This window comes from Dermochelys coriacea, chromosome 3, assembly GCF_009764565.3.
Source record: "Dermochelys coriacea isolate rDerCor1 chromosome 3, rDerCor1.pri.v4, whole genome shotgun sequence".
In the NCBI taxonomy this organism is placed as follows: Eukaryota; Metazoa; Chordata; order Testudines; family Dermochelyidae; genus Dermochelys; species Dermochelys coriacea.
In genome coordinates this window covers 161,248,323-161,353,936 of record NC_050070.1, presented here as the reverse complement: position 1 = coordinate 161,353,936, position 105,614 = coordinate 161,248,323, and the positions used below count along the sequence as shown (strand labels likewise).

General features: G+C 42.2%; 2 protein-coding genes and 1 long non-coding RNA gene across 6 annotated transcripts; 2 read left to right on the top strand and 1 right to left on the bottom strand.

Annotated features, from left to right (window-relative positions):
• Positions 1–8,894: 8,894 nt before the first annotated feature.
• On the bottom strand, positions 8,895–85,100 carry NVL (nuclear VCP like). 2 transcript variants are annotated; one of them, XM_038394168.2, is made up of 23 exons: positions 84,714–85,100; positions 82,988–83,061; positions 81,041–81,093; positions 80,824–80,923; positions 78,863–78,920; positions 77,966–78,235; positions 74,777–74,903; positions 74,394–74,470; positions 73,964–74,098; positions 69,500–69,601; positions 67,369–67,486; positions 66,493–66,637; positions 59,883–60,153; positions 55,369–55,587; positions 53,699–53,803; positions 51,642–51,704; positions 49,259–49,378; positions 46,518–46,617; positions 36,265–36,371; positions 24,506–24,582; positions 19,549–19,637; positions 14,931–15,001; positions 8,895–10,024 (listed from the first exon to the last, which is right to left on the bottom strand). In XM_038394168.2, exons 1-23 carry the CDS (start codon positions 84,768–84,770, stop codon positions 9,980–9,982), a joined length of 2,583 nt encoding a protein of 860 aa, XP_038250096.1. In that variant the 5' UTR covers positions 84,771–85,100; the 3' UTR covers positions 8,895–9,979. The 2 variants fall into 2 exon arrangements, with proteins under 2 accessions (XP_038250096.1, XP_043367645.1); XM_043511710.1 differs by having other exon boundaries at positions 82,988–83,121; positions 84,714–84,910.
• On the top strand, positions 56,040–65,496 carry LOC119852669. The gene is made up of 3 exons (XR_005291781.2): positions 56,040–57,448; positions 61,391–61,510; positions 65,152–65,496. It is a non-coding gene; the product is annotated as an uncharacterized LOC119852669 (long non-coding RNA).
• A 4,108-nt stretch (positions 85,101–89,208) lies between the features above and the next one.
• CNIH4 (cornichon family AMPA receptor auxiliary protein 4) lies at positions 89,209–102,999 on the top strand. Of its 3 annotated transcripts, none has more exons than XM_038396794.2 (5): positions 89,209–89,362; positions 92,303–92,371; positions 95,044–95,156; positions 101,317–101,457; positions 102,789–102,999. In XM_038396794.2, the coding sequence occupies exons 1-5, from the start codon at positions 89,294–89,296 to the stop codon at positions 102,814–102,816; spliced, it is 420 nt and encodes a 139-aa protein (XP_038252722.1). In that variant the 5' UTR covers positions 89,209–89,293; the 3' UTR covers positions 102,817–102,999. The 3 variants fall into 3 exon arrangements, with proteins under 3 accessions (XP_038252722.1, XP_038252723.1, XP_043367644.1); XM_038396795.2 differs by having other exon boundaries at positions 89,268–89,362; positions 92,218–92,371; XM_043511709.1 differs by lacking the exon at positions 89,209–89,362 and adding an exon at positions 90,248–90,516.
• The last annotated feature ends 2,615 nt before the right edge of the window (positions 103,000–105,614 follow it).

Sequence of the window (105,614 nt, the reverse complement as noted above, 5' to 3'; positions counted from 1 at the left end):
CTACATGTCTTCCACTCTGTGTGTGCATATACCTCATGCACTCAAGATCAGAATCTTTTGGCCAGCACTATTCAGTGGGACCAACCTTTGCCTTGAGTACTCTTGTTCACCTCCTACTGTGGGCATAAAGGCCAACCAACTCAGTTCTATTTTTCCCCGCCCATGGCTAAGAAATGGAACAAAGAGAAGTAATCCTGTGTTCAGAACCTGTGGTCCTTGATATACATATCTCCTCTTAGTTAGTTTCAGTTCAGATGAACTCTTTTCCAGTTATTTGTTTAGCAGGTGTTGAGCTTTCTGGTTGACCAAAAATCACCCAGATTTAACAATTGTTCATCATATTAAGGTAGTTTACCAACACACAACAAACATTTTGAATACTCATTACTGAGGGGGTTAAAGGGCATGTCACTGAGCAATATTGTTTGTTTTCTAAACAAAGTGAGGAAAGCTCTTAAAACTTTTTCTTTGCGATAAATCAGTGAGACCTTCCTTACTCAGACCTGGGCAAGCAAGACCTTTCTGGCTTCAAACAGTCCTCTTAAAATGGCCCAGCAAGTACTGGTTCTTTGATAAACTTCAGGGCACAAGAGCAAACTATCCCACTGCACAGGAAATATAGGAAGTATGGCAAGAGACCACCCTGGCTAAAACAAGAGATCTTCAATGATCTAAAACTCAAAAAAGAGTCCTATAAAAAGTGGAAACTCGGTCAGATTACGAAGGATGAATATAAACAAATAACACAAGTATGTCTGGAGAAAATTAGAAAAGCCAAGGCACAAAACAAGATCAAACTAGCTAGGAACATAAAAGGAAACAAGAAAACATTCTACAAATATATTAGAAGCAAGAGGAAGACCAAGGACAGAGTAGGCCCATTACTCAATGAGGGGGGGAAGACAATAACAGAAAATGTGGAAATGGCAGAGGTGTTTAATGACTTCTTTGTTTTGGTTTTCACCAAGAAGGTTGGTGGCGACAGGATGTCTAACATAGTGAATGCCAGTGAAAATGAGGTAGAATCAGAGGCTAAAATAGGAAAAGAACAACTCAAAAATTACTTAGACAAGTTAGATGTCTTCAACTTACCAGGGCCTGATGAAATGCATCCTAGAATACTCAAGGAGCTGACTGAGGAGATATCTGAGCCATTATCTTTGAAAAGTTTGGAAGATGGGAGACATTCCAGAAGACTGGAAAAGGGCAAATATAGTGCCCATCTATAAAAAGGGAAATAAGGACAACCCAGGAAATTACAGACCAGTCAGCTCAACTTCTGTACCCTGAAAGATAATGGAGCAAATAATTAAGCAATCAGTTTGCAAACACTTAGAAGATAATAAGGTGATAAATAACAGTCAGCATGGATTTGTCAAGAACAAGCTGTGTCAAACCAACCTGATAGCTTTCTTTGATAGGGTAACAAGCCTTGTGGATAAGGGGGAAGCAGTAGATGTGGTATATCTTGACTTTAGTAAGGCTTTTGATACTCTCTCGCATGACCTCATAAACTAGGGAAATACAATCTAGATGGAGCTACTATAAGGTGGGTGCATAACTGGTTGGAAAATCGTTCCCAGAGAGTAGTTATCAGTGGTTCACAGTCATGCTGGAAGGGCATAACGAGTGGGTTCCCGCAGGTATCGGTTCTGGGACTGGTTCTGTTCAATAACTTCATCAATGATTTAGATAATGGCATAGAGCAGGGGTCCCCAATGCGGTGCCCATGGGTGCCATGGCATCCGCCAGAGCATTTTTGTGCACCCACATGACACCCCTGCCGCCAAAATGCCGCCGAGAAGCGTTGCCGTTTCTCAGCGGCATTTTGGCAGCGACGCTTCTTGCTGCTGCCGCTTTTCAACAGCGGCATTTCGGCGGCGGGGTGTCTGGCGCCCGCCACAGTCTTCTGGGAATAGCAATATGGTATGACAATACCAAGCTGGGAGGGGTTGCCAGTGAATTTTGTAAAATTCAAAACGATCTGGAGAAACTGGAGAAATGGTCTGAAGTAAATAGGATGAAATTCAGAAAGGACAAATGCAAAGTACTCCACTTAGGAAGGAACAATCAGTTGCACGCATACAGAATGGGAAATGACTGCGTAGGAAGGAGTACCGTGGAAAAGGGATCTGGGGTCATAGTGGATCACAAGCTAAATATGAGTCAACAGTGTAATGCTGTTGAAAAAAAGCAAACATCATTATGGGATGTTTTAGCAGGAGTGTTGTAAGCAAGACATGAGAAGTAATTCTTCCGCTCTACTCTGTGCTGATTAGCCCTCAACTGGAGCATTGTGTCCAGTTCTGAGCACCACATTTCTGGAAAGATGTGGACAAATTGGAGAAAGTCCAGAGATGAGCAACAAAAATGATTAAAGGACTAGGAAACATGACCTATGAGGGAAGATTGAAAAAAATTGTGTTTGTTTAGTCTGTAGAAGAGAGAACTGAGGGGACATGATAATAGTTTTCATGTATTTAAAAGGTTGTTACAAGACTAAGGGGGGGAAATTATTCTTCTTAACCTCTGCGTATAGTAAAGAAGCAATTGGTTTAAATTGCAGCAAGGGAGGTTTAGGTTGGACATTTGGAAAAACTTCCTAACTGTCAGAGTGGTTAAGCACTGGAATAAATTGCCTAGGGAGTTTGTGGAATCTCCATCACTGGAGATTTTTAAGAGCAGGTTAGACAAACACCTGTCAGGGATGGTCTAGATAATACTTAGTCCTGCCTTGAGTGCAGGGGCCTGGACTAGATGACCTCTTGAGGTCCTTTCTAGTTCTATGAATCCTCATCAAAACATTTCTTGGCTGCTCCTGTTAAGCAGAGCCAGTTCTAGGGATGGGTGAGCAGGGTGGTCTGATGCATACTGGTTGTTTTTGCTCTGCACTTGCTGGGGTGGAAGCTCCAAAAAAGTTTTCCATGCTAGTCAGCAAAACAGCTAGAACTGCTCCTGCTGGAAAGTCTTCCTCTGCAGCTGAAAGGGCTAGGCTGCAGCACTGCTCCCCTAAGGAGCAAAAGACGTGGGTCACCGTTCTAGGGCCCCAGTAAAAGAAAGGAACAAATCTCCTCTTTCCACTTTAAATAAAAGTAGCTCAAGGCCTGTCGTAGGTCCTCTGATACTCCCAGAGGACAAAATACCCATACTGTACTTCAATACCACCCGAGAGGCAGTTTTAAGCTGCCTGCGGTATGGAGACTATGGTACTGCTGTGTGGCCTTTTGGTATCAACCTAATCAAATTATTGTTATTCTTGATACTGATAGCTTCAGCTTACATTTCTGGGGGCCCTGAGAAAGGCACTCACTTTCACTGGAGTAGGGGGTTGGAGTTCAGGAGGGGGTGCGGGCTCTGGGCTAGGGCCAAGGGATTCGCAGTGTGGGAGGGGGCTCCGGGCTGGGGCAGGGGTGCAGGAGGCAATTTAGGGTGCAGAAGAGGGTATGGGGTGCTGGCTCTGGGAGGGGGGTCCAGGCTGGGGCAGTGTTGGGGTGCAGGAGGGGGGTCAGGGTGCAGGCTTCAGGAGGGGGCTCCGGGCTGGGGCAGAGAGTGTTGGGTTGCAGGAGGGGGATCAGGGGTGCAGGAGGGGTACAGGATGCTGGCTCTAGGAAGGGGCTCAGGGCTGGGGCTTGGGGTTCAGGAGGGGGTTGGGATGCTGGCTCTGGGAGGGGGCTCAGGGTGGGGCTTGGGGTGCAGGAGGGCGTTCCAGGCTGGGGCAGAGTCTTGGGGTGCTGGAGGGGGGTCAGGGCTGGGGCAGGGGATTGGCATGCAGGAGGGGGTATAGGGTGCTGGCTCTGGGAGGGGGCTCAGGGCTGGGGTGCAGCCTACCACTGGACACCACTTACACCTCTGGCAGCTCCCGGTCAGCAGTGGGCACAGTGAAGCTAAGTCACGCTCCCTGCCTACCCTGGCCCCACACCGCCCATGGAAGGGGCCAACGCGCTTCAGTGGCCCCCCGGGGGGGGGCACGTGGCTCCATGCACTGCCCCCTCTGCGAGCACTGCCCCCACAGCTCTCCTGGCCAATGGGAGCTGCAGGGGCGGTGCTTGCAGGCAGGAGCAGCATACAGAGAGAGACCCCTGTCCCCTCAGGTTGGGACAGAGTGTTGGGGTGCGGACAGGACCGGATTAACCTTTTGTGGGCCCCATGAAAGCAATGGAGCACGGTGTGGGGAGGTCAGTCCCTGGAGCAAGGGGCCAGCCAGAGGCAATGGAGCATGGCATGGTAGGGGTGGCCCTGCTCCACCCGATGTGAGGGCACTATTTACACACCAGCAGTTGCCAGACGCACAGTGGCCTGCCCGGCCCTGTGCTGCCAGCATACCCTTCTCTTCGGGGGTGGGCTCATGCCACTCCACACAATCCCCCCCCCAACATCCCTCCCCCCAACTCCCTATGGCCAGAGGCCTCCCAGACCCACTATTCCCAGCACCACCTCAGACCCACCCACAAATGCACAGCACCCTGCACATCAACCCTGCCCACAGCCCCACCACAACTGCCCAGCACCTCCCACAGAACTTCCACTCCCTAGTGCCCCAACACACACAGATCCTCTCCACCCCTTCATAGCCCAGCACCGCCCCCCCCAGCTCCCCACAGACCGACTCCCCCAAGCCCTGCCTCCCGTCCGCACTCACCGGCCCTGCTGGGAGGTGACTGTGTCTGCTGGGCTGAGCCAGCAGTGCAGCCAGGGCTGGTCATTGCTCCAGCCCTTCGGGAGTGGTGCGATCAGCCAGGCCAGGACCTGCCCCAACCAGGGTCCCTCAAGACGCACTTGCCTGGAGGGGCGCAGCCAAGCCCTCCACACTGTCTTCCCCCCGCACCTGCTGAGACTGGCCAGGCTTCTGCACCAGTCCCAGGTGGCTCAGCTTTGGGGAGACAGGCAGGGCCCCACAGGTGGTGGGAAGCAGAGACTGCCAGTGGGGCCAGGGGGCGGAGAGGAGTCCTCGGAGCAAGTGGTGGGCGGGGAGGAGCCAGCGTGGTCTCGGGACACAGTGCAGATGGAGCAGGCTGGGGCCCCTTCTGAGCATGGGCCCAGCTCCGTGGAGCCATTGTAAACCTGGCACTGCGTGTAGGAGGGGGTATGGGGTGCTGGCTCTGAGAGGGGGGTCTGGGCTGGAGCTTGGGGTGCAGGATGGAGTTCAGGGTGCAGCTTCCTGCTGGGCAGCATTTACCTCTGTTGGCTCCCAGGCAGTGGCAGGTGCAGCAAGGCTAAGGCAGGCCTCTGCCTACCCAGGCCCCACACACCCGGAAGGGGCCAATGCACCCTTGTGGCTCCTGGGGGAGGGGCAGTGGGCACGTGGCTCCGCACGCTACCCCTCTCTTCAAGCACTGCCCCCAGAGCTCTCCTGGCCCCTGGGAGCTGCGGGGGCAGTGCTTGCAGGCAGGCAGGCAGGATCGCGCAGAGGGAGACCTGTGACGCCCCACCCCCAGGGCCATGCTGGCTGCTTCCAGGAGTGGAGTAGGGCCAGAGTAGGGAGTGTGCCTTAGCAGCAGCCACGCTGTGCCGCCAGAGATTGCGATCAACTGGGAGGTCTTCTAGGATCGACCAGTCGATCGTGATGGACCGGTTGGTGACCACTGCTCTAAAGTCTAATATGAATTAGATTCAAATTTGGCAGTAGGTTTTCCCTTCACCGTGCACCATGCCCAAGAAGAAAATATTCCAAAAAAGTTATTTCAAGTTGAAAAGACAGAGCTGTTCATCTGAGTATTTTAAATGGCAAAAAGAGGGAAGGACATATGAGGTAGATGGCTTAGCTAATTTTTGCTTTAGCTAGAAGATCTGGACTCCATGGTACCGAGTACCATGTAAACATTTCAAGCCCTACTAAAATTAAAAGTTACTCTAGATCTAAGCGGGAGTGTGCATGATTTATTTTACCCCTGCCAAGCACATGGGAGTTGAGTGACTGATCTATTATATAACTGGCTTTCCCAGTCTTGAGACCAATGCATGTTGTGATTTGCCACTTACGTTGGCCACAGACTAGGTAGAATGTGTGTGTCAGTGTAGATTTCACAAGAGAGGGATATAGCAACATTTAGCTCCAGAAACATAACTATCATAACTAAACTCAGCACAAGTAGAGTCACTACTTTTCAAGTCAGAATATCTAAAATTATAATTTCACACCTATAAACAAACCAAGTCTGGTGGGTTAGTTCACATTTAGGAAGTGACAATTTAGAGTAGGTATAAACATCTGGTGATTCACTTATGCCACAAAAATGGTATTACTAGTTGAATGTATGTTAGTTCTTAATTTTGGAGATTAGTTCCCAATATGTAGGATAAAATATCCCTATGCAGTAAGCCCTGGAAAGGAGGACTATAAACACTACGTTTAGAATAATAAATTCAACTCAATGATAGCGTGACAATTGCATTTTTATCTTTAAGCCTTAGCTCCTGCAATAAATAGGAATTTGGGAGTGACAGACGGACAATTTTAAAAAAACGGTTTGGTTACTTTTAATTGATTTATATAGTACGATTCATTCATTGCTTATTGCAGAAATTAATGAAAGTTAAGTCACTGCCATAGTTGTTTTACATTCTCTCAAAGTGAAGTGGGTAGCAGCATTAATACTTTCACAGCCAATACTGGCAGGCACTTTATTTGCAAGCAACTGCTGGTCTCAAGCAATCAACTCTTTCTCATAACACTGTAACCAGATGCTTCAGAGCTGCATGTTCTGCTGCAAGGTTACACTGACATAGAGCGAATACTGCTTCCTGGGCAGACAACTTGGAGCTAATGGGCATTCTGACTTTCAATCAGAAAGGAACACATATGCCAAATTCAGAGTCACCGTTTCCTCATAGCTAACCCCCTCTCCTTCTGCTCTTCCTGAGGTGGTTGGGGAAACAGAGCACCCATAACGTGCTATCAATTGTATAGGGGAAAAGGTTATGAGAGGTCTATTAAATAACAGTTTGACAGCTTCTTGTCTGGAAATATTTACTGTTTTAGGATCCAGAGTTTTGGCAAGTAATTAATGATCAGAAAAGCATTTATATTAACTATGTGTGAGCCATAGTCACATATTTCCCTTACCATGCATCTGATTTAGCAGCAATAACTGCTCAGGCAAAGGGAGGAGGAGAGCATTTTTAAAGAGTGACATTGCTCAAGGACAATAATTGGTAAAATGTTTGCTTTAAATATTTCTCCTTCTGAGCAAAATGCCTCCCTTTTAAAAAGGGGATTTTTCAGAAAATAGAAGAGAGCAGTTTTGTTACCGAAGGGTTAAAATCCATTGCTGATGTAATAACCTGGTATATGGATTTGTGTACAGGCCCAAAGTCCAGAGTTTGGTCAAAAGGTCAAAAGCCTAGCAATAGCTAAAAAATCAAAATAACCAAAAATAACCTTGCTTTTGCTAAAATATGGCCTCCTCCCACCTCCCTTTCCAGGGACCAATACCTGCCTTAAAACACAAATCAACAACTTAAAAAACAAACAAACAATCTTTATTGCCATATTCTTTCCCTGTTTCTTTGCTTTTACCCCTAGATATGTATCTGTTAAACAACCCAAGGAGCTACTTCATTCCTATAAACCCCAAATCAAAATTCAACATATGTATTTTATACTAATACATTTATTAAAGTACTAATTAAATGTTAATATATTAACTTAAGACCATGGGTGGAGACATTATGCAACTTTTGACCATTGGCTACTGTGCTATCATGACTTGCTGCTAGACCTATCCGGGGTTGTGGAACTGCCTATGCTGTCACTTTCCCCAGCCTATGGAAAATCCATATATTCCATTGTAATCAATTAACTAACTGTGTCTCTAAGCCTAATAAGCAAACAACACTCTGTCAGTGCTGTACGTAATAAACTCCTGTGCTTAACCTCTACACAGTGTAAATTTATATCTTTCAGTTATGTAAAAATCAATATCCTTTTAGTTTTCAGTAATCCCTTAGTATTTAGGGGCTTGTCTACAAGAGGACACCCAGGAAAGTTCCAATGAATCAACTAAAGCTGAGAAGTTAATGAGCAAGACAAGGATATTAGACACACAAGATGGGTGAGGTAATATATATATTTTTTAATCCAACCTGAAGAGGAGCACTGTGTAGCTCAAAAGTCCGTCTCTTTCACCAACAGAAGTTGGACCCATAAAAGATATTACCTCACCCACCTTGTCTAATATCCTGGGACCAACTTGGCTACAACACTGCAAACAATGTTAAGGTGCGGAAATTAAAGTGCATTAAACCTGAGTAGACAAACTCCTTCAGAAGTAAAGTGGGCATAGCTGGTTGTAGCTTAATCCTCCCTTAATTTAGCCCATGCATACATGGCAAGTTACTGTGCAGCAAACCGGAGTGTGACTCTACAGTGGCACCACTTGCTGCACCACTTGTAATATCCCCTGTGGACACTGCTACACCGCAGTGAAAGTCTTGGAGTATGGCCCTGGCATTCAACATCCTGGCTTGCTACACAGCAACATGCTGTGTAGACAAGCCCATATCTGTATTAGCTTCGCACTTTTAGTTAATTCATCTTAACTTTCCTTTGTGTCTCTGTGAAGACAAGCCCCATCATATTAGCTACTCAAATTAATGCTCCCTCTTATATCTGTTTCAACTTGATCCTATAGGAAGGGAATTTATGAGCCTGTGTTTCCACAGAAAGCAGTCAGCTTTCTGGATTACAGCTTCACTGCAGGAGCACAGCAAATAGTTTAGCTCAGCCTAGAAAAGAAAGGCTTATAAAACACAACTCTTATCTCCCTGGAGTGTTTAAAAACCAAACATTGCAGCACCAAGAACCCAACCTGATTATCAGGAAAAATGAAACTGACTATGCTGATGTAATGTGCAAGCGAAGGAATATGAAAAGATCAAAGAGCAGTTTGATAAGATGGCTTTTTTAAAAATTTGCTTTAATAAGCTAAGATCCTCTTAGAAACATACTGTAAACACATATGGGAAAGTTCTTTAAACGATACATATTTTTGAGAAAACTATTGAGATAATTTCAGCTGAGACATCTTGCTTGGCCCATATTATAGGAATGAGAAAATTCTACCTCAGAGGATTTGTCAGAATATGCTAAATTAAGAGTGATTCAAAATCATTAACAGAGATAGTAACAATAAGGCATAATATCTTCCATTTTACACTTCTATTTCTGATGTTACAAATTTCACCTCTCCTTGTTAAGAGGTACATGAACCCAGCTTGTTAGAGGATTTGAGACCGTAAAATTATTGCTCTTTTAAGGTGGAGCCTTCCTCCCACGCACTATAGCAGGGGGCTGCAGACTTCCATTTCTTAAATCCTTTGCATGAACCTGTAAAATTAACCATCTTTCAGTCCGAGGAGTTCCTTTTAATAAGATGAAAGGGAGGTTCTCAAGGGTTCTCAGTTATGATGGCACACACCCATCAAAACAGATTAGACCCAAATTTGGGAAGGGGGGGGTTAAAAATGATGCAATAGCATATGGCTCAACATCTTCTCAGCCCACTTACCTAGTTCTCTCCTCACAGAATGCAATTCTCTGAATAACAGAGCTCATCTTCTGAGAAGGTGCACTTTTCATGTACAACTGAAAATGAATTGTTTGAAAAGTCTAAGGTTTTGAAGGGATGTTCATTATAGCTTCTCTGCCTGTTAAATAGTTCATGGGTTAACAGAGCACTGAATTTTAGAAATTGTTCTTCTATGCCTAAAAGCGTAGGCATAGAAGGGTTGGTGATAAGCAGAACTAGAAAGTCTCGATCTTACATTTTACTCTGTTTAACAATCCCAACTTAACCATTGTCAGAGTGGTAATTAAAACATGGCAGATATCTACAGATGCAGCACTTAGTAAAAAGTCAAATGAATCCATGGTCAACTTCTGTTCCAGCTGTGTTTGAGGAGATAAAATTCTAAGAGATCAGATGCTACCATTATGAGCCTCTTCAGAATGACGGTCTCTTTTAGGAGTTGGCCAACTTTATCATTTGCTCAGCGACTGACGAAGCTCTTCATACATTGCTTGATCCTAACAATGCCAAGTTAGGTGGGGAAAAAGAAAAGATACTTCAGCACAGCAAGAATGCATGCAATGTTTAAAGGTGACTTTACACACATTTTCCACTAGGAAAACAAACAGAAATGATCTCTGTGCCTGGTGGCTAATATTTGGCTAAAATATTTACAAAAGAAAAACCAATTGGAGGCTAAAGAGGATCTCTTTTATGGGATTCGCTTAAGACAAGTCACCAACAATCTGTAATTATTAACAGAAGACTCTGTGTTAGCAGAGTTCTTGTATAAGAAGTATAAGACACTGCCATGCTTGTCTGAGACCTTGTCTATGCACAGAACTGCACTGGTTTAAATTTAAAGGTGTGATTTTGAAACCATTTAGTTAAACGTGCAAAGCCCTGTGCAGATAGTGTCTTATTCTGGTTTAAGAGCAATTTATTTTGGTTTAGTTTATGCCTATTCCCAATCCTAAACTGGAATGACAGAGACCATGCACACAGGATTTTGCCCTGGTTTAACGAAATCTGATTTAAATTACAGTTTAATTAGCTAATAATCTCTTTCATATAGACTGCTCCTATTCCTGATCTTCTTCCACAAGATGTTGCAGGATGGGGTGATGCAGCTAATGTCTATATTATTTGCCAGATCAAACTTATCTGGCTGAGTGGGAGCAGCAGCTGGAATGTGGTGAGGCATGAATGTTCAAAATGCATGTTTGTACTCCAAAACACCTTCACCACCAGAGAACAGGTGCCCTAAAATGTGAACAATTCAGCAGTTGTTTTATTGCATTATGTAACTCTGCTACAGCGTCACTTCACATTATCTTTGGTTGCACAGGAACTAGCTAAAACAATCCCATTCCAGTCTTTACCAGTGTAATAAATAGGCAATTGTCCTACATGCTGTTTGGTCAAATATGTACTTCTCCAACCACTTGAATTCTTGCCTTTGGAGAGCACTTCTCAGAGCTTCTGCAGCATAGAAAATGTTTAGATAAAGACAACAGAAAGCACAGCAGAAAATTTCTTCTTGCCTGAATCTCTTGTGCTGGCCCATTCCTCACACTAAAAGGAAAGGGAGCATTCACACAGATACTCTTTTCAGAGGATTTGTTGGCTAACAGCCCAAGTGAACTTCAGGAAGGAACAAAGCTATCAGATAAAAATTCTACACACCCAGGCTAGAAACAGAACTTTTTTTTTTTAATTAGCATTACCATTTCCAATAAATTTCCCAGTTTTCTGCTGCAAGAATGGGACTCCTACTGCCATCGTGCCATGTTAAAGAGGGTTTTCTGATTTACAAACTGACCTTCAGCCTAATTCAGCTATTTTAAGTTTATCCTCTTAGTGTATATAGAAAATATTTTATTTTCAACTAGTATGATTTAAAGGTTGAAGTCTAAACCATAATTAAGCAGTGGTTAGTGTCACTATTGTTCCATTAGGAGCAGGAGAAACAGCTCAGATCTGGCAAAGCTTTCCAAATAAAACGTAAAAAGTCAATGCATTTTTGGGGGGTAAAAGTTGGCTTTCTTTGGAACATTGTACTGGAAGGCAGGGTAGGGTGATTTTAATCAATCAAAGAGATTTAAATCAACAAGCAGGAAACCTGGATTTAAATAATAAATTTTAATCTTGTTTTACATTTGTACTTCTGAGTTATTTTCTAAAAAAGATTGATTCTCCCTGGTTGGTAACCATTAAAATATGTTAATTTGAAACTAAAAAATAGACTTTATACTAGAGTTGGTAATTTTTTTTTATAACCAGGAGGATACACTACATTTGCATACATTCATTCGAGCAATTATGTAGCTTAACACACATTTATTCAGATTCTTAATTTTCACATTTTTATTGTTAGAAAGTGGTGAATTATGCATTTCTGATTTACTTTATTAATTTTTTTTTACTCCAATTTGTGTCAAACCCTACTTGGAGAAAAATTGGAATTCAATTAAAAATTCAAATAGAACTGTAAAATTGTGGTTTTATTAGTTAGATGGAACTACTTTGTGCTGAATACAAACAAAAAGCAAGTCTATCAAAACATGTTTTAGATTTAATGTGAATTGATTATTATAAAAAGGAAGCAATGACTAGGCCTCCTAGGTGTTATGGTAATATAAATAAATAAATAATTATTTGTAGTTAGTGAATTGAAGTGATTGTTTCTGGTCACCATTGTCTTCACGATTTTAGAACTAGTAGTTTTTAGAACCCATCCTCTCCCACCTAATAGATTTAAAGTGGAAAACAAGCTTTCCCTGTTTTTTCTACTCTCAATCAGTTTCTTACTTTGAATTAGGTAGTCATTGAACTGAATTAGTGGGATAAACTGAAATGAAGAAAATACTCTTCTGCACGTGTAGAAATATTTACCACTATCAAAAGTTGGTTTAGCCTTTCAACAAACTCTGGTTCCAGGTACTTAGTCAGCGACTTCCACCAGTTCAGTGGTATGACTTTCTTTAAAATTCAGCAACAAATAGGTATTGCTTGAATATTATTTTTTATTTAATTTAAATGACTTTAATGCATTATAGTAAGTGTAGGTCTTAACATAGGTTATCATAATTTCAAATTTAATTTTAAATACGTTTTTGCAAAAGGTAAAATCTATTCAACTAAAAAAATAGATTTAAACAAAAAAATCATTTTTTATTTTTAAAAAAGGGATTTTTTTTTAATCCACCTTGCTGGAAGGAAGGGCAAGTATAATGAGTGAGACCAAACTGATCCCATCTCCTCCATTGCCTTCTGCTCACAGATCCAGACTGGTCCTGAATCCTCTTTGGCCAGAAACAGAGTAAAAGCAGGCTGGGCAGAAACTGGTAGAGAGAGCAGCTTTAAGCAGGACTGAGGAGAGCAGCCTCGTTTACTGAGCTGAGGAAGGAAAGAGTGCTGGAGCAGGAAGTGAGGCAAAAGTAGAGGGAATGGAGAAGAGTAAACTTTAGCTCCCACATTTAAAAACCCTGGGATAAAGAGTACTGTGTACAAGGGTTAATAATCTGTTAAATCTCCTGTTAAAGTACTATTTGCAGTCTAAAATAATGACTAACTCAGTTCTGATATGCCAGGTGCATCCAGTGGCCAAGTACAAAGTCAGTTCTGCCATTCTCTAAACGCTGTTTAGACAGATGTTCCCATTCTGCATTAGGATGAAACCTAGGACCCTTTCAAATTTTTTTTTCCCCACAAAAAATGAGCATGCGCAACAGAGCGACAGATTGATTCCAGTCCCTCTCCCCAGAATAGCCAACAGCCAGTTGTTTAGGGCACTTACCTGGGATGTGAGAGATCCAAGTCCCAGCTTAATGAATATTTAATTATTTATACAAAGTAAAACAGCACCAATAGGAGAGACTGAGGGAGAATCAGAGAAGGGACTTGGAACCTGGGTCTCCCACATTCCAAGTGATGCCCTAACCAATAGGGCTATTCTGAGGCAGGTGTGTCTCTGGAACCAGAAACTTTATGGGAAGGTTTCTTAGGTCCAGGATGAAAGTTTCATCAAAGCTGATACATTCTTGTGAAATGTCTTGGTTTTGATGCCTCAGTATTTTCTAGCACAAAAAATGTTTAGTCAAAAAATTCCTAACCAGCTGTAATGAAATAAGGCTGGTCTACATGAACACTTAGTTCATAGCAAGCAACCTGCACAAGCTTGCCATGCAACTCCCCTGTTTCAAAAGCATGAGGATTCAGAACACGTCATTTTAGCCTAGGCAGGGTAACTGCAGTTACTGGTCTTATTCTTACAAGTACCAATCTTTTAAAGTCTTACTCAAGCCATTTACTTTCATATTATCCTGCATCAAGGAGTTCCACAGTTTAATACATATATTGACTACTGAAATTCATAGCTGAAAATAATGACATTTTTTCTTTGAGATAATATCCACTAGTAAAGGGATATTAGTGACCATGAGGTTAAGAATATTTATCTAATCATTTTAAACCAAGCACATTTTGAGTTTGAAGAAAGTAGAAGAACGGGCTAATTTATTTTTAGCTCACATTCATACTGTAGTGAAAGTGATTTCAATGCTTCATGACTAAAGTCCATAAAGCCAGAAGACATGTGGAACCTTTCCAAGCCAGCAGATGTGGAACCTTTCCATGAGAGGGGCCCTAAAGCAATAAAGGCACTATCTAAATTCCAAATAATTATCCTCTGGTCACACTGCATGAAATGAATGTTGAGAAGTAACGATAGTAAATACTCAACAAATTTACCTGCCATGCATCAAAAAGAGAATGGTTCATGATTTGACCTTCCAAACATATGATCAAATTAGATGTTGACTTATAAAAGCATAAAAAGGCTGATAATCAGGAAGAAAAAAAGAAATTGTTTTTTCTTATTACAGCTTCTTATCTTAAGAAGATGTTATCTTTACATATTAAGCTGTATTGAGCTTTTTTTTTTTCTTCATTAAGTAGGTGCATGCATGGTGGAAGCAAAGCATAATGCAGCCACAATACTGTGGTCTGTGATCTCATCAGATCTCTCAAGCTTAACAGTATTTTTAGAGTCAGTTCTTGGATTGGAAACTTCCTTGAAAAATCCAGGATGGTGCAGAAAATGATGTTAAAGAGGTATACTTCCCTAAGCCAGTACTGAACTCCCTCATCACTGTGGTACTGAAAGGGCAGTAATCTTTCTGGATGAGACTTAAAACAGAAAACTTAAATGCTTGAGTTCATTTATGAAAACTGCCATGGGATCTTTTAGAGTGTTAACCCAGATGTCCTGAACAGATTCAAACAAACACAGTAAATATATTCTGACTTCAGTTCTTCTCACCAGTTTCCAGTGACTATAGAATTCTTCACTTCCTATCCTCAACTTGCTTTGTGTGATGTTAAACAATATTCACTGACCCCCAATTTTATAGCTTCTCTTACCTTTCTTGATATAGATGATTTCACTTTCTTAAATGCTTCTTCAAAGTATTTTCGGCTAATCTTGATTTCTCCTTAAAAAGAACACCATACAATGGACTTAATGTCTATGATTTACCCCCAATTCAGTATATAAAAAACACACCCACATACTGCTTTCCAAATAACTTCCAGACTGCCATTAGAGAAAATATCTCAAGTCTTTGCATTTCACTAACTGCTTTGTCTATTCTGCGCAACTGGCTGAGGTCTGAGCCACAGGCTTGATGAACTCCTGAATTTCAGTATCATGTCTAACACAGACTCTGTGATCTTGAGCAAGTCCCTTTCCCTCTGGACATCAGTTACACCATCTGCAAAATGGGGATAATACCCACTTACCTCACTGGGTTGTTTCTAGGTATCACTGTTCGCAACTACAGATTAAGGGCTTGATTTTCAAAGTAACTGTAGCTCCCATCAAATTTATCTAGAATTCAAGGTGCTCAACACTTCCAAAAACAAACAACAAGTGAGCCCTGGTCTACAGCTAAAATTTAAGTCATCCTAGCTACCTGACTCCTGGGTGTGAAAACAAGTACTCCTTTTCTTTTTGCTTCATACCCTAGAGACACATAGTTAAGCTGATCTAAATCCCAGTATACACACCATTAGGTTGCTGGAAGAATTTTTTCTTCAAACTGAGCTACAGCCTTTCGAGGAGATGGATTAACTGTACTGAGGGACAAAACCCTTCCGTTGCTCTAGCAAGCATCTATGCTATAGGAGCACAGCTGCAGTGCCTTAGCTGTGCCACTATAGCCTCCATAGTGTGGATATGCCCTGACTTGCTAAAGATCAAACAGAAAATCTATGACGGGACTAGCTTCAGAAGTAAGGGCTCCTTATTTTCAGTCCTACGCTTTCTTCAGATTACATATTATACACACATTGGGGTTTTTTTTTTTTTACATTTAGAAAAAAAACTTTCAACAACATCCCAAGTATTCTACACAACCCCCAGGCAGTTCAGCTCACCCCAGCACCATATTTACGTTGTTTGGCACTCTATAGAACCCAGGCAACTGCTTACCCATGTCATCACCCACCCAAACTTGCATAATCTGTATGCATATCAGACCGTTTCTTTTTCCAGCACTTCCATTCAGAAATTACATGAATAAATCATTAGACTTGATGAGTCTTGAACACAGCCTTTGAGATAACAGGTCTACTGGGAAACTGAATTTCATTCCAAACGAATGGAAAAGAAGTGTGCATTGTTCAGTTCTCACTAGGAAACAGCTTATAATGTATGTGGATTTAATAGACTACAGGATCAAATCGGTACATAGATTTAGTATCTATCTATCATGCACATAGGTAAGCTTCACATCAGATGTGCTGAATGTAGCAGAATGTGCGTTTTTAAAAAACTTTGGTGATTGCTTTATATGTATTTCATTAAGACACTTTCAGCTTCACTATCTTGCACTACCACTTTTCATGCTGTACTTTTTTTTTTTGGGTAAAACAGAGGACTTGAACATCTAGTCCTGTCAATCCAGGACTTCTCATGAACATAGTTAACCACTGTGGGTTTATTTAATGTAAGTCAGTAAAAATGTTGGGTAAAACTATAGCCACCACTAGAGCAAGATTCCACACAGATGGGGCTCAGGTAACAATGATTTCTCTTCCAGAAAGGTAAAGTAAAATCTAGCTCAGCATTCCTCCACCTCATCCTCTCTTTTATACCACACAGATAAACATCTGGAAACTCCCTGTGACTGACTCAGAGTGTGTCATGGGGAACACACTGAATTATTGAGAGATTTGTAAGCATTTCACGCTAAATTAATTCTAAGCCATGTCAGGTCCACAAGTCCAACAAGGAATAGTATAAACGTCTCCAATTTACTGTGTTATTGTGACCTAAATATTTACTTCAGTGTTTTCAACAGTTCAATAGGCCAGTATTCCCTTTTAATGGGTTTCAGTATCTATCAAGACTATCTTAAGGACAGCAGCAGGAGCATTTGATAGGCACCTATAATAGCTTTAAAAAAATAAGTAAAATGCTAGAAATAAATAGATCATCAGATTAATATCTTAAAAGGTTGTCAACTAAGGTTTTCAACACTAGAAACTGATATTTTTACTTTGAACTGGAGAAATCACCTTTAGGGCCTCACCTACATTAATTAAAAAAAAAAATTTCCACTTACTAACTGCACTGCATTATAGCAATAGTGGGATTTTTAAAATCCCCTAATGTAGACAAAGCATCTGAGGGAGAGGAGAGTATTCCTGTTCCCATGGCCCATTTAATTCATGGTCTTTATGCAGAGACTCCCAAAGGAGCCAATCATCATGGTGGTCCCTGGACAATGTGGACACTTGTCTGCTAAGAAGGGCAATAAAAATCAGATTCATTTAATAAAATCCACGAAAATAGCACTTGGACAGCAATGACTTTTGGTCCCTAATTGATCCAGAATGGAGTCATACCTGTTACCTGGATATGGTAGGCCACACATCAGATAGCAGCTCAGTTATCTGTATGTGCTCAATAGTCTGCCAGAGCTCCAAGTTTGATCTGACTGCTTTCTCTAACTAATAAAGCTTGGAAGAGGCACTGAACCTATAACAACAGCCTGGCCTCCTGTACAATTCCTGGATCAGAGAAACACTTGAGTAAACCTGAGGTCCAGCAAAAACTACCTACATCTAGCAGACATATAACAGATGGCAGATGCACTGTTTGATGCATGCCCTTGTCTACAATCAGACATAAAGAGAGGCCTAAATCCAAAACTGGGAAAACAAGAGAAAATACTTTAATGCAAATAATAAAAATGGTAATAGAGTACAATACTGGCTAGACACACCAGTTAGGACAGTGGCCCAACTGTGCTGTACAAAAACATAGTAAAAGACTTTCTTCACCCTGATGATTTTAGAATCTAAGGAAAGTTACAATGGTCTAAGCCAGGGGTCAGCAACCTTTGAGAAGTGGTGTGCCAAGTCTTCATTTATTTATTGTAATTTAAGGTTTTGCGTGCCAGTAATACATTTTACATTTACAGGGGCCGGCGGCCGGAACCCCAGACCAGTAGCGGGCTCAGCCCACTGCCAGTGTGGGGTTCCGGCCGCTGGCCCCTGCCAGCCGGGGTCCCAGTCACCAGCCCCGCTCAGCCCGCTGCCGACCCGGGGTTCCGTCCATCCAGGCCAGCAGTGGGCTGAGTGGGGCTGGCAGCTGGGACCCCAAACTGGCAGCAGGCTGAGCCACTAAAAATCAGATTGTGTGCCGCCTTTGGCACGCGTGCCACAGGTTGCCAACCCATGCTGTAAGCTAAGGCATGAATTTAAACTGATATAGTTATACTGGTACAAGCCCTCCCATGCAGACATTCTTATTTCAGTATAAGAGGCCTTTTTGGGGTTTATCTTAAAGTCACTTGGGGAGGGACTTAAGGAGTTTAGTAATGACTAATCCGAGATTGTCTTTAGAACTCAAGAACAAAAAAGGTAAACCAGGACAGTATAATTTTGTTTTTAACTTTTAAAAAATGTATGTTTTCCCACCGTCATCATTAAGCAGTTGAAGGTCCCAATAGAGCCTACTATATTTTTATACTACTCATCACTATGGTATCTGACCCACATTCAAACAATTATCTAATCTTGCATGTAAACTCCATGGGAAATATACCATCCTTGATCTGATAGGTACTGGAGAATTATAGGTACTGGAGAATTATTGCACAGCAAGAGGGGAGGAAAAAAAACTTTTTTAAAATAGGAAAATGTGATTTTAAAACCACAAAAAATGGTAGAGGGACTTATGGGCAGGTGCAGTATTTGGAACAACTTAACTCACTGTTGAAAAAGACCAGTATTCCAATTGACAGTGTCCCTTTAGTGACAGCTCTTCTATTTGTATTCTGAAAAATCTAAACTTTTATTTGGCCAGAACCAGTGAGAGATGAAAGGTGTTCTGCTCCTCATGTCAATTTTATTTGAGAGCACACAGCATGTCAGAATTGGGTTTTGCACAGAGGAAGGTTAAAACACATATCCATTCCCTGGGAAAAGCATAGTAATAAAAAATATTTTCCTGAGCCCAAAAAAGACACTCATCTTCTCCCAAGATCAAACGATTTCTGGCCCAAATATTCACAATTACATGTGTGCCATTTACATGTGAAAGCACCACATCTGCTCTCTCAAAATGGATAATCCTGCATGCAAGGGACCAGACAATTTCACAAAGTACCTTAGACAGATTGATTACAATAAATATTTGAAAATTAGGCCTGCAACTCCATGCCCAAATTTGAATTTCTAATACTAAAGTTTTTAAGCAAAAGCCCAGTTTCTAATAAATTTAACTTCAGCATCTTTACTGGAAATCCATACTCGTACACCTATTTTATTCACCACAATCTCTTAAAAGCAATGCCTCCTAAGGGTTATGTTTATATCGTTTCTCAACAGAAACCTTCCCCCCTAGGTTTGGTTGGCCAGTATCCTCCAAGAGTTCAAGCAGATTATGTTTATGACTTTTAACTAGTTTAACTACTTTCACCACTTAATCATCTTCCCACTGTTCCATTTAGACTTTATATGCTTGTCTTACCTTCCTTGCTCTTGCCATTCTTTAGGGCCATTTCCTGTCTCAAGGCACAAACTGAAGCTTCACGCATTAGAGCGGAAAGATCTGCCCCCCTAGAGACAGATACAAATAGAATGGATCATTTTAGGATACATTTCTATCCATCATCTCTATTTGTGATGACATACATACAGCCAGGAGAATGCAAAAGATGCAGAGATAGTAGAACCGTTGGTGAAAGGTAAGTATAAAAAGTTTATTTGTTTAAAAAAATGCTGGTTATAAAAAGCATCAGAAATCAAGTGGTGATCAAGGTGAGTTTAAAGATCTACTTCTTCTCAGTAATTTACACAACTTGGGGTTGAGAATGCAGAAAATAGAGAATTTGGTACAAAGGTTATATATGCTTCACAAAAAACAGTAGTTGAGTTAGATTCACTCAGAGGATCCTATATCACTTGGAAAATTATAAACTACAGTGCATTTGATCCTGAATAAACTTGACACAGAGACAAGAGGAGGGAACAGCTGGATTATTGATTCTTCACTGAAATGTGCACTCCTGAGACCCATCTAATGCATCCAGAGTAGGTATTTCAGACATTAACTTTGGCTCTGATTTTATTTTGTAGACAAGAACCAAGTACAGCAGCCATTCCTAGCTTTTTTTTAAGTCAGAGTTGCATCTCACAATGGATTGGCACCTGGACATTCCATATCTTCATGCAACTGTCCTATGTCACCTTTGCTTCCTCATCTGCCATATCTCCTTTTACTCTTTCCCTTCCTCCTATTACCTCGTTTATTCTTCTGAGGGCTGTGATAAATGAAGGAGGGAATAGCTCCCTTATATGGACACCCAGCCAGCCAGTTAGCTATAAAATCCCTGTTAGTAGCTGTTCTCTACTTGTTTTACCTGTAGAGGGTTAAAAAAGTCTACAGGTAAAGGAAGGGAGAGGGCACCTGACCAAAAGAGCCAATGGGAAGGCCAGAACTTTTTAAAATTGGGAAAAAAAACTTTCCCTTTGTGTCTGTTGTTCTCTGGGGAAGAGGGGAATAGGGCAGCAGTTATGCTGTGAGAAGCTGAAGGCCAGGTATGAAAATCATCAGAATTATACTAGAAATTGCTTTGGAAACCCAGATATGCAAGTAGATCAGAAATGTCTAGAAAGATGCGATTAGGTTTATTTCTTTTATTTTGTAAGGCTTGTTGACTCCTCTGTGCTAATCCCAGATGCTTTTGTTTTGCTTGTAACCTTTATGCTGAACCTCAAGAGAGCTATCTTGATACTTAATTTTTGTAATTTTTGTTTCTTTTTAAGATCTAGCAAAATGCCTAAGTTCCAAATGCATTTCCCTTCTTTTTGGGTTTAATACAATTTACCTATTTTAAGAACAGGAATGGATTTGTGTGTCCCTAAGAGGTTTGTGCATATGTTGTTTAATTAGCTGGTGACAACAGCTTTTTTTTCCTCAGTTTTTCCCGGGAAAAGGGGGTGAAAGGGCTTGACAGTACACCACAGGAAGAAATTCCCATGTTTTCCTTCCTGGGTTCTCAAAAGGGGGGGTTTCTTTTTGCACTTGGGTGGTGGCAGCGTCTACCCATCCAAGGTCAGAGAGAAGCTGTGACCTTGGGAGTTTAATACCAGCCTGGAGTGGCCAGTATTAATTTTTAAAATCCTTGCGGGCCCCCACCTTCTGCACTCGAAGTGCCAGAGTGGGGAATCAGCATTGACATGGGCTTGTACTCTTCACTTTGCTCTCTCCCCAGGCTTCACCTCCTCTTCTCTATTTTATTTTCCACCAGCTGAGCCTGGCAGGCCACCAGGTGCTTTGAGTTATATCTTTTAACCCCACTGGAATTACCAAGCACTTTTTTCTGCAGGGCTACTTGTTATCATGGATAAAAGAGGAGACAAAGCAAGCAGTCTGAGAATGGGCAAGTCTGGTCATAGTCCTATCCAAGGGAACATACTTCACCCACAGCTTCGGGAACACTGAACTATTGCCCTCTTAAGGCTCCATGTTCACAAGTAGTGATTAGATCAGTCTTTAACAGCTGGAAACAAAGTTCTATAAATTATTCACAAATCAGTAGACTAGTACATGGCATATAAGTCATACAAAACTAAGTCTTCAATACCTTTGGCTCAAGCAAACAAATATATTTAAGGAGTTATTTAATCACTAGATAAGCCATTTAAAGAAGAGTTAGCAAGAACCAGTAGGTCTGTACCAACTTTGTTTTACATTTATTTAAATCAAATGCAGGGGATATTGAAATTTTATTTGCTTAATATTTATAACTGTTTTGCAGATCTAGCAATGAGAACTTCAAATACCTGTATACATGGACTGAACTACTCTCCAGTTCATTGCACATTCTTTAATTACCTTCAGAGCCTCTGCCAAAATACTTTTTTGCAACTTCTGACGTAGTCACAGCATATATCCTTACACTTCATTCACTCAGAGAAACTATATTCCCCTTCCTCCTCAATGGAGGAGCACATCAACACTGCCATCTGCTGCGTGCATCTTAACATTTGCTACCCTCTCTCTACTTGGATGGTAAAGGGGTTCCTGCATTTGAAGCGTAGACTGAAAAAGACTCAAAGACGGTGAACTGAATTCACTATCATGAAGTGGAGAAAAGAGCAGTGGAAAGGAGCTACATCATTCAAATGTATAACAAAAGAAAGTCCAACCAGCAGTTCAAAAGTTCCTCTTTCTAGTCAACTCAGAGTTAAACTTGGTCCCCCTAAGTCAGTTTAAGTGGCTGAAAAAGGCAGTAACTTATCACCTACCCATTCCCTGTCTCTTTCAGAGAAGTTGGGGTTAGAGGATAGCAGAGAGGAGGGTAACGCTGCACAAACCTCTTTCCTCCTTCTCACCATGCTGCCAAAAGGTTGTGGAAAGGGGCAGTGCAGTGGAGACCTTCTCCTCTGCAGAAGGTTTTGGAGGGAACAGAAAAGACATCACTCCTTCTCTATTCAGGCAGTGAGACAGAGTGGAGCTTCAGATTAACTCAGACACCTACTAGCCAGAGGCTGTCCTGTCACCACAAGATAAGTCCAGGGACAGCAGCCTGCCTTTGTTAGAAATTCTAGGTGATCACGCCCCCAGCTCCTTACCAACAGCTGGGACCAGGAAAAGTGGGAGCCTGTGTTCATTTAAAGTATTGTCAAAGAACCTTGCTTGTGGGGGCTATTACAGACTGGGGGTATGTCTGGGCCTAAACTGGGAAACACATGTTGTTTTGTGACCTCCATTTTGTTTTTGTGAATGCCATTTTGTGATAATAATCATTGCGACTTTCACTTGGCAATGCAATTTCCAGATTGGATTAAGACACCCACATGGGGTTGAAAACCATTCTAATCCTGACAAGGTCAGTGTATCCTGGACACAGTGTCCTCATGCTATGGTGGGGGACACCACCACATGCAAGTGGACCAGACTAAGGAGATGGAAGCTAGGAAGGGCTGCCTGGCCTAGGGCCACTAACCAGCCCTCAGACTAACAGGGGGAGGAGGGAGATGAGATCAGAGCAGGAGGACCGTGTTATTTTCCAAAGATCCGTAACTCTCAAGTGCTTTCAAAAGTAAAAGTATCTGTTGTAAAGAAACTCTTTTGTTGGGTAGGAAATTGGTACATCAATTTTTCCATAACCACCTCCCTTTAAAAACAAAAACCATTCATCTACAGCTGGACTTAAATAATTAAACTCCTCCCTTGCTAAGCCTGTGTTCCTTACTTTAATGCCATAGTGTCCCAGAAGGGTTTCATTAGATTCCTGAGCTCCCACAGCCAGGTGGGCTCTCGTGGAGAACATGTCTAAGCAAAATGGGCTCAGAAGGCTGTGAAACCAGTTCTGCAGGCTCAAGCACCTGGATTGCTGGGTTCCACTGTGCAAGAAAGGTGTCAGACATGAAGTCTGCACTAGGGAGTGTGCCTGAGAGACCAGAGCTAAGAACAGTGATCAGTCAGGACCCAGAAGAAGGGGGCTTAGAAGTACATGGGCCAGGGATTGGAATTGATTTATAGCAGTCCATCCAGAGGGGGAGATTGGGCTAAGTTGTAACAGGAGCACCCAGCACCCTCATCTTTTACTTATAAATACACATCCATCTTATAGAGTTAGCTTTACTGCTAGAAAGGATCTGGTAAGTTTCTCAGCCCTGAACTTTCGTCCAGGATCTCATCATCTCACATCTTGAATACTGCAATATCTTGAATACTGCAAATACTGGCTTTGACAAATGCAGTCTTGCCACTCAGATATCCATTCACAATGCTGCTGCTGAGATGACTTTTCTATCTTGTCACTTTGACCACATCACCCCTCTCCACACATCCTTCCATTGATTCCCCCTTCTCTATTGCATCCAACATAAACTACGTCTTCACTTTCAAGGCCTTTAACGAACTATCCCCGCTCTACCCATCATCTCTCATTCACTTGAGACTGTGATGCCAGCTTTCTTTTCCCAACTGTTAAATTTTCAAACAAGCACTGTTGCGTGTTCTCCAATGTTGCCCCTCATGCTTCAATGGAGCCATTCTGTGAACTAACTCAGAGAACAAGCTATGTGTACCAGTTTTGCCTACCAACTTTTACCACCTTTAACTGTGGATCCAGTTTAGAGACAGGTTTCACATTTCGTATCTGTGGTTAAGTGTAAACATCACAGAAATAGAGACAAGACAAAGAAAAAAGAACACAGTGGCCGTTCCTAAGCTACGGTAGTGTCAGGCACCACCAGACTATTGTGCAGGAAGAGGAAACCTGTACCATCTACAACGTCTTAGTAAATCCCTAGAAAAACTTCAAGTGTAAGTGACGAGAACAGAGGGAAAGGTGTTTGAACCCTGAGAGTCAGCAAGTCCAACGTTCCTGTTAATAATAATGTAAAACACATTAACATGAGTAAAACATTTCTCACTGCAGGCATTAGAGTTAAAAATAGAAGACACTCACGTATAACAATCACAACGCTGATCATAAGCAATTTCTTCAAGGTTTACATCAACATCCAAAGGGGGTCGGGTACCATCCTAAGGAGTTGGGGGTGATGGGAGAAGGAAAGAAATGGTATTTTTTTAGAAATAAGAAACCTCCAAAGTGACTATCACACAAAGATCATGTGATCAGGCTGTACAATTTCCTGATTAGTGGGGGATTAGTACACCTCAGAAACAGACAAGAAAGACCAGGTCTGCAGAACCATTTGACACTGAATTGATTCAGAAAACGTTGCTGAATTCAGTGCTGATGCTAGGTGAGTCAAGTTCAGCATTACCCTTACAGAGAGGAGGACTGTCCAATTATGCTGTTCATAATTCAAAAAGAAATGTTGAAAAATTGGAGAGGATTCAGAGAAAAGCTACAGGAATACAGGATGGGAAAACATGATTTATAGGGAAAAACTCAAGGAGCTCAATCTATTTATCTGATCGTAGAGAAGGTTAAGGGGTAACTTGATCACAGTCTACAAGAATGTGGGCCACAGAAATTTGATAATTGGAGTGCTCTTCAATCTAGCAAACAAAAATATATAACAAGATCCAGTGGCTGAAAGTTGAAGCTAGACAAATTCAGACTGAAAATAAGGTGCAAATTTTTAAAAGTAAGGGTAATTAATCACTGAAACAATTTACCAAGGGTTGTACTGGAGTCATCATCACTGGAAATACTTAAAGATTCCCTGCCCCCCACCATATATGCTGTATTTCAAACAGGAATTAATTCAAGGAAATTAAGCAGGAAGTCAGAGATAATCACAGTTGTTTCCTTTGGTCTTGGATTAACGTAAAGCAGGGGGAGCAAACTACAGCCCACGGGCTGCGTCTGGCCTGTCAGACATTTTAATCCAGCCCTGGAGCTCCCACCAGGGAGTGGGGTCGAGGGCTTGCCCCACTCCATGCATGCTGTGGCTCTGCGTAGCTGTCAGAAGCAGCAGCATGTGCCTCCTCCAGCACCTATGCTTAGGGGCAGCCAGGGGGCTCCACACACTGCCCCTGCCCCAAGCGGCATCCCCACAGCTCCCATTGGCTGGTAACCATGGCCAATGGGAGCTGCAGGGGCAGCACCTGCGGACAGGGCAGTGTGCAGAGCCACCTGGCCATGCCTCCACATAGGAGCCAGAGGGAGAACAAGCTGCTGCTTCTGGGAGCTGCTTGAGGTAAGCGTCACCCAGAGCCTGCACCCGACCTCCTCCTGCACTCCAACCTCCTGCCCCAGCCCTGATCCCCCTCCCATCTTCCAAACCCCTAAATCCCAGCCTGGAGCACCCTCTTGCACCCCAAACTCCTCATACCCAGCCCCACCCCACAGCATGGCCCCCAATCCCTTGCCCCAGCCCAGAGCCCCCTCCCACACCCTGAACTCCTCATCCCCAGCCCTACCCCAGAGGCTGCACCCCCCAGCCAGAACCCTGACCCCCCCACACTCCAACCCCCAATTTTGTGAGCATTCATGGCCCACCATACAATTTCCATACCCAGATGTGGCCTTCAGGCCAAAAAGTTTGCCCACCCCGATCTAAAGTGTTACAGGACTATGTCTCTACTTCTTCTTCTCCTTTATACAGATATTCTTAAAGCACGGTGTAAGGTCAACAATGTTAGTTAGCAAAACGTTTTCCAGCTTTATTTAAGAAAAAAATTTTCTGTGGAAGAGGTAGACTGAAATCAAATAATGGAGAAACATATGCAGCATAGTTATAGCCATGTTGGTCCCAGGATATTAGAGAGACAAGGTGGGTGAGGTAATATCTTTTACTGGACCATTTTCTGCTGGTGAGAAAGACAAGCTTTTGAGCCACACAGACCTCTTCTGCAGGCCTGGGAAAGGTATTCCCAGTGTCACAGCTAAACGAAAGGTGGAACAGATTGTTTAGCATAAGTAGCACATATTCTAAGAAACCATTCAAGGTAGAGTAGCCTGTTAACAGCTCTGCAGTCCTAAGACAAGAGGTGGTTAGTGGGTTTCAGATTGTTGTAACAAGCCATATGTCCAGTGTCTCTATTCTGAATACCTGCACAACGCTTTCAAAAAAATGAGCCTCGGAGCTTAAGTTCGTAACTCTGCTAGATGCTAAAAATCACAGACTGAACAGACACACTGGATTTATGGCAAGATTGCTGTACCAGCTTGAATTTGTACTCTTACCCATTGTGCCATGTGCATCTGAACTAGACTGTAAACTCATTAGAGATGACACCTGTCTTATGTTTTATACAATATTGAGCACAATATCAATGCTCAAACAAGGGTCCATGTATCCACGCTTTTCAGGTTTATGTATTCAGAATGTATGACTGAATTCTTTGCAATGTGCTGAAAAAACATCTTATCCCCTATTTTAACATGTAATATTTTCCACTCTCCATGGCTACATAATTCAGCATGGAACACTAAAACCTAGGAGTGAGATTACTCAATAGATATTTTATATTTGCTTGTAAACCAAATTGTTTTCTGTGAAGTCTCTCTCTCAGAAGGTCCATCTTCATGCAATATAACCAGCAGTTGAACATTTAAAGAAGAAAAACCCCAGTGGTCTTACAGTACAGGAGAGTCATAATTGGAACAGCCTTACTTTCATATTATGATGTTTTTCTCAGCAGGTAAATTTTGGACAATTCAATTTTCAGAAGTGGTTACATTTATGCTTGACCTTTCATCTGAAGAATCCCATCTACACTCAATATCACCACTGAAATGCAGCTACTTATGCCAGTGGTTCTCAACCAGAGGTACATGTACCCCTGGGGGTGCACAGAGGTCTTCCAGGGGGTGACATCAACTCATCTAGACATTTGCCTAGTTTTACAACAGGCTACATAAAAAGCACTAGCGAAGTCAGTAAAAACTAAAATTTCATACAATGACTTGTTTATACAGCTCTACATACTATATACTAAAATGCAAGTACAATATTTATATTCCAATTGATTTATTTTATACTTATATGGTAAAAATAAGGAAGTAAGCAATGTTTCACTAACAGTGTGCTGTGACACTTTCGTATTTTTATGTCTGATTTTATAAGCAAGTACTTTTTAAGTGAGGTGAAACTTGGGGGTACGCAAGACAAATCAGACTCCTGAAAGAGGTACAGTAGACTGGAAAGATTGAGAGCTACTGACCTGTTCTACATGCAGAATAGTACATGGAAGAAGAAGTTTTGAACAGAGACCCTAGGGACAAGCTTCCATTCACATGACAAGTACTATGGGATCTTTACAGTGAACTGCATGGCCCTCAAGTTAGTTACTTCGGAAGATTGAAGGGCAGAGTTGACCATGGTGAGGTCTGAACCTATGGCTGAACTTGATTAGCTTTTCAAAATCATCCTCTCATTTTCATTAGGTTTTGGTATAGAGAATTAGTAGAAATTTCCAAGCAATCTCCAAGTCCAATAAGCATCAACTTTGCATTAGAACTCCACAGCTGTATCCTAGCTTCCTGCTTCCTGGATTGGCAGGAGTTGCGCTTGATAACAAGATGTTGCATTCAGTCCTCCAAATGGCATAAGGGCTGGAACATTTTGCATCACTTCAGAACTCTTCCTCCCAATTGCTTCAGGCAAGCTCTTCAGCTGGTGGCTAAAAGTGTTTAGATGGAAAGTGTGTACTGTGTGTGGGAGAAGATAGCAAGGGGCTTCTTAGAGCTCTAGTAGTGAAACACAACCCCACCCTCCACCCCAGAAAAGGGATGGGTGAGAGCCACCCACTCAAAAACACATACCTCTATCCTGAATGTGTCTTGTATTCGGGTATAACAAGTTTGAACACATGCATATAAAAAAAGTAGCTTGATCACGCAGATACTTTAAATATAATCTTCAAAAGGTTTGTGTCCTTTTTTGTTTATGATGCAAAAAAAAGGCCTGAAAGGGTATGTCTCCCATAACCTTCCTACATAGTATCACCTTTACCTGGAGAGGGTGTGTTGTTGTTTCTTTACATTAGAAATACAGGTCTTTATCTAGTTTTGAAGACTTTATGGTGACTGGAAAACTATTGCAATGATTTTAGGCTACAAGTCAGTCACGGATGCTATGATTTTACAACACGTCCATGACTTCCTGAAAATTATAATTCAGCCCCACGCGGCAGGGCTAGGGCTCTCAGGGAAGGGACTTTTAGTCAGACTGTTTAAAACTTGTATCTACCGAAACATATTGAACTCCAATGCCTAACACACGCTTAGGAATATTTTTAAAAAGATTCAACACTCCCTTCTTCCATCATTTAAAGAGTTAGAGTAGCTCAAGACTTCTCCAAGATCCCCATAAATTCTCTAGCTGAATTGGGTGGGGAGGGCAAGAGGGGAGGAGATAAAGCCCAACCACAAAACATTTTCTTCCTCCAAAAAGCTTTTTGGGTCTTCTTTGTATACCACAAAACAACAACAAAAAATGGCAGAAGCCCAATTTTTAGGAGATACTTAACTTTAAAAAGATACTTTAAAAAGAAATTAAAATTACAACAACTCCATCCCCCATGTGTCCTCAAAACTGACTCGTTAAAAAAAACAAACAAACAAAAAAAACCCCCCAAAGAACAGTCCCCTCTATGGCTTCAGAGCCAATAACTGACAAGGTAACTAGGTTGTTTCAGGTAGGCTGAGTAAATGGAGAGAGGCTTATTTCTACAATGCTATCATACAAAAACAACGCGTGAGAAATATATTTGAAGCAAGTCAGAGTCCTAATGAGAGTCTGACTCTTGCATGAGTCATGACAGAAGCAGACATGTTCCAATCTCTCTCTACATTTTACCTTCCATTATGAGATTTATTAATAGCCCACATACATTCAACCATAACACTGCCTACAATTTCAAGGGAGTTTGTGTTTTTTTTCCTTTTTAAATCCTCTTTCACGGTTTCCTCCACGTCATTCATGGAGTCTTTAAAGTCCCATCCCTTCTTTAGATACAAGCCTCAGCCAATTTTTCAATTCAAGGAAATTTTACGGGATTCTTTCAGAGCCATCAACACACTAGTCCCTTAGTAAAAGGAAGAGGTGCTTTTGAACAATTCAAAACACTCTTCATATCTTATTACTGAGACAATATTGTTATGCTGTACTCTTTACCTAGGAGAGAGAAACACACTGCAGCAGGAACAGAATCCAGGGCTCATGCTTGGCAGAGTAAGCCACTACCCACAGATGGAAACCACAATTAAAAAAAAAATTTTTTTTTTTTTTTTCACATCTACTTCTTCCTGCAGCCCCAGCACACCCAAGTCTCCTATTGATCCCAATGGGAATTACATACATATAAATAACTACTGCTGAATAAGGTCTATAGCTGGAATTTGTGTGCAAAGTTTTATAATTCCACCATCAAACACGTTGGTGTGACAAAGATAGCAGGCCCAACAGATATACAAAAGCATTGCATGCACATTCTTATGAAGGAATGAATCCCATTAATTTGTCCTAATTGTAAACATAACATGGGAACAAGCATTTTCAGTTTTTGATCATCTATTATTGTTGGTCCATATCAACCTTAATCACTAAGTTAAAAAAAAAAGTTGGGTGCTTCTTTTAATGACTCTTTATTAGCAGTTATTTTAATGTTTTGTCATATTGGGCCCTGCACTTCTTCTGTGATTGTAGTTTGTATAATATTATTCCACACAACTCCAAAAAGAGACAGTTACCTTTTTCTGTAACTGGTGTTCTTCGAGATGTGTTGTTCATGTCTATTCCGCAGTAGGTGTGCGTGCTCGCCACGTGCAGTGGTGCCAGAAGTTTTTCCCCTAGCAGTACCTGTAGACAGAGCACCGCTGCGCCCCCTGGAGTGGCACCTCCATGGCCCGGTGTAAGAGGAGCTGCGTGCTCCCCCCACCCTCGGTTCCTTCTTGCTGGACAACTCCGACAGAGTGGAAGGAAGGCGGGATGTGGAATAGACATGAGCAACACATCTCGAAGAACACCAGTTATGGAAAAAGGTAACTGTCTTTTCTTCGAGTGATTGCTCATGTGTTTCCACAGTAAACGATTCCAAGCTATATCTGTTGGAGGTGAGGAGGAGTTCACAGATTCCCAGGACGGAGTACAGCCCTACCGAACCTGGCATCGTTGCTGGTTTGGGAGACAATCGCATAGTGCGAGGTGAACGTGTGAACAGAGGACCAGGCAGTGGCCCTACAGATGTCCTGAATTGGGACGTGGGCCATGAAGGCAACTGACGAGGCCTGTGCTCGTGTCGCCTTCACAGTCGGTGGCGTGGGAACTCCTGCCAGATCGCAACAGGTGCGGATGAATGACGTGATCCAGCGAGAGAGACGCTGGATGGAGATCAATCGCTCCTTCATGTGCTCAGCCGAAGCAATAAACAGTTGCAAAGACTTCCTGAACGGCTTAGTCCATTCCAGGTAGAAAGCCAGCGCCCTACACACATCGAGCGCGTGGATGAGGTGTTCTTCATTGGATGCATGAGGCTTGGGGCAGAGGACAGGTAGGAAGATGTCCTGGCCCACGTGAAAGGCGGAGACCACTTTAGGGAGGAATGCGGGGTGTGGGCGGAGCTGGACTTTATCCTTGTGAAAAGCCGTGTACCGGGGTCCAGAGGTCAGAGCCCTGAGCTCCAATACCTGCCTGACAGATGTGATGGAAACCAGGAAGGCCACTTTCCATGAAAGACGAGACCAGGAGCACGTGGCCAGAGGCTCGAAGGGGGGTCCCGTGAGACAGGACAACACCAAGTTCAGATCCCACTGTGGGACAGGGAACCTAGCATATGGGAAAAGACGGTCCAATCCCTTGAGGAACCATCTAGTCAAAGTATAGGAGAACACCGTACGACCTTGCACTGGCAGATGGAAGTCCAATATGGCCGCCAGGTGCACCCTGACCAAGCAGGGGGCCAGGCCCTGGGTCCTAAGGCGGAGGAGGTAATCCAGGATAAGCTGAATTGGGGCGGCCGTCGGGGAAACACACTGCTCAACAGCCCACCTGGAGAACCTGGACCACTTTGCCAAGTAGGCTCAGCTTGTGGACGGCCGCCGACTTTCCAGGAGGACACATTGGACCCCTTCTGAACACGTCCGCTCCTCCCCGCCCAGCCATTGAGCGGCCATGCTGTGAGGTAGAAAGCCTCTAAGTTTGGGTGGAAGAGACGGCCTCGGTTCTGGGAGAGCAAGTCTGGGCAGAGAGGCAACGGCTGCGACAGGGTCACCACTAGGCTCATCAGGGTCCCGTACCAATGCTGCTGGGGCCAAGCCGGGGTGATTAAAATGACCCATGACTTGTCTAACTTCACTTTCTCTAGGATCTTGCTGATGAGGGGAAACAGGGGGAAGGCATAGAGAAGCTGGCCTGACCACGGCAGGAGAAAGGCATCTGAGATAGCACCCCATCCCAAACCCCCTCTGGAGCAGAACCGGGGGCAACGCTTGTTCTGCCTTGTTGCGAACAGGTCCACCTGGGGAATTCCCCACACTCGGAAGGTCTGGTGAACCACCTCTGAGTGGAGAGACCACTCGTGCTGAGAGGAGAAATCTCTGCTCAAATGATCAGCCCATGTGTTGCGGGCTCCTGGCAGATGGAAGGCCCTCAGGGAGATATCGTGGGCTATACAGAAGTCCCACATCCTGAGGGCTTCTTGGCAGAGGGCCGAGGACCGGGTCCCGCCTTGCCTGTTGCTGTAAAATATGGAGGTCGTGTTGTCTGTGAGAACCCTGATTATCTTGCCCTGTAAGTGTGAGTGGAAAGCCACACATGCCAGGCGTACCGCCCTGAGCTCCCTGACATTTATATGGAGGGACAACTCTGTGGTCGACCACAGCCCTTGGGTTTGAACTGTCCCCATATGGGCCCCGCAACCCAGGTCCGATGCATCGGACACTAGCTCCAGTGACGGGGCCGAGTTCTGGAAGGGGACCCCTTGGAGCCTGTTGCTCGGGGAGGACCACCACCATAGGAAGGTGATCACTGGGTCGGGCATGGTGAGGACTTTGTCCATACTGTCCTGGGCCTGGGAGAAAACTGTGAGGCCAACCAAAGTTGGAGGGGCCTCATTTGGAGTCTGGTGTGGTGTACTACATACACGCACGCCGACATGTGACCCAGGAGCTGTACGCACACCTTGGCCGTTGTCAGGGGGAATTTCGAGACCGAGGCGATTAGCCCTTTCAGGTCTCGAACCTGCCCGGCAGGAGGGAGGCTGTGGCGGTCGAGGCGTCCAGGAGCGCCCCAATGAACTCTATGCGCTGGACTTGAACTAATGTTGACTTGGCCTTTTTTACCAACAGACCCAGGTTGGCACAAGCAGACAGAAGGAGCGCCACGTAGTCCCGCACCTGCGACCAGGAGCTGCTCTTGACCAGCCAGTCGTCCAGGTAGGGGAAGATCTGGACCCCCCGGCGCCTGAGGTAGGCCGCCATCACCGACATACACTTTGTGAACACCCTGGGGGCAGTGGATAGGCCAAACGGAAGGACAATGAACTGATAGTGGTTCTTCCCCACTAGGAACCGGAGGAAGCATCTGTGCCCCTCGAATACATGAATATGGAAATATGCATCCTGCAGGCCCAGGGCCACGTACCAATCGCCGGGGTCCAGAGAGGGTATAATAGAGGCCAGGGAGACAATGCGGAACTTGAGCTTGACCATGAACTGGTTCAGGTCCTACAGATCCAGGATAGGCCTGAGACCCCCTTTTGCCTTGGGGATAAGGAAATAACGGGAGTATTGCCCTTGAACTCCCCAGGCACCATTTCCACAGCTCCCAGACTGAGGACCCGGCCCACCTCCTGCTCTAAACAGGTCCACATGTGATGGGTCCCCCAGACCAGCGAGGAATGGGGGGTGGTTGGGCGGGGGCGAGACAAACTGCAGCATGTAGCCCCGAGAGATGGTGTTGAAGACCCATTGGTCTGAGGTTAGTCGCGACCATTCAGAGAGGAAAATACACAAGCAATTGTGGAAGGGAAGCTTTATTGAATGGGGAGTCCCCTTGGGAGTTGCCCGGGTACCCCCTGCACCCCCCCATCAAAAATGCCTTTTTCCCCGCCTACTTGCCCTTAGAGGGCCCAGGTTGCGGGGCAGGACGTGACCGCCATTGAGGGTGCCGCTTCTGATCCTTAGACCTGTTACAGGCGGGCTCATATCTAGGCTGAGAAGCCTGGGCAGGGGCCTGCTGCGGCTTGAACTTGGCTTTGGCCAGCAGTACGTAAAGACCCAGGGTCTGCAAGATTGTGCGGGAATCTTTCATGCCATGCAGCCTGGCGTCCATTTGTGCTGCGAACATGGCCTTGCCATCAAACGGGAGATCCTGCATAATTGACCGGGACTCTGTGGATAACCCAGACAGCAGGAGCCAGGATGCCCTCCTCATGGATACTGCCGAGGCCATGGATTGAGCAGCCGTGTCCGCCGCATCCGCCACCGCCTATAGGGCAGCTTTGGCAGCAGCCACACCCTCCTCCAGCAGCGCCTTGAACTTTCTTTCTTTCTCGCTCTGGGAGGGAAACCTCGAATTTTGGTAGTGAGCCCCACAAGTTAAATTCGTATCTGCTCAGGAGAGCTTGGTGGTTAGTCACCCGCAGCTGGAACATTGAAGATGAATACAGCTTCCATCCGAAAGAGTCCAGTCTCCTTGAATCTTTAATTTTGGGCATGGGAGCTGGTTGGCCCTGTCTCTCTCTCTGTAGTTGACAGATTTGATCACCAGGGAGTTGGGCACCGGGTGGGTGTAAAGGTATTCATGCTCTTCGGCAGGTACAAAATATTTGCGCTCTGCCTTCTTTGAAATGGGGGCCAGGGAAGCTGGCGTTTGCCATAAGGCATTCAAAATGTTTGCCACCACCTCATGGAGGGGCAAAGCCACCCTTCCCGGCACCAGGGAGGACAGGACATTAAAAAGGAAGTCTGAGGGCCCCTCCATCTCCTCTGCTTGGAGGTTAAGGCTCGATGCTACCCTTTCTCAGGAGCTCCTGGTGTGCTCTGAAGTCCTCCTGCGGGACAGAGGGGCTACAACTGTGTCATCCGGAGCCAGGGAGGAGGCCGGCATGGAGCTCCGAGTGTCTGCCGGCACTGGAGGGTCCACCCCTTGGTCGGACTCCGGGCGTGGCCCCGAGGACATATGTCCCACCGATGTATCTCCCGGGGCCCTAGAGAGCAAGGCCGAAGGCGCCTCTGAAGCTCCGGTTACAGAGCGAGCTCCCACCTGGGGCTGCGTTGAAGGTCACGGTGCCCACTGGTACCACTGCCCTTGCCATGGAGTCCCGTGCCACTGCCTTGCTGCGGCACTGGCAGCACCAGCTGGCCAGCTTGACTAGGCTGACCCAAGGAGGGGCGGCTGCAAGCGCAAGTCAGGCTGACAAGTGACCCGGCGCTATCTCAGGAGGAACGGCGGAGCCTGGAATGACAGCGTCCACGGGACCGCGACCCCGATGCAGAGGAGTGGTACCACTCAGAGCTGCTGCTCTGTAATCTGCTCCAATGCGCGGACCTTTGACGGCGCGGTGCTGGTGATCTACGCCTCTAGCTGCAGGGGCAGTGTCTCAGTGGGGAGCGAGAGCAGGAGTCTGACCGGGAGTGGTGACAGCGCCCGTGCTGTGACCGACTGCGGTAGCCCTGACAACTCAGGCGTTGCAGACAGTCCCTTTCTCGGTCACATCGGTAATCGCTCCATGGTGTGGAGCAGTGCCAGAAGCCCCGTTCGGATGGCATCCAACCAGACAGTCTAGTGGGCGTTAACGGCGATGTACGTGGACTGCGTCCCGAACGATCGCTGGGCGGCGAGCTGGGGTGATTGCAGGGAACCCAGCGGCGGTTTGGCTCTGGAGAGAAGGCCTGACACTGGTGGCACCCCTGGTACCGGCATGGTCATGATGTCTCGAGCCACTTGCAAGGCCTCCAGCAGCGAAAGCATCCGGAGAGGCCTGACCTGACATGGCTAGGCTACTCCGCTCAACATGAGTCAGAGGCCTACGGGCCGGAGGGGAACGAGGGCTGCCCGACATGGGTCTAGCCTCTGCCCCTACTTTTTCTTGATGCCACTGCGACGATGGGCCTTTCCTCAGCTTCTTGTGTCCCATAGATTGGGAGCAGTGCCAGCGAGTGGAAGGCACCGAAGGGTCACCATGTACCGAAATTACCGTGCCCGGAGCCAAATAAGCACAGTGCGCCAGAGCTGGGGTTAGTGCTGATTCCATGAGAATGGCCCGGAGTCTAATGTCTCTTTCCCTTTTTGTTCAGAGTTTAAAAGATCTACAAATCTTACAGCGGTCGCTGATGTGAGTCTTACCCAAACAGCGTAGGCAATCCGTGTGCGGGTCCCTTCTTGGCATAGAACACCTGCAAGTGTCACACGACTTGAAGCCCAGGGCCCGGGGCATACCCTGGCCCGGATACTCTAGCTAACTGAACTGACAAAGAACCGGCTAACAACAGGTACTAGCACTAAGCGAACGAAAAAGTTCTGGGGAGGAGCTACAGCTAACCTGGAGCAGAGTAGTTCCGACGCATCTTCGCTGGCGGCAAGAAGGAACTGAAGGTGGGGGGAGCATGTAGCTCCCCTTTTACCGTGCCATGGAGGCACCACTCCAGGGGGCACAGCGGTGCTCCCCTTTGGGTACTGCTAGGGGAAAAACTTCCGGCACCGGTGCATGTGGCGAGCATGCACATCTACTATGCAATACACATGAGCAATCACTCGAAGAAGAAGAATGACCTCTCATAGTATAGATCTCTTTCCAAATACTCACCTTGGTAATGGTCTTTAAAATAGCAAGTCGATCCACAGGTGGTGGCAAACCCACATAGAGTGTTTTATCCAGTCTGCCAGGGCGTAGGATAGCTGGGTCAATTATGTCTGCGGAGAGGAAGACAAAATATAATCCTGAAATTAGATGCAATACGAGAAGTTTGTGTGTGGAATAAAAGAAAAATGTCTTTAAGATACTGTTTCAATGGTACCTAATACCAATCAGGTTAAAAAAAAAAAAGAGAGAGAGAGAGAGAGAGAAAGAGAGAGAGAGAGAGATTGAATGGTTGGAGGGTGCTGACATAGCTGAACAAGGAGTTCCACATGAATTCACAAAAGGAAAAAATATTTTCAGCTTGTTCTCTTGGGGGTAAGGCAAAAATTCTCACCAAATCAACTATAGCCAAAAATGTTTAAAGTAATATAAAAGGTAAATTAAAAATCAATGTTCATCTTGGCAAAGAATAGTTATGCAGGTGAAAACACTTTCTTATAAACAATCCTTTTTATTGTTCATTTGCATTGCTATAGGATCTTACTTTTCTGGAAGTTAATAGAGGAGGGCATATGTTCTTTGAAGATATCAAAATATTAGATGGAGCTGCAAAGCAGCACATGATCTTGGTCTCCTGAGACACAGTGCAGACCAGGGACTCCAGGGACTCTTTGGTCTTGGGAGAGAAATGAACATGGAGATGAGAGAAACTGGAATCCTTCATGAAGTCAAATGTTTGCAGGAGCCCATTCGCTGTTTAAGTACTGCTGAAATCTATGGGAGCTTTTAAGCACTACCGGCATATATGTAGTCTTCAAACACAGCAGGAGTCCATAAATACTAAAATCCTATTGTAGTAAGAGTGGAAAGATGGTCCAATAGTTAGGACTCTAGTCTCAGGTTTGGGATAGACTCAGCTCCACCCCATACTTCCTGTGTGACAACAGCCAAGTCACTTAGCCTCTCTCTTTGCCTTCATTTCCCAGCTGTATAATGGGGATAATAGCACTGCCATACCTAACAGAAGTGTTTGAGGATAAATACAATACAAACTGTTAGGTGCTCAAACACCCAAGTAATGGGGGCCACTTTGGATACAAGATTATTGAAGTCTAAAAGGTATTTATTAAAAATATAAATTTCTTTGCAGACAGGTAGGAAGGTTGAGAAAGGATGCAAGGAAACACAGCTATTACAAACTACATACTAATGTTGCAATTAAGAAAACCTAATATTAAAAAGCCTGGAAAAGATCAATTAATCCAAACAAAGATCCTAATACCCTTATAGTTCATATATGCACTAACAAAAATTCAGAGGTGTGAAAAATTATGAGAGGTGCAAGAAGGTTCATACCAGCCTAAAGAGATGCAAAAAAGAAGGGAATCCAGCAGGATATAAGCTCTTCAGGGGGCAGACTCTCTTTTCTGTGTTTGTACAGTGCTTATCAGAGTGGAGCCCCAAAGGAGACTGAGGCATTTGCATGCTACCATAATTTACTATTACTACTAGTAATCTTGGATTTAGAATTGTACTCTGTTTTGTGCAAAGGTTACAGTTACATTTGGTGTATTAAATACCCTTCACCTCTGAGAGAAAACTGTGATATAAAAGGAAATAAACAGGTCAAAGACGTGCTGACCACCTTTTTCTTCTGGCAATACCATCAACAAACCAGTGTTTCTCCAAGATACAGCAGTCATGCATCCATTTTAATAGACAGACTGTGCACTCAGATGTCCCTAAGTGATTAGTGGCCATAAATTCATCTCTTGTGAACTGAAGAGTTGGGAGAAATCTGCTGCTAGATATAGATATGGTGGATAAAGAAGCACAGGCAATTTATCCCTATTGCTGAAGAATCCTGATTTCTTTAAAATCACAGACTAAGGAAATTTATTTGATGACATCATAGTCAGGTATTACTGTAGTTGGATATCATAGTCAGGAAAAGAGACAGGAAGTACATCCATGGCACACAGACACACCTCTATGGTGTTAGCTATTGCAGGTATAATGGTGGAAGGACACAGGCTAAAGAGCGATGTACTGTAGACTCTTCATCAGGCAAGGGAAGGGTTAGCCAAGATCAGTGCCCAGTCCTGCATTTTTTCCCATTGTTCTTCTAAGCACAGTGCTGTCAACAACATTAGTCTTTTCTGGCACAAATACACTTTCCAGCTGCTACGTGTGTATGTTATGGGGAAAGTTATGCCACATTAAGAACAGATGACAAGAAGTCGTTCCAATAGTTAAGAATTGCTTTTAGTGCAACGGTATCAAACAGTCCACATTATGCACTTTTATTCTACTTTCCATCTGAAGATCTCAAAGTGCTTTACAAATATTAAATTAAGCCTCACAATTCCCCTATATGGTAAGCATGATTCCCATTTTACAAAAACAGGAGGTTAAGCACAGAGAGGTTAAGTGAATTGTCCAAGGATACAAAATAAGTTAATGACAAAGTCTAGTAAAACATTCAGCTCTAACTCCCACCCACTTGCTTTAACTACTAGTCTATACTTCCTCTTACCCCTTTTTTCAGTCACTGGCCCTTAAACGATCCTGAGACTCTGAATGATTACATTTCTGTAATGGGGAAAGAAAAATTTACTCAGTGTTCAAACACACCCCTTAAGGTGGTGCTCAGCATTTGTTTAATCATTTTGGATAACATCCAACCCTTTTTCATAAGTATCTCAGACCATGCAAATTACAAAATGCGCTTACACAACAGAGAACATAACTATGTGACAGAGCTACCTAAAGAGCTAGGACAAGAGTCAACAAGGTTTGTGGATAAATTTAATATACTCAATAGAATGAGACAGGTTACTAATTATTGCAGACCAAAATCCACAATGGTTTCTACAGAATTTTGGAACAATTCAAATCCTACCTATAGTAATGATTCTTGATGTTCTTGTAAACTAAGGCCTGGGCTATACCACAAGACATCATGTGACCAAACAAGAGGGCACAGGAGATGCACAGAGTTTTACAGAGTCCCCTGGATCAAGTATATGTACAATAGTTTACCAAAGGGTGATATGTAAAATCTCTACCAAAAGCCAGTAGCCCACTGATCGTCAATCATTTCAAAATGTACATATAGAATCATAGAATATCAGGGTTGGAAGGGACCCCAGAAGGTCATCTAGTCCAACCCCCTGCTCAAAGCAGGACCAAGTCCCAGTTAAATCATCCCAGCCAGGGCTTTGTCAAGCCTGACCTTAAAAACCTCTAAGGAAGGAGATTCTACCACCTCCCTAGGTAACGCATTCCAGTGTTTCACCACCCTCTTAGTGAAAAAGTTTTTCCTAATATCCAATCTAAACCTCCCCCATTGCAACTTGAGACCATTACTCCTCGTTCTGTCATCTGCTACCATTGAGAACAGTCTAGAGCCATCCTCTTTGAAACCCCCTTTCAGGTAGTTGAAAGCAGCTATCAAATCCCCCCTCATTCTTCTCTTCTGCAGACTAAACAATCCCAGCTCCCTCAGCCTCTCCTCATAAGTCATGTGCTCTAGACCCCTAATCATTTTCGTTGCCCTTCGTTGTACTCTTTCCAATTTATCCACATCCTTCCTGTAGTGTGGGGCCCAAAACTGGACACAGTACTCCAGATGAGGCCTCACCAGTGTCGAATAGAGGGGAACGATCACGTCCCTCGATCTGCTCGCTATGCCCCTACTTATACATCCCAAAATGCCATTGGCCTTCTTGGCAACAAGGGCACACTGCTGACTCATATCCAGCTTCTCGTCCACTGTCACCCCTAGGTCCTTTTCCGCAGAACTGCTGCCGAGCCATTCGGTCCCTAGTCTGTAGCGGTGCATTGGATTCTTCCATCCTAAGTGCAGGACCCTGCACTTATCCTTATTGAACCTCATTAGATTTCTTTTGGCCCAATCTTCCAATTTGTCTAGGTCCTTCTGTATCCTATCCCTCCCCTCCAGCGTATCTACCACTCCTCCCAGTTTAGTATCATCCGCAAATTTGCTGAGAGTGCAATCCACACCATCCTCCAGATCATTTATGAAGATATTGAACAAAACGGGCCCCAGGACCGACCCCTGGGGCACTCCACTTGACACCGGCTGCCAACTAGACATGGAGCCATTGATCACTACCCGTTGAGCCCGACAATCTAGCCAGCTTTCTACCCACCTTATAGTGCATTCATCCAGCCCATACTTCCTTAACTTGCTGACAAGAATGCTGTGGGAGACCGTGTCAAAAGCTTTGCTAAAGTCAAGAAACAATACATCCACTGCTTTCCCTTCATCCACAGAACCAGTAATCTCATCATAAAAGGCGATTAGATTAGTCAGGCATGACCTTCCCATGACATATGAGTAATATGTAAGGAGTTATGTACCTATTCTGGAAACTATGTTCTCAAAGCCTTGAACTTAAGGCAGGTAACCAAGCAGTGATGTATTAAGCAGGTTCCTTTCAAGCAGGAACTTATCTCCCTGTCTGGTCCCAAAACATAAGACTATCTGCATATAGCGCAAGATGCTAATTAAAAGATTGCAAGGTCAACAAGAGAGGGAGGCCATGGGGAAAAACAAAACAAAAACAAGGGTGTCCTGTTTATGAAAAAGAACAAAGAACTGTCCTGATGTATCTAAGGGTACCAAGAGATGCCTGAGATCTTTTACCGAAGAAAAAGTGTCAGCATGTTTTGTCTGGAAAATGCTGCAAAGATTTTGGGTGAGCTAAACTTCAGTAGACAGGAGAGTATCTTGGTAATGATCTAAGTTTTAGAATGAGTGTTATGATTTTATTTTACATGTTACCATTTGTTTCCAGTATTCCTACTTGCTACTTCTCAAATCTTTAAGTGTCCAGTGGAATAGGAGAAGGATACTCCAGGGCTATGCTCAGAGACTGGAGCATCCAAACATGCAGAGGAACAGTGGAGACTGGGGAGGGAATGCTTGTGTTGCCCATTGTCGGTGGAGTGAGGGGGCTGACGCATGACAAGCACAAGGCTTCCTTATGCTAAGGGCAGGTGGTAGTGAAGTGCCTCACAACCCTGGGTACCTCCAAGAAGAGTAACAGCTAGTAATGACTGAGAATCACAGTCCTGTGTAGCAGGACACATTTTACGGCCTTACACACTTGGGTCACAATGGCCCCACCGTAGATTTTCCAACTCCAAAATGATTGCCCAGTGACTGACAGCAATTTAATGTTGCAAATTTCCAGAGAGTGATTGCCAATTGCTTCTCCACTTTCAATGCTGCTCATTTTGGTGTCCCTGCACGAGAGGGCTGAGGCAACTTGGCACCCAGCCCCAGAAATGTGGCCTTTTGCATCTGAATGTTCTGCAGTCACTGCTTACTGTTCCAAACCTGCATTATGAGGTGATCCCACCAATCAGTGCTCATTTATTGGGTCCAGAAATGGCACTTTGCCACATGGAGCTGCTTTGTGAACGCTGTGATGGGGCAAGGCCAGATGGCTATGGAAGAGCAGTGGGAAATAGCTATATTAGCTCCAGGCTAAACAAATCCCTGGTACCAGGATAAGTGAAATGGCAGCTGCTCCAGGTCAATTAAGACACCTGGGGCCAATTAAGAACTTTCCAGAAGGCAGGGAGAATGCTATGTTGATTGGGGCACCTGAAGCCAATCAGGGGCTGGCTGAAACTAGTTAAAAGCCTCCCAGTTAGTCAGGTGGGTGTGCATGGGAAGTGGGAAGAAGTTGTGCTGTTGGAGAGGCTGAGTAGTACACACCATATCAGACACAAGGAAGGAGGCCCTGAGTTAAGGGTGAAGTGGAGCTTGAGGAAGTGAAGGCTGCTGTGGGGGAAGTAGCCCAGGGAATTGTACATGTCATGTTTCTAAAAGGTCAGCTACCATAGCTGATACTATTAGGGTCCCTGGGCTGGAGCCCGGAGTAGAGGGTGGGCCAGGGCTCCCCCACCCACCTTTGCCCCCTGATTAATCGCTGAGACTGGGAGACAACAGACTGTGCAAGGAAGGATAACTTCTCCTCACCTCCCTTGCTGGCTTATGATGAAAATGACTCAGTAGACTGTGACCCTTATCTCTAGAGAAAGAAGGGTTATGTGGAGAGTCACAGTGAGCCTCTGAGGCTAGCGAAATCTGCCAGGAAACGCGGGACCCACGGAGACAAGGACAGAGCTTTGTCACAACGCCATCAGCAACCTAGCATTGTGTGTAGTGTCCATCAGCATCCAGCTGTGCTCAAACACCTCTGCATCACCCTCATCACAACCCCAACTGCAGCAATACACCCTCAAGCTGCACAAATACTAGAGAATTGTGCTTCCTGTATTAGCAACAGACAAGAGAATTGTGCTGAGGTGGAAGGCTCCATGCTTCTGTCAGAGAGATGGTGGATACTGACAAGTGCCGTGTGGACTATGGGAAAGTTTTTTTGTTTTTTTTTTGTTTTTTTAAAATGGAGCAAAAATTAGGGGATGTGAAAAGTATGATAGGATGTAGAAAGTGGCATGGCGGGAACTTGACCCTAACTGCATCAGTTTAAGAATCACATTCTAAGTAACTATGAAAAGGAGTACTTGTGGCACCTTAGAGACTAACAAATTTATTAGAGCATAAGCTTTCGTGAGCTACAGCTCACTTCATCGGATGCATTTCCAGGGTAACTATGTTAGCTCATTTTCTTTGTTTGGTTCATTTCTCACATGAATTCCAGATCTTTTCACCACATACACTTTAAATAAACACATTCATCCATGAAGCCTGATGAGCTAGAGGTCTCAATTTTCCTAAAAACTCATTATTAAATACTTGCTTTGGGCACAAAAAGCTCATTTCAAGGTTCTGTACATACAATAATAGATTTGTAAATTCTGCCAAGATGTCTTCATCTATTAATCCTATTTTTTTCCCAGCTATAACACATCCAAGAAGTCAAACAACTTCATGCATGTGTTTCTTTCTGCATCCAAAATATTAGCTGGTCATTATCTTTCAGTGATCATACATAAACTGAGTATTTTACACTGTGAAATTATATCCTGCAGCATTCTTTATTCAGTGCGCTATGTATGCATTGTAAGGGAATTAAAGGCCTGATCCAGTGCTCAAGATCTCCCATTGTCATCAATGGGCACAATGAGGTAACAGCCTCTATGTAATTTAAACAGTCTGCTGGAGAGATAGTGCTAGGGAAAAAAAGTTACTATGTGCCCCCAAGTCATAAGTTCCCTTTTGTAACTGCAAATAATGTACCAGAGTCACAGAGTGCACTTTTCTAATAGCCTTTGCTTGGAGTTCATTAGCTATACTCAGGAAGGACTGATTGTTTCCTGGAGCAGATTCCAAGTACGGAACCTGCCTTGGTGCCCAGTGGATGCACTGTATGCAGGTAACAGCTGATAAATCACTTCAGTTAGACAAAGGAGTAGTGAAGGCAGCCAAGCCTATGAGGAACATGAATATGACCTGGAAGAAGCCATTAAAGCAGAACTGTAGAAGTATTTGTACTCTTCAGCAAGAAGAAATGCAAACCTGTGCTCTTCAGAACAGCAGCATGTACACTGCCAAAATACCTTCACCCCACAATTCACATTCGGAGGGAGACTGTTCATAGTGAGTGACAGGTTTCAGAGTAGCAGCCGTGTTAGTCTGTATTCGCAAAAAGAAAAGGAGTACTTGTGGCACCTTAGAGACTAACAAATTTATTAGAGCATAAGCTTTGCATCCGATGAAGTGAGCTGTAGCTCACGAAAGCTTATGCTCTAATAAATTTGTTAGTCTCTAAGGTGCCACAAGTACTCCTTTTCATAGTGAGTGAGAAAGCCCTTTTGGATCCAGATTGCATATTTCATTTCAAACAACAGATTTCCAATATTATTTATCTAGTGCTAAAGGTATGTGGTACTGAACTGAACCTACACCAAGTAAGAGGTTCTCTGTTTGGTGGGATTAACATTGTAGGGGCACAGGCAGGTGATATGCCTGTTCTTTAAGTCTGGACATTTGACAATTTACCAGACAAAAAAACGAAAATTTAAAGTGTGCTTTGACAGTTACAGGAAGTTCGATTAATAGATATAAGGTGTGATGGTGTGGTGGAATGCCCCCATTGTCTAATAAGAAGTACTTGCTCAAAAATAAAATAATAATCAGCATAATAAAACATAGTGCCAAGTGGGGATTACAACGGTAACTGGAGCAGACACAAGTAGTTTCAAGAGATAGCTGCCCCGACCTCTTTTGTATGGCTGTGAGACCCCTCAGGAATTACCCCTCCTTCAAGCACCCTCAAACTCAGAATCATGCATGGGAGAGCCTCCCTTTGGGGACACACCAGGGCCTATGCTGCCTCATCCCTCCACCCAGCCATGAGTTCAGAGAAGAGATACCAGAAACTCAGCTGGCAGGAGCAGAGACAAGCAGTTGCAGAAGGGATCCTAGGGCACCCATGAGACCAGACTGCTTTTTTCAGGTTTTATTCTGGACATTTTTTCCCCTACCTTGACTGGATTTCACTCCATTTCCCACCCTCCCTGTCTCTTTACTTCAGCCTTACTCATTATGCCTTGCCTGGTTGCCTTCTCCCCAGGTACCTTACCCCCCCTTCAATGTTCCCTCTCCCTTCCTTTGTCTCTATTTATCTAATTCCTTCGTAACAAAACCCCACTCAAATTAAAAACCACAAACACCGAAAGAACTGCAGAACTAACACAGCATTTGCAGACCTTCATATTGTTCATTCTAAGTTCTCTCTCTTTGTACCTACTCTTTGCCTTGTCCATTGAGACTGAAAATTCTTCAGGACAAGGAATGCCTCTTACTCTGATTGTACAATCCCTAGCAGAATGGGACCCTGGCCTCAGTTTGGTCCATAAGTGATTCTATTATACAAATAATGTAATGAGTGAATTTTAAGAAGTGTCATGTTAAAACAAAAAAAAAAACAAACAAAAAAAACAAAAAAAAAAGAGACAGTTTTGTGTGTATTAAATGGAGAAGCTGTTGCTAACATATACGAAAATCACCCAGGGTACATCTACACAGCAAGAAGAAACCCATGGCAGCAAGTCTCAGAGCTTGGGTCTACAGATTCGAGCTTGCACTGTGGTACTAAAAATAGCTGTGTCAATGTTTGGGCTTGTGCTGAGCCTAGGGCACTAGGCTTCAGAGCCTGAGGGTTCAACCCAAACGTCTACACAGCTATTTTTAAACACTGCAGCGCGAGCCCAAATCTATAGACCTGAGCTCTGAGACTTGCTACCATAGGTTTCTGCTTGCAACGTAGACATACCCCAAGATTTCAGGAGTTAAACAATGGGGACAGAGTGGCCAGAAACAGAAACATGTCCAGGATGAGAGGAAGGCAATTGAAAAAACAGAGCATGCTAGGGTTCTTGAGAATAATTTGTTTTTTTTTGGGGGGGGGGGGGTGAAGAGGGGTTCTGGAGTGGAGAGAGGAGAGATGATATATGGAAAATCTGGTATAAAATATACAAAGCCATAAACCTAAACTACACAGATGAGTGGTAAACAATGCAAGCAGAAAGGAGCATGCACTGTGTGCACTATTTCTAATCTTATTTTCTAAATTCCAAGGACCTAATTCAAAGCCCACTGAAGTCAATGGCAATTTTTCCATTTACCTCAATAAGCTCTGGATCAGGAACCAACTGAGACAGCTTTATATCTGAACACGTTAACTTCATTTCACATCCTGTCATTTGTGACAACTTGGAATAGACCTATGTCTGCATGAAACTTGATCTATGCCAGGGTCTTATTCTGAACAACCACTGTGCTTTTATGTACACAAAAAGGTTAGTTGAAAGTCACCTGACCTCATCTGAATATTAAAGAATGCAAACAAAAAATACAAGCAAGACAACACACCTGCTTTAAGTGTCAGTCAATTAAGCCTTAAAGTAGATTATATAAATTAAAGGTTTTAAAACACCCTTCATGTAGAAATGTTTTCTTGACTTCTCTATGAAACAGTGTTTGAGTTCACATCTCCTGCAGTGTTTGCAACCCAAACCTTGCATCATTTCGTTAGTAAATGAGAACCAAAAAATGACTCTTCATTGTTCAAGCAGAGAGAAACATTAGTAAACATAAATGGTGAAGAGTTAGATATTGAAAGTAGTTTCAGTTATAGTATGTTAAGGTGATGTTAGAAACACAAGTATTAGTACTTGTTTTTAAAATATATTCTTTTAAACCCGAGAGTCTCTGTGTGAAAAAAAAGCAAGCATGTTTGTTTTTTGTTTCTCACCTGGCCTGTTGGTAGCAGCCATAATGAAAACCTGCTGACGATTTTCCAGACCATCCATCTCTGTTAGCAACTGGTTTACCACACGGACACTGGCACCTGCCTGAAAACAATAATGTGGTTCAAGCAAAATTGAGAAAGCAAGCAAGAATGTGAATCATTTAAATACAGAAAAAGTACTTATTAGTCTTCCAAAATACCACCCCAAGATTATGCTTCTTGCGCAGCACTTTGATCAAGATTCATTCCTGACCACTTCCATCATCTCCTTTGCTCACCACTAACCCAATTTCATGTGTCACACCACCTTTGCACCTGGCACACATCTCCTATCTAACAGGTGACAAGAATCCTCCTCCTCCTCATTAAATAAAAAAAAAAATTAGGACTATGTTATCCTGTGAAGCACTCGCCACTTGAACCACCCGCCATTCTGTTTGTCTTGCTTAAGTATAGACAATAAAAACCACATATACATAGGCTTTGAGAGCCCTGCCCAATGAAACTTGTAAACCAAATACATTTTGACCAGCTCAACTCAACTCAATTAAATACAGTAGAACCTCAGAGTTAGGAACACCAGAGTTACAAACTGACTAGTCAACCACACATCTCATTTGGAATGGCACATACACAATCTGGCAGCAGCAGCGACACCCTCCCAAAAAAGGCAGCAAATACAGTACAGTACTGTGTTAAACAAACTACTAAAAAAAAAAAAAAAAAAAATGAGAAAGCAGCATTTTTTTTCTGTATAGTAAAGTTTCAAAGCTGTATTAAGTCAATGTTCAGTTGTAAACTTTTCAGAGAATCACCATAACATTTTGTTCACAGTTATCAACAACCTCCATTCCCGAGGTGTTCATAACTCTGAAGTCCTACTGAACTAACATCCCCATTATAGCTACTACTGTTCTAAACTCTATTGTATACTACTCAACACATGCTTTAAAATTACAAGATCTTGGACAGGGCTTCTATTAGCGGAAGTAGACTTATAAGCCTCTCTTAAAAAAGTGGAATCCTATTGAACTTTGCTTTTTATGAAAGTTAGGCTAAGAGCAATGGCTAGAAATATGCCTCTATTAGCAGACAAAAGTAAGTAGACACGACAAGGAAGAATAGGTGGACAGGTATGGGGGGGTAGGGGACAAGGGCTCAATTACAAGATGAGGTTGTTTGGTGGTTCTGCAGATGTCTAGCTGGTTGTTTTAAGATTCATAAATTTTATTCTGAAATTAAATATACAAAACCTTCAACCTGCCCAGATTTGGCAGATAATCAAATCAATGGTAGAAATACACACAATTATAAAAAGCAAATGGAAACACCTAAAATAATAGGAATCCCAACTATGCACCACAGGAATTATAGCTCCGATACTGGAGCATAGTAGGCAAAACAGCACCAGTTTCCTTGAGCTCGATAACTGTAGGACAGGGAGTTCTCAAAATTGTGTTATTATATACATAACTAGGGTCTGATTCCCTACTGCATTACTCCAGTTTTATGCTGATGTAATTTCACTGAAGCTACACCAATGTAAAAACTGGAGTAACAAAATGAACCAGGCCCATGGCATTTATATTGATTTGGGCCCCAAATCCAAGTCCTATAGAGTTCACAGCACAGAGCCTGGCAGGGACTCGTCAGCCTAGCTGTGCTTTGCAACAATATAAATCTCTGCACATTCTGAAGGTGGGGTAGGAACAGGGTACTTAGAGGCAAGCTGCTCAAACTCTCTCCTTCCTACCCATAGGAAGGAGTTGCACTCTACCCAACCCACCGATGACAATGCACAGACACTGACTCCATGGCTACACAGAGGGCATGAAGGCTCTAGGTAGCTGTAGAAAACTTCAAAGGCGCTACATCTTTGAACATCTATATAGCAACATGTCTGGGCTCATCGAAACAAAGGCATGCTCTACACTTAATATTAGCCTAATTTCAGCCATTGGTGTAGCTGCTGTAGCCCAAATCCCTAGCATATATGAGGAAAGCTGCAATTTGCACTGGTGGAACTCTGATTTCAAGCAGGCGGCTGTTCCACCAATGCAAATTGCTACTTTCCTTGTATGCACGGGAATTTGTGCTGGTGCAGCTACACTGATGACTTAAATAGGAGCTAATTCCACGTGTAGACAATGCTCAAGTTTCTCTTCCACAAGGCAAATCAAGATAGATGGGTTCCTCTGGTGAAGCAGCTATGAAGGTCATATATACCACTCTGCTTCTGCCATAAAACATTTCCTTTATTGGTTGGGCCAGCACAGACTCAGCATACATGACAAAAAGGAGCTTTTGTTCCCATTATTATTGCAAACAGGGTTCAGGATTTGGCCCGATTTTGCAGTTCCTACACTAAACTGCAAACTGTTTTCCCTTATGGCTTTCCAGTGACAAAAGATATTGTTGACTCCCAAACTAACATATGTCAATTAGAGGAATTTTCCATAATCCAAGAGCCATTTGCATATACCTATGAGTACAGAGATCAGCAGGAGTAGGTATCATACCCAATTACATATTTGGTGCTTGCATTTTTATCTTTGGCTTAAATCTATGGCAATCCTGAAACTGAATTATTGTTTCTGGGAGACAACAGATTTATGTGGCATCTCTACTGAATGGTCTCTGAGGAAGGGGCCAATGAGACAGTATTTAAAAGTTTACACAACACACTCCCCACTCTGAAACCCAAAACCGAGTGAAGTTACTTGTGGAGGTGTTTTCAGACTCACCTCATGGTCTGATCTCCGAGGGCACAAAGCGTCAACTTCATCAAAGAATATAACGCAAGGGGCTGAATTTCTGGCCCGCTGGAATACCTGACGTACAGCACGCTCACTTTCGCCAACATACTGAAATAAGCAAGACAAAGCTCAATGAAACTATGTGAGACATCTACACATTGCCTGACAACCCCAATTTAACCCATAATTTGAGGGTTGCCAGTTCACTCCATTTAAGTCTGCCACATCATTTTTTTTAATTGGGGACAAATTTACATCTGAACTGGTTATCTTTGAGATGTCTCAGTTACACATGCTCACATTTGATAAAAATGTTACATGCAACATAGCTTCAGTGCCAAACAGGTAAGAATCCCCCCTTTTTAAAAAAAAAATTATATCTGTGGCGTTTTGACTAAGAATTAATAGTTAAATTCTTCACTAGAATCTTCATGGATCTTCATCATTTTAGTTATCAAAGTCATCCACAGATTTGCATCATCTGAAGTTCATATTGTAATAATATGACTATAGAAAGGAACAATTGAAATAGAAGTGAGAGGTTCACTCAAAAACAGTCATTACTTGTAAAAAAAATTGATCAAATTCTGAATAGGAATGTTTCATTTTTCCAAACATGTTAATTTACCATTGTTACAGTTGGCACTCATTTATCTTCAAAACTCTCAAAGTTCAGGAGTCAAACAGTTTCTCTTTGCACTTAAGGAGACAGGGATCCCCACTATGGTAGATTTCTCTTTCCCTGCCTAAGGGAATCTCTTTCAACAGACTTTAGGAAGCTCAGGACAATCAATCAAATCCACTGTTTCTAGTTCTACTTCACCCACTACCGATAAGCAGTTAAGTGTTACACTCCTCCAACTCTGCTTTGAAAAACTAAGGCTGAACCCATTGTGCTCAACACACTTCTCACTTTGAAACTGTAGCACATATTAAAATTTAATTACCGTAAGCGTTTCTAAGCCCAGTGCTCAGAAATACGAGAGACTGAAGCTTCAAACTAGTGTTAATCATTGATCATAAAAAGCAGTGACATTTAAGCAACATACCTTGAACACTGACATCTTTTCTGATGTTTAAACCTCTATTAAAAGTAGATTGGGAATGAGTTTTGATAACATTTTCAAACTTGGCTGGCTCAAGTTAGTTTAGTAGTTGGTTTGCTTAAGTAGGTGGCCTGATTTGTAGATGTGCTGAGGACCTACAGCTCTCATTAAGAATGAAAATTTTGTCCTTAGTCTTACTTACATACTGGCAAAGATGCAAGTAACTGGCTATTTCACCAGGCCCCCCACGGCCTCATTTTCTTTACCATGAGAAGTCTTTTGAACTGGGACAGATCTAAGCCACCCAAAATTCTTCTTTCCTCTTTCTAGAGCAGTGGTCACCAACCAGTAGATCGCGATCGACTGATCGATCCTTGAGCTGACAGAATTGATTGTTGATTGTGATCTCCAGCTGCTAAAGGTCCAACGGCGCAGTGGGGTTAAGGCAGGCTCCTGAGGTGGAGGGGCAGGGGTCTCCACACGCTGCTCCTGCCTGCAAGCACCATCCCCATCGTTCCCATTGGCTAGGAACAGGGAACTACGGCCAATAGGAGCTGCAGGGGTGGTGCCCGTAGGAAGGGGCAGTGCTCGGAGCCATGTGCCTCCCCTTTCTCCCCTGCCCAGGGGTGGGCTAGCTGCTTCCAGGAGCAGCTTGGGGCCGGGGCAGGCAGGCAGCATGCCTTAGTCTCGCTGCATCACCGACAGGGAGCCACCCGAGGTAAGTGCCGCCCGGAAGGAGCCTGTACTTCTCCCACATCCCAACCGCCAGGCCTGAGCCAGCAGCCCGAGCCCTTGCCCCAGCTCTGAGCCCCCTCCCAGAGCCAGCACCCTATACCCCCTCCTGTACCCCAACACTCTGCCCCAGCCAGGAGCCCCCTCCGGCACCCAAACTCCCTCCCAGAGCTTGCAACTTGCACCCTCTTCTGCACCCCAACTGCCTGCCCCAGGCTCATCCCGGAGCCCCCTCCCATACTCCAAACCCCTTCACCCCAGCCCGGAGCCCGCACCCACTCCCAGTGAAAGTGAGTGAGGGTGGGGGACAGTGAGTGTCAGAGGGAGGGGAAATGGAGTGAGCGGGGCAGGGTAGATCCTGGGTTGCACTTAAATTCAAAAAGTGATCTTGTGCGTAAAACAGCTGGAGACCACTGCTCTAGAGAGCAACCTGTCTGCCATAAGGGCTATAAGAATGAGGAAGAGGTTATACAATGCAATTTTTGTTGTGCAAACTATCAACTATGTAATGGTTAGGATTTTCACTTGTCCCAGGCTTTAGCCAATAATTCAATGAACAGCAGAGGCCAAGGTGCCATGAGCAAAAAACTTACCATATTTAACAGTTCAGGACCTTTCACAGAGATGAAGTTCAGTCCAGACTCATTTGCTACAGCCTAAGAAAAAGATCAAGACAGATATAATTCAGCTCTCACTCCTTATCCTCAGTAGACTTTCTGAAGTCTCCAGGGAATGATCATAGTAAAAATAAAAATATGAGATTCATTTTCTCTCCTTGACTGTTTTGGCAAGATTCCAGATGCTGACACTGAGCTGGGATATTATTTTTTATCCTGTCCACTGAACTATGAAGACCATCAAGGAAAAGGAGATCTGTCAAGACTTTGTCAAAATATACCAAGCTCTTTAGGAGATCTACTATCCCTTTACCCACTCCACACAAATGCACAGTTTTGGGTTCATCCAAAACAAAAGGGTTTTTAAATATTTTTTTTTGGAGAAATGAAGAAAAAAAATCATTTTTGGATCAAACAAAACATTTTGTTTCTGAGGTTTTTAGCCTTTTTTAAAAATAAAATTGAAGTAAAATTCAAAAAAGTTTTTTCAACCTTTTCAGATCTTTTGGTGGGGCTGAAACACTTTAGGAAATTCAAAACAAGTTCACAAAATATTTCAGTCAACTCCAATGTAGATTTTTTTGGGCAAAAAACCTTTGTCAGAAAAATTGTGCCCAGCTCTATTTTTAAGGCATTGCCTGCACAATTCTCATTGACTGATGAGAGCTACACAAAAATTTCAGCCCATAAACAGCGCTTGATGTTCAAAGACAACAACTGGTTGGAAAATTTTGGGTGTTGGAGAGGAAGGAAGGCCATAAGAAATGTAATGCTTCAGCAGGAACGCAAGAGCATTTGCAATAGAAGGAATAAGGTAAAGAAAAAAAAAAAAGAAGAGCACAGCCAACCAGGTCTGATCACACTCTCCACAGTGGAAAATTCCACAGCACCTTATAAATGAACCATTTTCTTTCCTCTATTTACTATTTTATTTTTATAATTTAATTCTTTGCCTTGTTTTTGCCCCATTCAAGTTAAACCGTAATTATTTTACTAAGAAACTGAATAACTTCCAAAGAAAATCTTGTACTCCAACTTCTGATGGGGTAAGTGCAAGAGCTCAACTCCTATTATATGGCTGTCATAAATATAAAGGGAAGGGTAAACACCTTTAAATCCCTCCGGGACAGAGGAAAATCCCTTTCACCTGTAAAGGGTTAAGAAGCTAGGATAACCTCACTGGCACCTGACTAAAATGACCAATGAGGAGACAAGATATTTTCAAAGCTTGGGGGGGGGGGGAGGGGGGAACAAAGGTTCTCTCTGTCTGTGTGATGCTTTTGCCGGGAACAGGAAAGGAATGGAATCTTAGAACTTAGTAATTAATCTAGCTAGATATGCATTAGATTCTGTTTTGTTTAAATGGCTGATAAAATAAGCTATGCTGAATAGAATGTATATTCCTGTTTGCGTGTCTTTTTGTAGCTTAAGGTTTTGCCTAGAGGGATTCTCTATGTTTTGAATCTGATTACCCTGTAAGGTATTTACCATCCTGATTTTACAGAGGTGATTCTTTTACCTTTTCTTCAATTAAAATTCTTCTTTTAAGAACCTGATTGCTTTTTCATTGGTTCTTAAGATCCAAGGGTCTGGGTTCACCTATGCAAATTGGTGAGGATTTTTAATCAAGCCTTCCCCAGGAAAGGGGGTGTAGGGTTTGGGGAGGATTTTTGGGGGGGGAAGACATTTCCAAGCGGGCTCTTTCCCTGTTATATATTTGTTAGACGCTTGGTGCTGGCAGCAATGAAGTCCAAGGGCAAAAGGTAAAATAGTTTGTACCCTGGGGAAGTTTTAACCTAAGCTGGTAAAAATAAGGTTAGGGGATTTTCATGCAGGTCCCCACATCTGTACCTTAGAGTTCAGAGCGGGGAAAAGAACCTTGACAATGGCCTGGACCCAGTTATTTGCTGTTAAAAGCTAACTGGTTATTCTTACAAAAACATCTACTTCCTTTCTAGGACTTTCTGGTCTAATTTTGGTTCTCTCCCACCTTCCAGTAGTCATATGCAGGGTGTGAATTACTTAACTCCTACCTTTGCCAGAAGTGTTTTGCCACACCCAGGAGGCCCTGCAAGTAGAACACCAGCTGGAGTTGTGAGGCCAAGAGCTTTGAATTGCTCTGGATTCCGCACAGGTGCCTATAAAAAAAACCCCGAACAGTTATCTTTGACAGAAATTAGTGAATTTTCATTTAACTGCAAACTAGAGCTAAAGCAAAAGGTGCATAACTCTGCACCTAAACTGAACAAGCAAAAATATGGGCATATTTGGAGCTGAAAAATAGGTGAGTAGGTACTGGCTTGTGGAAGCAAATGACTATGTTGTGCATAATTTAGATACAGACATTGACTCTAAACAGTTTTATTAAAAACCTATTACTTAAGCCCACCATGAATACCCAGTTTATGTAAAGGCCTGTTGAGGAAGAGGAAATTGCAGTGAGAAATGCATGCACAATTATTTTTACAAGTTATACAATAAAGTTTAGCAAATTGTCAGAAAAGTCTTAGACCCAAATTCACTCACAGTTCAAAACCATAAAATAAATGTCCCCATAAAATGTTTCATCATTAACGAAGACCAATTAGATCAACCAGAGAAAGTTAGTTGTACATGTTCATTCGTAAAATTGTGAATATTTTACCAGCAGTAAACATCAGATACTACAAAGCAGAGTTTTCAGAACACTAGAAACAAGGCCTCACAAAATTGGCTATCAGGATCTTAATAAAGACATACAGAACCATGGACAAAATTATGCACTAATACATTCTAGGTACATGTAGAAGGCCCCATGTACCGTGGCCATGGAATTGGCAGTAGAATCTATACCTTGCAACAGATCTATGCTCGAGAATGTAGGCTTTCCTTTAAAAGTAAAATATTTTCCTAGCCCATATTGGGAAGATGAAATTTGAAAATGTAAAGTGTGTGTGTGTGTAAATCAATGCAATTATCCTCTTGAGTTTACAGATATCTTAAAATGATAGCTCAGAGAAGTGCAATCTCCTTTATTCACCTCAATCAGGTATTGTCACCTTTTTGTTTCATAGTTAACCATCATCAGCTATTTCACTGGGGGACATGATCAGCGTTCATGTCGCACTCCCCATCAGTAACCAGCAGACCGAATTCGGCCATGAATCCTGGTCACATGCCTCCTGAGGCAAGTTGCACATATGCTAAGACGACTATTTCATGGCTGGTACTTTCATAGCAGAAGCATCCAGCTGATATGCTTATCCCAAAACACCAAACGGCCTCTCATTCCTCTAGGTACCAAATCCCCAGTTACCCCAACACAGCTGCCAAAACTTCCATGATACTTCAGATGCAGTTATCCATCACTTCAAAAATTCACAACACACCAAAAACTCAACAAGTGTGGGGACAGTGTAAAATAAATTAAACCTCAGAAAAAAAAAAAAAGAGCCCATTTGATTGTATTAGGATTCATTTTTATATTAGTTAGACATCTCTCTGAATGCTATAATTTTAAATGAAAGTGCAGCAGAATTTCCAGTTTGCGGCACCAGCATGCTGCAGAATCCTGGGACCTTGCCATAGAATTTAGGATCAGTTTGCTGTGGTACACATAAAACCCTGTGTATATGCCCAAAGAAAACATCATGCAAGTTTGACTCCAGCTAGATATCTTAGCCTGGCACTGCCTAACAGGACTTTAAACGGCATTCATGCCTACCAGTATTGCCATAGTGAGCTCCTCCCGAATGTCCTCCAGGGCTCCAACATCTGCCCATGTCACATCAGGGACCGTGACAAAGCCTTCTCTCTTGGCGGAGGGCTGCACCGAAGACAGTGCAACAATGAAATCATTCATTTCGATGCAGAGCTTCTGCAGCTGCTCCTCAAGCAGGGGATCTTGCTCCTTTAGCAACTCTAGCAGCCTCTGCAATTCATCCTGAGGGAGAAGGCAGTGGGAAGAAGAGACAAAGGACAAGATTTTAAGAACAAATACCATTTTTCTCAGGGTTTTCCCTACAGCCAAAGCCTGTCAAGAGTCCAATGTAGTAACATTCAAGACACAGTGCGTGTGAATTTAACACTGGAGAAAGGTAACAGATGGACTACCCTGGAGTTTAAATCATTTTACATGCATGCATGCATGCATGCATGCACGCACACCTTTACCCCTATATACCGCAACCCGATATAAACACGAATTTGGATATAACGCAGTAAAGCAGCGCTCTGGGGGTGGGGCTGCTTGCTCCGGGGTTCCACACGTCAGCGTGTCTGGCTCCGACACGCTGCTCTGAGTGGCGGGTTAAGGGTGCCGGAATGGGGGCCGAGGGGTTGGATAAGGGGCAGAGGGTCTCGGGGGGGCTTAGATGGGGGAGGGGTAGTCAGCGGACAAGGAGGGGACAAGGAGCGGGGGGATACCGTATACACCACCATGTTAGTTCTAACAAAAATGGATTTGCTGACTTAATAATGGAAATGCTCAAGGCCAAAGCAAGTTTGAAATAACGCGGTTTCACCTATAACACTGAGATTTTTTGGCTCCCGAGGACCGCGTTATATCGGGGTAGAGGTGTGTGCGCGCGCGCGTGTGCGCGCACAAAACAAGTCCAACATGGGCAGTGGTAACAAAAACTTTCTCCCACACTGCTCTGGAGAGAGTTCTCTCCATGCTGCACATGCAGTTCTTGATCTCTTCTGTTGGGACTGCCAACGAATCTGTCTAAATTCATTAATTCTGTTTATTTAAAAAGGTCATTGCTCATAACAGAGAACAAATCACTAGTTCTGTGTAGCAGCACTGGGAATTTCAGCCATGCATTTACATTCAGTTGCATGTAGCCCTTAAAAGTCAATGCTCATTTATAACAAGCTTTCAGTACATTTCTATGCATCAATTTTTAGGTTCTGTGGTTAATGCTGTGCAATTGCTATATGCAATTTCAAGTCACCCTCTCTTGTTCCCCGAAGCTGACCAGATCTGTGTTTGACCTTTAGGCTCTGGGTACAGTGGCAGTGACAGAGAGCACCTTGCATTGCTTAACGCTGCCTCATCTCGCAAACTGTGGTCCAGACAGACTCTGAAGGGACAGGGTTAATACTATGCAGGTCTTTGGCTGGAACAATCTCCCTAGCATTTGGAATTTAAAGCACTGATTATTGAAATCAGCTCCTTACTGAGAGGCTTGTATCAGAGAATTCCTTGACCAAATAACCACCTTGCACCATTAACTCTTCCTCTGGTCCTAACATGGCATGGTAATATTAAGGTGGGATGGTAGCGCCAGGATTTCCATTTCAATAGAGGTTCAAAAGGTCTACAAAATTCTGTCTTTTGGTTGCTTGATTTTCCCATAGCAGTTCATGGAGGGGAAATGTCGGGTGAGGTTTGCTTGACTGTTTCAAAACTGGCCATGTGACTAACATTTTTCTAGTGTCCAACATTTCCTTCACACCCTTTCCCACCCGCCGCCCCCCGCAAAAAACCCCAACTACATCACTTTGAGGGGTGAAACTCAACAGGTGTGAATGCTTGGTTTTTGTAGATTGGATGAATTGCTGTAGAAAGTTTTTTTGTGTGTTTATTTTTATAATAAGCATATGTTACTGTTGACTGCCTAATGTGATCCTAGGATACTGTCATCAAAATTGATCTTACACCTGTCCTTCGTATATGGATCCCTGAGCGTTTCCCCAATGATCAGGAACCTCTTTGATCATGCTGACATGAGAGTTGCAGCTATTTGCCTTAACATCAAACAACAACAAAAAATCACTCACTCCTAGTGTTCTGGAAACAGGTGAGGAGCGTAAGTCATGATTAGTTAAGGACATTGAAAATGGTAAATGGGACAAAATACAACATGGTTTTACAAAAGGTAGATCGTGCCAAACCAACCTAATCTCCTTTTTTGAAAAAGTAACAGATTTTTTAGATAAAGGAAATGCAGTGGATCTAATTTACCTAGATTTCAGTAAGGCATTTGATACCGTGCCACATGGGGAATTATTAGTTAAATTGGAGAAGATGGGGATCAATATGAACATCAGAAGGTGGATAAGGAATTGGTTAAAGGGGAGACTGCAACGGGTCCTACTGAAAGGCGAACTGTCAGGTTGGAGGGAGGTTACCAGTGGAGTTCCTCAGGGATCGGTTTTGGGACCAATCTTATTTAATCTTTTTGTTACTGACCTTGGCACAAAAAGTGGGAGTGTGCTAATAAAGTTTGCAGATGATACAAAGCTGGGAGGTATTGCCAATTCGGAGAAGGATCGGGATATTATACAGGAGGATCTGGATGACCTTGTAAACTGGAGTAATAGTAATAGGATGAAATTTAATAGTGAGAAGTGTAAGGTTATGCATTTAGGGATTAATAACAAGAATTTTAGTTATAAGCTGGGGACGCATCAATTAGAAGTAACGGAAGAGGAGAAGGACCTTGGAGTATTGGTTGATCATAGGATGACTCTGAGCTGCCAATGTGATACGGCTGTGAAAAGCTAATGCGGTTTTGGGATGCATCAGGAGAGGCATTTCCAGTAGGGATAAGGAGGTTTTAGTACCATTATACACGGCACTGGTGAGACCTCACCTAGAATACTGTGTGCAGTTCTGGTCTCCCATGTTTAACAAGGATGAATTCAAACTGGAGCAGGTACAGAGAAGGGCTACTAGGATGATCCGAGGAATGGAAAACTTGTCTTATGAAAGGAGACTTAAGGAACTTGGCTTGTTTAGCCTAACTAAAAGAAGGTTGAGGGGAGATATGATTGCTCTCTATAAATATATCAGAGGGATAAATACAGGAGAGGGAGAGGAATTATTTCAGCTCAGCACCAATGTGGACACAAGAACAAATGGGTATAAACTGGCCACCAGGAAGTTTAGACTTGAAATCAGACGAAGGTTTTTAACCATCAGAGGAGTGAAGTTTTGGAATAGCCTTCCAAGGGAAGCAGTGGGGGCAAAAGATCTATCTGGTTTTAAGATTCTACTTGATAAGTTTTATGGAGGAGATGGTATGATGGGATAATGGGATTTTGGTAAGTAATTGATCTTTAAATATTCAGGGTAAATAGGCCTAATCCCCTGAGATGGGATATTAGATGGATGGGATCCGAGTTACCCAGGAAAGAATTTTCTGTAGTATCTGGCTGGTGAATCTTGCCCATATGCTCAGGGTTTAGCTAATTGCCATATTTGGGGTCAGGAAGGAATTTTCCTCCAGGGCAGATTGGAGAGGCCCTGGAGGTTTTTCGCCTTCCTCTGTAGCATGGGGCATGGTTGACTTGAGGGAGGCTTCTCTGCTCCTTGAAGTCTTTAAACCATGATTTAAGGACTTCAATAGCTCAGACGTAGGTGAGGTTTTTCATAGGAGTGGGTGGGTGAGATTCTGTGGCCTGCGCTGTGCAGGAGGTCGGACTAGATGATCAGAATGGTCCCTTCTGACCTTAGTATCTATGAATCTATGATTACATTACCCTAATGCAGCTGCTTATTAGAATCTTTCATCTTCCCTCTACTTAAATTAAAAACTACTTTCCTGGACAATACTTATATAAGCAGAATCCGAGTATGCATGTGGAGTTTATAGTACCCTGAAATATCAGCTCTTAAACTAGAAGCAGTTCTTGCAGAATGCAGACGGAGAACAACTAATGTGCACAACACATTTTCAGGAAGCTTCCAAGGGCAGTACTTAAATTTACAGCAGATGGGTGCTGCTCACATTCAATGGCCACACTGTTTCATCTTGAGACATCCAAATATTCTGACATTAGGCTGCCTGCAAACACTCTGGCTTGAAACAGAGCCCCAGTCCTGCTACGCATGCACAAATGACTTTTTCTGCATTAAGCCGTATTGTAGACCCAACTTTTACCCTTTTTAAAATGTTGCTTCCCCCAAATAGGCAATGGTGCCATACAGTAGAGGAGATCAAACACCAATGAGTGATCTCAGCTTAGGAGAACCAGACCCATAGTTTTAGCCCCAAGGTGCAGCAATAAAGTTTTGGTGTCATAATACCCATACAGTTTGTACTGTCAATTCAGAAAAGTACATTATAAACCAGCTGGATGAAGAATGCTACATAACCATAAAAAATTCCATTAATTTAGAACTGAATATTGGTGTGATCAGAAATGTTTAGCGAGACTGAATGGGAAGCTCACAAACAAACTGCTTAGTCTTTAAGGAACCGTGAAATGAGTGTAACAATGGATTAATACCTTAGCAGGAAGTTCTGGATATTTAGTATCCTTTTCCACCAGTGCTTCTGTTCCAGTCTCCAAGCTTTGCTCAGTCATTGCTTCTCCAGGCCGTACACCTTTCCATTTCTGCTCCTCCAACTTTATCAGGACTCTGTTTACTGTACACATAGCTGCTTCACGACAAAGTGCCATCAAATCAGCACCTACATAGCCTGGAGTCATATGGGCTAAATAATGAAAATCAAAAGATTCCGGGAGCCTTAGTTTTCGACACAAAGTCTGTAGAATTCTGTGTAAGAGAAAAAAAATAGAAGTTGCAACTATTTTCCCTCCGATATGAAAGCAAACATCACTGCTCAGAGATTTAAGTCATCTCAGTTCACTTGGGCAGATCCTAATGGTGCAAGAGCCAAATAATTCACACTTAACTGGAGAGACATTTAATGCTGAGAGCCACAAAATTAAACTATATGTTTTCTCCTGACACTCACACTAAAAAGAAACCTACAGTATCAGCCAGGTGATGCTCATTTAAAGGTTATAATATATGTTAAGCAAAACTTTTAATCAAACCCAGGTTTTGTTTGATTTAATAAAAAAAACATAAACCAACATTGAATTTAAACTATCACATGACATTCCAACTGGGTTCCACCAAAACTCAAATGGGTTACCACCCACTCAGGTGTTTACTTGGTTGACATTCTTGCATATGACAATATCTGTTTACATTGTACTTGCTGCATTCTTTACAAGAACCCCATTTTTGTTTGCAAAACATGAGCAGGCAGATCTAGTTTAAGGTCCAGCCTTAAAAAGGCACAATCTAAGTATGGAGCAGGCTGAAGCACTTCTATATAGCTAATGAGAATAAAAGTGTTCAAGAGAAAAGATACAGCAGATAGAGACAGAGCAATAGTAAAGAATTTCTAGAATGTTGCTCTGGCTGATGCTTGTAGATTCTACCAAGCAATGCAATTTACTTGCTAATCCAAGATGATTCCACTTAAATCATGTCATCAATTATGTTCTTCCCTTTACATTAAAATATTTTTTATTAGAACATGAATATTTTTCGTCTCTTTTAGAGCATTTCCATGTCAGAGCTTAAAGGATTTCCTCCCCAAGGCCCAACAATCCTTCCACCTGAGGACTGCAAGAATGCTGATAAAACAAATAAAGATGCAAACCTTACAGAGCCATATTATCTTCCAGCAATACAGAAATTTAGGAGAGAGGAGCTAGCCTAGTTTTTACAAATAATGAAGTTTTATTTCAGTAGGGAAATATTAAAAGGCATCACAAACCAAAGAAATGAAATCCACCACTTAAGTGTCCTTTTAAATTTAAAAAATAATACCTGCCATTTGACTGGACATCACTTATCCAAGCTGCTAGCACTGTGCTAAAACTTTGAATAGAACAACTTATTAAATGACTATTACCTTAAAAAGTTCAATATGTTTTTGTTTACCCACCTAACAGACAAATCTAAGTATCTTTCGTTTGGATTTTTTTTTTTTTAGTGGCATCAACTTATTTTCTTCCAATTTTTTGGCTCGTTTGACAATAGTTCAAGGGGAGGAAGTGACAAGAGGTAACAGTGACCGGCTCAGCCTATGATCTAAGCACTATCATTCCTTCATGTAAGATAATAAAAGCATATTCCTTGTTAGTAAAGGTTACATTTTTTATAAGTGTATGATTAGAAGCGGGCATGAAAGCTGTCTAATACGTGCATGCAAATCGAGTTCATATTTGCACAAAGATGTGTATGAGCAAACAAAACCTGCATGCACAACTGATGTGTACACATCTTCAAATAACTGGGCCTGAACGAACAGCACTAGCCACTTAGTACCAGTTGGAAACATTACCTCTATCTTATGGATTCACTATATGTTAAACAACAGGTTTCAGAGTAGGAGCCGTGTTAGTCTGTATTCGCAAAAAAAAAGTACTTAGAGCCTTAGAGACCAAAATTTGAGCATAAGCTTTCATGAGCTACAGCTCACTTCATCGGATGCATTCGGTGGAAAATACAGTGGGGAGTTTTTACACACACACACACACACACACACACACACACACACACACACACACACACACACACACACACACACACCATGAAACAATGGGTTTTACCATATACACTGTAAGGAGAGTGATCACTTAAGATGAGCTATTACCAGCGGGAAGGGGGCGGGGGGGGGGGGAAGGAGGAAAACCTTTTGTGGTGATAATCAAGGTGAGCCATTTCCAGCAGGTAACAAGAACGTCTGAGGAACAGTGGGGGGGTGGGGTGGGGGGAGAAACAACATGGGGAAATAGTTGTACTTTATGTAATGACCTATCCATTCCCAGTCTCTATTCAAGCCTAAGTTAATTGTATCCAGTTTGCAAATTAATTCCAATTCAGCAGTCTCTCGTTGGAGTCTGTTTTTGAAGCTTTTTTGTTGAAGTATAGCCACTCTCAGGTCTGTAATCGTGTGACCGGAGAGATTGAAGTGTTCTCCGACTGGTTTTTGAATGTTACAATTCTTCACGCCTGATTTGTGTCCATTTATTCTTTTATGTAGAGACTGTCCAGTTTGACCAATGTACATGGCAGAGGGGCATTGCTGGCACATGATGGCATATATCACATTGGTAGATGCGCAGGTGAACGAGCCTCTGATAGTGTGGCTGATGTGATTAGGCCCTATGATGGTGTCCCCTGAATAGATATGTGGACAGAGTTGGCAACGGGCTTTGTTGCAAGGATAGGTTCCTGGGTTAGTGGTTCTGTTGTGTGGTGTGTGGTTGCTGGTGAGTATTTGCTTCAGGTTGGGGGGGCTGTCTGTAAGCAAGGACTGGCCTGTCTCCCAAGATCTGTGAGAGTGATGGGTCGTCCTTCAGGATAGGTTGTAGATCCTTGAGGATGCATTGGAGAAGTTTTAGTTGGGGGCTGAAGGTGATGGCTAGTGGCGTTCTGTTATTTTCATTGTTGGGCCGGTCCTGTACTAGGTGACTTCTGGGTACTCTTCAGGCTCTGTCAATCTGTTTCTTCACTTCAGAAAGTGGGTATTGTAGTTGTAAGAATGCATGATGGAGATCTTGCAGGTGTTTGTCTCTGTTTGAGGGGTTGGAGCAAATGCTGTTATATCGTAGAGCTTGGCTGTAGACAATGGATCGTGTGGTGTGGTCTGAATGAAAGCTAGAGGCATGTAGGTAGGAACAGTGGTCAGTAGGTTTTCTGGAAATCCTGGACGCCCCATCATCTCAGGCATTGGCATCCTGACAGCAGGATTGTCTGGCTATGTAGACTCCCTCCTCAGGCCCTATGCTACCAGCACTCAGCTATCTTCGAGACACCACTGACTTCCTGAGGAAACTACAATCGATCGGTGATCTTCCTAAAAACACCATCCTAGCCACTATGGACGTAGAAGCCCTCTACACCAACGTTCCACACAAAGATGGACTACAAGCTATCAGGAACAGTATCCCCGATAATGTCACGGCTAACCTGGTGGCTGAACTTTGTGACTTTGTCCTCACCCATAACTATTTCACATTTGGGGACAATGTATACCTTCAAATCAGTGGCACTGCTATGGGTACCCGCATGGCCCCACAGTATGCCAACATTTTTATGGCTAACTTAGAACAACGCTTCCTCAGCTCTCATCCCCTAATGCCCCTTCTCTACTTGCGCTACATTGATGACATCTTCATCATCTGGACCCATGGAAAAGAAGCCCTTGAGGAATTCCACCATGATTTCAACAATTTCCATCCTACCATCAACCTCAGCCTGGACCAGTCCACATAAGAGATCCACTTCCTGGACACTACGGTGCTAATAAACGATGATCACATAAACACCACCCTATATCGGAAACCTACTGACCACTATTCCTACCTACATGCCTCTAGCTTTCATCCAGACGATCCATTGTCTACAGCCAAGCTCTACGATATAACCGCATTTGCTCCAACCCCTCAGACAGAGACAAACACCTGCAAGATCTCCATCATGCATTCTTACAACTACAATACCCACTTTCTGAAGTGAAGAAACAGATTGACAGAGCCTGAAGAGTACCCAGAAGTCACCTACTACAGAACAGGCCCAACAAAGAAAATAACAGTACGCCACTAGCCATCACCTTCAGCCCCCAACTAAAACTTCTCCAATGCATCCTCAAGGATCTACAACCTATCCTGAAGGATGACCCATCACTCTCACAGATCTTGGGAGACAGGCCAGTCCTTGCTTACAGACAGCCCCCCCAACCTGAAGCAAATACTCACCAGCAACCACACACCACACAACAGAACCACTAACCCAGGAACCTATCCTTGCAACAAAGCCCGTTGCCAACTCTGTCCACATATCTATTCAGGGTACACCATCATAGTGCCTAATCACATCAGCCACACTATCAGAGGCTCGTTCACCTGCGCATCTACCAATGTGTGATATGCCATCATGTGCCAGCAATGCCCCTCTGCCATGTACATTGGTCAAACTGGACAATCTCTACGTAAAAGAATAAATGGACACAAATCAGACGTGAAGAATTATAACATTCAAAAACCAGTCGGAGAACACTTCAATCTCTCCGGTCACACGATTACAGACCTGAGAGTGGCTATCCTTCTTCAACAAAAAAAACTTCAAAAACAGACTCCAACGAGAGACTGCTGAATTGGAATTAATTTGCAAACTGGATACAATTAACTTAGGCTTGAATAGAGACTGGGAGTGGATAGGTCATTACATAAAGTACAACTATTTCCCCATGTTGTTTCTCCCCCCACCCCACTGTTCCTCAGACGTTCTTGTTACCTGCTGGAAATGGCTCACCTTGATCATCACCACAAAAGGTTTTCCTCCTCCCCCCCCCTTCCTGCTGGTAATAGCTCATCTAAGTGATCACTCTCCTTACAGTGTATATGATAAAACCCATTGTTTCATGGGGGGGGGGGGGGGGTGTGTGTGTGTGTGTGTGTGTGTGTGTGTGTGTGTGTGTGTGTGTGTGTGTGTGTGTGTGTGTGTGTGTGTAAAAATCTCCCCACTGTATTTTCCACCGAATGCATCTGATGAAGTGAGCTGTAGCTCATGAAAGCTTATGTTTAAATAAATTTGTTAGTCTCTTAGGTGCCACAAGTACTCCTTTTCTTTTCTGTATGTTAAATGAAACCCTAACAATGCCTGTAACTTTTTCCTTTATTCTGCTACCCTGTTGTCATACTCCTATAAAGAAGATTGATTTTTTTTCTATTCTTTAAAAAAATGCAGCAATATTGGTAGTTCCTGTGGGCCCACATCTGCAGAACAACAACAACAACATGGAGGAATGCTGTTAGACTCCCAACTTCAACTGTTCAAAACAATGATCAAGATTTTCTTGTCCAAACAATCTCTCTCACATGTGAGGAAGATTACTGAAGATTCTACTCACATTTACCATTCCTGCTCCTTGAAATGGCACAAATTGTGAAGTATTAAAATGTTGATATGACAAGCTACATAATATCTACTTTTTTTTTTTTTTTTTTTTAAAAGAACATGCTACATACCTGTGTGTGTTTATTTAGGACAGGTTATTTGCCATCGAGTCAAAAGGGATTGTAAAAGGAAAGGTTAAATAAATGGCCTAGATAAGGAGCATCCCAAATACCTAAATACAGTAGCCAGATTTATAGCAGCGAAGATGCAACTCCTCTGCCTCAACCCTGGTAGCATAGCTGTTTCGCCACAGCTGAGAAGAGAGATCAAAATGAACATAAACCATTACAGGATCTCACACTTAGAAAAAAGTGTTGGTTGAGTGGCCAGAGACTGTGCAGAGGGTCAGCAAAAGCTGACAGGCTGGCAATGGGACACAGAGTACATTGCAAGAACACCAGTTTGTTTTTCCTAAAAAGAGATGAGGATTAGCTCAGTTTACTCTTTCCTTACCAGCATTTGTAAGTAAGACACAAGGGCAGGCTTTTCATTGTTTTTACTCTTTTCTCTACAGGCTTTATACCCTTGAGGAATTAATAAATAATCTTGGTTTTGAAGACACTGTTTTTGAATTGTTTTAATCAACCCACTGGTCACAAATCCCCAGAATGAAAGGGTTTATAGGTGCCAAATGCAGTTGGGCCTATTGCAGTAACATGATTAGGAAACAGGGCACCTAGAGATCCACTCTAAGTATAGTTGAACCATGTGGTTCCACTATGAGTTCAGTGCAAGAAGTCAAGCCTGTCACCTCTTGAGTCTATTCTAGAGGTACTAAAAAGAATCTAAGGTGCAGTTGTGCCCTGTAGCCATGACAGGTGAATAAGGAGTTTCAAGGACAGAATACTGAACAGCAAAATACATATTGCCAACTCCAGGGTATATTCTCTTCTTAAAGTTGCCCAGAATACTTGTTAATGCAATGTTAAGAGGAGATTTATACATGCATTCACACAGAACAGCCTTGGATTGGACAGGTAGCATAGAGATATACACACTGTTACCCCTTCTCCACTTACCCATGCAGGCTGATTGGGTGCATGTGGTTATGCGTGCTATACATTTGTCCTTAACCGTCCACTAATTTGCAACAGTTTTACTAATCAGAAGCCTTGGCCTACTAAGATATACCTCTCTCTAGCTGCTTCATCAGGAATCCCTAGACAAATTTCTCGATCAAATCTTCCAGCACGCCTCAATGCTGGGTCTAACGAGTCTGGTCTGTTAGTAGCTCCAATGACTAGGACCTGAGCAGTGGCAGCCAGATTATTCAGGTCTGAGGATAGAAGGCAATAAACAAGTACTCAGAAAAGATCTGTATCTTCCTATTGGAACATCACGGTTAATGCTACTCTTCTTAAACATATGCTGCAAGAACATATTTACTCTTGATCATAGTTGGGAAACCATTTACTGTTATGTTAAACATCCTGAAGCTGCTTCTCTTTTAACCATGAAAATTTCTAGGCACTTATCTTTATTTCCACTAGCAACATATTGTATAAAACAAATTCTCAGGCATTTGAAACAACATTTATATAGCACTTTTCCAACACATATGTTTAGATAGCACTGAAAGGGTTTCCAGGGTGCTGTATAGATTCATCTGTAAACAACAACCTTCAGGAATATTTTCTCTTTACACTCAAAAGAAGCCACATTTAGGATGAAATGCGGCAACTGTTAATGGTGCATAATGACACTGCAACACAGGACAGGAAGTTAATACCATGATATCCAGAAAAAGCGAAGAGTGCCACACTGGATTGCAAGGGGAAATCTAATTAGGCAGAAATAAGTTATATGGAAAGGATTTTAATCAGGGAATTGGTCTTAATATCCCCCACTTCTGAAAAAATACTTTGGGATCTTCAACTACCACAACTGTTCAGAGCTCAATTTAAGTCTAATTTTAAACAAGCTAAAATAAAATCAAAATTGGACTTCAAAAGAGGGGGGAGGTTAATTTAAAAAATAAAGTATATTAATTTCATTGCTGAAACTGACCATCCATACAGGTTAGAAGCTGGGCGACAATTCTCCGCTCCATGTCTTTTGAGGCAACTTCTCTTTTTGGGGTGATTGCATCAATCTCGTCTATGAAAAGGATGCATGGAGCATTGGACTAGGAACAAGAACACCACGGTAATCACTCTCAATACACATAGCATACAAGAAGTAATAATTTAAGAAAAGTGGTTCTCTCATTTCAAAGCTTAAAAGATGTATTACTGCAAGTGCTGTTATGTACTCTGAACAACTACCCAGTCTCAAACCCCAGCACCCCTGCTCCCAAACACTGCTCTCTTCATTCTCTTAGAGAAGCCAAATACATTATGGAACTGTGCATAGGGCTGAGATCATCAGGAAACTAAAGCATGAGATTTTTAAAAAATATATTTTATGTTGCTTTGTGTCTTCTACAGACACCACATTGTCATGACTGTTTGTGGATTTGAAAATATTCAAGACCAAGTCAGAAGTTGAGGCATTTAAATTTTTGTTTGGCAAGAAGTCACTAATGCTGTAGAACCTGGAGCGCTAATACCATGCAACGGACAAGGGCCAGGCATGGGCAATAATGGAAACTATTTGCCAACTCCGATTACTAGAAGAATTGGATCATGTTCAAGGAGCTAAAGCAGGGAGCACATAAATCATTATAGATTTCCGTAACATTTCGTTTAATGAACTCCATGTTCATAAAAGGACAAAGCTAATAAAAAGTAGCACTTACCTGGCACTTTGATTCACCAGTGTATTTAAACAGTAACTAATCCTAAAAAAAAAGTATGCTACAAGCAAACAGAGAGGCTTCTCCCTTCAGGTCTGCCAATGCCTCCCATCTAGAAAGGCAGTTTAAAAGCACACCCCAAAGCTGTCAAGCCAGTGCAGCATGTGTGCCACTTAGCTGCTCGAGCATTATTTCTCCGAGTTTATCAGCACTTTTGGTACAGAAAGAGCATAATTTTGCTATACAGGGATTATAGTACCAGGCATATGGCATATGCTAGAATTAAAAAAGTATTTTGTTCAGGAGACCCAAGAGTCACTGAAAAAAGCAATTTAAGATAATAAATGTAAATGGCTAAGCTAAAAAAAAACCAAATAATATTTTTTTAAGTTGAAACATGCTTCATGCAATACATTCCACTGAAAAAGTTAATTTTGATAGCTAAGGGCCAGACCATTTTAAATGCAAAGAATATTTTAATTTAAAAAAAAAAAAAAAAAAACACTCCACATTATCCATTTCATACCATGATTTTGGTTCTTGTTTCCTTATTGTTTGTAATAATGGCTTTTTTAATTCAAAACAACAGCTCGGGTGCATATTGGGACAAACTACCATGACTCCACTATCCTTGCTTCCTCTGAATCCCATGAAGAAGATTGGTAAATATGTTTTTAGGCCTCAAAATAGTGGGGATGGCGGGGAATGGAAATGGAAAAGCAAGTATTCTCAAAAGGCAGATATGGAGGACTCTCTAGGGAATTATACAGAGATTTACTTAAAAGTGATTTTTAATAAGTAGCGTACCCTCAACCCCTTCTGCTTTTCTTTGCTTCTCATGGAGAATGAGACTTAGAGCAAGATACTCTCACATCAGTGTTTGGTCATCACCAACCTGGGCTGGATTTCAGCCAGTAATCCAGCAGTGCTCGTGTATTTAAGACTGTGCAGATATGGGAAGATTTAATCCTAACATTTTTCTTAGATTCCTAGATCTTTTCCTGCAATTCCTTATTTCATACTAATATCACTAATGTATCCAAATTCACAGATCTAATGAAGAGGTCAACTTCTTAAGTAACACAGAGTACTAATTACTCCAGTATATACAAAAGCCAAGTATTTTATGTAGTGATTTGCCTAACATAGTGACTATACATTAATAATTGTATTATAATTTATATTTACATTGAAGGCTCTTTAGGGCAGGGACTGCCTTTTTGTTCTGGGTTTGTACAGCACCTAGTACAATGGGGTCCCAGTCCATGACTGAGGATCCTAGGTTCTACAGTAATACAAATAATTCAATCTTCATTTCAAATTGCAGCAGCAAAAAGGGACCATTAAAAGGTTTTATGAAGAGAAAGGATCAAACAATTTATTTGCTCAGCTCCCTGGCCTCACCACAGCTTGTTCAAACAACTCTCTCAGCTTCTGTTCAGACTCCCCAGAGACTCCCGATACAATTTCAGTAGCGGCTACTTTGAGCATCGGCAGTTCAAGTTCCTAAAATAAATGTAAAGAACATGGTTATGAAATCTCTAGACTTCAAAAACATTTCCTCTTAGCAAGATTTTCTTTGACTAGGTCCCCTAGAACCAGTATTTATACAATTTATGTTATAGTAATACCTTACACTTTTAAGGAGCCTTTCAAGAGAAGTTTTTAAAGTGCTTTAGAAACCCCATGCAACACCCCTATATCTAAATGATCGGAGGCACTTAACCAAATGAACAAAGCTGGGAACAGAATCCAGGTCTCCTGGCTCCCACTTTAACAGCTTAATAGCATTGCCACTGATTACAAAACACTTAGTCTATACACTGATGTCTGAGCTATGAGGAATTTCAGTGACAAACTAACAGAGGGCTTGTCAACATGAACATTTAGTTCATGGCAAACTTGAGTGTAATCTACCCCACACTAGCTTGCTGAGCACTAAATGTCCACGTGCACCCTAACAGTTCCTTAGTGTGCTTTGAAATGGGAGTACATCAAAGCACACAAAGGAACTGATAGTGTGCATCAGCAGGGTCCACACCAACATTTAGTGCACGGCAGACAAGCATGTGGTAGATTTACACCCCAGCTTGCAGTGAAGTGCATGTTTGTGTAGCTAAAAATACCCAACATTTAATTCCAAAAGAATCTATCAACTTTACATAATAAAAGCCTGCAAGTTTTCATTTTGAAAAAAGCTGTGCTCCAATAGCTCATAATTTATGTATAATTTCCAAACTATAACACCTACGGCCATTTAAGTGAATACAGCAATAAAAAACAAAAAAGAGATACTGTATTGACAAGCTTCAGAGTAGCAGCCGTGTTAGTCTGTATTCGCAAAAAGAAAAGGAGTACTTGTGGCACCTTAGAGACTAACAAATTTATTAGAGCATAAGCTTTCGTGAGCTACAGCTCACTTCATCGGATGCATTTGGTGGAAAAAACAGAGGAGAGATTTATATACACACACACACACACACACACACACACACACACACACACACACACACAGAGAACATGAAACAATGGGTTTATCATACACACTGTAAGGAGAATGATCACTTAAGATAAGCCATCACCAACAGCGGGGGGGGAAGGAGCTATCTTCGAGACACCACCGATTTCCTGAGGAAACTACAGTCCATTGGTGATCTTCCTAAAAACACCATCCTAGCCACTATGGATGTAGAAGCCCTCTACACCAACATTCCACACAAAGATGGACTACAAGCCGTCAGGAACAGTATCCCCGATACTGTCACGGCTAACCTGGTGGCTGAACTTTGTGACTTTGTCCTGACCCATAACTATTTCACATTTGGGGACAATGTATACCTTCAAATCAGCGGCACTGCGATGGGTACCCGCATGGCCCCACAGTATGCCAACATTTTTATGGCTGACTTAGAACAACGCTTCCTCAGCTCTCGTCCCCTAATGCCCCTACTCTACTTGCGCTACATTGATGACATCTTCATCATCTGGACCCATGGAAAAGAAGCTCTTGAGGAATTCCACCATGATTTCAACAATTTCCATCCCACCATCAACCTCAGCCTGGACCAGTCCACACAAGAGATCCACTTCCTGGACACTACGGTGCTAATTAGCGATGGTCACATAAACACCACCCTATATCGGAAACCTACTGACCGCTATTCCTACCTACATGCCTCTAGCTTTCATCCAGATCATACCACTCGATCCATTGTCTACAGCCAAGCGCTACGATATAACCGCATTTGCTCCAACCCCTCAGACAGAGACAAACACCTACAAGATCTCTATCATGCATTCCTACAACTACAATACCCACCTGCTGAAGTGAAGAAACAGATTGACAGAGCCTGAAGAGTACCCAGAAGTCACCTACTACAGGACAGGCCCAACAAAGAAAATAACAGAACGCCACTAGCCATCACTTTCAGCCCCCAACTAAAACCTCTCCAACGCATCATCAAGGATCTACAACCTATCCTGAAGGACGAGCCATCGCTCTCTCAGATCTTGGGAGACAGACCAGTCCTTGCTTACAGACAGCCCCCCAATCTGAAGCAAATACTCACCAGCAACCACACACCACACAACAGAACCACTAACCCAGGAACCTATCCTTGCAACAAAGCCCGTTGCCAACTCTGTCCACATATCTATTCAGGGGATACCATCATAGGGCCTAATCACATCAGCCACACTATCAGAGGCTCGTTCACCTGCGCATCTACCAATGTGATATATGCCATCATGTGCCAGCAATGCCCCTCTGCCATGTACATTGGTCAAACTGGACAGTCTCTACGTAAAAGAATGAATGGACACAAATCAGACGTCAAGAATTATAACATTCAAAAACCAGTTGAAGAACACTTCAATCTCTCTGGTCACTCGATTACAGACCTAAGAGTGGCTATCCTTCAACAAAAAAGCTTCAAAAACAGACTCCAACGAGAGACTGCTGAATTGGAATTAATTTGCAAACTGGATACAATTAACTTAGGCTTGAATAGAGACTGGGAATGGATGAGTCATTACACAAAGTAAAACTATTTCCCCATGGTATTTCTCCCTCCCACCCCACCCCCCACTGTTCCTCTGATATTCTTGTTAACTGCTGGAATTAGCCTACCTGCTTGTCACCATGAAAGGTTTTCCTCCTTCCCCCCCTGCTGTTGGTGATGGCTTATCTTAAGTGATCACTCTCCTTACAGTGTGTATGATAAACCCATTGTTTCATGTTCTCTCTCTCTCTGTGTGTGTGTGTGTGTGTGTGTGTGTGTGTGTGTGTGTGTGTGTGTGTGTATAAATCTCTCCTCTGTTTTTTCCACCAAATGCATCCGATGAAGTGAGCTGTAGCTCACGAAAGCTTACGCTCTAATAAATTTGTTAGTCTCTAAGGTGCCACAAGTACTCCTTTTCTTTGTATTGACAAGCCTGGCAATAAAAGTCCTCCATTTATCCCCAGAACAGGCACAGGGAGTGATAGTGCAACTGCTCCATAGTGCCATAAGCTGTCTCTACCCTGAATTGCAGGTATCCTCTACAAGTAGAAAGTAGTTTATTCTCTGTACTAAAATGCAGTAACAATCCCTGACCTCTCTGATGACACCAGCTATAATAGGGGTGGGAAAAGTACGGCCTGCGGGCGGCATCCAACCCATCAGACCTTTTAATCTGGCCCTTGAGCTCCCACCAGATAGTGGGGTTGGCGGCTTGCCCCGCTCCGTGCATGCTGTGGCTCTGCACTGCTCCCAGAAGCAGCGGCATGTCCTCTCTCCGGCTCCTACCCATAGAGGCAGCCAGGGGTTCTGCACGGTGCCCCTGCTCCAAGCGCAGCTCCCATTGGCTGGGAACCGTGGCCAATGGGAGCTGCAGGCGCAGCACCTGCAGACGGGGCAGCACGCAGAGCTGCCCGACCACGCCTACACGTAGGAGCCTGAGAGGGGATATGCTGCTGCTTCTGGGAGCTGCTTGAGGTAAGCGCCGCCGGGAGCCTGCACCCGACATCCTCCCAAGCCCCAACCCCCCTGCCTGATCCTCCCTCCCACCCTCCGAACCCCTTGGTCTCGGCCCGGAGCACCCTCCTGCATCCGAAACTCCTTCATCCCCAGCTCAGAGCCTGCCACCCAAGCTGGAGCCCTCACCCACCCGCCCCCGTACCTCAGCCTCCTGCCCCAGCCCAGAGCTCCCTCCTGCACCCTGAACTCCTCATTTCTGGACCCAGCCCAGAGCCCGCACCCGCAGCCGGAGCCCTCATCCCCACCCTAACCCCCAATTTCATGAGCATTCATGACCCACTGTACAATTTCCATACCCAGATGTGGCCCTTGGACCAAAAAGTTTGCCCACCCCTGAGCTATAAGGATGCCACTTGTAGAGGTGGCTGTTTGATGAGGACAGAGCATCACCTTATTTGACAGAGGCCCAACAGTTATTATATGGTAACTTCCAAGTTTAATGTCATAGGGTTACCTCCCCATGGAGTCAGCCACGTCACATCCCAAAACAGATTTCACCTCCTTTTTTAAAATATCCAGGCTGAAAACTTTTCTACTGTAAACAGATCAAACTGTAATCTAGTATATGGCTTGTTGAAAGTCCATTCCTTGTGAGTGCTTTCAAGAAGAAACTGAGCTTTTAATACAATATTTTCCCCTGCATGGGGATCTATCACGGAATAATCCTGATTCAGATTGCATTTCTGTTATTTAAATTCTAATGGATGTTTATTTTGATATGAGAAGGGAAGAGGCAAGATAGATAAAAGCAAAGAGGAGAATGTTCTAGTCTATCTCCCCTCTGCCTATCTTAAGTCTGATTAAAAGAGCAGACAGGAGGAAGGGAAAGCACATATTAGGGCAGTCTCACCCCAGCAATTGCCTGCGCTAGTAATGTCTTTCCACACCCGGGTGGTCCATGTAAAAGAAATCCTCGAGGTGGGACCACGCCTAAGTGATTGTATACTTCAGGGTGACGCACGTGTATCAGCAACTTGCATACCTCCTGTTAGAAAGAAGATAAAAATAGAGTAGATAGAAGAAAACAACGTAAACACTAAAACGCATAGAAGGAAAACTTCTGTCTCACTTATTTCAGTGACTGATATTAGGGAGATAAGTTTGGGTTAAGATCTATAGCTAGTCTTGCTGCCCTTGTCATTCATTGCCAATGATTTGCTGAGTTGCTATGCAAATCAGTCCTGCTTCGGCTCCAGTTCCCTCATTTTGTATATATGTAGTTTTATTCACTGTGTTCTTTATCCCGTAAGTAACACAGCAAAGGTTTAATTAAAACTAACCTTCAGAGTTTCATCACTGCCTCCCACATCGTCAAATTTCACTAAAGGGAACTGCAGCTCTGGTCCTTTAGTTTTAACTGCAGGAAGAAAAAGGAAGGGAATAAATTAAGTCATTAGAATTTGGACACAGCAGAAGCCAGTGGCTGCAAACCCCAACAAGACAAACACCGATCTGAACACTTGGGTAAAAGATTATATAGAACAAATTATTTCATATGCAACAGTCACAGGACTGGACTGGACTATTTTCTAGCACAACATGAAGGATGAATGTCTTCCTGAAAGGCTCCAGCCGAAAAGTGCAGCATATCTCTGATTCGAACTGCTACAGCTGCCAACCACCCACATACCCAAAAACCCACTTCAGAAACAGTAGCTCTCACCTTTCCGCTTACGCAAAACAGATTCTATTTCTTCATCTACGTCTTGAGATTCTTCTTTCCTTCTTTTTCGTCTCTTACTCTTTGTCTTCTTTCCTTCACTCTCCAAAAAAGAAAGGTCTTTTGATTTCTAGAGCATAAAAACACAGAATGATATGACCAAGTCTTCAAATATTTAGTACACAAAAGTGACTGAGCTTTTCTACAGACACTTGAAAGAGCAGAACAAACAAAATCTGAAGACACATATGGTGTTTCATGCATAGATATTATGAGAATGGTAAGAGACAAGGTATGATCAATCCTTTCTGTGTCTAAATCATTTTATGACTTGGTTTTTACTAAGGATTGTTTACAGTGATCTGTCTTTTCTTTTTTTTGGCACTGAAGTTCCAGAAAAAAATGTGTATACATAAGCTAGGAAAAGATCCAAGAATAAAAATCTGATTTAAATTAGGACTCATCTACACAGGAACTTTATTCCGGAATAAGGTAGGCTGCGAATTTAAAGCACAATAGTGATTCCAATATAACTCTGTGTGGACACCCTTATTCTTGAATAAGGGTATCCATGTGGGTTACTATTCTGGAATAGATATTCCAGTATAGTTTATTCTGCAGTAGCTGTTCTAGACAGTTTTCTCATGCAGACAAGCCCTGAATTGCATAATTACTGTAAAGTAACTAACATTGTGTCTTAATATAGCTGTGTGTGTGTGTGTTTATATAAACCTCCATTAGAAACAATGTTAATTACCAGTAGCACACTATGTTTGTACAGCACTTCGCGCAGTGGGATCCTGGTTGATAAGTAGGGCTTCTAGGTACCGTGGTAATACACATACTAATCACCACCAATATTATAGTGAATATTGTGCAAATAACTTGGGTCATCGCTGTATATGCAAGAAAAATACAAATGAGAGAATGGACAGATGAGATTGAGCGTCTTGTTAACTACGTGTTTTGTTTTCAACACAATTTGGTGGACATTTTATTCCACAATGATCCCCCTGCTACCCCATCTCCCCTTGTAGGGGCAAAACACTGCTACTAGGGCTAAAATGACAACCTTCCACATCCACTATCAATGTTATGTAAATCAGCCAGCACAGTGGTGAGCGAATAGGACAATATGCCTTGTCCACTAGAGAAGAAAAACATCAACTCCACAACATGCCTTTAATCCACTGGAGAAGGTCCTGGGTGTCTCTTAATCCCAAAACTCCTGTATATTCCCAAGACGAAAATCCCCTGGTTCTATTTTTTAACACTTTACATCCTTAAACTGGCTCTGGGGTTGCAGTGTCACCATAAGGATAGTTTTAGATACACTGAGAACACATTGCCTTAAAGGGTCAATGTAATCACCTTTCTGCTTGAAAGCATTTTGCTGACTTTTGTTAAAGAACACCTAAAATTACTGTAACTGAAAGAAAGACATCAAAGAAATATATTTCTTTTCAGCTTGTTTACTTTGTACATTGTGGACCTAAAGGCCTCTTTACATCAACTGACGAATTGCCTACTCAACACACGCGTCATAATATTTAGCCAAACAGTGGCTTCTCAGGTATTATATAATATCTAGTAACGCTGTCGTGAATATTGAGCGATATATGTAAGGATTGTATATAAAGAGTTATGCATATGTGCTAGAAATATGCTCTTCAAATAAGTTTTGGAGGCATGCGGATTTCAACAAAGGAATGTAGATTTCCCTGTCTCCACGGTTCAAGCTAACAAGCTAATAGAAAAACAGTTGATTACAAACAAAGGACAATTAAAGTACATTTGCATCTGAGTTAAACAAAGTGATCGAGCCAACTGAGAAAACAAATTGATCAGAGGATGAATGGACTTAGTGCCTGCACCCCAAAGAATTAGCAGTTGGGGAGAGGAGCTTTGTCTAGGTTTACTTTTCAAGGGATTCATTTTAAAAGTATTCTGTACTATAAAAGGGAAGAATAGGGAAAAAGGATCAGCATCCTCTGATTCTGTGAATAGTGGATCCACCTACCTGAGGGAGAGGAGACACTGATAGCTTGATGTAAGTGAGAAAGCTGTTTAAGCAGTAACCGCAGTTTGCTAAAGTTAAGTTTGGTCACTAGAAAGAAGGTTGGGGTTTTTTGTTTGTAACCAGACCTGTCTCTTTCCCTTTCTTACTATCACTTAAATCTATGTTCCTTATCAATAAACTTATGCTTAGTTTTACTATAACCCATATCAGTGCTGTGTATTAAAGTCAGCTAGACTAACAGGCTGGCGTGTACTGTGTCTCTTTAGAGGCAGTGAACTTGGCAATTTCTGTGACTGTCCAGTGATACTGGACACTACAAAGAGAGGTCTCTGAGGAACTCAGGAACTGCAGTTCACCGAATGTTACCTACCTGGCAGAACCTCATGGAGTTTGCTGGTGCGGTGGACAGAAGGGTGGGGCAGGGAGCTGTTGCATAGGTTAAGCTCCAGCAAAAAGCTTACCTCTCTGCCTCAGCAAGGGAAACACCCAGTGGCTTATGGTTCTGGACAGCACTTTGCACTGTTTCCAGACTGTCAGTTTCCCCTGTTTGTGTGGGACTTTCACACAGCAACAGGAGAAGCCATTAAAAAAAAAAATTTAAGAAAATGTGATTGTAAAACCACAAAAACGAGCAGGATAACTTGGTCATGTGTGGTTCCTTAAACTATTTTTGACTAATTTTTTCCCCCAGTCTTTTAATCTTGAGCATCTCAAACAAAGAAGGCATCTTTTAAAAAAAAGACTGATACAGTACCAATTTGTCTTGCATAAGAACATATAATCTAGTGTTTGCACTAGAACATTTTTGGCAGTTAAAATACTTATTGAAAAAAGATTCCACCAAGCAACTAAGCCAGTCTTTCATCGTAACATCTTACATTTACAGAACGCTTCACAAAAATTAAAATCCACACACTGCTTCATCCACCAATGCAGCAACCTCTGCGTTGAAACATTGTAGGTGTATTAAAAAAAAAAAAAAAAAGGTTTGCATTGCCCACTAAAGGCTCAGAGTTGTTTTTGTATACAATGTGCATCTTGGGGGCATGAGGAACAACAAGTCTGTTCTTCATACTGTACTTCAAAGTATTGTTGCATAAGGTAAGAAATGTACTTAGCCCCAATATATATGCCTGATTAAGTGGTATCAGATTTAAAAAAAGAGAAGCTACCTCAGAAATCTGTTTCCTTTCCTCTTCTTCCTCACACAGGTCAGTTGAGAAGTTGTCTTCTTTTCTACCTGGGGTTTTATCAATAAACCATCCACCTTCAGAGATCCTAGTATCAAGTGGGGTGCCAGATGGAAGAGCACTTGTTCTGGGTACTGTCACTTGTGCAGGGGTACTGGTTTCTGTTGGCTCATTCTTCGGAGTTGCTGGAAGAGAATCAGAATCTCCTTTCCGGTATAAGGTCAGCAGAGAGCTGTTCAGGTGATTTGTGGACTGCAAAGTTTATGTATTTAAAAGAAAATTAAAAACAAAAACAATTGCTTGCAGATATCTCCCTTAGCAAGCAAACAGTGGTAGTGCGATAGTAGAGTCTCTACTCTGTCCTCTCCCCCTGCCTTTGCTATGTTCCCCTTTCTCAAAAATGGCCCCCAGCCACAGTCCTGCCTCATTCTTCCTCAGGAAATCATCTATTTTTGACTCTACAAGGTCTCCAGTTGGGGACTGCTGGTTGATGTGCTCATTCTGACAAGTCACCTGAGATTTGTCAGAATGAGGGCATCAGTCAAGCCATTAGCAGTTTTGCAACCGAGGAGCAGCATGGCCAGCCAGAATGGAGGGGGCATAGCTGGTCAGAGATACTATGGCTGGTACAACTTCTAGGATGCTGACTTTTAAAAACACCACTAGCACTGGAACATATATTTTTTAAAAAACAAAGTCTTACCATAAAGTATTATATGAATTCTAAACCAAAGTTTGGGCCTTTACCAGATGGTATACACACAGCTCTGTTTTAAAACTCTTGTATATTTTAAGTAAAGAGCAGCGATATATTTCATATGTGCACTGCTATATTTGTTTCAATTGCATTATACCATATAGAGAGAAATATGGACTTACTAGATGTTCTGAGTAATCATCATCATCATCTGAGTCATCTGTGTAGCTTTCCACATCCCTTTAGCACAAAAGTAAGGAGGCAGAAATTATGTGTTCAACATACCATAACAGCACAATGAGACATCTGCACAACTAATAGAAGAAATATTCTCCCCTAGGAAGATGCTAGGCTCTCCGTGCTAGGACTACAATACTACTGTGTGTGGGACAGAGGATAGAGATAAACACTCTTCTGATGGCCCTCTCCCCCATCCAAGTCTGGTTGTGGAAGGGGCAAACCTTCCCTACTCAGTGCTTCCACCACCACCTGGGCTCTCTATAGTAGATGAAGCTATTCTGGTAGTCCTGAAATCAGACTTCAAGGCCTGCTTGAACAGCTCACTCAGTTTGTGTGGCTGGAGGCCTTTGAGGAACTAAAGCTGTATTTATTGTAAGATTCTGGGGCTAGAATTCAAACCAAAGATAAAAAGGTTGGAATCATGTGCAGAATACCTCAAGGGGACAAGGAGGAGAGGTTTTTTTTTGTAATTAACAAAAAATGTATTCTCTATCATTAGCCTTCTTTTGACTAATAGGTAACAAATTAACTGCTGAATTTGTCAAAATACTTTAAAACTTCAGTAACACACCTCAGTACATATTTACAGCAACTGAGAGAAGACATGAAATATTCATGTTTGTGTGGCAATAATAAGGCTAAAGCAGGCTGTAGCCTCTAGAAGGTACATGATCACACTCAGAACAGCTAATGCCAGCGTCAATCCATTCATTCAAGAATAGCAATACACATACGCATTGTGGGAAGTCAGGCAGATAAGGTTACTATAAAATAAAATTACTATAAAATTAAAAAAAAGTTTCTCTTACTTCTTTAGCCATACTCAAACACTTGATTGAATTTGTCCAAAAGCTATACTCTAGGCTGCCTCCCCTTGATGAGTCCAGACCTGAATGAACCCAGATTATCCCTGTGCTGTTAACCATAGAAATTAGAATGGCAAAACAGCAGTCATTGTATCTCTCCCTGCCAATGCTTGTCCTCTGGACTGTCATTAAAGATGTCTGCTTGCACAGAAAAATTTTAATATTTAGTAGGTTTAATAAAAAGCCAACAGATTCTTGTTTTTAAAGTGGTAAAAGGTTTGATTACTGAAATTCAGAAGATCTGGGTATTTTGTACTGAATTCAACATACCCTGTCTTAAAAACACTGATACGAATGGCTATTACTGTCACTCTAACTGAGAGAGAGAAAATATTTTAGCACTAATAAAAAGGGAGTCATATTTTTCAATATTTAATGCAAAGTAGTCTCTACCACATTTAAGGAGGCAAAATGTTCTAGTGGACTGTGCACAGGATTGGGAGACAGGAAATCCAAATTCTAATCTCACCTCTAACACTAACTAGTTGTGTGCCCTTGGAAAATTCACTGAAACTCTCCATCTCAATTTTCCCATGTCTAAAATAGTGATAACACCTGTGTGACAAAGAGGAGTAGTAAGGATTTAACAGACAGGCCCCAATCCTATAAACTGCCCTATCCAGGAGGAAGGTGAATCCTTCTACCCACGAGGATCCCTTTGATTTGGGGGTCTATAGCCTTGTCTTCACCCCCCCTCCCCACACACACACAAAGTGTTCTTAAATTAATTAACTTGAGTTAATCCCAGTGAAAAGATAGTTGTAGTTTTTATGCGAGTTAGAAGGTTGAGTTCAAGTCTATGGGCCTGGTTCACTAGAATGTACCTTGAGTTAAGAACTCCCCCCGGCCCTTTTTATTTTTTTTTCCAGCAAAGACCAGGCTTAGGAGGGTACAAGGGCCCACCTATGTGAAACTGCTTGCAGGATCAGGGCCTTCATAGTAATATAAAGTTTTTTAAAGATACAAAGCACCCTGAAAATGTTAAGAACTGACATCGTTGTTACAGTAGTCTTAAGGCAACAAGTCTTTCCACTTACTCATTCTCTTCTCGCCTGCGTCTTGCTCTTTTTGCCACATGTTCATTCTCTAAAGTTGTTAAATCTTCAAATTCTCTCTCATTACTGATTATTCCAAACACTGAAAAAAACCCAGAACAACACAGATGGCAGCAAGTGCTCAACAACAGTGTAGTCAGTAATTCAGAGAGCTTCTTACAGCTTCTTGGTATTTCAGTCATGATATTAACAGACTTACCTTTCTCAACCTGAATTCTAAAGGCATTTCTTTTTCTTCGTCCATATTCTGCACTGAAAAACAATTGTATAGGTTAGGATCTCACTGAGGCCTTCTTTCATGTATGGTCATTCTCAATGTAGATACAAGTTTCCAAAGTGATACAATCCACAATCTTTTACACAAGTACACCCTGGAACCAGTTATGTGGAAGATTGACTTTGGTTCGAGCTATTCCAGGCTTTTAAAAAAAGATTAGGTGTAACTCAAACAGCATCATACTAAACTCAATTTCTGGTATAAAAGGTGCAAAGTGAATCACAGTGGTCTCTAGCTAGTGGCCTTCAGAAGGACATTTAGTGGATACTATGACCAGCATCATCAGCTGGATATGTAGAGCAGCAAGTGGCAATATAAAATGAGACAGCCAATGGATTTTCATTCATAATAGGCTTTTTTGTTTTAAACCACACATACAGAGCTAGGGACTGGACAAGGATGGGTCCTTCAGCCATAGTATTATTTTTCCTTTTAGGCATGATAATGAAAAATTCAGCTCCTTTCATCATTAGCAATGAATGTGCTCTTCCAACTTCATGATCAAATGGCTGAGTTCCCTTCCACTAACAGACCACAAATTAAACATCCTCCCAATAAACAGAGGCTACAAACACGAACAAAGCAACCTCCTTGCCCTCCTTCAAATTCTGCCTTAAAATTCTCTTTGCTGTGATGCATTAAAAACAAAAAAAAACAAAAAAACAAAAAAAAAAAAAAAACCTTAGAAAAGTTAGGCAAATGATAGATTAACATCAGCAACATCTCATTGTTTTCTTGTGCTCCCTGTCTGTATCCACTTGTCTCTTGTCAATCTTCAATGGTCAGCTTTTTAGTGCAAGAACTATCTTTCTGTTACGTGTTCATACAGCGCCTGGCACAATGGCTCATAGTCAGTGTCTCATACGTGCCAACAATATGGTGCAATTGCAAAAAGGCAAATATCCTTTTGGCATGTATTAACAGGAGTGTTGTACACAGATACAACATAGCAAGATAGCAAGTGTGAATAATCGGGATGGAGAGGTGGGGGATAATAGGATCCTACATAAGACAAAGCCCCTAATATCAGGATTGTCCTGATAATATTGAGACGTCTGGTCACCTAGTTGTACATAAGCCACAGGAAGTAATTGTTCCGCTCTACTAGGCACTGGTGAGGCCTCAGGTTGAATACTGTGTTCGGTTATGGGCACCATACTTTCGTAAAGATTGTAGAGTCCAGAGGAAAGCAATAAAAGTGATGATAGATCTAGAAAACATAACCTATGAGGAAAGGTTAAAAAAAATGGGCACATATACTTTCAAGAAAAGACAACTTATCAGGTACTCCCTCAGCCTTCAAATATATTAAGGGCTGTTTTAAAGAAGATGGTGATAAATTGTTCTCCATGCCCACTGAAGACAATCTGTTTAATGTGCAGTAAGGGAGATTTAGATTAGATATAAGAAAGATATTTCCAACTATAAGGATAATTAAGTACTGGAATAGGTTACCAAGGGATGTTATGGATTCCTGTCAATGGAGGATTTTAAGAACAGGTTAGACAAACAACTGTCAGGGATGATCTAGGTATACTTGGTCCTACCTCAGTACAAGATGGACTAGAGGACCACTCAAGGTCTTTTGTGCCCTACATTTCTATAATGCTCTGTGCTACTGCAATATAAGTAAGTTACTACATGTGTCAGCCAAAGAGAATCTTGCAGTGAAAACAATTTATTTTGATTGTACTTCTTCCTTGATCAGTGATGTACTAAACAACTTTCAATCCCAGTTTATAATAAGGGTAATTCAGAACAGTCATGAGAAATACATTTACATTTTTACAAACAGATATGCAAACACATATTTCTATTGTTTATTTAAAAAAATAAAAGCAGAATGCAAGGATTAAGCTTTTTGCTCACCTGTAAGTTTTCTGTAAATCAGCTGCTAAAATTCCAATGTCCACATATCGGCCACATTTATTACTGCTTAGGTACTGAAATGCAGAGTTTATAGAAATGAACAAAATCGTAGACTTTTGCTGAAAATTATTGACCTTTGTAAGTTATCATAAAAGAGAAAATTTAAAATGAAAAATCTAAACAGTTTGAATTTGTTGATGCACAAAGTTATCAGATTGCTAAATAATTTGACAGGAAACTATTAACTATTTAAAAAAAAACAGGAGTTCGCGTGGCACCTTAGAGACTAACAAATTTATTAGAGCATAAGCTTTTGTGGATTCTATGCATCCAATGAAGTTGGTTGTAGCCCACGAAAGCTTAGAGACTAACAAATTTATTAGAGCATAAGCTTTCGTGGGCTACAACCAACTTCATTGGATGCATGGAATCCACAAAAGCTTATGCTCTAATAAATTTGTTAGTCTCTAAGGTGCCACAAGTACTCCTGTTCTTTTTACGGATACAGACTAACACAGCTGCTATTCTGAAACCTGTTATTAACTATTTACACAGCCAACTGGCCACATTTACTGGGAAAAGTAGTACATTATATTTGGAGGCCAAACTAACTATTGTCATTAATTGGGGCAACTCCCAATCAATAGAACAGTGATACTCAGATTGGTTAATAATAAAATCACACATATGTGCTGCAAAGAGCTGCAGGAGACACATTAGGAAGCACAGTTTAAGTCATTAAACAATCAGGATGCTTTTACTATCTTATAAACCAATTAAGTTATCAACTTGCACTAAGTTATTAATTTACTTGCTGTGAAACTAAAAACTAAATATGTCCCCCCTCATACTGTTTAAATATGATTGGTACTATAGTAAATGAAACAATAAATTCCTACTTCTGTGGCTCTTCTCAGTAATGCTGATGGCTAATTTGGCTGCTGAAGCTAGGTCTGAGTATCAGTGTAACTGCAATAGAGGAAAGATGGTCCTGCAGCCAACGGATTGAATTTAGAAACGGAAATCATGGGTTCTATTTCTGCTTCTACTAAACTTTCTCTACAACCTCATTTCTGTGTGTCTCAGTTCCCAGTCTGTAAGCGGCAGATCATAATTTAATACCTAACAGGGGTGTTGTGAAGATAAATTCATCTTTGCAAGGCGCTTAGGGGGGTGCCACAGAAAGTATGCGACTCAAATGCGATAGCATTACACAAGCTTTTATAGGCGGCTTTTAGTCTGGCCTATTTTCACAATCACACCCTTACATGGGCCACCACCACCAACTCCAAAGGACTCGAGTGAAACCACTGCTCCCCCAAATTAATAGCTGCCTAGCTGTCTCGGGTTTTCTAAAGCCACCCATTACTGAGGGATCGCTGCTCCCTCTGACAGGGGGGGGGCCCAGCTGGTGCAGCCCCAGGAACAAGGTAACAACTCGCGTGGAGCCCAAGGACCGCGCCCAGCGTGTTTTACACACACACAGCGCGTGGCGCTGGGGCTGGCCCCGACAGATGAAACAGCCGCTCCCCGCCCCCAGAGCTGGGGCCCGCGGAGAGCCGTGTCTGTCGCGCGGAGCGGCTGCGGGCTGCCCCTGCTTGCGTTCAAGGCAACCCCTCAACAGCCCTGGAGGAGCGCGCGAGGGAACCGAGGGGGAGGGGTGCGCGTGAGGTGACTTCCCGGGGCTGGGGACGGGCAGGAGCAACCGGGGGGGAGGGATCCGCACCTGCTTGATTCGCTGCTTCAGGCGAGGGTCCGCAAAACTCCCCGCGCGGCCCCGCATGGCCCAGCGCCTCCGGCAGCTCCCGCCAAGCGAACCGAGGCTGTCTGCGCCGGGCGCCGCCTAAACCCGGCAGGCGCGCCGCCAGAACGAGAGATCAACCCGGAGAGCTGCTCTGGAATTCTGCGCAGGCACCCGTCTAGCCACCTAAATCTCCGCCCGAAGGGCCCAGTCAAAATACCCCAACTTTATTGACACTCCTGGTATTACGAACAAGAGCTGTTCTGGGCTAGGGACCCCCTACGGTGCGTTTGCTGCACAGCAGGCGCCCCCGTCCGCCTGGGACTTTCCCACCATTCTGCCTTCGGGGCTGAAGATTCCTGCCTTTGGTCTGAGCCAAGCCAAATTCCTTCAGCCATCTTGCATCTATACTGTTTCGCTTCAGCGTAGGAAAGCCCTGTCCAGCCGCTGGGCGCTCACTTCACCATTACTGAAGCTGCAGGCATAAAACTTGGCTTGTTTTGTAGATCCCATTCAGGCGTGGACATCAGCTATGTCTTTTTAAAGTCAGGCACAACAAGTTGGTTGTATTGTGCTTACACCGAGGACCCAACAAAGAACAGCGTTTCGGTTAAAGCCATGCCAGAATCAGTCTGTCAATGGCAGGTTATTATTTATTTATTATTGGTGTTATGACAGTGCCTAGGAGTCTTATGATTAAGCCAAGTAAATTAAATGCAAAGTTTAGGCATCAACACAACACTAAGTTTTACAAGTCTAGCATGCACAAGTCAGACATTTCCAATCCTTTCCCCCCTCCTCCTGGAACTTTAACACAATGTTGTCTTGTCCGCCTTGCACATACTGCAGGTAGTACTATACATTTCTGTTTCTCTTGTTAATTATGTTATTGAAATAACAAGATGTGCACGCATAGCCCAGTTAGTAATGCAATAAGAACCTTAACTTTAGGAATGCCCTAACTTTCATGGGTTTTGTTTTATTAATGTCACCAGTATTAAATGTAAAAGTTATGATTTTAAATCTATGCTAACCTCCCTCCACCCCATTTGTCCAGCTGTGGCAGCTGTTAGGATTCTGTGCTTTCTCCTGGGAGAAGTGGGTGGGTTTGGACTGGGGTCCAGGATACCTGGGTGGGGATCTGGGAGAGATGTGCGACTGGGATTCTATTCCGTGTAAGGTTCCTATCCCATCCTCATCAGCACAGTATCCCAGCCCCTTCCAGCAATACCCTAGAGTGAGTAAAAAGAAAAGGAGTACTTGTGGCACCTTAGAGACTAACAAATTTATTAGAGCATAAGCTTTCGTGAGCTACAGCTCACTTCATCGGATGCATTTGGTGGAAAATACAGAGGGGAGATTGATATACACACACAGAGAACATGAAACAATGGGTTTATCATACACACTGTAAGGAGAGGTTTCAGAGTAGCAGCCGTGTTAGTCTGTATTCGCAAAAAGAAAAGGAGTACTTGTGGCACCTTAGAGACTAACAAATTTATTAGAGCATAAGCTTTCGTGAGCTACAGCTCACTTCATCAGATGCATAAGGAGAGTGATCACTTAAGATAAGCCATCACCAGCAGCGGGGGGGGGGAGGAGGAAAACCTTTCATGGTGACAAGCAAGGTAGGCTATTCCCAGCAGTTAACAAGAATATCTGAAAAGGAGTACTTGTGGCACCTTAGAGACTAACAAATTTATTAGAGCATAAGCTTTCGTGCATCCGATGAAGTGAGCTGTAGCTCAGGAAAGCTTATGCTCTAATAAATTTTCACAGGTTTCAGAGTAGCAGCCGTGTTAGTCTGTATTTGCAAAAAGAAAAGGAGTACTTGTGGCACCTTAGAGACTAACAAATTTATTAGAGCATAAGCTTTCGTGAGCTACAGCTCACTTCATCGGATGCATTTGGTGGAAAAAACAGAGGAGAGATTTATATACACACACACAGAGAACATGAAACAATGGGTTTATCATACACACTGTAAGGAGAGTGATCACTTAAGATAAGCCATCACCAACAGCAGGGGGGGGAAGGAGGAAAACCTTTCATGGTGACAAGCAGGTAGGCTAATTCCAGCAGTTAACAAGAATATCAGAGGAACAGTGGGGGGTGGGGTGGGAGGGAGAAATACCATGGGGAAATAGTTTTACTTTGTGTAATGACTCATCCATTCCCAGTCTCTATTCAAGCCTAAGTTAATTGTATCCAGTTTGCAAATTAATTCCAATTCAGCAGTCTCTCGTTGGAGTCTGTTTTTGAAGCTTTTTTGTTGAAGTATAGCCACTCTTAGGTCTGTGATCGAGTGACCAGAGAGATTGAAGTGTTCTCCAACTGGTTTTTGAATGTTATAATTCTTGACGTCTGATTTGTGTCCATTCATTCTTTTACGTAGAGACTGTCCAGTTTGGCCAATGTACATGGCAGAGGGGCATTGCTGGCACATGATGGCATATATCACATTGGTAGATGCGCAGGTGAACGAGCCTCTGATAGTGTGGCTGATGTGATTAGGCCCTATGATATTCTTGTTAACTGCTGGAATTAGCCTACCTGCTTGTCACCATGAAAGGTTTTCCTCCTTCCCCCCCTGCTGTTGGTGATGGCTTATCTTAAGTGATCACTCTCCTTACAGTGTGTATGATAAACCCATTGTTTCATGTTCTCTGTGTGTGTGTATATAAATCTCTCCTCTGTTTTTTCCACCAAATGCATCCGATGAAGTGAGCTGTAGCTCACGAAAGCTTATGCTCTAATAAATTTGTTAGTCTCTAAGGTGCCACAAGTACTCCTTTTCTTTTTTCTAATAAATTTGTTAGTCTCTAAGGTGCCACAAGTACTCCTTTTCTTTTTGCGAATACAGACTAACACGGCTGCTACTCTGAAAAGAATATCTGAGGAACAGTGGGGGGTGGGGGGGAGAAATAACATGGGGAAATAGTTTTACTTTGTGTAATGACTCATCCATTCCCAGTCTCTATTCAAGCCTAAGTTAATTGTATCCAGTTTGCAAATTAATTCCAATTCAGCAGTCTCTCGTTGGAGTCTGTTTTTGAAGCTTTTTTGTTGAAGGATAGCCACTCTTAGGTCTGTAATCGAGTGACCAGAGAGATTGAAGTGTTCTTCAACTGGTTTTTGAATGTTATAATTCTTGACGTCTGATTTGTGTCCATTCATTCTTTTACGTAGAGACTGTCCAGTTTGACCAATGTACATGGCAGAGGGGCATTGCTGACACATGATGGCATATATCACATTGATAGATAGCGAGTGACACTCTCACAGACCTTGGGAGACAGGCCAGTCCTCGCTTTCAGACAGCCCCTCCACCTGAAGCAAATACTCACCAACAACTACACACCACACAACAGAAACACTAACCCAGAACCAAACACTGCAACAAATCCTGGTGCGAACTCTGTCCGCATGTCTATTCAAGGGACACCATCATAGGACCTAACCACATCAGCCACACTATCAGGGGCTCGTTCACCTGCGCATCTGCCAATGTGATATATGCCATCATGTGCCAACTATGCCCCTCTGCCATGTACATTGGCTAAACCGGACAGTCTCTATGCAAAAGAATAAATGGACACAAATCAGATATCAAGAATTGTAACATTCAAAAATCAGTAGGAGACCACTTCAATCTCCGAGAAGACTCAATAACAGACTTAAAAGTGGCTATTCTTCAACAAAAAAATTCAAAAACAGACTTCAGTCTCAGTGAAAAACTGCAGAACTGGAATTAATTTGCAAACTTGACACCATCAAATTAGGCTTGAATAAAGACTGGCAGTGGCTGGGTCACTACAAAAAGTAATTTTCCCTCTGTTGATAGTCACCCCTTCTTATTAACTGTTGGGAATGGGCCACATCCACCCTGATTGAATTGGCCTCGTTAGCACTGACCCCCCCCCACTTGGTAAGGCAACTCCCATCTTTTCATGTGCTGTATATTTATACCTGCCTACTGTATAGATTCAGTCCATGCATCTGATGAAGTGGGTTATAGCCCACGAAAGCTTATGCTCAAATAAATGGTTTCGGAGTAGCAGCCGTGTTAGTCTGTATTCGCAAAAAGAAAAGGAGTACATGTGGCACCTTAGAGACTAACAAATTTATTAGAGCATAAGCTTTCGTGAGCTACAGCTCACTTCATCGGATGCATTTCGATGAAGTGAGCTGTAGCTCACGAAAGCTTATGCTCTAATAAATTTGTTAGTCTCTAAGGTGCCACAAGTCCTCCTTTTCTTTTTGCTCAAATAAATGTCTTAGTCTCTAAGGTGCCACAAGGACTCCTCGTTGTTTTTAGTATATGTCAGGTGCGGGATTTTCCCAGCCTCTTCCCAAAGGATGGGTCCAAGCCTCCCTTCCCAGCGGGCCACCACCTCACCGTTCTCAGCAGCCCCCGCCGGCCGAAGGAGGGAAGTGAAGACTACACTTCCCAGCATGCCGCGGGGTGAGCTCTCGAGGGGGCGGGCACTATAGCTGGAGACGGTGGGCGGGGTAGGAGGAAGGGAGCCGGAAACGGCAGTATACGGTGGCGCGGAGGCATCGGCATGGAGTCCGTCGTATTCGTCTTCTCGCTTATTGATTGCTGCGCTCTGATCTTCCTCTCCGTGTATTTCGTATCCTCTGGGCCAAGGGACCGGGGAGAGGGCGGCGTGTCGAGCGGAGCCGGGGGTGCTCGCGACGTGGGGCGGCAACTCCAGGAAGGGGGGGCTGGGTGAGGGATAAGGGGTGTACAGCCGGTACAGGGAGGAGGAGGAGGAGGAGGAGGAGAGGGGGGCTGGGACACTCCCAGGGGTGGCATGATACCTGGGGGATGGTGGTTGGGAGGTGAGTAGCTCCTAATTCTGCGGGGTCATGTTTAAGCCTAAAGGCCTGATTTCATTGAACTGTTGTTTTAAAAGTCAGGAAAGTAACCTCTGTGGATGTTGGATTTTGTCAAATCCTGTTTTTGTAAAATCTCGTTTGGGGCCTAAGTTGTTTCTCTGATATAGTTATTCCGTTGTTTTGGATGAATAATGCGATGGAAAGTCATTCTTGTGAATTTCTCTGTGTTTTTGGGAATGATTTGCTAGTAATTTACATAGGATCTTTTAAATCGCACATTTGTCTCGCACTGTTGGCTCTCTATTTTAATTGGAGGATGAAGAACAATTAGTTAAGGATTTTAAAAAATAATTTTTACAATAAACATGGACGTTCCTCTGTCATACACAGATTTGGGTTCTATTCCAATTTCATCATGATACAGCACATCTGGCATAACTATCTAACAATAATCCATGAAGGTGCAGAAGATTCTGATTGTGGCACCTTAGAGACTAACAAATTTATTAGAGCATAAGCTTTCGTGAGCTACAGCTCACTTCATCGTATGCATTCATAATGCTAACGAAAGCTTATGCTCTAATAAATTTGTTAGTCTCTAAGGTGCCACAAGTACTCCTTTTCTTTTTGCGAATACAGACTAACATGGCTGCTACTCTGAAACCTAAGATTCTGATTGTTACTATGACTAAATGTACAAATCACCTACCTGGGTGTTGAACTGAATGCTGCTCTTCACACAATTACTTCCCTAGATACATGAGCATTCAAAATACTTGTGAATTTTTGTCAGCCATTAGTTTCTTCTGAAATTGCTTGGGTAAAAAGGAAGTTGGAGAATGTTGCTAGGACTCAAAAAGGCAGGAGAGGAATAAGCTGTTGCGTGAAAACATTTCTATAACAGAGAAGAATGTGCAAAAACATGGTTCAGTAATGAAAGCTTGCAGTAGCCAATCCTCCTAAATACAGAATTTCAATTAATTGCAATATGCTGCTTACACTCATAGTCCACATAAGGAAAAGCACACTGTGCTGCTTCCATATAGTTCATGTTATACTGATATTGGATTTGGGGAAGGAGAGGTGCACTAAAGTGTTTTTTAAATCTCAAAAACTTCTAAAAGTTTGAGAAACCTTTGTAATCCAATGTTCTCTGGATTCTATGGATGTCTTATTCTCTTGGAAATGTATTCTTTGTGTTAGTATGCCACTAGTTCTTGGTTGAACTACCTTTGTAATTCTCCTTACACAAGGTTTCTCTAATCGCTCTTGTTTATCGTTTTATGGCATTGTTAGGATGCAAAGGGCACTGGGTCTTTATCAAAATATCTCTTCTTGTTTCATCATGACACAAAAAAGATGGCCTGAAGGGTTTTGTTTCTAAGGTAAATCAAAACCAGAAAGCCTTTAAAAACATCAGGAATATCAAGTGTCTTGTTTTTGCTGGAGAGCTTGAGTATGAACTTTCATATCTCATTTGAGGAGAAGTGGGGGGTAAATCTTTTTTCCCCCCAGAGAATTTTTCTGACTGAAAATCCCTTCTCTCTTCTGGAATCAGTTTCTTGTAATAGCATCCCACTTGTTCTCCAGCCGAACATAGAGAAACCTGACATTGCTAATTTTTTTTTTTTTTTTAAAAAAGCAGAACTAATGTTTTTAAACCTTTCAGGTCACTTTGTATGTAAAAGAACAAAAAAGTGCACATTTTTCTTCCTTCACAGATTACCTTTAAATAATAGTTCTGATATTAAAAGCACCTCTTGGTTTTTCTTGTGGAGTAATGTCATGATTATACACTTCAGAAGTATCCATCACCAGAGTATCTGGGCACTAGTTATAAAATAAACATTAGTTTGCATTTTTCTAGAACTTTGCATTGGGGATCTCAAAGCACTCACAAATGTGAACTAATTATAACTCACAATACCCCTGTCTGATGGTAGTATTCTCAGTGAGTTAAGAAATACTGTATTTATGTTTTCAGTTATAAGCATAGGTGCCGACTCTCTGGGTGCTTGCGGCTGGAGCACCCATGGGGGAAAAAGTGGTGGGTGCTCTGCACCCACCGGCACCTCCCCGCCCCAGCTCGTCTCCGCCTCTTCCCCTGAGTGCACCGCCACATCCTGCTTCTCCCCTGTCTCTCCCAGCGCTTGCACTGCGAAACAGCTGTTTCACGTGGCAAGCACTGGCAGGGAGGGGGGAGGAGGAGGAACGCGGCGCGCACGCTCAGGGAAGAGGCAAGGCCGGGGCAGGGATTTCGGGAGGGGCCCAATGGGGCAGGGAGGGGTTGGGGCTAGGGCTAGTAAGGGGCTAAATTCTATTGATTTCAGAGGGACCATTTGTATAAATAAGGGTTGTAGGACAAGGACCAGGAATGGAAACTGCATTGAGAAATAAGCAAGCTCTGGAGTTCCCTTATTTGTATTAAGTGTGTTGAAGCACTTGGCCAACAGTCACTGGTAAAAAGCATTGTGAGATCACTTGTGTGCTGACTCCACTGTGTTCCACATCTTTTCCTCACACACGTTACATAGTAAAGAGAATAAAATAGGACAATAAATGTAATTTACCTCAAATGTAACTGTGACAGTTTTGCTGTAACAGAAGAGAGTGTTCCAGTTAAAGCCTTAACTCCTCTGTCCTATAGTAACGATGTACCTAATTACTGTGAGAGTTAAAATATAGCTTTGAATTACTGTATGACAAAAAATGTTCCTTATCTTGGACTTCAGATAATAACACTATCAGACTTGGAATGTGACTATATTAATGCAAGGTCTTGCTGTTCAAAACTAAATAAAGTAAGAAATCTTATGTTGCATTTAATTTGATAAAACTCAGTAGATCTTGTGTCCTACCATTGGAAACAATAGGGAGTGCTGGGAATCTTAGAATGGTGATGCGTGCTGCTTTTTCTTTTCCCACACCTTTTCCTCACTTCAGCTCCTAGAATGAACCTTTCTCCTATGTCCAACAGTCTGAACTGTGAGGCATACCCCCTCTCCCTGATGCTTTGAGGCAGACCAATAAATTGGCTGTATACGTGCAGCTTAGACAGCGCCTTGCTTAGAATCTCTAGATTCTCTGCCTCTATCCCTGGGCATGAGGCAGACCAATTGTGACATGGTTTTGTGATCTTTCTAATGCTTTTTAGTTTCTTTATTAGAAATATGGCTATAATTCCTGGCCTTTTTTGACCAGAGCAGTTCTCAGGCCTTGTCTACCTGAGAAATTGTACCATTTTAACTAAATCTGCTTAGAAACTGACGTAGTTAAATTGGTATGTTCCTATTTTGGTTTGAGTGGCATAAAATTACGTTTGGCAGAATTCAGGGATTTTTGAAATTCAACAGATAATATTGATTATTTTTAGCCTTTATCAGTTTTTATCATTTTTAAATTTAATGGAGGAACTAGAGCTACTGGTGCAGGAAGTGAAACCAGATATTATAGGGATAACAGAAACATGGTGGAATAGTAGTCAGGACTGGACTACAGGTATTGAAGGGTATGTGCTGTTTAGGAAAGACAGAAACAAAGGTAAAAGTGGTGGAGTAGCATTGTATATCAATGATGAGGTAGAATGTAAAGAAATAAGAAGCGATGCAATGGATAAGACGGAGTCCGTGTGGGCAAAAATTACATTGGGGAAGAAAACTAGTAAAGCCTCTCCTACGATAGTGCTTGGGGTGTGCTATAGACCTCCGGGATCTAATTTGGATATGGATAGAGCCCTTTTTAATGTTTTTAATAAAGTAAATACTAATGGAAACTGCGTGATCATGGGAGACTTTAACTTCCCAGATATAGACTGGAGGACCAGTGCTAGTAATAATAATAGGGCTCAGATTTTCCTAGATGCGATAGCTGATGGATTCCTTCATCAAGTAGTTGCTGAACCGACTAGAGGGGATGCCCTTTTAGATTTAATTTTGGTGAGTAGCGAGGACCTCATAGAAGAAATGGTTGTAAGGGACAATCTTGGCTCAAGTGGTCATGAGCTAATTCAGTTCAAACTAAATGGAAGGATTAACCAAAATAAATCTGCAACTAGGGTTTTTGATTTCAAAAGGGCTGACTTTCAAAAATTAAGGAAATTAGTTAGGGAAGTGGATTGGACTGAAGAATTTATGGATCTAAAGGTAGAGGAGGCCTGGGATTACTTTAAATCAAAGCTGCAGAAGCTATCGGAAGCCTGTATCCCAAGAAAGGGGAAAAAATTCATAGGAAGGAGTTGTAGACCAAGCTGGATGAGCAAGCATCTTAGAGAGGTGATTAAGAAGAAGCAGAAAGCATACAGGGAGTGGAAGATGGGAGGGATCAGCAAGGAAAGCTACCTAATTGAGGTCAAAACATGTAGGGATAAAGTGAGACAGGCTAAAAGTCGAGTAGAGTTGGACCTTGCAAAGGGAATTAAAACCAATAGTAAAAGGTTCTATAGCCATATAAATAAGAAGAAAACTAAGAAGGAAGAAGTGGGGCCGCTTAACACTGAGGATGGAGTGGAGGTTAAAGATAATCTAGGCATGGCCCAATATCTAAACAAATACTTTGCCTCAGTCTTTAATAAGGCTAAAGAGGATCTTGGGGATAATGGTAGCATGACAAATAGGAAGGAGGATATAGAGGTACATATTACCATATCAGAGGTAGAAGCGAAACTGAAACAGCTTAATGGGACTAAATCGGGGGGCCCAGATAATCTTCATCCAAGAATATTAAAGGAATTGGCACTTGAAATTGCAAGCCCATTAGCAAGAATTTTTAATGAATCTGTAAACTCAGGAGTAGTACCGAATGATTGGAGAATTGCTAATATAGTTCCTATTTTTAAGAAAGGAAAAAAAAGTGATCCGGGTAACTACAGGCCAGTTAGTTTGACATCTGTAGTATGCAAGGTCCTGGAAAAAATTTTGAAGGAGAAATTAGTTAAGGACATTGAAGTCAATGGTAAATGGGACAAAATACAACCTGGTTTTACAAAAGGTAGATCGTGCCAAACCAACCTAATCTCCTTTTTTGAAAAAGTAACAGATTTTTTAGATAAAGGAAATGCAGTGGATCTAGTTTACCTAGATTTCAGTAAGGCATTTGATACCGTGCCACATGGGGAATTATTAGTTAAATTGGAGAAGATGGGGATCAATATGAACATCAAAAGGTGGATAAGGAATTGGTTAAAGGGGAGACTGCAACGGGTCCTACTGAAAGGTGAACTGTCAGGTTGGAGGGAGGTTACCAGTGGAGTTCCTCAGGGATCGGTTTTGGGACCAATCTTATTTAATCTTTTTATTACTGACCTTGGCACAAAAAGTGGGAGTGTGCTAATAAAGTTTGCAGATGATACAAAGCTGGGAGGTATCCACTCTGTGTACACGTAGAGGTTTTGACATAATTACACTAAGGGTTGGTTCCTTTAGGGGGCTCATGCTGTGTAAATGTTTAAACTTCTGTAATATTTCCTTTTTTGCAGTGGGTGCTCCCAGAATTGATTGGCCATACTATTGTCACTGTATTAATGCTTATTTCATTGCACTGGTTCATCTTCCTCCTTAATTTGCCAGTAGCAACCTGGAATATATATAGGTAAGTGCACAGGATTTTATTTTCTTTTTTCTCTTGAAATTTCACTACTTTCAGACTCGAGTTTGAAGATAAATTGATGGTTGTGCCAGTACATCATGACTGGATATTTCATTTATATCCTTGAGTTGTTAATTCACTGTAGGTAGTTTTGAAACTGTTCACAAATCTGACCTTTTTAAAATTTCCTATTTAGCCCAAAAGGTTAGAAAATTGGCCTCTCTAGCACTTTTAGGTGAAATTGCAACAAAGTTGGAGAATTTGAGATTCTTCGGTCTGTTGTTGTCTTGTAAAATTTATAATGACAAAGTACCTTGCTATTGTGAGTCAGCTTCAAGTTTTCAAAGATATAATGGCTCAAGCCTTTGAAAATAGTAGCGTGTTAATGGGGTGAAATACTGAAAGCTCTGGTGCCAAGATGTTTCCTCTCATTGCTCTGGTCATGTGTCCCATGCCCATGTGCTTGTTAGATGCCCCTCTTTCAGGTTTCACTCCTCGCTTTAAAATTTCACGAAGAGATGGTGTAAAGACAGTTGTACTGCTGCAACTATGTGGGTATAGTGATACAACCTCTGTTGTGGATGATGTTGTACTGTATACAACTTACAGGAATAAGCAACACTGATATTGGCACCTTTAGGGTATATCAGTGTTCATGTAAGGAGGTTGTATTGCTTTAACTATTAATTTCTACACCAATATTGTTTATAAAAATTCAAAGATTGTGTATTGATGAGGCCCTAGGTGCTACACTTAACTGTGACTCTTCCCTTCTCTCTGCCTCTGTCCAAACTTCCTGTTCTTTGCTTCTTTCACCTCCATTGTCCACTCTCGATTTTGTGCCATCTGTGCTGTCCATTGGGCCTTGAACAGCCTGCCATCTTGTGTATCAAGCTCCATCTACCTGTCTTAAATTTAAAAAAAAAAAAATCCCCCACATCTAGAGCATAAAGCCCTCTCTCCATTTTTGTGTGGTCTGCACTGGTATTGCTGCATTTTTTAACTGGAAACTCCTTAGGACAGGGACCTGTTTGTCTCGCACTTGTTCTGTTGCTGTACAGAGAAAGTGTACGCTCATGTCACCATATTAATGAAGAACGTGAGCAAGATCCTTGCAAACCACCATTAAACTTCCTCCAGAAGCTACCTGTAAGATGAAGTGCATGTGGCCAGAAGACCAAATGCTTATCATTTAGTTGTATAATGTTTAACTCGGAGAAGCAATTCCATATTGTCATGAAAGATAAGTCAGAATAATTATGCTTGAGTTGTTTTTAGACAAGACATACAAATTTGTTGCTGCCCTTGGCTCATAGAATGGTGCCAGTCAGCCCACGGCCTTTGAATAGCATGAGTCTCTAACTTGTATACGGTACCTCCCTTGTATCTGTGTACGTAGACTGCGTTTGGCTGTGAAGTGTGGTATAAAAGCATAAAAGATGCTACAAAAACTAAGTGATATTGCTCAAAAGACCATTTACCTTGGTAACTGACTAATTTGGGTTAGACTCTTTCTGCAGCAAGGCTGTACTTTTTCTTGCAAGACTTTCTGGGGGCGATCCTCTGGGTTTTGGAAATCCCTCCTACTAATTTCCCCTTTGAATAACTCAAAGGTATTGTAGTGTCCCAGTCTCTGGAAGAAAATTTAAAGTAGCCTGTCAATGTCGCTCCTTGTTAGCAAGTGGAGGTTATAGAAAGCAACTCAATGTCTGCCCTCCCCATCTTTAATAAAAGAAACAATTCTCAAAGGGCATTTTGAATAGTCCGATTAAGTTTAATTATTAGATGTCAGTCACCCAGAAGTAACAGACCTTCTGAACACACATATCCAGGTTTATTTTTTCAATTTTAATTTACAGCTCGTATGACAAATTTAATGTAACAATACAGTTCTGCACTTCTCCTTCCCCTGTAGGTCAGAATTACAACCTGCGTTTTTAATATCACCTTCTGTCTGAGAATCTTGGCATCCTTTACAAACACTAATAAATATACCCAACAATGCTGTCAGTATGTAACTGAACCATTTTACAGGCTAGCAAATGGAGGTGCAGAGAAGTAAATGACTTGGCTGATGTCACACGGAAAGTGTGTGGTATAGGTAGGGATAGAACCCAGATATGGTCCCTGCCACTATCTGTCTCTACAGGAAATACTGTTTTGAGATGAACAACAAAAAAATGCATGGGTCTGTCAGAATACATTTAGGAAGAGTTGTGAGTTACCATTTGTGAAACTAGAATTAAATATTAAATCATAATCCATTTATGAGCATGAACTCTAAACTGCTATCGTCAGAAAGATTACTCAATCTTCTTTCTGAGCTAATGACATTTCAGAAACCAAGTTCTGACCTACAACAAAATTACTGCACCTGCAGGAGTTTGAATGGTGCCAGACTATCCATTTCACCAGAGCTGTGCAGAGTACAAAACAAACAACTGAAGAAGGCTTCTTAGCTTCCTTATGATCTTAACAAAACTGTGCTCTGTTAAGAGGCTGGTAGCCAGGGTGAATGTTCGTGTAGACAAAGTTAGGGTCTTTTTTTTAAATTCCCCTTGAAATCCAGTATGTTTTAGGATTACCACACAAATAGCATGGAAGTTTGTCTTTGAGTTCAGTGCGCCAAATTCTGATATTTATATTGGGTAGCATCTCACTCCATAAGTAGTCCCATTAATTTCAGTGAAAGTTTCATAGTGTAAAAGATGATCTGACATGAATAGGGTTATTCAAGTGTGCCCCAGTGGGGTCAGATGCAGGCCTATACTGCTTAATGAGGCTGAATATGAGACAGCTTTACAGGAACAGAATTGCTTGAGGCAACAAAGGGGGGAGATTCCCAAGATTCCAGGTTGTCAGCTATTTAGAAATCCTACCTGATCTCCTTGTTCAGGATCTGAGATATGTAAGATATATGGTCACTTAACTTTCAGTTCCTCTACTTTTTGCAGGATAGCAGTGATGCTTTCTGCTGTCTCAAATGAGGCACCATTTGGGGCTTCTGTATTTACACTCTGCTTTCAGTACCCAGTTTTTCAACTTGAAGGGACACAGTTAATTTGAAATCTAACCACTTTAAAAAAAAAAAAGTGAAATATAAGTAATAGTAAGTACCAGAGCTGCCCATGTAACCCTACCTATCGTGGTGGTGGTGGTAGTAGCATGTTTCTCCTCTCTAGTGCTGTGTGAAAGACCCCACACAAACAACCTAGGAAACACAGAGCATGTCTATATGCAAAGGTCCTTCAGAGGTAAAGTAAAGCAATTGAAAAATGGTGAAAATACTTATTCAGTAATAGGCATCTTAATGTTGCTTGTAACAATAGGTTTAAAAAAACTGATTTTCGTTTTTAGTAGGCAACCCTTTAAAACTTAAACAAGAATTAAGAAACTTTAACACAGCACTGAAATGCTTTCATTTCTATGAATTCTAATAGGATCTGAAGTCTCTCTGCCCTCCTTTGCCTCAAGACTTTATGCCCTGTAGGAAAATCTAATACAAGCCTGTGCCCCTGAGATGGCAGCTCCATGCCACGAGTGGAGGTTGTGAAGCACTGACATATATTTCTAGGAACAGTACTGGCAACTTCTTTGCCTTATTTATTTATTTATTTATTTAGTGCTTGTAATATGTCACCTAATTACTTTTTTTTTTTTTTTTTTAAGAAACTGACTCCAAATAACTCAAAATTCTATAAGCTTTAATTAAAATTGCATCACTTCCTGTTTTGTATGTCCCACACCCTCCAGTGAGGGCAGTAGTTCACACATTTACCTCAAAGGCAAAGCAGGTAAAGAAGTGTGGCATTCATCTGCTAAATCGTTTAAGAAAATTATGCAATGTGTTCCCCATGGAAGAGGCACTACCAGGATCTGTTTCATATTAGCACAAAGGTCATGTTCTTTGCTTTATTTAATTAAGATGCACCACAAAGTAAACTGGAAAGCAACTTTAATCTCCAGCTTTTCATTTACTTTAATGTTAGGGATTACCTGTAAAAATAAACAATTAGCCAACATTTATTTTTTTAAAAAATTTAAACAAGAATAAGCTTGCATTCAAACACTGAAATTCTTTCATTTCCAATTGTTTCTAATGAGACCTGCATTTTCTGTATCCTAATCTGCCTTATGGCACTATTGTTCACAGAAGTGAATCAGAGAAATAATATGGAATGGATTTCTTTTTGTTCTGGCTGCACTCTGGTTGAATTTACTCTGGAGTTGCATGGCTTATTAGTGCTATGAATAGTCTCTCTCTTTGCTGGCAACATCTTTTCCCCTATGTAAGGTAATGGGGGAAAGCTTCTTGGTACCATGGTAAGGGAGCCAAGTTTCTCTTGTATGCAGAGGCAACCAAAGGTTGTTTTGGATTTACACTTCTGAGATCAGAAAGAGGGCTCACAGCAGGAGTTTAATAAGGATATGCCCAACTAGTCTTTCTGTTACTTCTAGGAAGATAGGGATGAGGGGCTATCCAAACTGGATATTAATCTCGGCGATTTGAGGTAAGGGCTCCAGTCTTGGACATATTCAGACTGGTCTTGTAATGGAAACACAGTCAGGTAAAATGTAATGTCAGGTGAAAATACTTGTTTGATATTCATATGATGCTGAAATTTATTTTAGTGGCTTTATTCAGGGTTGAGTTTTTTTGCTTTTTGGTAACTATGCTGAGTCTGATTTTGTTTGTTCTTTGTCCTGGGGCCACCCAATGTCTGTCTCAGATCATAAACTAAAAATATTTGAATTTCTCTATTTCTTATCAACTGACTTTCCTGTTCCCCAGCCTAGCTGCTTAAATCAACCTAGGGGAATTTCTAGTTTTTTACTAGACACTGAATAACCTTTTTAATGACTTTACCACTCTTAAACAAATGGAATAGCTGCTCCAGCAAACACACAGATGCTTCAGATTCTGCCTGCCTAGGAAGTGGGAGGCCAGGACTTCTGTCTCAAGTTTTGAGTGGTAGCATGAACCCAGCTGCTGCATTAGAATTGCAGAAATATAAAATAAAATCAGTGCTTTGTTTAGTATATTCCCCTTGAACCATTTTGGACAAATATAGATGACTATCTTTGAACATTCTGGCATAACTGGTCGGTCGGATGTCATTCATTACATGTTGCACTTTGCAGTAGGTGGGACTTTATCATTATATACAGCAAAGCACCAAATTCTGGCCTCAAATGCTTATTATTCACTTGCACTGAAATAACATCGAAGGGGAAAACTTGGCCCAAAACATCAAATGGCACCTTGTCAGAATCAAGTAGGTGGGTAATGGTCCTTGCTCCAGCATTGTTCTCACTTGCTTCACCTCTGGAACACTGCTACCCTTTTCCTCAGAGATTAATGGATTAAATTATGATTATCTATCTGAGTTTTAGGTTATATAACAAAGGAATACAAAACTTAGAATTTCTCATCTCATAATAAAAGAGGCCAACAGCACTTCTCATTCCTGCCTGCTCTCTGACTTGGTCTGTTACAAAAGGTGTTTTCTTCATATCTATGGCAGTAGAGAATCAGAGCCCTCCATATATTAGTAAATGTGTTCATACACACCTCTGAGAAGAAGGGATGTATTATCCTCATTTTACAGATGAGGAACTGAAGTATGGAGAGATTGCGTATTGCTCATGGTCGCAAGGATGTTTGTGGCAGATGTGGCACTAGAACCCAGATTTTGTACAGCCCATTAATAGTGCCTTAACCAGGAGAACACAGTTCCTCTGACTAGTTGTATCTGGCAGTGGAAGATGCTAATTCTGCCCAGAATCCTAGCAAAACCACTAGTGTGTTAGGTTTAAGCCTCTTCACCTTAACACACCTCCTCACTTTTTTGGGCGCTTTCTCCATAAATCTTGGTAACTACAAGCAGTAAGAGAACTCATATGGAATCAGTTATTACCACTGAAACTTTAGTATGTGAATGTAGGTATATGTATAGCTTTCCCATGGCCACCTATTGTCCAACTGATATTTGTGAATGCAAAGATTAGGTGATAACCAATATCCTGAAATTTATGAGAACAGCTGCTTTGTACTGAATTAGAAAATGACTCTTAAAATGGGGAGCAGTCTTTGTTTTCCTTCAGATGTTTCAGTAAAACTTGTTTAAATACTGACTAAAATTATTTTGTTTAAATCTTTCAGGTTCATTATGGTGCCAAGTGGGAACATGGGGGTGTTTGACCCCACAGAGATCCATAATCGGGGACAATTGAAATCGCACATGAAGGAAGCCATGATTAAGCTAGGCTTTCACTTGCTTTGTTTCTTCATGTACCTTTACAGGTTAGTCTTAAATCTTGTGCAGCATAGGAACAAAGGAATTGTCATACCACCATTTCATATTCTCTTTATTCTGCCAGTGTAACTGCATATCTATCCTCCTTCTGCAGCCTATTTAAGATCTTTGTCCAAGTAATACTTTGTGGCAGTCAGTTCCAGGTTGAACACGCACTCAAAATATTTCTCTTAATCAGTGTGATTCTTTCCTTGTTCAGAAATTTGAGGTGGGCCTGACTAATTTATAAACTAGAATGATTTAGTTTGGGGGGAATCAGTCCTTCATGCACCAGCTTCTAACTGTGATGTCACATTCTAGATTATGCAGGGAAGAAGGGATTCAAGACTCCCTACTTCTAATGTAGGGGATGGGAAAGCTGCACTCTTTTTTGAAAACAAATGCACACACACTCTGTAGGTGACTTAATCCATCATAAGTGAGCAGCAAGGGGTACAAATTAATTTGATGTGTAGTTCAAATTTAAAGGAAAGTAAATGGCAGAATGAGGACCAATGGGATGGTGTTTCATTTACCCGTTATTGATAGAACTTTTAGATTTTTTTTTTAAAACAAAATTTAAAAATCTGACTTAATTTTAGTCATATCCAGCATGTCTACTCTGGGCTTATCACTTCAGCTTGGCTGCAACTGCACTGCGTAGTTTCATATCTGTCTAATAACAGTTTCTCTCTCATATCTGGTTATAATGAAACCTATTTTTCCTCCCATTGAAACATAAAAAATTTGAGATTAAATAGAAATAACACTTTTCAGAACAAATTTGAGGCTTAAACTCCTTGAGCATCCCTTTTAAATTATGCTATCCCGTGCACAGTGAGAAGGATTGGGAGTAACTACAGGGCATGTCTTTTTTTAAAAAAAAAAAAAAACTTTTGTTCCATGTACATATGTAAATATTTTTTTAACCCTTACATATCTTGTAAATCTGGGCAAAGTATCTTAGTGTAAAATCTTTTGGAAGCAGCATGCAGGGTGTTAAGTGGATTTAAGACACAATAAAAAGTGATGGTTAATATCTATCCAGTAAGGGAGCTACTTGGGGACCAAATTTGTTTTAATAGACATGTCTCATGCAGACCTTACCATAGGGTTGGCCAAGCTACAACTCAATGAGTTCTGTGACATAGCCACCTACTCATTTCAAGATGGATCATTGCATGCTGGGATTTACAATCTCTGCAAATCTTGCCTTCATAATAAAAGGTGAAGGTGTGATCTCTGTTCTGTTTAAGCAAATGAGATGCATCCAACCATGAGGTGCTCAGAGATTTGCATATGCTTCAGTAATACACTTTCCTCTTTTGTCTTATCACAGTATGATCTTGGCTTTGATAAATGACTGAAGTTGAAAAGGAACTAGTTAGTTGCCAAATTCTGAACCATCCGACTCACTCCAGCGAACAGTTGTAGAGCCGGAGACACTTTCGAACATACCTGGACTGGTGTCGTCATGCAGTATATTTTTTCCTCTTTGAACAAGAAATATTTTTGCTGTATTTTTTAACATAAAATATTTTAAAAACTGACAGTTTTTGTAGCAATTTGATTGTGTGGTATGAAAGGAACAAACAGTTATTAGATCTTGTTATATTAAATTTTTATATGGAACTGATCTTGTAGCACAGCACCTTGCACTCTAAAAAAAAAAAAAAAAAAAAAAAACAGGAAAAGACAGCCTGGTTTAGCAGGTCTCTGCTCAGGTCTATACCAGTGGAAGGTCCAGATCCAAATTTAAGTGCAGGTTTAATACATCTGCTCATTCATAAAGGCCTTTTGTAAGTGCTTCTGGCTGTCAGGTTGTCCGAAGATCTATTTTGGAGCCCTGTGTGGACGGTGCATGCTACAGGTTGGAGCTCCAGAGCAGCTTGTACCCACATGGATCTTTTATCTGCTTGGAGCTATGCCATGAAACAGCATTATGATGAAAGTAGTATTTTTAAAAAGTGACACTTCCATTATCTTATTTTCTGTATGGGGTAATGCCCCAATAGCAAAAGCGATCCTGGTCTATGCTCTAGTGTAAACTTCTGCCTCAACGTAAGAGAAACATGAATGATTCTTTTCCCTGATGCTCTTGCTACACAATACATTAACCTACAGCTAGAGACTCACTCCGGAGTAATCAACACTTTGCAGCAAAGGACAGGAAGACTGGCAGAAGCTACAATAAAGCTAAACGACCTCTCACTCTAGTTATCCAATAACTTATTGTTCCCATTTCAAGACAGGTGAATCAAAAATAAACACTTAATAGTGTTCTGTATCAACATACTTTTGTCAGATACCTCCATGATGGCCAACTCTAACTTTTTCGACTGCTCTCCCCGTGCCAGATTCACATCAAATAGCTGAGCCTAAACTCATTTTTAGGGATTCTTATTTTCAGGTCACTGTGTTTACTCTTTTTGATGATACAAGCCACTTTTTCTAGATAGATCAATCAATCAGTCTGTGTTTTTAAAATACAAAGTCTTAGCAAGACTCAGACAGGAAGGGATGAGATGCTATCCAAAAGAGCAATTGTATCCCTTCAATTTGATATGAAAAATTGTAGTTGAAATTAAACTGATACTAAAATAATTGCTGCAGCTTCTTATTCTTTGAGGCCAGCACTGAAGACCTTTAGAGAGTTGGAGAAATCAAGCTTCAGTATCTTGCCTTTAGCTTTCTTGCTGAGATAGCCTGGGCCTTAGATGTGAGGACATTACATGTGCCATGTTTGGACACCAGTTCCAAAATCAAAACCAATTATGCTTAGCAGACAAAGTAGTTTGCATTGTTACCATGTTTACTTAAGTGCCAGCAATATGCTCAGCTCTGCACAAGATCCAAAATAGAGATGGTACTGGCCTTAAAGAGCTTAAATAATGGATCCTGCATAGAGAGGATGTGCTAGGAAGCCCAGAAAACAGGGGAGAGTAAGGTTTTGTTTTTTAATGAGTCATGTTAATCCTGGAAGGAACAGGTAGTAGGGCAACAGTAAGAATACTATCTCTCTGCTGCCTAGCTTACCATCTGAGCAAAGGCAAACTGCAGCACCATGTACTTTGTACACTCACTTGGAGATGTTACAATTGAATGTTTGAGAATGCTGCCATAATCTACAGTAGCAGTGAAGAAGCTAAGTAGGATGTCCAGCATGCTCTATGCATTGTCAGATCCAGTCTGCAATGCCATCTGCTGTCATGCAAATATGCACCTAACTAAGGAAAGGGTGGGTTGTCAATAGCTATAGAAAAATAGGATGCAGAAAGCTTAACGCTGCTACCAACTCCTGAATTAGTACAAATAGTTCTAACCTCTCCCAGCACTTGTGCCTTGTGAGTACCTGCCTCAAAAGCCATGGCTTCTAATTGGCAGACAAAAGGCCAGCTATCACACTCCTCTGTAACTGTACACCACCTTCCCCACTGTTAATCAGTACAGTGATGTGATGTCTTATTCTGTGGGAAATGTATTCTTAGTATGCCACTAGTTCCTAGCTGAACTACCTTTGTAATTCTCCTTACACAAGGTTCATTGCTGCTCACTAACTTTAGAAGTTTCATACAGGAGCAGCACCGGTGACCTCTGCTGTTTCACATTAAAGATCCAGCAGTAGTGTTGTTTAAGGCAGGAAGACTAAAATAGTTGCTCAGTGGAACAGAGGTTGGAAAAAAAACATTTCTCTGTAAAATGGCATACTAAAAGCAGCCTCCTGTCCAGTGTAGCTTTTTGATAAAGGAGGCAGGGTCAAATTTTCTATTTGTCTTATAGCTGGAAAGGATTAAGAGCATAGATGATACAGTAGGGTTCTGTGCTGTTTGAGTATTATGACACAGCCTTGCTCCTAGGAATGTGCTGAAGATGGAAGGCTCCCTCCATGGCTAGACCAGTGAGTATACATACTAACATTCATACTTCAATCTAGGTAACTAAATAAGGAGCCAAAAAGTAGTTTGGGAGCAGAAACAATGCAAATGGCATCTTTTAAGGTATGCTTTTCCTGCCCCCAAGAGCTATGCTGAAAAGAACAAGTGTTTTGAAATTTTATCTGCAGCTCAACTGAAAACCTGTTTTAAAAGATTGGATAAGTAGAGGAAGATGAGGATACAAAGCAAAGTGAACATGGTAGTGTTAATACTAATATCTAATGCTTTTT

What these genes read in the sequence shown, in the direction of transcription:
- NVL (XM_043511710.1), bottom strand. Translation starts at nt 84,770, where the DNA reads ATGCGGGGCCGCGCGGGGAGTTTTGCGGACCCTCGCCTGAAGCAGCGA. An exon ending in TGAAGCAGCGAATCAAGCAG is followed by an intron (nt 83,122 to 84,713) that starts GTGCGGATCCCT and finishes TAACTTACAAAG; the next exon opens with GTCAATAATTTTCAGCAAAA. An exon ending in AGCTCACTATGGCAATACTG is followed by an intron (nt 53,804 to 55,368) that starts GTAGGCATGAAT and finishes TTTTTTTTATAG; the next exon opens with GCACCTGTGCGGAATCCAGA.
- CNIH4 (XM_038396794.2), top strand. Translation starts at nt 89,294, where the DNA reads ATGGAGTCCGTCGTATTCGTCTTCTCGCTTATTGATTGCTGCGCTCTG. An exon ending in TCTTCCTCTCCGTGTATTTC is followed by an intron (nt 89,363 to 92,302) that starts GTATCCTCTGGG and finishes CTTGGACTTCAG; the next exon opens with ATAATAACACTATCAGACTT. An exon ending in GCAACCTGGAATATATATAG is followed by an intron (nt 95,157 to 101,316) that starts GTAAGTGCACAG and finishes TAAATCTTTCAG; the next exon opens with GTTCATTATGGTGCCAAGTG.